The sequence below is a fragment of the Stenella coeruleoalba genome, assembly GCF_951394435.1.
Source record: "Stenella coeruleoalba genome assembly, chromosome: 14".
Taxonomy (NCBI): Eukaryota; Metazoa; Chordata; class Mammalia; order Artiodactyla; family Delphinidae; genus Stenella; species Stenella coeruleoalba.
In genome coordinates, this window is record NC_137160.1 from 75,876,975 (window position 1) to 76,019,813 (window position 142,839).

The following is a 142,839-nucleotide window of genomic DNA, read 5'->3' on the forward strand; positions in this document are numbered from 1 at the left end:
AATGTTCTCGTATGAAAAGCGCGTGAGACGCACACCGAAATCCAGAACACGCCCGTAGATTTCTCTACGTCTTGGATATACACACCGCAGGTATGTACATCTCCACCTGAAATAGAAACGGTGGTTCCACTGGATTCTGGGGCCCACTTGGTCTCGAATCCTGGCTACACAGTGTCCCGGGTGCTCTTGGGTTAGTGATTTCACTGTTCTGAGCCTCAGTTCCCTCCTTTGTAAAACAAGGCATAAAGGTCGTCCTCACACACCATGGGGTTAATTGTGAGGCGGTGTTGAAGGAGATCTCTTTTGTGGGGTGCCTGAACCGAGTACCTAGCTTGTGCACGGGCCCCTGGTATGCTGGTATGCCAGCTCATTTTATTATTGCTGTTCCGTGTACTTTGAACGCCGACATCTGCAACATATACATGTTGATTATACGCATCTTGATTATAAAACAACCAAAGGCATCTACATCCGGGACTGTCTTGCGCAGGAACTTCGAAATACAAATTGAAAGAGACGTCTACTGGTGGAGCACGCACAAGTACGTACACGCGCGCGCACACGCATCTACTTCTAACACCTGTAGCTCCCGGCCCCAGAACGCCCAAAGAGCTACCCATAGGTATGAACTTTCTAGAGCTATGTGTATAAGAGCCAGGTCGCGATTGCGGCCTCGCATCTACACTCGAATAGCCACTCTCTTGGCTGGTTGCCGTGAGGTCAAATTTGGAAACCAGCGAGGCAGAAAAGCGCACGGACGCGAAGCGTTTGAAGCCTCTTGCAGCGCCCAAAGGCGGCTGCCTGTCTGCTGGCTTAGGGGAAAGGTCAGGACAAGGGTTTTCCTTCGTGGATGGAATTTCTGTAAGGGCCTACGCGCCGGGAACTCGCCCCACAAAGGAGGGGTGGGTTCCAGTACAGCGCAGATCCAGAGGGAGGCTCTGCACACACGCGCACTCGCACTCGCAACCCCGCGTGCGCACCCCCGGCTTCTTCGGGCTTGTCGAGACCTGGGAGGAGGGAGCGCAGGGTCGTGACCCCGGCCTCTGCCGAGCGCGCCCTTCGGCCCCTGCAATTAGCGCCGGGAGGTCAGCAGGAACCCGGACGCCTTCACCCGCAGCTCTGAGCACAGCAAAAAAAACGAGCCCGCGCCCTCCCCGCTCCGCCGGTCTCAGACGCCTGGGCGCAGCCCGGCTTGGAGACGACCTTCCCAAAGGGCGGGGGCCGGAGGGCTCAGGCCGGCACCCGCATTTGTCACCTTAAATCTACAAATCACTAAGTCGCTCGGCCCTGCAGGCTGCGGTAGCTGACCCCGGCCCGGGCCCTTTACGGACCGCTGCTCACGAGAGCCATGTGCCCTTCGTCCCTGTAGACGCGGCCAGGGTAGAAACCGAAAAAAACCAAACCAAACCAAAACAGAGTTGTAAAGAAAGAAAGAGAAAGCTAATCAGGCAAAGGGGAGTTGCATCCAGGGTCGAATCTCAGTGGTGTATATTGGGGAGGGGGAATCCTTTCTCTCGCCATCTACCCAGCATGAACTCAGGTTATCCCCTGCCCGACAGGGTCGGGGGAACTGGTAGAGGTTTCTACACGGAGCGGCAAGGTACTTGGGAGAAAATTATGAGAGAGGATCCCCCTCATTGAATTTCCGAAGGCTCTTTGGAAACCCGAAGTCGGGAAGGACTGTTTTTCTCATCTGAGGCCCAAACAGGAGTGAAAGCGATATCCAGGAAAGAGACGACGGCGGCTTCTTCCGACGTTGGGGTGAGAGGTGGGGGGTGGCGCGGGGGGCAGAGGAGGAGGGGAGCCTGGACTGAGGTTGGCGAGGATGAGAAGGGGCAAAGGTGAGACGTCCCAGCTCCGGAACCCGGGAGGCACTGGGGAGCCGAGCAAGCGGCGGCCACCGGGGCGCGTTCGCGAGCCAGACAGATAGGTGGCACTCGAAGCTCGGGGAAAAAAAAAGGCGAAGGCGCCGGCCCCAAGTGGCCTCCGCGGCGGCCGCCGCCACCATAAAGCCCGCGGCGAGATTGCGACCGGCGCCAGGTGAGTAATAGGCAACGAAATCCAGAGAGATTGCGAGCCGCTCACCCCCAGTCCATCAGCGCCACCAGAGTTACTCATTAACATCACTATATACAAATAAGATACACGGGAGATTTAAAAAAAAAAAAAAGGCAAGCACTGGGAGAGGCTAGATACATGTCTGAGCACCGTCCCAGAATTTGGGGGGTGAGGTGGGGAGGAGGTGAGCAAATCTGGACCGTGAAAGAAGAGCATTCCTGCCCTCCTTGAGGTTGAGGCTGTTTTCGCCCCCCCATCCCCCACCCCCCGGCTCGGGGAGAGCGCTGCCGAGCACCCCGAGCCGACTGCCACCTTCCCGGGGAGCAGGCACCGCGCGTAATCGTTGGGCCAACAACCAGTCCCAGTCGGCTGCGGCCGCTGCGCGTAGGGCGCACGCCCGGGAAATCTTCGGACCCTCCGGGGAGCTAGCGCCCCAAAGATCCCCAAGCCTTGCAAAGCTCCCCCCCACCCCTCACCTCCGACCCTGAATGTTTTCCCTCCCACCCCGGGAGACAGCGCAGGAGAGGCTATGGGGCTCCCCACGTGCCTGGTTGGAGATGGAAGGGGCTATGCCCCCCTCTCCAAAAGGTCTCGACCTCTATCCCCTTCCAAGTACAGCATGAGGGCGGGGAGGGGGGGGTCCTCCTTGTCGGCCATTCAAGGGGCCCGAAGGTGACAGGGACTTGGGGCCGGGCTGGCAGGCTCCAGGGAAGGGGAGGGAGGGCGGCAGCCGCCAGGCAGGCTCCGGCTGCGTCCTCAAGTCAAGGCCCCTGGGGCAAGCAAAGGCCTGGAGAACCTTCCCGTCCTCCCTAAATCCCCCCCGCCCCCAACACACACACACACACACACCTCCGAGGCGAGGCTGGGGTGGGGAGGGCAGGAGACCAAAGACTGTCATGGCCTCACCATTTTTTATTGAATGTTTCAAAGATAAATCGAACTTCAAAAGGCAACTCCCCAAACAGCCTGGAGGCTGGTTGGAGGGAAGAACTGGAGGAGGGTGTCAGCCTCCTGGGTGACTTTTCCCTCGGAGGGGGTCAACTATGCGCCCTGGAATTACCTTTCCCTTGCGGGGAAAACTGCCCTCCTCCCTCCCGTGACGCAAAGTTTGCGCAGAGCTGGCCGCGCTTCGCACGCACAATTCGGGCTGAGGCCTCTGAGGGGTGTCTTGGGTCAGCCTGGTCCAATCTGAGACACCGGGGACTACAGGGGGGCGTTCGATTTCGTCCCCTTCTCCTGCAGCTTGGAGGGCTGCTGCCTTGCCAAGCCGGGGCTGGCCACGAGGAGATTCTGCTAGTTTTTGTTTGTTTGTTCGTTTTTGTTTTGTTGTTTTTTGCACACTGGGGCAGGGAGAAATTGACTTCAATTTCCCATATCGACGTGCAAAGGGAGAGCGAGCCTAAAACGAAAACGTTCGGATTCGTGCGGGCAACACTGACTTAGGGAGCGAGCATTCTTTTTCCATTAAAACTTAAGTATCTGAAATTGCTATTCTATCCAATTCTAATCAGCCCCCCTTCCGTCTCTCGTTTTGCTTCCTAATTTAAAGGAAAAGTAATTTCAGATTGAAACCGCTCCCTTCGCCGCCGCCGCCGCCGCCACCGCCGAGTAAGGGACTTTTGTTTTTAGTTTTGTAACTTGAGTGACATCTCATTTTGGTTCAGTGGGGGCGGTCTTAATTATTTAAAGGCAAAGAGAAGGGGCTAAAGGAAGCCAGGAGAGAAAGAGGCCCACTCTCCACTTTCAGTAAAGTTCCCTAAAGAAAGCACTTAACACGAGGCCCAAAGACATTTCAATAAAAATTTATTGAAATTTCAATGATATTTTAAAGAGAGGGGGCAAAAATACAGAAAACCAAAGAACTCATCAACAATTATAACACAAAATATACCTTCATGAATATTTGTCTTTAAACCAGCTCTCAGCACCTGACTTTTGAACTGTGAATATATATCTCTATAGGCACCAATTCAAAACACCATCAACACTGAAGACAGTAAGTAGTCAATTCCACTTTGTTTTGAAGAAATCAGACCAGCAAATACAAAAGAAAAATCATGAAGTCAAACCACAGCCTCCACACTCCCCACCCCACCCGCAAGCAACCTCAGAACCACTCTTAGGGATTTCAGGTGGGGCTGGGAAGCAGCCCCACCGCCCCAAGTTTTGGTAAAATAGGCAATAGCACTTTTCCCCACTTTTGGACATTAAAAAAATTTTTTTTTCTTTGCAGACGACTCTTTTGAAAAGTGTGTCGGTGTCGGTGCAGAAAGTGTGTTTTCTACTTTTAAAAGCGATCCTGTGACCTTGAAATAAAACTGACTATAGGAAAACAAAACCACAAAACCTGACAGCTGCAATCCTATTTACAGAGAGCTATGTACAATGTCAATAAATTAAAGTTTAATTTTTCGAGCATTCATATTCCACCTATTTACAAGAGTTATCAAATAATTACATAAATACTTTGTCTAATAGTCTCGTTTCTTCTTTATTATTTTTTAAAACCTTGTTATTGCATATACAGGAAAGAGAAAGAACTGTCAGAGGGACGACATGAATCCTGCTACAGAGCTTAGATAAAATAAATTCATTTTTGGTGTTTTCCCCACCCCCTTCCCTTTAAATCATCCCCCTTGGGGTTGTCGAGAATCGAGGAAAAGGGTAAGGGGTAATGTCCTTTTCTCTCTAAAAGCAAGCATTCAAAAATAAAACCCACAAATACATTACTGTGGAACATGCAAAAAGAGACCTATAGCTCTTAAAACATCACAAGAATATTAAAAAGACACAGATTTCCTTAATAGAGACTAAACAAGGATGGCAGGGACTTCCCTCCCCAAACAATGCTACCCAGTAATTTATTTAGAACTGATACGCAGGTCACTAGAAAGTTTTTAATCTTCACAAACAGAATCATATTAATGTATCCATTTGTCCCCGGTACTTTTTTTTTCAATTTTATTTGTTTCCACTTGACACGGTGAAGGAAAAAAATATATATATATAAATCTGCACTGGGGGAGCTTTTCAACCCCTCCCCTCCTGGGGCCTGGCTACCTCGATCTTCCCACAGCTTCCAGACCAGCCTCGAAGGAGGTGCTCCGGCCGCCAAGGCATTGACTCCCACCCCCAAGAGCTCAGTGCAACCGACGTTTCTGAGCCAGATCCCGGATGTATAAACCACGCCAAGAAGAAAGGGCTTGTTTCTAGCGCATTCTCTCCAGGGAGTCCGGCACCCCTTCCCAGACAGGGCTTCACAAAGAAGGGCTGACCTCACTGCACGCCCGTGGTTTATTTGACATCCAACAAAGTGCACTGCAGACTGGACTGGACTGGACTGGAATGAAGAGACTTTTCCGGGGAGGGGTTTACGGGGACGCGCTGCGGGACCTGTCGGGCTTGGCTTCCAAGCCGCTGACCAGCCGTTGTATGTTCTGCAGTTCGCTGGTGGCCGCCTCCTTCTCCGGGCAGAGTTTGGGCGACAAGGACACGGAGCTGGAGGAGAGCGTGGAGGAGCGGCTGTTGAGTTCCGAGCCTGAGTCCACGGCCACCGAGGCCGGGCTGGCGGCCAGGGCGGCGGCCTTGCCATCGAGGGGCCCCGGGGCTGCGGCCATGGACGGCAGGGCGGTGGTGAGCAGGCTGCTGCTGTCCGGCACCGGCACGGGGATGGAGTAGGGGCTGTAGCGCAGCCGCGGGCGCATGGTGTTCAGGTTCAGGAACGGGTGGCGGTGCACGGAACTGGAGGCCGCTGCCGAGGAGGCGGCCGCCGCCGCGGCCATGTACGTGTAGGGATAAGGGAACAGGCTTCCGAAAGGCGACATGGCCAGGCCCTGGGCGAGGAAGAGAAGGCAGGGGCAGAAGAGTCAGGGCCCAGGCTCTGCGCAGTGGGGAGGAGCCAACCTCATCCCCCACCCCTCCCCCACCCGTCCCCACCTTGGGTGAGTCCTTCACCTCTCTCCCTGGGGGGTAGAGAGCAGGACACTCAAACTTATGTGTCTAGGTCTAAATCTGAGCTGTGTCAACCTAGGCCAAAGTATTCCCTCCCTGTGCCTCAGCTTTCTTATATGGCAAAACCAGGGAAAAGTTTAGTAATTCGCATACTTCTGGGGGACTTTGTGGGTATGAAATGAGCTGCTGCCTGCAATACACTTCACACAGGGTGCCTGGCCAATAGGACGGTTGGAAATTCTCCCATCAGAGTCAGTTGTTCCACCTGTTAAATGGGGCTACAGACAGTCTACCCCACAAAAGTAGCTGGGTGAAAACCAGAGGGCATAAAATATTGGACATGAATTTTTTTTCATTCTTGTCGCTCCACCCCTCCGTCCTCCTACCCCAGTCTAGAAGTTTAAAAAAAAAAAATCTAGGGAAGATCCTTAAGCAAAAGGAAAACGGGGGTGGGCAGGATGGAGGGGGAAAGAGTAAAGGGTGTTTGCTATGAACCAAGAAATCACATAGCCCCAGATACGCTGGTGTTACAGGTGGAGAGACCGAGTTAAGGTAGGCCCCGGGTGCAGGAATTCACTCAGCTAGCAAGTGGCAGAAGCAGAATAAAAATCCGGGGACCCTGGCCCGGGTTAGTTCTCTCTGACCCACTGCCTTGGATACTATTAGTACCTGTCTGCCCAGGCAGGCCCTCGCCCGCCTATCACCTGCCCACCAATGACAGGAGGGTCTCCAGAAAGGGCTAGCACAGGAGATGGGAGGGATGGAGGAAGGGCAGAAGCCAGCCCTTTTCTCAGTCCCCTCCTCTTTCCAGAGGGGGAGGCCAGGCCTGCCTCTTGGCTCAGGGAAGGGAGATGAATGCGCTCAGACAAAACAAAAGGCAAGGGCATGCAGAAAACCCCATAGAACCTTTTCACCGGGGTTCAGAGCACTTTCAGCAGCCTGAGACTTCTCCCCAGCTGCTGGAGCCCCAACACAGCTGTCTGAGCCATACACAGGCCGCTAAGCCTGCCACAGCCCCAGCCTGTCCTTCTCTGACATTTCCCACGTGTGCACAAGCCATTAACCCTTTGGGGAACAGGCTGGCCTGCAAGGGGTGGGGGGGCAGGAAAACAGCTTCATATTGGAGGTTCAAGAATCAACTCTTCCCCAGGGAGTCACTTCCCTTACCAGGTCATGGTCTCTCCCTCCTCTAAGTCTTGGGGGAGGGTTGGCTGTGAAACATTTAAGAGACATTTCAACTCTGAAGCTAAAATCATAGCCTCTGGAAAAGGCCCTGGAATCTGACTGACTGCCTGGGGTAGAGTCTCAGGTCCACCACCTACCAGCTGTGTGTCCTCGGATAAGTTACTCAACATCTCTGATCTCTGTCCTTTCATCTAGAAGGTGGAGGTGATCATAGGATCACTTAAGTCAGAATAGATCGAGTACTTAGAAGAGCACCCGGCACAAAGTAAGCGCTGTGTAGAGTTATTATCTGTTATTACCATCTAGTTACTCTGCTAGAAATAGCCCTTAACTTAGAAAAAAATTTTTTTAAGTTTTGGTGGGGAGTGTGAGGTTATGATGAATCAATAAGTCTTACACCTAGTAATAATAATGATGATGATAATAATAATTATTATTATTGAAAGCTTCTAGGCAGGGGGACTGGGTGAGTGTCTGGAATCTAAGGACAGGCAAACGAGAGTCAACGAGGGGCCGGAGAGGCGGTTGATAAATACCTGAGAGGCCAGGACGTGCTGCTGGAGGTGGAAGGGCAGGGTGGCCGCGGACGCCCCCGACAGTCCCTGCGCCGCGGCAGCCGAGGCCATGGCCGTAGAATCCAGGCCCGAGACGCCAGTGGAGGCCCCGGACACGGTGGCCAGCAGGGGCCCCATGCCGGCGGCCATGCTGGAGAAGGCACCCCCCATGGCGAACTGGCCGGGGTGCAGGAAGAGCGGGTGCCCGTTGAAGAACTGCTGGCCGGCCAGGCCGGGGGCGAAGCCGAGGCCGGGCAGGGGGCCCTGGCCCAGGTGCGCGGCGGCCGCGTCCGTCTGCACGGTGAGCGGCGCGAAGGCCTCCTTGCCCGGCAGCGCGCGCGCCTCCTCGGCCTTGGGAGGGGCTGCGCCCTCGCGGCCCGGGCTCCGGCGCTCCTCGGCTCCCAGGCCGCGGGTGCTGGACGAGATGGTGGCCGGGCTGTGGCGCGAGTCGGGCGACGCCTTGTCCAGCCGCCCGCTGTCCCGGGGCCGGCCGCCGGGCTCGGCTACGAAGAGGTGCGCCTTGACCGCCGGGCTGCCCTTGTCCCGGCACGGATCCTCCGACGTGGTGGTGGAGATTTTGGCCGCGTCGCAGGCCTCCGGGCCGTGCTCCTCTTTGCTCTCGGCCTCGGCATCGCTCTCACCCTCGCTGGGACACAGATCTGCCATAGGAGGGAAACAAAAGCCAAGCAGAAGGGCGTTAGCTCTGAAACCCGGGCCAGCAGAATTCCAGTTCCCCACTTTGAATCCCAGCTCAGCCACTTCGCAGCTGTGTAACCCCAGGAAGCCCCTTAACCTCTCTGCGCCTCAGTTTTCTCATCTGCAAAGTGGGAGTGATGATACCGCAAATTTTAGTGGAAGGATGCAACAAGCTAGGAACGAATTTCCAGTGTGTAGATAGAGCGGCACCCCTCCGTCCATGGATCCTTCCCCAAATGGGTGGTGAATTTTACTATTTTACACAAGTGAGGACTGAGCTCCTACCAGGTCAGACAAAGCCTTTACTGGCCTTTTCCCCCATTCGATTGCACATTCAGTTTTTAAAAATCAAAACTGACTTACAATAAAACTCACTGCGGGAACACCTTCCAGTTACCCTCTCTTTGTTCCCTGAGTGATTGAGAGCAGCCCCTTCCACAAATTTGTGGATTTCTCTCAGAAGGATTTGTTTGGAGAGAACCCTGACATTTGAATTGGTAGTGGCAGAATTGAACACTCCTCCCCCAACACGCGTGCACACACACACACACACACACTCCACTGAGCCTTCTCTGTTTCTCCTGTCTCTGCAGACAGAGATGGGTGATAAGCGGCCCACTCACTGCCTGAAGACAATCACGGATTCTCTTTTGCTCTCACCACACCCTCTGTGGGTGTCCTACCAGAAAAAAAAAAAAAAAAGAAAAAGGGATCCCGTTTTGTGTTTAAAGCTTGAATGGATTGAAGACATAAAGAACTCTCATTTTATTTCACTTAAAAAACAGGTCTCTTCCTATTGAGAGCATGTGTGTCTTTCCAAATAAATAGTTCTTGCTCTTTAAACACAGGAAACCAACTGGGGATTTGAACAGCTCCTCCTCTCCCACCCCTGCCCTCCCCAACCCGGATTCTCAGTGCTTCATCTTCTCTCACAGGTCCATGGTGGCCCTACCGCTGGATTTCTCTTGGTCACCTTCCCTGTTCCAGGTGGCAGAAAATCCCCTGACTCCTCCCACCCCCAGCCTAACACATTTTAACCTAGAGTTTGAAGATAGAGTGAAAAAAAGTCAGCTGCTGCTTGGTTGGAGGGGTGGGGTGGGGGAGTGTGGGAAAAAGAAAGAGAGAGAGAGGGATGCTCCAGGCGCCCACCCAGAGGGAATACAGGAGCTGGGACCACTCCTTCCTCCCTGCCAACTCAGTGTCTGGGCGAAAGGGGTCTGAGCTCTCAGAGGAACTTAGGGAAGGGGGACACACCTGATCACCCTTTGTGAGATCTGGCTCCTGTTTACAAACTTCTAGAAGGATCTGAAGCTTCGGAGGGGTCAGGTTCCCTGGTGGGCGCCCCCAGCCCCCAACTCTTCAGGCTTCCAAGAGCTGGAGAAATCTGAGAAATCAGAGGTGGCCAGACTTACCTTTGAGGTTGGATGTCCCTACGGTGGAGACGGCCGGAGAGGAGGACTGAGCGAAGCAGCTGAAGGAAGCCTGCTCACTGGAGGACTCGTCGGAGGTGCCGTTCTCCTTTTTGTGTCTGTCGTCGAACACCCTCATGGACTGCAGGGTGAGCTGCTTTCTGTGGCAGAAGCCCACACACACCCAGCGTTACACATCAGAACAGGATTTTCCCCTCGGGCGGCCTCACCCTCTCCAAAGAGGCGCACACACCGCCCAGGGGGACGGGAGGGGGAAAGAAGGCTTTGGGTGTATTTATTCAAGACCAGAGGGATTCATTAGGGAAGGGGTATTGGCTGGGGCAGTGAAATCTTGTTTAAAAGTAAAGAGCAACTTTGGGCCTCACTGGTTCCAGTTCTCACACCTCCCCAGGAGTTACCGATTGCTCCTTTGGGAGCTGCAGGTCCAGGTGATGGCAAGATAATGTCTTCATGAGGGGCAGGACCGTACCTGGTGACCCTGAGCCACTAGATATCAGGTTGGGCCATCTCATGATCATGCATTTGTACCTGGATTTCCCTACCCTCAGAGTTCAACGGGAAGGCAGGAGGGGTTTGAGTCTTTGTTCTTGTGAATTAGACATGAATTATGATGTCATCTTATGAAATAAACCATGATATGAAAAAAAAAAAAGTAAAGAGCAAGACGGGAGATTGGAGCCAGCCAGAGACAGCTGAGCAGCCTGCCTCACAGACTGAGGGGAACAGAGGACTCAAAGCAGTGAACACAAAGGGCGGACCAACTCCGCACGGGTTGCTAAGATTGGGAAGAAGTGGTTATTTCATGGTGCACTTTACTGTAATCGGTTCACCAACACATTAATTGGACTTAAAAAAATCTATTTTGATGTGAGAAATTATTTCTTAATGCCCAGTCCCTCCCCCAGGGGATAGGTTAAAAATTGGGGCTGATTTTCTGGATTTTCGAAATTCTTTGAACGCGGGTGGGGGAGGGGAGAGCTTCTTTTATATACCAGCCAGCTGTCTGCTTAATACAGAATGATACATGTCCCCACAGAAGGAGGGGGCCATAGATGTCTCCAGGGGCTTCAGTTCTGTCTGAGGGTATTTGCCAGACAAGACTGCAAAAATTCCAAGGCATTTTGTGAATGGCTCAGTCCTTTCCTGGGACCTGCCCAGGATGAACTTAAACTAATTAGAAATTAATAGGCATCTGCATATAATCTGTATTCCTGATACTTTTCTTGCAGAGACATCTTTCTATGGGGTGGCCTAGGTAACTTCCTTTAAGGTAACATGGAAGAGGCAGAGAAAGTGGTGTACCGACATCGGTAAGCTCTTGGTCGAGGGGCATCAGACTGTTTTCCACCCTTCCCCCGCCCTTCCCCCACCCTTCTCAAGGTAAGTGTCTGCATTCCACTTCTAACAGTTGAGTGTCGGGACCTAGACAAGCGATCTTCTAAATTATCTGAGAAACAACCGTCTCAGCTCACCTTTTTTCTCTCCTGCCATTTCCAGTGTCCCGGAAACCTTTTGCAAAAGGGTTGTTGTCTATTTTTAACTGAGTTATCTAGAGAAGGAGACACAAGCAAGAAAGAGACACTGGCTTCATTTTCTAGAATGTTCTGGGAGTGTTTCCCCCAACTCATTAATCTACTAGAAATCTGACTTCCAACCACCGGAGGAGAAGTCATTTGGATAGGCCAGGTTGAAGAGAAAGAGAGAGGGGAACACAGAAGAAGTTTGGAGGGGGCCAGGAGGAAAACCAAAGCAAACTGTGTCATGGCTGGCATCTCCCATTGGAGGCCAAACCAGGGATTCCAGGCTGAAATGATCCTGCCTGGGCAGCCAACAGCCTGGGCTTAGAAATGGAAAGGCTGTCAAGGGGCAACCTGTAGATCTAAAAATTATGCTTTCCTTTAGATTTTTTATACAGTGCAATGATCATAAAATATGTTATGGTAGATTTCCTGCCCCCAAACACACGCACAAACATACACACAGCACATCCTCCAACCTTTTCTGTGAATCTAATAAAATCATTTATGGGGTTTCACTACCCTTGTGCTGGAGTGGACTTGATTTTTTTGCTGGGTGTCGGGGGAACGTGTTTCAGGAATTACGATATTGACAATTATAGATTTAGAAGGACCGAATGACCACTGGAAACATTTGTTTTCATTTATATGTCCTGCCACCGCCATTAGGTGGAGAAGGCCCATGGCCGCTTTGATCAAAAATGCTATCTTTTATTATTCCGTTAACAACTTAGATTCACAGCATTCTGGGTCTAGAGGGTGCGTGCATTTTTACACGCTGAGGAAAAATAGTATGGAATCTTTCAAATCCCTTCCCTGCGGTGGGGTCGGGGATGGGGATGATGTATACAGAGTTCGCTAGAGGTGGGAAAAGGGCCCCTTGGACGGATTCTTGTTCTTGGAATAAATCCTGCTTGCACTTCTTGCAGGGAGAGGAGGTCCTGATGTCCTAGTCTCCAGACCAAGGAAGCAGACCTGGAACACCCCCATCAGCGGGCCACAGAGGACCCACCCATAGTGAGAGTGAATTCAAAATGTAGGGCGGCGTCGTCTAGTGAGCTGGCCTGGCACTGAGGTCCAGGGTTCAGAAGTTGAAGGGCAGAGGTCCTCAGGTGCCCCCCACCCCCCTACCCCCCGCCCCCCTTAACTGCCTGCTAACAGCCAAGCTGGCGCCTGGTGAACCCGCAGCAAGACTCACTTTTCTCTGTGTCTCTCTGTGCACACGCCCATGACCTTCGGGCCACCATAGCGTTACATACCAGGTGCTGCCTGCTGTTCCATTTGGGGGTACTCGTAATCCCCGGCCTCAGGCCCAGGGAGAAAAAAACCCTTCAAATGAAGTGGTGACTTTGGTCATCTCATCTCAAAAGCCTCAGACAACTCAATTAGCATGACCCTGTGATCAGAGTAGGTTTTTCCAAACACACACACACACACACACACACACACACACACACACCATAAAAAACACAGCAGCGTAAAAGGTAATAAAAACCAGACCAGCTACTCGGGATTTCTGGCTAGGGGAGAAAATCTGGTCTCTGCTGGGACTCTCCTCCCAAGATCCCGAATGGCTTTTGCCTTCAATTTTAGCTGGTTCCTTTCGAACCTGATTTCTCGACCCTTCTTCCCGAAGGGGAAGAGGATGAACCTTGAAACCAACAGGAGAAAGCCCTGGGTCGGGTGGGGCAGGCAACGGTAAGGACGGGTGGTTACAGGAGCTTCTCACTGGCAAAGTTAGTGTGGCATTTTTTTCCACTCAGCATTGGATTCCTAGCTGGTCAAGTTTTTTTTTTTTTTTTCCTTCTGCCTCTGCAGTGTGCCAGTGCCCCTTCCCCGCAAAACTCCAGTGAAGGTCAAATCACAAAAGAAAAATCAGAGTCCCATCCCAATGCTCTTGTAACTTTCTTATCCTCTCCCCAGAGCAGCTTACAGGGGGGAGGGGAAGTGGGTGTTAATATCACGATTAAAAAGAAAAGCGACTTCGGTTACCTTATCATTCTGGTATGCGGTCACAGCGATGAATTCGGTTTCCGGGAACAAGTACGTCCGAAAAGTACTATAAGGAAGTTTTAAGATGTCATTGGCCCTCACAATGTGGAAGCGAGGCTGGTATTTATGCATGGAGTTCAGTATAGTCTGCAGGGGCCGGAAGAGGAGAGACACACATCACAAGAGGATTTAGTGGGAAGAACAGGACCCTAGGACCCCTGTCAGGCCGACGTCTACCCCACCGAAGGGCACCACGCTTGTACCGAGCCCACCTCCTTGGAGTACCTCTGTGGGAACATTCAGCTCCCCACGTAATCTTCTGGAGAATCCAAATTGCTCCTCAATTTCCAAAGGGTCCTCCCCCACCCTCACCATCTAAGGTTGATTCGTACCTTGAACCCTAGCCTACCTGAGTACCAAAACTATAATTCCCCTGCCACGTTGCTTGATCACTTGGGAAGGCCAAAGTCTTAAAAGATAGAGAAAAACATGCATTTTAATTTACAAAATGATTCAGTCTTTTAAGTGCCCACTAATTGATGAGCCCAATCCACTTAAAGCCCTGAAAGGCTGAACTCTAGAGAGGAATATTTATGTCTTAATCAAATCAAGGGCTTCAAATGCAATTCCTGCCCCCTGAAGATATTTCCGCGCCATTCACGTCTTCCTGGGCCTAATCTTTCTGCTTATTCCTCACTTATCACTCTGTTTATTTTATTGAAATGTTGGGGAGGCGTAGGGGCAGGGGGCAAAAGGTCCTTTGCTTGACTTTTACAAGCAATCTAAGTCTCCTGAAAGTTTCTAGGAACTCCCTCCCTGAATCCATACATATACTCCCAACACACATGCAATTTTTGTACTGGGAACTCTAAGTCTCATTTCCAGTAAACCTGACTTTCACCTAAGCCCAGTTCTTTTTTAGTCCAAGGGAAGAACATCTTTCAAAATCTGTATTCACACCCTCTCACCAACAGAGTCAAGACTTCGAACCTTAAAACTCCCCTAAGCAACAATATGGCTGGTTTCAAAACAGAAGTTTGATATCGTAAAACAAATCCCTTACGAACGTCTACCTTTGACACTGATTTTACGTCTTCACGATTGCTTTTTAACTTCCCTGTCAGGTCAAACAGTTACCGAGACCTGGACTTGCCACAGAACGTGAGCCTCACTTCTTTCAGAATGCCAGGCCTTCCATTATCTGAAGAGAAACACCCTGGAATTCTCTCTCCATCTCTGTTTGCGGATCGAGCAAGTTTGCTATGCTTGGCAACTGAGAGCGAGGGAGAAACTCTTTGATTTTACATGGAAGGTGGAAGCACTGCCTTTGCTAGAGAGAAGAAAGAGAAAATTTTGTCCAAGGGAAGCAGTGAAACTTACAAATCCGTGTTTGTCCGAAATGTTGTTGGTGAGTTTCAGTTTGTGGAAAGTGACAACTTTGGACATCCACTGTTCCCCGGTGGCAGGGCTGTCCGGGTGAATGTACATTCTCTTTGGCATTTCAGGGTCAGCCTTTCCCGCCACCATCCACCGAGAATTGTGAAATTTATACCGACAGTCATCTGCAGCGATAATGTCCATCAACAAAATATATTTGGCTTTTTTATCCAGCCCTGAACACCTTACTTTAAATGGAGGAAACATTCGCCTACGAGGGGAGAGAAGAGAGAGGAAAAAAAGAAAAAAATATCACTCAGTTTCCCGGGTTTGAGCTTCTACCTAAAATATTTAAATCAAATTTAAAACTTTCGATTACATTTGATGAGCTTGTGCCATTCAGAGTAGGGCGACTGGATGCAAAGTTGTTTCCTTCCACAACAGAAGGATTAAATATGCTCAAATGGCTCTATTTTAAATGTCCCAAGATTCAAAACGAATGAATTGTGGCACTGGATTTCTCCACATCATCTAATAATTTCTTTGTACTTTTTGTGGTCTCTTGTATGACTTCATAGATTGCCCTCCTGAGAGGGAAATTCCTGCCTCTGCCTTTTCCTCTGCCTTTTTTTCTGGGTGTCTATTTGTAAACAGTTTGGGTAGGATTTTAGTCAAGTTCAGTCAGTCGAGGTAGAATTTTCCACCACCCATTGATGAGAAAATGTTAAACGTATCAAGAAAAGAAATGTCAAGTTGCACCCCTCCCTGCTGTGGAACAGCAGTCCCGCTGCTGGCGAAATGAAACTGTACTTTGGTGAGTTCTCAAAACGAATTCTGTAGATTGGGGTGGACGCCCAGGCCTGATCACCAGCCTGACTATCGCGCCGCTAACCACATTCTCCCCACTGCTCGGGGCCAGTCCAAAACGGCAAGACTCCACCACCAAATTGCTTTTTACTTTCCAGAGGCGTTGGCATTCTGTACTTTTGACTTAAAAGGGAGCAGAGAGCGGGTCGCTGTGAAACTGCCTGTGTGTCTTCTGGGAGGATTTTATGGCAAACTTTGGCCTCATTTAGCTTGGAAAGACACAGAAAACTAAAGACCTGAAGAGAGGGATTTTCTTTTTATTCCTTCAACTTTATGCCTTGGTAGACTTCGATGCCATTTGAAAAAAAATCAGTGATTTTAAGTGACAGGCACGTATTGGTCAGGCAAGGACCTCTAAACGTTATGTAAAATGTGGTTGATAATATTCACACATGAAACAGCAGTATGGGGCTTCCTACTGGCTCCTTGGGTCTGCAAACATAATCTTAATTAGTCAAAATTGCCTATTGAACTCTCCCTCGATTACAGACACACGAAGCAGTATGGACAAACCCCAAATGCCCTTCGGTTTCTCTCTGACGCTGGCAGGGGCAGGCTCAGGCCCCCTGCAGACCCAGAGGCTAGGCTGGAGGGCAGAAAAGGCAGGGCAGCTCCTTCCAGGCCTCCTGCTACCACACAAACAAAAAGGGCTGTAAGTGTTTCTCTCCGACAGCAAAATGAATCAGACAAAAATACAACATCTACAAAGACACAAGGATGTTCCAGAAAGGTTTGAAACACTCAACTGCCTGCAGTGGGGTGCTTTTCTTTCTTCCTGCAGAGATGTCTGGGCAGCACTGAAAAAATTCTACCTATCCTGTACGGAACCCGGGATGCAGACCCAGGTAGGAAAAACGGCCGGCTGCAGACGCCCAGGTAAGCTGAAATCTCCTACCACAGGGGCAGGGCCCGGGGAGGTCTCTGTACACAGTCCTGGTACACAGTTCCGGGGGAACTGTGTTTGCCTCTAAGCCGGAATAACTGGCAAACCGACCGTTCTGGGAGGCGAGAGAGAAAAGGAGGAAAGAAACCTTCAGTAGTTGGGGGGAGGGGGCCCGCCGCTTGCTTACCTTCCCGACTTGGTAATGACCATCTCCGTGCCCCGCTTGTGGAACTGATCCCAAAGTTCTTTGGCCTCGAGGTGCACCTTGGGGTCATCCTCCACTTCTTCTTCCGGCTCCATGGTCTTCAGAGGCCTCAGATGTGTCTGCGGCCCCAGGGACGAGAAAGGGATGCCGGTCTCGGCCGCCCCCACCAATTGATCCATGATCGGCTTGGCCAGGGCGCCGGGCAGCGAGAGCGCCGCCGCGCCGTTGGGCGGCAGAGTCAGCGCGGGGAAGAAGGGCGGCTGGTGACCCAGCACCGCGCTCATGGCGAAGTCCGGCGCCCGGTGAGGTAGGAACGGATGGTAGGCCATGCTTGTCCCAGGGATGACCGGATCTCTCATGGAGAGGCTCATCCACTCCAGGCGGGGCGCTGGGCTCCAGCCGGGGACGAGTCCGCAGCTGCTGTTCTGTTTTGTTTTTGTTTTTTAACAGCAGCGCATAGTTTGGAGGGGGGGAAAAAAAACGAAAGAACAAAAAAGGGGGGGATCACAACTAAAGCACCTCAAAGTGAGGGGAGGGGGAAGTGTCTTTTCGGGAGGGGAATGCCGCTTTTAAAGAGGGCAAGGCGAGAAATCAGGAGACATAGTCGCTCGGATGACTGTCCTTGTGTCTTGCGTTTTCAAAAAGCCGCTCCTGGAAGTCGGTTGACGAGGCGAGAGGAACGAGCAGGGTCTGGACTCGTGCCGGAGCCCTGCTGCTTGGCTCGAAATAGACACGCCAGCCCTCGGTCCCGGCAGTCCCCCTCCAGCCCCCAGTTCTTTGTTGTAAATGCGAACGGTTCTCCTAGGAGACTTTTTACCTTTTCTTCTCCTTCTTCTTCCCCCGCCCCCCTATCTCTCTGCCTCTCCCTCTGGCTCGCAGGAGGCGTCTGCAGTTGCGCTAGACCGGCTTGAACTGCGAGCGAGAGAGCGGAAAAAGTCTCCCTCCTTTAAAAAAAAAAAACAACAACTCTGATTGAAGCCCTCTTCTACCAGCGCTATCAAAACTTGAACTGCAAACGGGCTTCCGTTCGCCCTCCTCCTCCTTCCTCCGCTCCGAGCCTGGTGTCTGGGTTTCAATCCGAATCTTGGTGTGCTCTTCTCCCGCGCCTCTCTTCCTTGTCCTAAAACGTGAGCGAATTCGCTTCCTAAATCTGCGTCCAGACGCGCAGGGCAGGGAGGATTTAGGGGGGAGGAGGGGAATGAAAAGAAGGGAGAGAGAGAGAGAGGGAGAGAGAGAGAGAGAGAGAGAGGAGAGAGAGACAGAGTGGGAGAGGGAGCGCGAGGAGAGGGAGGGAGCGAGAGAAAGCCAGAGAGAGCTCCTCGCCACCCTCCTCCGCCTCTAGAATTCCCCGGGCGTCTGCTCGGCGGTCTAGAAGGTCGGGCTCTGCTGTGGGCTGCGGAGAGCCGGAGGCCTCTTGATTGGCTCTTTGACGCTTTCGGACCAATTGTGTTGCTGCATAGGCGTGGTTTTCACAGGTCGAGTGCTGGGGGATAGAGCCGAGTTATAAAAAGAAGGTGTCGGAAACTGTAACGTCGCAGCGCCGCATCGGTACTACTGCCTGTCCTGTGAATATGTCAACATGATCAGAGGGAGGGCGGGGAGCCACTGGGGAGCGCGCGCACCGAGTCGCCTCTAGGTGGCTTATCGAGAGATCGCTGCAGCCTCAGAGCTCGCTCGCTCTGGCTCAGCCCACGTCTGAAATGCCCCAGTCATCCAGCCCGGGATAGAGGGAGGAGGCCGGGCAAGGAGCACGGGGGAGGGAGGCGGGAGCGAGCGAGCCGGGCCAGGAAGGCGGAGAGCGCGCCCGGCGCCGGGCAGGGGCGCTCGCCTCTCGCGCGCTCGGCTCGCCTCTGGCCGCCGCGGCCGTTTCTCTCTCCCGCTCACCCTCTTAGCCCGGCCCCGGGCGAGCCGAGCGGACGGCCCAGGCTCCCGCGAGCTGTCCTCCGGCCGCCGGGCGCAACAAAAGCCGACCGCCGGGCGCAACAAAAGCTGACCGCCGCGGAGAGGCGAGCGCCGCCGAGTCTCCAGGCTTGCACACCCTCCAGCCCCACGTGGAGCCAAGCTCCTCCCGGCCGCCACTAAAGGGCTCCCGAGCTCGGGTGTCTCTCGGTGCCGGTCTCCCTGCAGCAGGGCTCAAGGGCTCCCGAGCACACGGATGCGGGCAGATCTCAGCCCGCGCTGGTGGGGGCTCGCGCTCCACCGTGCCCCACCCGAAACTATGCGCGGAGACCCAAACACTCCTAGCACATCTGTACGCGAATACGCGCCGGCCCACTGGGACCCAGCCACCCGCGAAAACAACGTACACGCAAACACTTAGCCTGCGCGGCTGCCCGGGTCTGCGCTCAACTGACTCCGGGAGGCGGACTCGGGCTTTTCTGAAATACATTTACCAGCCCTTTTAGATCTCGTCTTCCATTTGGAATCGGGCTCCCGGTTTTCCACCTGAATGTGTGTGTGAGTGCAGAGGGGAGAGGGGAGTTCTGAACAAAGTGAGCGCAGCGAGGGACTAGGTTCTGGGCCTGTCCCCATCCAGCCGCCTCCCTCCCTTCGGCGGCCGGCTCGGTGAGGAGCTGGTAGGGGGAGGTGCGCCAGCCCTGTATCTTCTCCAGGCATCGCACTTATCTCTCGGTGCCTCAGTTCTTTCTCCACCCGGGGACTTATCTCGCCAGAAGTCGGGGGGTGAATTTGTAAAACAAATCGTGAAACGCCCCCATCCCAGAGGCGAGGTGACCGGCTCCAATTCAGGTAGGGTGGGGGGCCTCAGCAAGGGTGAAGGGGAGGGAGGTAACCGGATCTTAGCTATCAGACCTGTCGCCGAATTGGTAACTGTTACCGCAGGTCCCTGTCCGGGTCAGAGGATTCCCCAGATCCACATTTCCCATTTCTGGGGGCCAATGAGTTGGGCCGTCCCTGCTTGGATGGAGGGAAATCTTGGGGACAATATTCTTTTACCCTTCGTGAGTTGGGAGCTTCCTCCAGTGGAACGAAGGAACGGTTGATTGCGCGGCCTAGGGGGTTAAGAAACCCCAGGCTTGGGATATGTGTGTGTGTGTGTCGACAGCCAGTACCGTCCTCTCTTACATTTTGCCTCGTGTACCCCCTAAGCCCCCAGCTCCCAGACTCCGAAGCGAGAGCAAGTGGGGGGTGAAAATGCAGTTCCGTTGTGGGCCAACCGCGCCGAGATAGGGGCGGAACTTTTGAGGCGACAAGATTTTCCAGCCTCGCATTTTTGACGCACATGGTTAAGAGCGCTTGGCGCCAGCGCTAAGAATTCCCTGAAGTCACCAGAGAGAATAGAGTGGTTCTGCGAACTCCGTCTGGCTCGCCACCTCGCCCCTTTCTTTCCCTTTCGGTCTTTCTCTGGCGTCCTCTCGGCCTCTCTCTGCAGTGGTGGAGCAAGAGGCGGCGGGGGCCAGGGTGTCGGCTCACAACGCCCCCCTCCCGCGTCCCTGGCGGCCCGATCCCGAAGGGTGCGAGAAGCCAGGCCTTCCCCCTTCTTACACCGACCACGGAGGTCACCACTGGGTTTCAAGAATCTCTGGAGGCTGAAACCCGCCCCTCCCCCACACTGCTGGCCGCCAGAGCCCGGGGCCTCACCGCTGCGCTTTCAGGAGCGGCCCCAAACCCCCGGTCTGGTTTTGCCTGCACTCGCCGGCCAATCTCTGCCCCGACGCTCCGACTAGAAGGAAAGTAATTCTGCAGCCACGAGATGACTGACCCACCCCCTAGCTCGGTGCCCCAAGCGTCCAGATGCCCAGGAGAGAGACATTTTACTCGGTCCTCTGCATTCTGGCCTCCCTTAGGTTTGGACGTGGGAGGGGAGCTTGCTGATTCCACTTGTAAATTCTCGACTTGCCTTTGGCCTCAACGGCGGAGGTGGACCTAGCCTTGATTTCAGCCTCTCATACGGCCCTCTCCCTCACGTGCCTATTTTTGCCCGTAGCTCTAACTTAACCCTGAGGTCACCCCAGTTGCCACTCCTGACCCCCACTCCCACTCCAGCGCGCAAGGGAGGAGGGGGGAGAGGAAAGTTTGCGGGGTTCTGAATCGAAAATGTCGACATCTTGCTAATGGTCTGCAAACTTCCGCCAATTATGACTGACCTCCCAGACTCGGCCCCAGGAGGCTCGTATTTTGCAGGGAGGCCGCAGTAACTTGGGATCAAAAGCGGGAAGGTGCGAACTCCTCTTTGTCTCTGCGGGGCCGCCGCGCCCCCCTCCCGGTGGGTGATAAACCCACTCTGGCGCCGGCCGTGCGCTGGCTGATTAATTTGCGAACAAACAAAAGCGGCCTGGTGGCCACCGCATTCGGGTTAAACATTGGCTAGCGCGTTCCGAAGACTTGTGCCAGGCCTGGCGGCCGGGAGAACTCGCAGGCCAGCGCGCCCTGGGCCCGGGCTTTTAGGCTCTAGCCGCGGGCTCTACACGGTCTTTTTTTTTTTTTCTCCACGCAGACCCCCTCGATCTTCTCCCCGCCTCACGTTCAAAAAAAGGCAGACGGGAAACACTGAAGGAGCCTGCCCCTGGGCAGAGCCTGAGAAACGGTGCTTTAAAAGAGCGGGAGAAGGGGGCCAAATTTTGAATCCGAGAGGACGCGCGGAACTTCTGGTGTCCCCCCAGCATTCCTCCATCTTTTGCAAAGAGTATTCACATAATTGTAGGCCTGAATTTTTTTTAATTAACAAAAAAAACCAACACACACCTCTACAAATCTGTGACGTCTGCAGAGTTTAAAGTGAAGTAGTATGAGTGCGGATTTTAAAGTGGAAGGGCAGGAGGAGCCTCAGAATAAATGGCGTATGTGCACGCGCGCGCGCGCGCAACCATGTCACCTATCCTCAGACCAGGCCAAGGATGCGGCAGAGAATGCTTAGTCTTGCCGAAGAATTCCCTGGGAAGCCTCTGCTGATCCCACTTTTCCCTATGACACAGCCTGCCTCAAACTATAAGGGGGCAAATCGACCCTTTTGTGACCGAATGGTGTTTATCTGAAGTTTACAAAAGGAGGGGGGGGCGGTGGAAGGGGAAAGGATGGTGGGTAGGCGGGGTCGTTTACTTTGGCAAGTTTGCTGTAAATATTCTCTTCAGCATGTGTGAGGTCTGGCGAGGGACTATTACACGCTTATTCCCTCTTAAACTTTCACCCACCGTTTGCCGCGGAGCTTTTCTTCGGTCCGAGGTGTCCCTAAACGGGGAACTCTGTTGACATAAGGACATCCAGGGGTTTCTCCGGAGGTCTCAGGCTTAATTAAGAAGTTTACTACGGGAGTCGGTCAAGACGTAAACTTTTTCTGGGGAGGGGCTTTCTGGGTAGAGACGGTTCCTTGTTTTTGCCCAGTGCCCCTCGCTCATGGGATACCAGGCTTTTTTTTTTTTTTTTAATATTGACAAGCGTTGAAACTGACTAGGTGCCCGCTACAGGACTCCCATCCTCCTTTGCGCTCAATTCCCCTAAGCCGGGACCTGATTTTCTTATCGCGGACCTCAGGGAGGCAGCTCCCTTGGGAGTGCCTAGGTTACTGCTCTTGTTTCCTCTCGCAAATCGCCGCTAGCCCCCTCCTCCCCACATTAGCACTCCTCTGCTACCCCAAACCCTGACTCTACCACACGCAGCTCTGAAGCCAAAGGAGGACTTCACAGACCTGGGAGGCTTGACCTTCCTCCTGGAGTTTCGCATCTTCCCTCGGCGCGCCCTGCCCGCCCCCCGCCCCCAACTTGCTTTAAGAGCCTAGTTCTTCTCAGGTCTGGAGGCTTCAGAATCAATCTCTTTGGTCAGTTTCCCCATCTTTCTTCCCTCCGGGGGTAGGCACAATCCTCTTGGTTACATCAGACAGGGCACCCATTTCTGTTTCCCTTCCTTTTTTTTTCTTTTGGCTCTCCTGTCTCTCTGTCTTTCAAGATTCTGTGACTGCAGATCTGTGGTCTTTCCTGTGTTTTCTTTTACTTTCTCTTCCCTGCCTGGCATCTATCCTGTTCTTGGCTTCTATATGTCTCCTCAGTCGCTACCTCCCAGCCTTTACTTCTCTTATTCTTTCTGTTTTTGATTTACTCTTTTCTATTCTTTCTTCTTCTCCCTTTCTATTTTCTCTGGCTTTCTTGGTCCTCTCTGAATTCTCTCCTACCTTTCTGGATTTCTGGGTTGCCTCTGTATTTCCTCCCTCTCTCCCTCCCTCCTCTTCTCCAGGAACCATGACAGGCTGGTGATACCTCTTCCCGGGATTCAAGTAAACACCTTCCCCTCACACCCCTGGCTGGGAAGATAATGTGTCCTAAGAGATAGAAGGGCACTGGGCCCATTTGTGTAGGTTGGAAGTATCACTTTCTGCTTTTGGTATCCCCAAAGTCACCCTTTTCCCCAGAGCTGGCTCTCACCCCTGTTCCAATGCTCTGATCTCCCATCCTCTCTCTCTCTTTCTCTCTCTCCCTCCTTTCCAAGGCAGGAGCCCAGGGTGAAGGGCAGCATGTTGGGTTCTAAACCCCAGCTTCTAGCCTCTGTCTCGCCCCAGCAGCACAGGGCTTTCCTGTAAGGCACATTTCCCTGTCCTCTGACAGCCCTCTAAATTATTGATTAGGGCGATTCAGTACAAGAGTCTGAAGTGTGTGTATGTGTGTGTGTGTGTGTGTGTGTGAGAGAGAGAGAGAGAGAGAGAGAGAGAGAGAGAGAAGATTGTCAAAGTTGTCTAGCTTGGGTAAGCAGTATTTTTAGTACAGAGGCTCACTTTGGCGCCAGTTGGTTTATGCTGTTTCTAGAGCATCATTCGTTATCCACTTAATCCATGCTTATCATACCTCCCTTTAATGTAAATATGTTTTTGGCAGAGGCAAAATGAAAAGATTTCACCCTCTGCATTATTCTTATTAGCACCCACCTTTCATCAAAGCCGATCACTCTGCAAAATGGCAAATTTGTAAACGGCTAGTGATTTAGAGAAGTTGGAAGGGAAGCAGGGAGGCAAGGATGCAGGAAGTGTGTGTGTGTCTGGGGAGCACGCCTCTTATACATCTGTGAAGGTTTTTTACCCCTCTCTCTCTCTGTCAGGAAAAGGAACTAATTGTGGGTTCCTAATTTCAAACCAATCTACATCTTCAATGCTCTCTTTGTGTGTTTTACCCAATTACTTTAAAGAAAAAAAACCCAAGATAATGCAATGGACATTTCTTAGTCCAGCAGAAATGAATTCACTAGGAAGAGGCCGGGAATTTTTCCTCTCATCTTATCTGACCCAGAATCTGCAAGACACAGAGGCAGAGCTGACTTTGGCCTCAGGCACCAGGCACCGTTCACCACCCAAAATCTTTCTTCCTTCAATGTCCTGTTCCAGATTTTCAGTCGAGACAGGTAAGGGTATAAATGGCCCTTCAGCGATGTGTCCCAAGAATGTGGCCTGGGGGTGTGGTGGAGATCTCTGGGACAGAATACTTTAAAAAGGGTGAAGGGAAATATATTCTCCAGTCCCCAACTGCAGATTGAGGGTGTCAACTGTACAGGAGCCCTTAATTCTGTGACTTCCTGCTTTTGCTTCTATCCATTATTTCTGGTGTTGTTGTTAGGTGCCGGGGCACCAGGGCAGTGGGGTCTTGCCCTGTGAGAGCCGACGGGGCGGAGGGAACAGGGTGATCTGTAAGTGAGAGGCCATGGCAAATCAGATGACCGCTACTGTCAGGGAGGTTGACAGGGCAAAGAAAGATCAGCTCCTCCAAATCTGCTGAACTAACTGTCCCCCGGTAGCCACAGACACGTTTTCTCAATTTGAGCACAATATCCATTACTGTTTCCCCTACTGGGTTTCAATTAAAAAGGGTGAGAGCAGAGAGGGAAGACAGGAGATAAATGAAAGGGACCAGTGAGCACCGAAGTTGTGTGTGTGTGTGTGTGTGTGTGTGTGTGTGTTTCCTCTCTTCTTTTCATTTCTTTCTTGTAGCCTCGCCACTGCTCCTTGCCAGCCAGACAATCTTCCTGTGTTCCCAAAGTTAATGTTTTCATGTCTCCCAAATCCAGTAGGGCGAAGAGATAGGAAAGGAGGTAACCCTGACAGAGATTCTTTCATATCCACTGAAGCCCGCAAGAGATATAGCTGTCTCTCGGGGAGCAATGGCTTTGGGGAGGAATTTGTCTTGCCTGTGTGGTCAAGGGGTTTTGGGGATTGGAGGGGTGTGGGCATTTCGTGTTCCAGGCTTTACTGTCATATTGGAAACTGATCAAATTCCTCCTCCCTTGTACAATCTTATAGACAATATACCCTTTTGTGGTTCTAAGACACGGGGTGTTTGGAAGGTGGTTTCACCTGCTCCTCTGGCAGGCTTGGCAGGTAGGGGGCTTACAGACCTGCTTCCAAGGCCAGGATCTGGGTTGCAGATGCAGGATCCTGACTCCAGGCCTAGCCTGTCTGTCACCGAACGGCTGCCAGCTCTCCGGCCAAACACACCTCTCACAATTTGGAATCAGGCACCAGCTCCTTTACTCGCTCTGCGTTCTGTGATCAGTGAGCCTCTACCACGGCCACTCAGATAACTGCACAGGGGTCGCTGCACCTCTGTGTGTTAATTACCTGGCAACCTGGGGAGCCTCTTCCTCTGTGTCAGTGAAAGAAATGAGAGGCCTCAACAATGTGATTTCATTTTAAGTCAGAGATGCCTTGCTCCCGACCCAATCGTCCTTGTCTGCAAATAATACATAAATCCTGTTGGAGTCTTGTGGGATATCCAGGGAGTGATTGGTACAAGCCAGCTGAAGGCTTGGGTGAAAGTTTTGGCCTTAGAGATCCCAGAAGCCTTTTAAAAAGTCTCCAGCTTGGGCTTGGAATACAGGAGGGCTCGAGAAGTTTCCTTTCTTTTTAAATTTGTATTTATGTTTTAGAGGAAGAAGAGAGAGGGAGGCAGAGACACACACTGACATAGAAAGAGGGACTGTTTGGAATTGTGAGAGAGCCTCTCCTGAGAGCTGGCGCCCAGGCCTCAGTTCATTTCATCTCCAAGCCAAATATTAAAAATCCTTCTGGTGGGCGGGCGGGAGGACAGAGAGGAGCGGCCTTACGGATCTCGGATCTCGGAACCAACCTGCCCCCTGCGTTCCCTCCTAATGCCCTTTCCTCCTTTCACTTGGGAAAGGAAAAACTTCAGGCCCCGGAAGGAGTGGGAGACAGCGACAGCCCTGTACTCCTCCTAAGGTCCTTTTGGCGAAGGTTTCCGCCCGGGGCGGGGGAGCGGGGGGCGGCTTCACCTACCGCTGCCCTCTCCCCCTCCCCCGGTTCCCAGTACGGAAGCTGGACGTGCCTCAGTGCGGCTCCAGGCCTGGCCCAGCGCGGAACCAGAGAAGACTCTCGCGGCCTCGGATTACACCCGCACCCGGGGGTGGAGGGGACCGGTGCTCGGATCGGGGACCCCCCCCCACCGGCCCAAAGTCCGCACTGGCCCGCAGGGAAGCAAAGGGGTCTCGGACAGGCTGGCCTGCCCCGGCTCTCAGTCGCGACAAGGTCCCTCCAGGCCCGGGAACCCGCGACCGCGGGCACTGGCTCCCTGAGCGGGTTACCTGCCTTCCGTCTGCGGCTGCCGGGGCGGGGCGAGGCGGGCATCCCGGGTGGGAGCGCGGTCGGCCCTGCCCGCGGAACTCACGTCTTTTCCCTAAAACTGGGATCACGGGGGGGATTGAGTTAGGAGCTCCTGACCTCCCCCGGACGTCCGATGTGTCTTTCTGCAGCCTCGATTCCTAACTCCCGCCCCACTCCGGTGGCAAAGGACTAATGGGGCGGGGGCTGGGCGGGGGAGTGGGGGGGATAGTAAAGACCTTGGGGAGGGGGGTACCCAACAGAAAAGAGTCATGTAGCACCCTCTGTCTCTCAAAGTGGTGGAAAAATAATTGCAAGGAATTGCAATTGCCATTCTCCGAGGGAACCAGGCTGAGCCCGGGGAGGTTTTCTGCGTGCAGAGAGAGGGTGGGGTGGAGGAAGCCATCTCCTCTCCCACCGCGGGGGTGTGTTTTTACATGTTTTCTTAGCAGCAAGTTCTACGAACAGGTCAGCCTTACGCTGCCAGCCTGGGGAGTCTGAGGCTATTTCTGGCTTCCAGTGTAGACGCCTCTCTTTCCCCACTCGGCCCCGGTGCAAGTCAAACGCTCAGGAGATGGGGGTGAGGGTGCGGGAGGGGGGAGAGCGCCACCTCCCACTTCTGACTTGGAGGGTATATTTGCTTTTGAAATAACTTCTCTTGTCTTCAGACGGTAAAATACGAGTTCCCCACAAGTCTGAGTCTGGTCTTCTGGTACCTCAAGCAGGGTTTGGGTTGGGAGGGGGGGAAGGGGTCTGCTATAATGACCTCTGAGCTGAGTGGGCGTGGGGCGGGGGATTCTGTCTTTGCAGCTCAGCGCTGCTGGGGTACCCGGGCGCATTATTAAACCCAGACGCTCCGTCCAGGAGTTGGGGCCATGCGGAAAAGATTTACAATTAAGCCAATTGGGGCCGAATACAACCGTCCAGAGTTTGCAGGTGTAAATAATGCCTTGCTTTTTTTTTTTCCATTCCAAGCGGCTTCATTTCAATCCCCCCTTCTACCCCACCCACCCATCCACGGCTGGACCCTAATTCTTTTGGGGTGTTGGGGGGAGGACGGTGCAGCAGAGTTAGGATTTTTCTATTAGACAAGTAAATATATGATGTTGCACTCACTTTTATGTCCCTGTATCAATGCCATGGATAACCAGGACAGGCTCCTCTATTTCATTCCTCCGTCTAGAACTGAGAATTGCTGGAGTCCATGAAAGCCCTTTTGAGTGTGGGTTATGAATTCTTCTTTTAAGGGAATGGGACAGATTTCTATATAACAGGGATATTGGAGTTGAATCAGTATAAAGTTTTTGAGTTGTAGAGATTGGGTGAGAGAGGGATAAGAAAAAAAAAAGTAAATTCCCTTTAGTTGGGGTATCAGAACATTGCCCCCAGCTGAATCTGGAGAAGAGGTGGGCTTTCAGAGAGTAGAGCCAGATGCTTTTTGAGCTTCAGTTTAGATCTTCCTAATGTTTGGAGAGCTAGCTGAGCGGTTTATGGGCCCAACTTCAAGGCTATACTTCACTGCGTTATTTAAACATAATAGAATATGCATGTGTGTTTCTAAGATGTTCTATGTGGGTACAAGTGTGTATATATGGACTTGCAAGTAGCCCCAAATATGAAATTAAATCTCAGATTTAAAAGTGCATTGTAATCACACCTCACGGGGCTGACTCCCATTTGATCAATATAGACAGAGTGAAATTTGTTTTGCCGCACCGCAGTTACTCCTTTTCTCTCGGAGCAATAAAGTCTGTCTGTTACAAATTAGCAGGGAATTGGAGAATACGCCCCCACCTCACCCCAAGCGTTGTTCGCTGTTTTCAGTCTTGAGCTATATCCCACTCAATAATATATGTAAAATGTGTGTACACAGGCACTTTTCCAAAAAATTAGCGATAACATTCCGGGTGTATCAAGAGGGGTGTTTTTCACCCTCTGCGTGTAGCGCTCTGTCCGCATATGAGTTGCCACTCTGGAGACCCATCACCGGGGGGTTGGCACCTACGGGGATCACGGGGGAGGAGGCTTTCCAGCCCAGGTTGCATGCAAGGGCAGGGAATCAAGGCGCCTGACTCCAGCCAGTATCAGGTCATGGGTGTAGAATTAGGAAGGCAGGATTTAACATGTCCGCAACAAAAAGAGGCAAAGCGTCAACCCAGCCTGGGATGAAACCTCCGAGCTGCCACAGGAAAGTTTCTAAGCAGCGGAGCAAACACTATTTTCCCCACTTTTCTTTCTTTTCCTTTTCCCCCTTCCTTTAAAAACTTCCCTGTCCAGTGCATATGTTGGGCATAAATAAAAGGGGGTGGGAGGGGATTGAACGCTGGGTGAACCCGAATCAGCCTTAAGCAATGCGGGGAGTACTTGGGGAGGGTAGGAGATAGATGTGCCCTAAGTTGGAGGTGGGGGGTGGCTGGAGGAAGGGACCGCTTCCCGCTTGGAAACCTCCGTACCTCGTTTCGGGAGGGACTCGCCAGGAACCTCTGCCCAGGGTGCCCTTGCCGTCTCGCCCGCTGGATGGCGCTGGGGGGAGACGAGGCTGGCGGACAGTTGTCCTCCTGTACCCCGCAAGGCCTGAGCGAATCTCCGCCGACGCGCGGGATTGGGACCTCGGTTTTGAGCGATCACAGTGGCAGTCCCGATGCACCAGGAGACCGGAGCTGTTCCTGGAGTCTGGAGCGGGAGAGGGTCACCCAGAGCCCCGCCAGATCAGGGAGCTGGACCAAGAGAGGCTGGACAAGAACGGGGATGTGGGGAAAGATGGTTCTCGGGGCAAACTAGTGCCTCGTTTCTTAGGTGTCACCTGCACTAGCTCCTGTTTACTGGGAAAGGGGTGTGTGTGTGCGTGCGTGCGTGCGTGTGTGTGCGCGCGCGCGCGCGCGCTCGCATTTGGGGGGAGTGGTCTGGAAAGGAGGACAGCCAGATAGGTAATGGAGATGCAGAAAGGGTACACGGTTTGCAGAACCTCACCGTCCAATGTCCCTTTTTGCAAAGGCCAATCTAGTGGTCCCCCGGCCCAGGTATGCTCCGTCTAATCTGAGTGGCTGGCCTTACCAACCAGAATTGCATCTGGAATTGGGAATCTCAGGGCTGGGATGATCTCTGGCTCCTTGGGGACTTGGGGCACTGCACATTGCCAGAGTCCTCATTTGGGAGTGTCTCTCTGAAGGCACTTAAGACCTCAGGCTGGCCCTTGCACAGCCAAAGGAGGAGCTGTGGGCTACAATTTGGGGAAGAATAAATTCACGCCACACTTACTGAGTGCTTTCTGTGTGCCAGGCACTGTGTTAGACATTGCCATCTTGTCCAAAGTTTCTTATAGAGCTAGAAAGGAGAAAAAAATAATCAACCTTAACCAAAGAAGTTAATCGGCTACATGGCCTGGGTAGGAGAGTCTAGTATTAGTTCTCCACCTTGTAAGCTCCTGGAGGGATGGGACTCATCACATCTCCAGCTCTGATCCCACTGCTTGGCACTTAGTAGGTGCTCAGTAAATAATCTTTTGATATAGGAATGAAAGTCAGTGAAGAAAGGGAAAGAAGGCATCAAACTACAGGGGATTCTCTGTGCACATGAAAAAACAAGTGACCACTTCCAAAGAGTACTTTTTAAAAAACGGCATGAAATTTGTTAGCTGCTCCCCCAGACAGATTCTGACACGAGACAGTGCAAAGTTGGTAGTGGGAAGAGAAATTTGGTGTAGTGGATAGAAACATCCACTTGGTCATCCCACAAAATACTGACCGAGAGGCTTATTTGCCCCCGTCCTCTGCTGAACACCGGAGACACGTGGGTGAAGAGATGGGTCCTCGCCAGCTTGATGCTTACGGTCCTGAGCTTTGTTCACTGCAGTTTTAAAAAAAGAGAGAATTCCCATTTTAAAGATGAGGAAAGTCAAGGCCCAGGAAAGGTGGTGTGGGAGAGGGCTTAAGCTCCAGGTCTTAGGGCAGGAAGGCTGAACTAAAGTCAGCCCCCAGCTCTTCTGCGCTCTGGGGAGAGGGAAGGCTGGGTGAATTTTCGCTCCCAGGAAGAGGCAGAGTCTGGGAGCCCTGGAAATCCTGGTGGCGCTACTGACCTGGCCAGGCGTGGTCATCCTGGGCCGGCTTAGGGGGAGCAGAAGTTTATACCCACTGAGGTTGCAAAGGCCATCCCCAGATCTGCTCGTCCCAGCTCCGACCTTGCCTTGGGGCTGTGATGAGGGATCTAACCTCTAGACTCTCCGATCCGTTTTTTTTCCTTTCAGCAGGTACACCTAGCCTAGGACTGAGCAGCATGGCTGCTCTCTACAGACCAGAAGTTGTGGGACAGAGAGCTAGGGAGTCTCCTCCAAGGTCGCATTGCTAAAAAGTGACCGCAGAGAAGATTCTACAACCCCCCCCCACCAGGGTTTTATGTTTCTGTGCAGACTCCTCCCCTCAGTACCCCAGTGCCCGGCGCAGTCTGGCACGTGCGGTGTGTTCATCAAATGTTGTTTGATTGAATAAACTTAATTCTTGTTTGGTTTCTATGTTTTAAAAATAGAACAAACTAAAAAATGAATCAGTGATCGAATAAAGGGCAGTGGGGTGAGAAGCTCATTCCCCCGACTCGCTGCGAGGGGGTGGGACAGCCTTGAGTCACCCACGCGCCCTCGCACAGCGGCAAGCCCACTTCCCACCAGCTTTCCAAAGACGGCTGTGATTTCCTTCCGTCTATATTTTTGTCCTAGACTTCGTTGGGTTGATCGATAGAAGAGACAAGCTGACCCACGGCGAGGTCAATACAATCGATTCGACGATTTCGACGACCGCTCGGAAATCGCCCTCGTTGCTGCGCGCTGGGTGCCGCGTTGCTGCACCCAAAAGGTTTCGGGATTTAGGGTTTCCCGCTCCCCCGCTTAAGTTACCGAACTGGAGCGAGGATGGGGGTAGGTGGACGGGAAGAAGCCTCAAGCCTCACACGAGGGAGCCTCTGGGAACGCTAGGTCGGGAGAGTGCTCTCCACACCCAGCCAGCCCGCCAAGCACTCTCGAAGCTCTGGTAAATTTCGTTCTGGAGTTTCTCGGCCTTGGAATCAGACACCCGCATCTTTTTGCAGCCGGTCCGCTCTCCTTAGCCCTTTGTTCCTCATCTGCGAAATGGGTTTGTTTAAAAAAATCCTATTTATTGGAGATAAGATTTGTGAAATACCCACGAGGAAGATAATGTTCTAAGAGCTTTCCCACACATCAGCCCACCAAATACAGCAATCCGAGGAGGCAGGCGCCTTCTCAATGATGTCCATTTCCCAGATGAGGAAACTGAGTCATGCAGAGACATACAGATTTGCCCGAGCTCCTACAGCTAGTTAGTCCCTCGTGGAGCTGAGATTCAACCTGGGGATGGTCTAACTTCTTGTCTGGCTTTTAACGACAAGGTCGTAGGTGCACCGCGCATACATACGGTAGGTACAGAGGGGTGATCTGTTTCCTGTACTTCTTTGCCCTTTTGGGAGGAGACATTCCATTTAAACCTTTCCCAGGCAGATCTGCAGCTGCTTTGATCCTTTGGTCCCTTCCTTCTGGAAGCAAATGCAATGGCGGGGGAGGGGGGGAGGGCGGTTTCCGAGTCTGACAAACCTTCTTAAACTGCGAAATCCAGAGCTTTCAAGACTTTTTTTTTTTTTTTTTTTTTTTTGTACGAAGGAAGGAGGGGGACGTGTGTGTATGTAGAATCAATATGGTCCAGACAGCCCTTCACAAAGGGGCTCCAGGCGGGCGCCTCGGCCGCAAGACCCCCGCCCCACCGCCCGCGGCGAATTAATTGGGCCCTGAAAGAAGGGGCGACGTAGCTTCCAGTTAATTAGTCAAGAAATGAATCAAGCCCCAGCGGCCTGGCAAAGACCCCTGGGGCGCGGGTTTTGTGCAAGCCAAATTGGTCGGTGGGGCGCTCCCCTTTGGGCCGGGTGGGGCGCGGCGGGGAACCCGGCTTGGGCGCCTCGGGCTGTCCTGCACCCGGCGCCCAGCACCCCGCGCCCCGGAGCGGGCTCGCGCGCTCCCGCTCTCCCTCGGGCTCTAGCTTTCCGCGTCTCTCTCCCTTTTTCTGTCTCCCTCCTTCCGCTTCTCTCTTCCCTTTTCGGTCTTTGCCGTCGCCCCCTCTCCTGAGCTTTGCTCGGGGTTTCCCACCCCTCTCCCAGCTTCGTCTCTCTCCAAGTTCTTCGTCTGGGACGTCTCCCTCCAAAGCCTCCGCCTCCGCCTAGCAGATCTGGGGCTGGGTGGTCTGGGAACGGCGCTGGGGATGCCAAGAAGCGCTGACTTGGGGAGACAGGGTGGAAATGAACACGGGCTTTGGAGCCCTTGGCCTGCTATGTGTTCCTGGGTACACGACTCTTCATCCTTGGGTCACCTAGGATCCGGGCTCCCGGCTGCGGTTAAAACACTGAGATAATGCACGGCTTTGAAAGGCTTCGGTAACCCGTGACCCGTGTCCCCATGCGATGAGGACTTAGGACTGAGGCAGGCCTGTGACACACAAGCAACTATTGAGCGCCTGCGGTGTGCCTGCCTTACTTTGTTCCTCCAGCACCTCCTCCGGTCACGCTGCGGTAACCCAGGCAGCGAAGATCCCGGTGTTTCCGTCCAAAGCAGCTCTGTTGGAGGGAAGGAAGGGGAGACACCAATCGTAAACTCACTTATTTCAAGGTCTTTTTGTGCCACGTGCCAGTGCTCTTTTCTGAACTAGAGGGGTGGAACTGGGGGCTCAGAGAAGTGGAGTAATTTTCCTAGAGTCGCACAGCAAAGGGGATGCACGGCTAAGGGTTTCACCCTGAACCAGGCGTTCGGTGCCTGCCCCTTGATCCCGCCAAGAGCTCAGGGGGTCTTCAGAGGTCCTGCTGGCCTGGCACCGAATATTTATGTACAGGAAGAGGGTCGCCAGAATCGCGTTGCCTCCTCCAGCTTAGAGCTAAGGCCCGAATCTCTCTCGGACTGCTTCTTTCCCTCTTTCTTGGTCTTTCGAGCTCAGTCTCCACTTTGGTCTCCCACCCACCAGTCTTTCTGTTTCTCTCCTCCTCCCCCTCGAATCCGGACTCGGAAGTTGAGGCCAGAGTCTCTCCCACATTCTTCCACTTGTCCAGGTAGCTGTTCACATCTCGAGGCTTGGAGCCGGGTTGACATCCAGCTGCCACCAACTGCCAGGATCCGAGCTACAGAAACAAACTCGATCCGATTCCATGCCCTCCCTGCTCCGTCGCCCGCCCGCCCAGCCCCTCCCCAAGCCGCATCCACGGGGTCCTAGGAGCAGACCCCAGTGGATGATTCGATGAATGCCTGCGTTCCAAACAGCAATCCGGAACCGCGTTTTTTCTTTCTTCTTTTGCCCGCTTCACCGACTTTGGCTTCGCTCAAGGCCCCGAGGTGCCCGCGCTGCGCTTGGCATTCGCTTCCTGCCCCTCGCGGGAGGCCAGGGACTGTGGTTTCCGCTCGCCAAGTCCCTGCCAGGCGCGCAAGAGCTTGGCGAGCTTGGCGCACGCGTTTGGCGCAAACTGCTTTGGGCCTCAGTTTCTCCGCCCCTTTCGGATCAGAGAAGCGACAGACGAAACAGTTGGGAGAGGAGGAATGGCCAACGGATTGGGGGTGGCGGGACCGCGGTTCCCGTGTGTGGAGGGGAGTCAAGACTGGAACCCCGGCCGCCCGCCCTCTCCCTCTCCCCCTCTCCGAGGACTGTTATCCACTTCCACGACCCCAGTCTCCCCCAGGCGCGACCTACAGACTGGTGGGGCTCAGCTGGCCGCATGGGTGTGCCCGGCTACCTGGAGGCGAGGACAATCCAGGTCCTAGCCAGTAGGTGCGCGCTCCGGTGCGGGGAAGACTGGTTGCCTGTGGCGCTGCCCGCTCCGCTGTAATTGCTGCTGGCCTTGGTGCATTTGCGGCTTCAGACAAGGTGCGTTCCAGCACAGTGTTGGCACACCTGCTACTGCGCTTTAAAAGGGGGCCTGTTAGAGCCCTGGAGCTTTGGAGGAGTCCCTTAACTCTTCTGAGTTTCAGTTGCCCCCTCTGAAAACTGGGGATGATAGGTCCTGCCATAGAGGAGGACCAAGGCAAGGAGCAAATGAGATCACGTGTGTACAGCACTCAGTCTAACCCCTGGCACATAGTAAGTGCTCGTTAAGCGTTAGCTGTTTGGGCGCCCTAATCTCTCTGTCCGTCTCTCTAGATATCAGATAACAATCTCTCTCTCTCTCTCTCTCTCTCTAACTATCTATATATAATAGATACAATCAGTATATACTTAGTACATATTATATATGTATTTACTAAAAGTATTGACTCAGTGTATATATACTTAGTACATCACATATATACTAAAAATATATACTATATATATTTAGAGTATCCTTAAGAACATATTCTTTTTCTTAGAAGACTACCTAGCATATATTAAGCCCTCTCTCTATAAGCATTGCTCTCTTACCCAGTTCCGTTTCCAGCTCAGCCTAAAGCTCCTTGGCCTCCTCCCAAGTTGATCCTACAGTGAGAGCCTTCCTCAAGCCTCCCAATCCAGGTTTAGTGCTGCTGTGGGCTCCTTTCCCAAATCTCAGGATCTCAAAACCGCAAGTGATCCCAGAGAGACAGTGCTCTCTTCCTTCCCTTGCATTGGAGTTCAGGTCCCAGTAGGGCTTGGAGACCAGGTGTCCTGACTTGGGGTCCAATGCCTTTTCCACCCCCACCCCCGCCCCCCGCATCTGCCCCAGGCCATTTCCATCTCCCGAACTGAGAAAAAAAGTTTGTCAGATCTATTGAGGGAATGGCACTTGTGGAAAATGAAGGAACGTGATTGGGTGCCTGGAGCGTCCTTGGGCAGAGCCCCCGGGGCAAGGAGCTCTGTAAATGGGGAGGGGGCTGCCTGTGACCCCCTGGGAGGGGTCCTGGATGCCTCGTGGCTCTCAGCGCAGCTGTGTATGGCTGATGACCCCAGACTCTGAGGCCCAGACTGCAGCTGCCCAATTTGTAGTCAGCAGCAGGAGTCCACCATCCCTTTCCTCAATCCTCGAGGACACTGGGACCACTCCTTCCAAGCCTGAGAGCGGGTGGGGGAGGGGAGTGATGAGAAAGGAAAGTTGGAGAGACGGAGAAGGATGACGAAAGGGAGTGTGGAGAGAGTGAAAGCAAGAGAGAAAGGGGACACTTGGGGAGAAGGGAGGAAGGAGAAAACGGAGGGAGACAGACAGACACCGAGAGATAGACAGAGACCCTTACCCACCCGCAGAGAGGCAGAGAGATAAACTCAGGAGACAAAGAGAAAAACAACTAGAAGCACAGAGAACGAACGACAGAGGAAAATGTGGGACAGAAGGAAAGGGCATGGAAGAGGAATGCCCCAAAGTAGAGAGAAGAGAGACGGTGGGGAAATGATAGCCCAGGGAGGTCTGGGGCAGCCCAGCCACACGCCCTGGCCCCCTCTCCCGACACATGCCTTAACTTGCTAGAAGATTATCTAGCCCAGTATAAATGCCTCCATTCAATCATGACTGAGCTACTCCAACTGACCAATTCCCGAAGTAGCCTCCAGCCTTAAGGGAATATGTTTTTCACACCATACGAAGCGTCAGATACCAGCAATTTAGGAGATAAGTTATCATTCATTAGGGGTTTCCAGGGGCCCCCTACCAGGCCTTTGGGGTAGGGGCGGGGGAATGTGTGGCTGAGAGCTTCCGAGTCAGTGTGCAAAAAGACAATGTGTCTCTCTCTTTGCCGTCGGCTAGGCACGGAAGCCTCTCTCCTCCCCCCAGCACATAGTCACTCAACTCCACAAGGAAGGTTTGGTTGGTAGGGTCCAGTTGGCCGAGAAGAGGAAACATTCCGCCAGAGTCCTCCAGATTCTCAAGAGTGCACTGGGCGAGATGGAGAGGGGCTGTGCATGCAATTTCTCAGCTGCTCCCTCTGGAGGAGGATGGTGGGGGGGATGGGGAACGTCCCCAGCCACTCCTGGGAAAGCAGATCTTTGTTTAACCAGGGGAGGGTGGTGAGCGATGAGGAGGGGGTTAGATACTAGAGAGGAGCCTGGTTAAGGTGACGTTTCCCGCCTCCCCGAAGCATCACTCCAACTAGTTCAAATAAACCAGGACTCATCTTCCCTCTGGCCCTGCTTCTTCCCTTACTGGCCTCCCGGTCTGCTGAGAAAGGTATTTTAAAAGGACATTTTCATGGTAGCAAATAAAAGGATTTCTTGTCCTTTTTCTTCCTCCTCTTCCTGCTGCTGCTTCTTGGTCTTCTTGCAAGGCTTGTGTTTGCTTCGCTTTAACAAACAGCTGATAGAGTTTGCTTTAAAGGAGCACTAAAAAAAAAAAAAAAAATTTGTACAGCCCAAGGCAGGCCAAGCATTAACCGTGGGCATGCGTGCTCATGTGGATGTGTGTGTGTGTGTGTGTGTGTGTGTGTGTGTGTGTGTGTTAGGCCTCCTGAGTGGGCTTGTGGTTATAGAGGGGACCTGCTTCAGGTGCAGAGAGCTGGGAGGGGGGAGGGGGAGGAATGCACAGACAGATTTACACCTGTGCTTACAGCTGCCACTGGCAACACTTACAGCCTCCAGAAATGACCCTCGGTGCCGACTTGTCTGGAAGCCATCAGGGTTAGTTTTGAAGCAGGAATCTTCAAGTGGACCAGAGGGCAAGCTCTGCCCACCCCCTCGCACCCCCCTTCCCTGTTGCTGTCCTCAAGTGCCGCTCCCTCCCCACCACCTGACAACCCCCTCCCGCCTTGTCTGTTTCCTCTATCAGACAAACGTCATCATTTGAATGTCTGATCCCTTTGGTGCTACCGCCTAATGAGGGCTGGGCAGGGTGCAGGGTTTGCAGCCGGTCCATCACAGCCACCCTCCTCCCTCCCGCCGGGAGCTGGGTCTGGCCCCAGGAATCTGTGTGGGATTCCTAACTCTACCCTCCAGCCAGGTTCTGCCCCCTGCCACCAGCCCCACCACAGCCTACTGGCCAGACAGTTGAGTGACTGATAATATCCAGATGCCTCTGGAATCTTGCTTCCAGTCCTCCCAGCGCTTGGCCAGGTCCGCAGAAGTGGGGGCAGTGGGCAGCAGGCATTCTGCCCCAACACTTGTTGCCACCTCTCAGAGGCCGATGAAAGGCCCACTCAGCTGGGTCCTTCAGGACGGGGGACCCTGGAGCCAGGGCACTCAGAAGGCATGTTTGACACCCTTGCTGGGAACTTTGAGTCTCCGACTTTCTCCCCTCAGCCCCACAGAGGTCTAGGAGTCTGGGAGGGAGCAGACTGCAGACCACGGGCTGCCGGAGAAGCCACAGGGGAAAGCCAAGCACTTTGCCTGAGAATTAGCAGGCACTGGGCAAGTATCTGGCCTCCATTCCATTACTGGTAAAATTGGGAGTGGCTGGGGAGGCAGATCTTTTTATATACCTTGGTTTCACCTTCACAGTGATTTCCTTAACATATTTTTCAGTCATCTACTCACTTTTTTTTTTTTTTGGCCGCACTGTGTGGCATACGGGATCTTGGTTCCTTGATCAGGGATCGAACCTGTGCCCCCTGCGGTGGAAGCACGGAGTCTTAACTCCTGGACCGCCAGGGAAGTCCACATCTACTCACTTTTTCAAAACACCTAACTTGTTGAAAATTAAATCTTTAGCTGGATACCGTAAATCAAACTTGTGTCTCACTTCCCAGCAGTAGAAGGAACCCAGAAAATGGCGAGCAGTGGATAGAAAGCAACGTTACAAGGCTCTGAGCTGGAGGTTCGCTCTCGCTTTGCTAATGCTGCAATGATTGTTAGAAGGGTGATCGAGACAGGTAGGTGGGCGCTCATCTGAGCCTGGACTTAGTCCGAAGGTCCGAAAAAGAATTGAAAGGGGAATGGTTCTCTTCCTCGGGGATTTAGTTCCATATAAAGCTGTGTTCAGCTGCCACCCTCGTACCCCCCCCTTTTTTTTTTTTTTTTGCGGTACGCGGGCCTCTCACTGTTGCGGCCTCTCCCGTTGCGGAGCACAGGCTCCGGACGCGCAGGCTCAGCGGCCATGGCCCACGGGCCCAGCCGCTCCGCGGCATGTGGGATCTTCCCGGACCGGGGCACGAACCCGCGTCCCCAGCATCGGCAGGCGGACTCTCAACCCCTGCGCCACCAGGGAAGCCCCTCGTACCCCTTTGGATGCTTTGGGGAGCACTTCTCAGCATGCTTTCCTAGAGCTTTTTAATGCTACGGCAGCATCAAGCATCCTGTGTTCTGATTTGGGGTTTCTAGGCTCTGCTCTTCCCTGAGCCTCAGAATCATGGCTCAAACCGTCCCTTTGTTTTCTCCATCACCAAGAACGGCTTCACCACCTTTTTGGGCCACAGAGCCCTTGGGCAATCTCGTGAAGCCTGTGGATACCGCCTTGGAATTCTCTTTTTACAGGATTACAATTTTAAATAAAAGCAATATTAAAAATATAATAGTAACATAGTTACTAAATAAATATATATAGTAACGTATATGCTCCTTAGGAACGCATTAAATCACACAATCCAGCCATGGCTCTAATGTTGTACCTTTGAAGTCGGGATGAGCAAAACAACATTTGGGGATCTCAGTTACGCCTGTAACGCGATTATGAAAATACCTCTGATTCTTTTGGTGACCGAGTCATAGCCAGTGCGAGTGTTCCCGTGGGTGGTCACCTGTATTCATAATGGAAGAAAATACTGATTTCACTGCGAGTCATCCAAGTTCATAGATGCCTGAATCCTATTCGGGGACACCCCTGTAAGAGTTCATTGGAGGACAGCAGGGTAAGAACCGCTGAAGTGTAGAGGGAATGAATTGGGCTCTTGGTCTCTTAGGAAGGTTCTCCTGGGAAAGAGCCATGGCTTTGAAAGCCTGCACAATCTACAGATCCCACGAGCTCAGGCAGAAAGGAAAGACATTATCAACATCTCAGGGAATATTTCTCAATAGGCCCAGAGGGGAGCGAGGTCTGGCTTGGGACGGTTTGGCTCAGAGAAGGGAATTTTCTCCCCAGAGTGTTCAGCAATGCCTCCATCCTACACACCCACCTCTGGGGTGATGTTCTAGGCAGCTCTGCCCCCTCTAAAACCTCAGCTTTCCCACCTAGACAAAAGATCGCTGCCCCTTCCCCTCCACCAACACCATAACTCCTGCACAGCTCTTTTGCCCCGAAGGGTCTGTGGACAAGTCCGACCTTAGCATTGGGTAACCCCTTCGTAAGGGTGAAGACACTGAGCTGATGCATTTTTTGCCTTTAAACAAAGCACTCAGTCAAACCTCTGTGATCAGGGAAGTTGCAAATGGCCCCAGGACAGTAGCTGCCACTGTCCTCGGTGAAATACAGTGCAAAGAACTCTGAGCTACTGGGACAGGCACTTGGAGGCTTGTTTAGGGGATAACCAGAAACACGAAAACTGGAAACTGTCAGAACACCCTCAGGTAAATGGAGTGTAGCTTAACGTTGACTAAGGTGACCTCAGCAGATTCTGGGGTCCCAGTAAAAGGAGAACAAAAGTATTTGTGGACCAGCTACTCTGTGCAAGACCTGTGCCCTGTTCCTGACTTACAGTGGACCTTATCTAAAGGTCCCATTACAGGCTCTAATATCCATTCACTCAACTCATTCATTCCTTAGCAAATGTTTACCAAGGGCCCATATGCATCTCGGTCTAAGGATATAGCAGCGAGCCTAGCACATAAAAATAATTGTCCCCAAGGACCTTCTAATGTGGGAGAGAATAATGAGAAACAAAATAAAGAGGAAAAATAAATGTTTAGTGGTGATGAGTCATATGGAAAAAAATAAATCAGAAAAGGGAGTTGTGAATGGAAGATGGGGGGGGCTTCATTTTTATTTTATTTTTTTATTTTATTTTTATTTATTTTTTTGGCCACACTGCACACGCAGCATGCGGGATCTTAGTTCCCCAAACAGGGATCGAACCCGTGCCCCCTGCAGTGGAAGCTTGGAGTCCTAACCACTGCACCGCCAGGGAATTCCTGGGGGCTTCATTTTTAAAGGAAGTGTGAGAGAGAAGACAGCTGCAGGAGACCCACATTTACTTGAACACAATCCTGGATTCTGAGCTGGGCACCCTTTGTCCACCGTCTCCATCATTCTAGGTAGTTCTTATTTTCGTCCCTATTTTATTGTTGGGGAAGGTGAGGCTCAGAGAGGTTAAGTGACTTACCAAGGTCTGCATAAGGCAGAATTAGAATTTGAACCCAGGACTCAATTTCTCTTTCTTCCATACCAGGCTGCCTCTGACACATTTCTGGGAAGACAGAAGAAGGGAAGAAACAGGAAGGTCATGGAGGAGTGGCAGAAGAACACCAAAGAGTAAACTTTACCCTATGAATCATTAGCTCAGTCTTCTAAGACTGGGGAAACTGAGGCCCAGAGAGGAAAAGTAATTGTCCAAGGTCACAAAGAAAAAAAAAATCCTAATGGCTAGATGTCCTAGCTCATCAGCACCTAGTCTTGTCTTGGCATCGTATGGCAAGTCACTTTGGGTCTCTGGGCCTCAGTTTCCTCATCTATAAAATGGAGCCAAGCAGATCAGTTGCCCACAATGGATGAAAAGGAAAGACAGAATCACTCAGGAGAGAGAATTTATTCTAATGCTTGGCACAGAATTTGTACCCAATAAATATTAGATTTCTTCACTCTTCCTCAGCCAACCTTCTCCTTGGCACCATTTGGTCAGAGTAAGGGTCATATGTCTGTTGGTTTTCATGGTCTGGGCTAGCGGTCTCCAAATTTTTTTTTTTTCTTTTTAATTTGGCCATGCTGCTCAGCTTGTGGGCTCTTAGTTCCCCGACCAGGGATAGAACCCACGCCCCCTGCAGTGGAAGAGAAGAGTCCTAAACACTGGACCACCAGGGAATTCCCTCCAAACTTTTTTTTACTGAAACATTTCCAACGTAAAAGAGTACAGCAACTGGTAGAAGGAATTCCCGTATACCCACCACCACTTCAATAATTATCAACTCATGGCCCATCTTGTTTCATTTACGTACCCTCACTGGATTGTTTTAATGCAAACGCAGACACCATATCATTTCATTTGTAAATACTTTGGTGTGTATCTCCAAAAAATAAGAATAAAAATTTTAAAAAACAACTACAAGACTGTTATCACACACACACCCCCCAAAAGCAATGACTGGGTCATCTTATGAAATACCCAGTTCGTACTCAGTAGTTCCCAGTTGTCTCCATTCTTCTTATTTTATCACAGTTGGTTCGTTCCAGTTAGGTTACAGGCAATGTGTCTACATTGTTTTTGATTATATATCTCTTACATCCACTTCCCATTTCTTTTCCCTGAAAAAATTGTCAATAGAAATAATGGAATCATTCTGGCTGTTGCCATTTGCATCCCTGTAGTGTCATTTATTGTGTTTCTCTGTCCCCTATATTTCCTATAGACCAGTGGTTAGAAAGAGGTGTTTGATGAGCTTCAGAGTCGATTCTTTTGGCAAATCGCCTTCATGGATGGTGGTATGTACTTTTTATTCTTTTCACTTTTATTATTTATTTATTTATTTATTTTTGGCCACGCTGTGCGGCTTGTGGGATCTCCCTGACCAGGGATGGAACCCGTGCCCCCTGCAGTGGAAGCGTAGAGTCCTAACCACTGGGAAGCCAGGGAATTCCTGGTGGTGTGTACTTGCATCAAAAGACTTGTGATGTCACTTGTTTTTCTTTTTTTTTTTTAATTTTATTTATTTTATTTTTATTTTTGGCTGTGTTGGGTCTTTGTTGCTGCACACGGGCTTTCTCTAGTTGCAGCGAGCGGGGTCTACTCTCAGTTGTGGTGCACTGGCTTCTTATTCAGTGACTTCTCTTGTTGCAGAGCACTGGCTCTAGGCGTGCAGGCTTCAGTAGTTGTGGCACATGGGCTCACTAGTTGTGACTCGTTGGCTCCAGAGCGCAGGCTCAGTAGTTGTGGCGCATGGGCTTAGGTGCTCCACGGCATGTGGGATCTTCCCGGACCAGGGCTTGAACCTATGTCCCCTGTGTTGGCAGGCGGATTCTTAACCACTGCACCACCAGGGAAGTCCCACTTGTCTTTCTTCTTGGTTTATGAGTAGCTGCTGATGACTGTTTGTAGGATGGACCCATTATTTCATTAGGGGTTTGCACAACAGTGATATTTCATTTCTTTCATTTCGTCTTCATTTATTATGTGAAATACTCCCAAATTTCTCGAGAGGACACCACATCACTAAACGCTAAGGTTTGAGTAGACACTGTCCACTATCTAAATTTTCACGCTTCCAAATGATATATCTCTTCTGTTGAATTTGACATATGACATATAATTGAACTGCACTCAACTGGAAATTAAAAGCGATAACGTTTACAAACAAATGTGCCGGGAATTTCTTCCTGTACTCAGTGGTCAGCCCGTTTCTAATCCAGGGGTGTGCACAACATCATCGGGAATTTCTTCCTTCTCTTTCTTTTTAAAAAAATTTTATGGGAGTATAGTTGACTTACAATATTGTGTTAGCTTCAGGTATAAGGAATTTATTTCTTAATTCAGTCAGGAAGCCCCTTGCGAACCAAATGAAAAAGGAGCCTGTGAAACTCTCTGAAAATGTTGATCCATCGGACCCCGTCTCTCTCCCCCCTACCCCCCCACCTCCCAACTGTTCACCGGTGCTGGGAGAAGGAAAGGAAGATTCTGCCACAGCTGTGTCCATTTGGGAGGGTCCTGTGCAGAGAGGTTTACAAACTGGAAGCTGCCTCAGGGAAAGGCGAATTGTTTTTGTTTTTGTTTTTTTCACTTTTCATTTTAAAGTACTCACTCCATCAGAGCCAACGGGAGATTTTGAACAAACCACATTGCCCTCAGGTCTGCTTCTCGAAGGAGGGGATTTACTCTTCACCCCTCCCCCCCCATGAGTGTTCACAGCAGAATTAAGGCTAGGGAATCTGGCAGGGGCTCCCTTGCTGAGTGGAAGGTGTGTCTGTGCCCTTTTGCAAGGCTTTAATCACTTGTTTATAGAGGGGGAAGGAAAAAAAAGAAACCAGAAGGAAGACAGTGGAAGCTGTTCAGTCTTGGGTTCCCTCTCAGGCAAACCCTCTCACACCCACCCGCCCTCCATATGCTGGGGACCAGCTCAGCTTTCCTTTGTCCTGGGTTCCAGAGCAAAGGGGGTTGGTCCCCTGCAGAGCTGAGCCTGACGGTGCATCAGCGGTGACGGTGGGGCTGCCCCGGGTGTACCGATCCGCAGGCCCGAACTACCTTTAAGTATTTACACATCTCACCCTCACCTCCTCACACACATATACCCCTTTTCGTACCTATTCTCATCACCATATTTCCCAAGCTGACACGGGACCCATGTTCCAAATAAAACCTTCACTATTATTTTCACATAAATATTTATCTAGAGACACTGGTGTCCTATGGGGAGTTGAACTTGGAAACCAGAACTGGAGGTGAACCTACTTTCAACTGTAAACTATTTGGAAGTGTGTCATTTATGGATGTATTATCCATTAATAAAGAAGCACATTTAAAAAAAAATGCTCATGGGATAAATCTGAAATCTAGAGAAAAGCTTAATAACAACTCTAATAATAATCACTTTCCTTTTGTTCCCGATATGTATAACGATATGTTATACATATCGTTAAAATAAATAAAAGTATTATTTCCTTTTGAGTAGGTTGTGTGTATATGTACAGGGTATCAAATGGAAGAAGTACAAAATGGTAGGGTGAAAAGTAATTCTCTCTCCTATAACTCTCTCCTACTTCCTCTCCTCATGAGTCACCATGGTAACGACATGTATCCTAGTTATATTAATATACGTGTGTGTATACATACATATATATATATAAGTGTATGTATAGTTTTGACTGATGCATCACTTTCTTTTGTTTTGTGAAATATATTCATGCCAGAATATATTTTTTCAGGATTCCTTTTTAAATAAATTAATATACATGGAATGTCTTTGAATAATTTATATTTCATTCAACATGTAAGGAACCAGCCTATCAAAAAAGAGAGACTAAGCCCGACAAAAATGGGCAATCCACAGGGAAACAGTAGCATGTGGTAGCTCGGGGTAAATGACAAATATCTGCTATGTAAACAGTAAATCTGTTGGGCCAGGTGTTACCCAGACACAAGCCATTTTCCCTTCACCTTTATCAATAATAAATGCAGTCCCCCATCAACTGGACCTCAAGACTTTTGCCTACACTGCAGACGGATCTTGCTAAATGGACAGAAATTGCCAGGCTGAGCAACTGTACTGAAAACATTGACATCTTGAAACCCTCAGCAATTTGGCTATGTGTTTAAGGGTGTTGGCCCCCAAAGGTTCCAGCCGAATCCTCCATGCTTTTCGCTGGCAAGGAGCGCTGCTTTACTGTGCCCGTGATGCTGGATAGGTCTTTAAACGAGCCTTCTACAGTCCCTCCGTGGTCAGGGCAGTCTACTGCTCTGCCGTCTCCAATCCATTTGCGATGGCTGTAAAAAGCCACCTTCCGATGCTAGCAGTAAATCTTGCCCTCCCATTCAAAAAGGCTGACAAGAGGGAAGCAGCGTGAGTCTTCACCCCAGCCTTGCAAACTTGCCGTCCTGCTGTGCACGCTTGTTTTCTGTGTTCGACAATGTGTGATCCTTTCTCCCCACCATGGTTCTTCCCTAGGGTGGGCCGAGTGCAGACTTAAGCCATCGAGTCTGAAGTGTGGTTCCGTAGCGATGCAAGAAAGTCAGACTGGATTCCTTGCCACTCGGGCTGATGGCTGTTCAAATCACACAGTCCCTCTCTTTCTGTCTTTGTGAAAATGGTGAACTTTTGCTGGCAAACAGGTTTTTCTGGCTGATTACCCTTCAGATGGATGTTTCTCTTGACTGAGGGAAGCCAGGGCCTTTCAGGAATGTTTGTAGTTGTTTGGAGGAACCCCGGGACTTGGGTATAGACCCGTTTCTGAACCTACCTCTTAGGGTAGTCGCCGCCCCATCTGGTCAAACAGTCTTAGAAAAACAGCATTGGCTGGACTTACTGATCAGAATGTCATGACCAGGTCAGACAGGGGAACTGGCTGAAAAGCTAGCTATGGGTTTTGAGTGCAAATAACTGGCTTCAGATTCATCTCTTCTTGATATGGTGAACAAGTCAGCCAGACAACCTCTCCGACCCTCAGCATCTATCAAACGGGGCTGAAGCTTCCTGTCCTATCTCCTGGAGCCCGTGGATAAAATCCTCTGCAAACGTAAAGTACAGAATGTTTGGAAACTGGTATTGTTATGATGGTGATCACAACAATAAGGGAGACACCTCTCGGGAGTGAAATAGATCGACACTTGTAAAACACGTGGGAATCTCCCGGCTCTCCGTGCCGTAAAAGTGTGAATCTCAGGGAGCTTGAGAGATGGAGCAGTAGGATTGCTGTACCAGTGAATGTACAGATAAGCTGCTCTTCAGATGCGTACAATGATAAATCCTAGGGCATCACCTCTCCGAGAAAGAACTGGGTGTGTAAATGTAACGGCATAAACACACGCTCACACACATTCAAACACACGCAGGATTGAAAGCTATCAGACATGTGGAATTTTTATCATTTCGTGTCCTTGTCCAATCTGCTTCCTTACAGCAGCCAGAGGATGACTTCAGAGTCCAAATCATTGTCACGCTACATATATTTCCAATAGCTTTCCATTGTTCTTACGAGAAAGACCAAAAATTCTCAATAGACCTGCGAGGTCTTCTCCACCTCAATTTGTCTCAAGTTCTCAGTCATTATTTTCTGCTCTTGCCTTGTGGTAGATTGAATTATTGAACCCCAAACCTTCACACCCCTGTATCCATGCTCTTTGCCTTGTGTCTTGGTGGTTTCACTCATCTAAGATTAAGGTAACTTCCCTGACCTTGGTCCTTGGGCTTGGTCATGTGACCTGCCTCAACCAATCAAAAGCAGGTAGAAATGATAAAAAGGAATGAAATTGTGCCATTTGCAGAGACATGGATAGACCTAGAGACTGTCAAACAGAGTGAAGTAGGTCAGAAAAAGAAAAACGAATATTGCATAATATTGCTTATATGTGGAATCTAGAAAAATGGTACAGATGAACTTATTTGCAAAGCAGGAATAGAGACATAGATGTAGAGAACAAACATATGGATACCAAGGTGTGGGGGGAGGGTGCGATGAACTGGGAGATTGGGATTGACATACATACACTACTATGTATAAAACAGATAACTGATGAGAACCAACTGTATAGCACAGGGAACTCAATGCTCTGTGGTGACCTAAATGGGAAGGAAATCCAAAAGAGAGGGGATATATGTATATGTACAGCTGATTCGCTTCACTGTACAGTTGAAACTAACACAACATTGTAAAGCAACTATACTCCAAAAAAAATGAATAATAAAAAAAAAAGTGGGCAGAAATGACAGTGGGCAATTCTGACCCCAGGGCTTAAGAGGCATTGTATGTTTCCACTTGTCCTCTTGTATGTCAGTTACCGCTGATTGAAGACCTTTCCCTGAATAGCTGTTGCCCCTTCAGCCTGGCTCCCACCCAGAGTGAACACACATGAATGGAGCCAACTGGACCACAACCTATGTTTGGGAGCTAAGCCCTGTCAAACTGGCAGCTTGAAGCTGAGAAGCCTAGGTGAGTCCAACCAAGATCAGCCAATCTGAAAACACATGAGAAACCAATGCTTCTTGGTGATGCCACTGAGGTTTTTGTGGTTGCTCGTTTCACAGCAGTAGCTGACTGATACAAGATACTCTGACTTCCACCACTTCTTCTTGCCATACTTTCTCTTCCACAGGCTCTGGGTGTTCCCCTCATCACCTGAGTAACTCTTACTCATCCTTCAGATCTCAGCTCAAAGCTCACTTCTCTTGAGAAGCCTTTTCTGACCCTGCAGGTTAGGTATAAACCCTCTATTCTATACCCTTCATGGCACTTATCAGAGTTGTACCTTTATGGGATGATTCAGTCGTTATCTGTCTTCCTCCCTAAGGCTCTGTGAGCTCAGGAACCCTTTTGTTTGATTCACATTGTATCCCCAGTTCCTAGCACAGAACCTTTCCAGGCATGTAGTAGACACTCAGTACATTTTGTTCAATGAATCAATGAACGAAGGGGTTGAACACAATTTCTCCAGGTTAAAAATATTTTAAGTCTAAGACAAGCAGCTTAATGGTCTAAAAGACCAGTATAGAAGGAAAGAATAAAGACGTGAAACAAACAAAGAAAAATACGTACATAACAGCACAAAAGGTGACTGAAAATAAGAGCGAGTTGGCTGCATTCACCATTCATTCATTCAAGTACATGCCAGGCCCTTGGAGTCTGCTACACAGTGCCAGGGAAGACTTCTAGAGTGAGCGATCCTTGGGCTGAGTCTTGAAGATTCTAGTGTCAGAACATGAAAAGCTGTGGAGATTTGAAGGAGGGAATGATGAACTCTGGGGTCATTGAGGAATGCTTTGCTTGGAGGACACTTTTGAACTGGACCATATAGGTGAGCTGAATTCTCCAGGTCAGATTGGAGGCAAAGCAATATATTCAAGATGGAGGGAATAGCACACAGAAAGGTGTTTCTGTGTTATTTCTGTGTTATTTCATAGGGGCATGAAAGTGTTTAGAGGACGGCAAATTGTTTGATGGTGCGAACCAGGAAGGGTGAGGGCGTGAGTGCCTGGCTGGTTGGCAAATAATGAGGATTAACATTTATTGAGCCTTAAGGTAAGTCGAGGACTTACCCTGTGCTGTGTCAAACACTGGACGCATAGCACACCCACCTCCACCATCACCCACCTAGCCTCACCCACCTCCACCATCAAGGAAGTTGGTACTGTCATCCACCTGGTTTACAGATCGGGAAACTAAAGCACAGAGAGGTCGAGTAACTTACCCAAGGTCACAAGGGGAGGAAGTGACAGGTTAGTGCTGTGGAACTCTGGGCTTAGCAGTTAGGGCGGTGTTCTCCAGCGAAGGCAAATCATGGAAGGTTATACATAACGGAGGTCAGTGGCCGGCCGTGGAACCGGTGGGAACTAGGTTAGGGACAGTAGCTCAGGGCATGCATTGGCTAAACTGAAACAAACAAAAAGAAGGGGTTCAGGGCAGCGGCTGATGACTCAGCCTAGTTAGAGGTCAATTTAACAAGTGGTCGTGGCTCTCCTGAGAAGTCCTCAGAAGTGGGAGAGGAGAGAGTGGCAGCTTGTGGGAGAAAATGAGAGAAGCAGTGAGATGCTCGGGAAAAGGTAAGGAGGATCTAAGTAAATATTTGGATGCCGGGGTGGGGGGGGAAGGGTATGGGTAAGGGGGGGAACCCATTGATTTTTTTATGCCCAGACCTCAGTGCAGGAGTTAATGGGAAAATCCATAACCCAGGGTTATGGAGTATGGGTGGAGAGAAGTCAGATGGAAAAGATAGAGGTATCAGAAGGAAGGGCTAATGGAACCACACGGGAGACATTAAAAGGCAATAAATCTGGCAGCCTGGATGGTATTTACCCAGGAATTCTGCAGAGGATGGTTAACTCTTAGAACCCTGCTCACCTGGGGCTGGAGCTGGAGGGACCCACGTGGGCTTCCTACAAGGGGTTTGGATTCACCCTGAGAAGAATCAGATGGGAGAGGAGATGTGTTTCTAGGCTGAGGGCCGCCCAGGGTGTCTTCGGAGACAGAAGGGAGCCCCAAGTTGTGGGAGGTTGGGCTGGCAAAGGGGCTCATCACCTCAACCACTGGGGAACGTTCTCTGGAAGAGTTAATCAGCCCGTGGGAAGGGAGAACCACAGGATATAATTTATTTACCTACTCCATGACAGAATCCTTCCCAGAAGACCGTGGATGGTAATTCTCTGTAATTATATCTCATGCGAGGTTCCGTAGGCTCTTAGACACATGAACTCATTAGTGCTCACAGCACACCTGGGAGAAAGGTGTGGGGAGGTGAGGACCAACTTCACCAGCCAGATGGGGGAAAGCGAGGCTCCCTCCCCATGGGAGGAGCAGAGTTAGAACTGTGATTTCCTGATTCTCAAGTGTTTAAATGGAGGAGAGAAAGAGATTAGACACTGGAGCTGCCCTGGGTTCAATTTCTCTTTTTCTCTGTGTCATCTGAGGGAAGTCACTCAACCTCTCCGGGCTGTAGTTTCCTCATCTACAAATGGAGAGAGCTATGTGGTTTCTGACTCAAAAACCTGTTTGCCTGGAAGTTTAACCTCCCCCTGAGTTACGGAGAAGCACCGAGTTTGTCGTGTGATGATGAGGGTGGACTGAGATTAGCCTGTAGGCTGAACTGCTGCGTTGCCCATATGAGTCACAGTGATGAATTCCTCACGGCCTTCAGAGGTGCAAAAATTTGAGATGAGACTTTCCAGTGAACTGAAGCTACCAGTGAGGGACAGCAAAGCTGGGATCCCAGCCTTGTCGGAGGACCGGAAGATGGATTGGTGGATTTCAAGGACGTTCGCAAAAATTCCTCCCACAGTCCTTTGCACTGTTTTTGCCACTCCTCCCAATCCCCTTGGACCTGGGCTGATGCTGTGATTTGCTTTGACCAATAGGATGTGGTAAACATGATGCCACATGCATCTGAGGGTGGGCCTTCAAAGAGTTCTGTTCTCACCATGTCGTGGTCCAGGTGCCAGGGAAAGAAGTTACAACTGGACTCCTGACTTTTGAGAACACGTGTGAAGGAGACAGGTCTCAGTCTTTGGCTGTTGCCGTCGAGCTCCAGAGGTATGGAGGAGGTATGGTGAGGTTGCCTCTTGGGGAACCTCACCCCTCAGACTCTTCAGCCCCAGCCCACCCACCAGAAATAATATGCCGTGATCCTTTGAAGCCTTTGCATTTGGGGTGGTTTATTTCAGAGCAACGAGTAACTGATCAGAGTGGGTCACTGAGGTTTTTCTGGGTTCTAGAAATCCTAATTTTTCTGGCTCTTTGATCTAAATGCTGATGTCTTCGAGCATGTTCTTGAGCCAGTGGGCTGGAGACACTTGTAAGCTGCGTCCTTTCACCTCTTAAGAGTTTCACCTTGCCTGAAGGAATGAAACAGCAGCCCTGGAAGTTCTTCATGAGCCATGACGCAGTCCTAAGGTGTTGATGTGATGATGGTTGTTTATTTTTTTCCTTGCCTCCTTACTGATTGGGTCAAGGAGAGGAATTTAGGTAAAGGAAGAGGGAAGTTAGAGAAAGGAGATGAGAAGGAGACCAGAAATTTACTGAGCACCTATGATGGTTCTAGGTACTATGTGATTTACTTTCCATCTGCTATCCTGTCCATTCAACAAGCCTATGAGGTAGACATTATTCCCATTGTACAGATGAGCAAATTGAGGCTCAGGGAAGTTAAGTGGCATGTCCAAGGCCTCATAGCCAGGCTGTGATAGAGGCAAGATTTGATCTAAGGTCCTTCTGGATACAGCAACCAGATTTAGCCTGTTCTTTACACTGGCCTGAGCTTGTCTGAAGAAAGCTGGAGAGAAGCGGTGTCTGAGGCCATGAAAGATCTTTTGACTTCTTCTACTTTAACTTCACCTGCGATGGGTTTTGGAGAGACCATTAGAAACCAGGATTTCTCTTCTGATTCGTTCCACCCCTGACTTTAGATTAGGCAAGGTCCTCGTAGGAAACAGAATTCATTCCAGACAATTCAACCAGGAGGAGTTTGATACAAGGGCTATTTATGGCAGGGGGTGGTGGTGGTGGTGAGCAGGGTTAAGGAAATGAACAAAGGATGTTAAAGTTCTCTGGGGCCAGCAATAGTGGGAACCGTCACCCCGCTTAGGGTTGCAGGGACCAGGCTGAGGTGTATGGAACCAGCGAGGGCTGGAATGTGGAGCTGGGCTTTCCAGAGTGAGCCCCAGTCACAGCGGGTCACTTTCAGGGAGGGGTAGGGAATAGATACCCCGATAGGACCTCTTAATCCACTCTCCCTCCTAGCTGCTGCCAGGGCTGCCCAGAAGCTGAGTGTAACCAAAAGTGAGAGGGCAAGGAGCTGGTAATGTGTCTGCAGGGGTCACTCCCTGGGTACCGGGCAGAGCAGAGAAGATGGAGTGTGGATCTGTGTGTGTGGAGGGGCAGGGGGCAGAGAATAAGCAGCACAGACTTGACCCCACACCTGTCCTCTTTGACCCTCCGATTGGGACAAACACATCCAGTGACCTTGAGACTGTTTTCCTCAAAGAAAGGGGACTCTTGGGTGCCTTTTAGTAGATGCGCTGGGAATTTCCTGGAACCGCTGCGTGCTCCCCAAGCGCTGCACAAAACACTCTCTCCACCTGTCAGCGCCCAGATAGGCTCAAGTGTGTCGCTGTCGCACTTGGAGAGGAATTTGGAGCGTGTGTGTCTTCCAGCCACTCTCCAGTCCCCCTTTAATGGGAGTCTTATTTTAAAGGTAGTATTTATTTGCTTAATCTGTTGATTTTATTATTTCCCAGCTGTGTGACTTTGAGGATGTCCTGTGACCTCTCTGGGTCTCAGTCTTATCATCTGTAAAATGGGGGATTATAATGAGAATCGAATAGAATGTCCATGTATAGCACTTAGAACAATGCCAGACGCCTATTAGGCACACAGGGATTGGTCGTTTTCCTCTCCTGTATCTCCTACTCCTCCTCTTCTTCTTCCGTCACGGAAGACAGACAATGTGCATCAGAGAAAACAACAGAGAGGCCCTAAAGTGGATACTCTTTCACCAAGTTGGAGAAGCACAAAATAAAAAATGATGGAATTTATATATCATTGGATACTTTCCATGTGCTGTGCACTGCGATGAGCTCTTGATATATTCGGTTTCTAACTTTCACAGAGCTTTGGGGGGTGGGTATTTCCATGCCTTCTGTGACGATCAAGAAACAGAAGCTTAGAGATTGAACTTGCCCGAGGCCACCCATCTAGGAAATGGCAGGACCGGGATGGAAGCTCAGGTCCTGCTGGGCTGGGGTAAACCCTTTACTGACTACCTACAATGGGCTGGGGGAAGGGAGGCAAATGGGAGGCTGGGCCAGCTTATCAGCAGAGCAGCGGCTGTCAGGTCCAAGCATCTTGCAAATACAAATAGCTTCTTCCTTAGGTCCGCCCTAAAAAGGGGGTGCAGCCATTACCCCCATTTTACAGATGGGGAGAATGAGGCATTGAGAGATTGCACAACCTCCCTTGAGTCACACATGTTAGCAAGTGGCAAAGCTGGGCTTTGGACCCATGTGGACTGTTCCTAGATGCTGTGCTTTTCTCCACCCTTCTTCACTGCCTTTGGCAGGACAGATAAGTCCAGCTGGGGACATCAGAGTGAGAAGGTGATGAGCTCCATCTCAGACGGGTCACTGAGGCAGGATCTTCTTTTTCCAGTGTCCGCTCAAGGGGCAGAATTCCGTATCAAGACCAGGGTTTCCTCCAGTGCTTACAGTCTCTGTGGCCTCTTTGGTAGGGGACCGGAAGTGACAGCTGAGACCTGCTTTGTGATGTGACATCATGGGAATCTAAGAGCACAGAGGCTCTGAAGTCAATGCCGTGATAGTAATTACTGGCCTCAGAGTGTGACGGGGAGGATGGAAGAGACAGCGCAGGGAGAGAGGTTGGCATGGTGCCGGGCACTCAGAAGGCACCCAGCGTGACTGAGCTTGTTGAGTGTTCTGTACTCTGTCAGTTCCTAGGACTAGAACACAAATTCTATGGTTTGGGGGTGCCTGAGGGAATTTGTTTTTGCAGGAGGGGCAGGGGGCAGGGATGAATTGAGATCTGCAGAACATGTACTGCAAGCAGGCACCCCTGGAAGCACCTGTCATATATCATCTCATAATCTTTGCTAGTAAGTCTAGGGACAATTACACCCATTTAACAGATGAGGAGACTAAGGTGTAGAGATAAACTTGCTCAAGGTGACTCACCTAGTAAGTGGTGGAATTGGCTTCCTTGAGGTTTCCTGGTTTCTCCTTGTGCTTCTCTCCTCTCAATTCTCAGAATACCAGCCACAGGGATCTTGAGAGTATAAATCTAGGTCATGTTATTCCCCTACAAAAAAATTCTCCCATAACTTCCCAGGGCAATTAAAGTACAATTTAAACCCCTCCGTGTGCCCAGCAAGGCTTTCCACAATTTGGTCTTTGCTAAGTCCTTGGTCCTTATCTCCTGCTTCTCTTTCTCACATACGTAAAGGTAAAGCCATCCTGGTCTCTTTTTTCCCCTCAGATATGGGCATTGTATCAGTTAGCTACTGCTGTGTAATAAATTACCCCAAACTTAAGTCTGGGTCAGTAATCTGGACATGGCTTAGCCGGGTAGATCTGGCTCAAGATCTCATGAAGTTGTAGTTATGATGTTGGCTGGAGCTGCAGTCATCAGAAGGCTTGACTGGGGCCATAGGGTGCAGTTGCAAGATGGCTCATTCACACAAATGATAAATTGGTACTGGCTGTTGGCTGGAGACCTCGGTTTCCCTCCGAGGACTCTCTGTGGGCTGCTTGTGTGCCTTTATGACAACAGGCCCGCTTCCTCCTGGGTGAGAGATTCAAGAGGGAGTGACGCAGAAGCTACAATGTCTTTTATGACTTACCCTTGGAAGGCACACTCCATCCTTTCTGCACATCCTGTTCGCTGTTCAGGTTGGCCCTATCTGATGTGGGAGGAGACTGTACATGGTCTGAATACCAGGAGGCAAGAATCACTGGGGCCGCCCTCTTCCTAGATCCGCTGTCCCTTTTCTTTATTTGTGTCTTACTCATCCTTTAAACCTCAGCTTCTGAGCTCATCTCCTTTAAGAGACCTTCTCCAACAGCCCAATTTATTCATCCCACAACTATTTATTGAACATCTACCAGGTGCCAGACGCTGTTCTAGATGCTGGGATGTAGCAGGCAGAGGTCCTATTAGACCTATCTTCAAAAATACATTCTTAGCCCAACTACTTCTTCTTCTTCTCCTCCTCCTTCTCTGTTTTTGGCTGTGCGGCATGTGGGATCTTAGTTCCCCCACCAGGGATCGAACCCATACCCCCTGCAGTGGAAGCACGGAGTCTTAACCACTGGACTGCCAGGGAAGTCCCCAACCCCTTCTTCTCACATCTGCCTTTGCCACTGAGGTTTAAGCCACTATCGTCCTCACCCGGGTTGCCACAGTGGCCTCTTAGCTAGTCTGACTGCTATAGGTTGTTCTCAACAGTAGCTGGAGGGATCCTCCTAAAGCCTATGTCAGGTCAGGTCCCTCCTCTGCTCTAAATCCTCCCATGGCTCCCATCTCATCTACAGTAAACACCAAAGTCCTTACATTGGCCTGATGGGGCCCCTTCTTACCTCTCCGACCTCCTTGTCTACTACTCCCTTTCTCCTTGCTTCTGCTACACTGATGTCCTTGCTGGTCCTAGAACCTGCAGGCATGCTCCCACCTCTGCCCTTTGACCTGGCTATTTCCTTCCCCAGCAGTGCTCTTTCCCCAAACTGTTGTGAGACTCATTCCCTCCTATCTTGCAAGCCTTCGCTCCTATGCTCCCTTCTCACTGAGGCCTTTGTTGTCCACCCCATACAAAACGGCAGTCCTCTTCCTCCCCATTCTTCTTACCTTCTACTTGTTTTTATCATAGCCCTTCTTGCCTTTTAAGAGCATTTAATGCCCTTACTTATTGTTTATTTTTATTTATTTATTTATTTTTGGCCGCACCCAGCGGCATGCAGGATCTCAGTTCCCCGACCGGGGATCAAACCCCTGCCCACTGCGGTGGAAGCGATGAGTCCTAACCGCTGGACAGCCAAGGAATTCCCTGTTTATTTTTTTTTTTGAATTATAGTTCTCTTCATATCAAAGTCTAAGCTCCACGGGCATTTTGGTTTATCGTCTTCATTGACGTATCCCCAGAACCTGGTCTTGTGCCCACTACCTAATAGGCTTTGAAAACAGTTGTGGAATAAGTGAACAAGTCAACTCCCTCCAAACTGGGCGCTCTTTCTATCACAGCTGAATGCTTTTCTGAGCGCCACGTCCTGTATCTGTTCAACGGGGATGGATTACATCACCTCAGTCAACCTCTCGAGCTTTCTCAGAGGGTCAAATGCAATCATGGATGTAAGAGCCTCGTGTAACAAAGTGTTATGCCAATGACCATGAGGATGACAGCTGTTATTCCTTCCCCCAGTCCTGCGGAGGGTTACCTCCCTTGGCTTCCTTTTTGTGCTTTTCAGTATGTCTCTCCGGCTGGCCTTCATCTCCTTTCCTCCTCCCCACTCAGGGATGCCATGGGACTGCTTCATCATTTATAGTGGCGGCTGAATAATCGAATTGTTATTGGTTTGGAGAGGGTGGGGGGGGGGGAGATTTTTGCTAAATTGTTTCTCTTTGGAAAATGTTCATCTCCTGCCCAGTTGTGATTTATTTCTGCCGTTGGCAGTCTTGCTTTCTGGAAATTAATTCTTTGATTGGCATGGAAAGGGAAGTTGATGGTGGCAGGGTATGTATATCTTGCGGGCTTCTTTTTGGATGTGAGAGCTAGCTGAAGCTTTTTGCGGGCTTCTTTTTGGATGTGAGAGCTAGCTGAAGCACTGATTTGTTTTCTTCTGGGTATGGTGAAAGGGAGCAGGTAATCTGGGTGTCGAGAATCTCAGGGTGCCCCACCTATGCTCCCAGCCTCTGTCTGAGCTGGACAGGTCTAACCTCTTAAGTCCAATAGGCATACGTGCCTGCTCATCTGCTATTTGTATGAGTGCATTCACTCCCAGGATCACCTTTGGAAGGTGTTCATATCCCCATTTTGCAGATGGGAAAACTGAGGCTCAGACTGGTGAAGGGCATTGTACATTTACATGGTTTTCTATTGCTCCATAACCAACCACCCCACATTTAGTGGCCTAAAGACCACTGCTTTATTATGCTCACAAGTTCTGTGGGTCAGGCATCTGGACACAAAGGGCACAGTAAGGATGGCCTGTTTCTGCTCCGTGATGTCTGATGTCTGAGCTTGGAAGACCTGAGTGGCTGGGAGTCACTGGAACATCTAGGGGCCTGGAAACACCTAAGGCCGCTTCGCTTATGTGTCTGGCACTGGGGCTGGATGACTCAAAGCCTGGGCTGAGCTGGGACAGTCGATTGGAGCAGCTCCACGTGGCATCTTCCTGCAGTTTCCCACATCACGGCGACTGGGTCCCAAGTAAGACTATCTTGAGATTGAACACCTAGAACAAGAGAATCAAATGGGAATTGAATGGTCTTTTATGACCTAGCCTTGGAGTAGCCTGCATCATTTGCTGGAATAGAATCCAGGCCTAAAATCAAACCTGGATACCCAATGGGGAAACAGAACTATAGGGCATTTCTGGAGGAAAGACACCCCCCACTCCCACCAACCCTGCCAAAGGATGTTTAGTGAAGAGGCCACCCTAAGGATAACCCAACCAAGGTCACTCTGTGAGATAGAAAAGGTGTATCCGTTATAAGTTTTATTTTGGGCAGCAAGAAATAAAACCCAATTCAGTGGAGATCAGGAACGATGGTGGTGTAATTCAGTCCAAGTCCAGAGGTCTGAGAATCAGGGGGCCAATGATGTAAGCTCCAGTCCCAGTCCAAAGGCCCAAGAACCAGCAGCATCAATGCCCAAGGACAGTAGAAGATAGATGTCCCGGTTCAAACAAAGAGCAAATTTGCCCTTTCTCCACCTTTTTGTTCTATTCAGGCTCTCAGTGGATTCAAGGAAGCCCACTCACACTGCTAAGGGCCAACTGCTTTACCCCGTCTACCGATTCAAATGTTAAGCTCTTCCAGAAACACTCTCATACACACACCCAGAAGAAATGTTTTATCAGCTCTCTGGGCATCCGTTAGCCCGTTAAGTTGACTCATAAAATTAACCATCACACCACCTAATTCTGGATCATCACTCCACCTTTTTTTTTTTTTTTGGCTGTGCCGTGTGGCTTGCAGGATCTTAGTTTCCCAACCGGGGATTGAACCCAAGCCCTCGGCAGTGAAAGCACAGAGTCCTAACCACTGGACCGCCAAGGAATTCCCCATCATTCCAACTTTTTTTTTTTTTAAACACTGCCTGAAATAAACAGGGGGAAATATGTCTGCTGGGGGAGAGGGGTGCAAAATAAATGGAACTAGGCATCCAGAGGTGCTTCCTTGAGACTGATGACAGTGGTTTCGTTCCAGAGCAAATGAATCTGGTGATGAGACCTTAGGTGGCTGACCCAGAGAGGGGCAGAGCCAGGGGCCTCATGGATGGGACCTGAGGAGGTCCTAGAGAGGGATGCAGGTCTCAGGCAGGGCCAGCCTCTTCTGCAGCGTGTAGAGTTGGCCCCTGGGAGAGGGGGATGGAGGATGAGCCTGACTTCCCTCTTCCATTTCCCCACTGATTTCCCAAAGCAGAGAAACAGGCCAATGGGCGACTTCCTTCCCTGGGCTGACCCTCTGCTGGGGCATGTCTCCCTGGTCCTCGTTGGCGGAGGGGGCCACACACAGACACAGAGGTCTCTCTGAAATGGACAGTTAATTGTCTGCAGGCCAGGGAGACCTGCAGAATTAGAGCTTTCCGGACTGGAGCAGGGCACATGGGAGGCAGAAACCCTCCCCCCAGCCCCCCGCCCCCTAGCCACTCTCATTTCCTTGCCAGCTTTCTAGAAATCCAGGTCAGTTTCAAAGCCTGGGCTGCAGCCTGCCTGAGCACGGGGTCGCTTCCGAGGTCACTGGCTGGACAAGCAGGTCAATTTTAGCAGGAAACCTACATGTAAGTGATGCTGGTTAAGTTGGGATTCTGAACCAGGGGGCTCTGGCCTCTGCAGTAGCCTGGACTTTCCCCTTCATTTTATGCCCAGGGAGCCTGGGTCCTCCAGAAACTAACGTTTATTATGCATGGACACTCACATATAGGTTTAATAAATATATCCAAATGTCAGGCATAAGGGACGCCTTTCCAAATAAATCTCACTTGCAAGCCTCCCAACCCCGAGAAGGAGACTTGTATTTACGTTTTTTTTACAAATTCCCATTTGAAAAGGTTTTTCACACATTTCCATTCGACAGATTCCCATTTAATAGATGAGAAGACTGAGTGTCAGAGTGGTTAAGGGGCGTGTGCAGGATCACTCAGCTGGGAGCTGTCAAGTGGGATGTGAACTCTTCTCCTCCAGCCCCCTAGTCCAGTCCTCTTATTGATTTTTTTAAAATAAATTTATTTATTTTATTTATGTATTTTTGGCTGCGTTGGGTCTTCGTTGCTGCGCGTGGGCTTTCTCTAGTTGCGGTGAGCGGGGGCTGCTCTTTGTTGCAGTGCGCGGGCTTCTCATTGCGGTGGTTTCTCTTGCTGCGGAGCACAGGCTCTAGGCGCGTGGACTTCAGCAGTTGTGGCACACGGGCTCAGTAGTTGTGGCGCACGGGCTTAGTTGCTCCGCGGCATGTGGGATCTTCCCGGACCAGGGCTCGAACCCGAGTTCCCTGCATTGGCAGGAGGATTCTTAACCACTGCGCCACCAGGGAAGCCCCCTCTTTTTGATTTAACCTTGAACCTTTGAACCCAAAGGGCTGCCTGACAGCAAGCAGGTCCTCTCTCTCACCTGGCTTCCCGGTCAGGAAAGGAGGAAGCATGGGCCCTCCCTCAGTCCCACCCAGACATCCACCCAAGGTGCCATTAAAGTTAATTGTTTTTACTGCCAGTTTAACATCATCTTGTAAATCTTTTTACGATGTGGCCTAGGAACACCGAGCTGTGTGTAGACCTCTGGGACAAAATAGTTTGAACACAGGAGCTTGGGCACCACAACTACCTGGAGGCTGTAAGATAGGGGTGCCCTCGGCTCCTCCCTGACCCTGTGTCAGCTGGGTGACAGTTTGCTTCCAGGTGAGGCTATGGCTGTGCCTAGAAGGCCTAGATTCTTCACCCGTCCTCCACTGGCTGGACAGGTATCTCTCCTGACCCTACACCGTGGAACCCACTGGAATCTGAGACCCCGAAGCTCTGATTCTGGAGCCTTCGGAAAGGCTGGCTGAGGGTGGGATGGGGGAACTCCAGTGCAGAAAGTATGGTGTTTCCGGCACTGGGTCTCTCCCAGCCTCAGGTACGTGGATGGATTGTCCAAAACACCACAGGCAGGTGTCAGGGGTGTGAGGGGCACACATTCTAGGCTGAGACGGTTCTGGAGGCCCAGGTCTTCCCATGATGGTGATGCTGCCTAGTTTTTACCGTCACCTGCCAGGAGAGCCTGTCCTTCCCCGACCATCCCTTTAAGACGGTTTCCCGGGGCTCGCAGAGAGGAAGACAGACATTGCTGATTCTTGGGAGACCCTGGCTTCCACGAAGAAGACTTCGCCTGAGTCTCCTTTCTCTCCATCTCAGTGCCTGGCACCCCCATTCTGTGGCTCCGTTTTTGCATCAGTAAAACGGAGATCGTGTCTTATCTTCCCGCGTCGTTGCTCGTATTACATAAACTGCTACTCTTAAGGCGCCCAGAAAAGGAGAAGGCACTAAACCTCTGTAAACGGCATCTTCAACGATCATGATTAAGCCCAAATATTTACGGGCACTTGTCTGCAGAGCCTTGTGGCAAGTGCTGGGAATATACAGAGAAGACTGGCTTCCTTGCCTTTAAGGGGCTTTGGTCTGGGAGGACGCACAGTATTTAGATGTTATGAACAGAGGAACGCAGCATCGCTGCGGCATATACTGCAGTCGTTCTCAAAATGGATTCCGGGGCCAGCAGCACCCCGAAACCTGTCAGAAATGCTCGTTCTCCGGCCTTACCGCAGACCTCTGGAGCTCTGGGGGTGGACCCTGGCAATCTGGTTTTAACAAGCCCTCCAGGTGACTGTGATGCTCCCTAAGGTTCCAGAACCACTGATAGAAAGAATACAGGCACAGGCTTTGGGGTGAAGAGGCAAATTTGAATTCCCTTGCTAGAGGTGAGGCTTTGGACAAGAAATTGTAGGAAGCTCAGTGGGGGATGGGAGGGATAGGAGGGGGAGGAGAGGAGCGGGGAAACTGGCCAGCCCAGCCCCGGGAGGATGAAGACCAGGGAAATACACCTGACCTCCCCCCGGCAGGGCATCGGCGGGTCAAAGGCCGAATCCCTCCGTGGGATGTACCTCCGCGGGATGTACCCCTGCGCTGACCCAGTTCAGGGAGGTCAGGAGGGCGTCTCAGAACGCGCCCAACCGGGATTTAAAACGTGTAAACCCTGGGTTCGGCCCGACTCCGTCTCGTCCAGGCAGCCTCTTTGGGGGGCACCCTAACCTCTCCGAGCCTCAATTTCTCCATGTTGGAGATCACTGAGGTTCCCCCGAGGCTGGAAGCCGTAGAAGCACGTAGGGAGCTACAGGGTCCCGCATCAGGACCAATTTCCGGCTTTGTGCTCCAGTAAGTGGTTATAGAAAGTTCCTCTCTCGTCAGCTCGGCACCCGCCGGCCAGGGGCTGCCGGGATTCGGGAGCTGCGGCGGTTGATCTTTTCCGAGAATCCTCCACTTGCCGCGCCATCGGGCAGTGCGAGCGGGGCGTGAGGTTAACTTCCAGGCTTTTCGTTAAAGCGTCCGGAATTAACCGGCGAATGACCCGGGTGTCTGTAGGAGCGAATGAATTGCACAGAAGGCTGAGCGTGGGGACCCTGACCGGGGTAGCCGGGGCGCGTCGGCGGGGACCCAGCCCAGGAGCGCAGAGCGCAGGGCAGGGCGCACCGCCTGGGCTTAGGAGTCGACCTTGGCCTTCTCCCGGGTGGAAGGAAAGGGCGAGGATGGGAGGATGGAGAACGGGAGGAGGGGTTTGAAGGTGGGCTGTCTTGACTCTGGAGGGTTCAGTAGGCTTTCCAAGTGTTCTTTTTTCTTTTTTAAGTATAGTTGAATTACAATGTTGTGTCCCAAGTGTTCTTTGAGTAAAGTCCAAACAATGCCCCGAGCTCCGGTGACTATCCAGTGAGCGTGTGAGTGCTCTAGCCCCTGCCTGCCTTTCAGGACCGAGCTTCTGTTCTGTCCCCGTCCTCGACATCCAACTGAAGGGGCGGGGGTGCTTCTCCCCAAGACCCCAGGCCCTGCGTGGGTTCGCGCTCGGGCCGCTCTGCCCACGCCCTCTCGTTTCCAGCGGCCCAAGCTCGTCGGAGGGGACCAGAGGAGCGCTGACCTCCTCGGTTGGAGGAGATGGGGGTTGGGCCCATTTCCCCCTCCTAGACCCCCGCTCGTAACAGCCCAGAGGGCAGCGACCTTGCCCGGCGGCCACGGCCCGCCCCCTCCCTCGCGCCCCCCACCCCTTCCCGGTCAGGCTTTGAAGAGCGCGTTTTACGAACTTCTACATTTTCCTTCTGGAGGCGTGTTTGTTCTTCTCAGTCACCTCGCTCTGTTTTATGAGCTTCAGAGCTGATCTGCATGTTCTCCCCGCCGTGTAATTTCAATGTGAACTCTCCCCGGAGCGGCCTTTCTCCTCTTGCAGCCGGCCAAGTCGTTTGAAGGCTGCACAAACATTCTTGCTCTCTCCCGTCCCCGCAAATCTGGGCTACACCCGCGAGGGCAGGCGGAGGCAGTTACCCCGAGAGTTCCGGTGGATTGGAGCCCTTCGGCAGACGCCTTCAGACCGTTTGGATGGACGAATTGGGGGAAGGGAGGGGAAGCATTCGAATAGCTGCCCCCGTGGCCCCTCTTCTTAAGGATTACGATGAGGTGTGTGGGTGTAAACATTCCCTAATCCATAGTCCAAGTTTTGGGAAGGAGGATAGTGGAGACGCACAGGGACTAGGGCAGAGGTGATGTAAACCTGCACCTTCTCTCCATTGATCGCCTGGTTCAATTTTCAACTGGTTTCCTGGCAAGGAGGTGTTATCCCCACTTTACAGATGAGGAGAACTGAGGCTGAGGTCAGTTTCCCAGCCACCCTTTTGGGATTCAACTCCTATTTTGAACGAACCCTCTTCAGAAGAATAAAGGTCAATACTTAGGGTTTAATATAACATTATTAACTACTTTTAACAAGTGCCCTTCCTTTGTTAAGCCACCCACTATGTTTCTGGCACCGTTCTAAGCCATCTGCTTATTTATTTCTCACAAGTGTTTCTCACAGTGACTCTATGAATTAGGTACTCAACACATGACAGTAAAGGCAAGGCACAGAGATGTTGTCGCAGCCCAAAGTCACACAGTGAGGAAGCGCTGGAGGCAGGATTTGAACTCAGGAGGAGGCACTCCTAACCACCAGTGTCATGCCTCTGGGGAGAGCCTTTCCCAGCTCCCTCCTGAGCCACGTGAAAGAAATCCCAGGCTTACTGACCCTGGACTGCATTTTCCTCCCCAAGGTCTGGGGAGGAACAGGAAGATGGGGATGGGACAAGGGGGTTACGTAAGATGGTGACTTCAAAGGCAGCCACCACTAGGGTATATAGCCTTGGCTCTGGGTGGCTGGCCAGGGGCACCAGTCTACACGCTGTGGGCTGTCCACCCTCGGTCTCTCACCCTACCTCTTTGTAGTCCAAGGACGGAGAGGGTGATGGAGAAGACTGAGGGCAGAAGTGGACCGGGAGGTCTTGACATTGAAGGTGGGGGAAACAGAGATTAGCAGTTGATAATCAGAGTAAAAATAATGAGAGTAGACATCCTTTATTGAGCACTTACTCTGCTCTCCATAAAAAATGGTTCTTTTCTTACGTGACTAGCCCTATGGGTAGGGACTTTCAACTACTCCCTTTAAAAGGCACAGAGAGGTTAAGCCGTTGGTTCAGAGTCACAGAGCCAGTAAAGTCGTGGCTTCAGAGCTCCAGGAGGGAGGAGGCTGTTGGGGGGGGGCGGGGCTCACTTTGTGTAAATCTGGCGCATTGCGGTGGAAGCAGGTTCTGACTTTCTCTGATACAAACCTCAAAACAGAATGAGAGGATCTCAGGACCTTCGGTCCAGCCACCCTCCAGATGGGGAAACAGGCCCGGTGAGGGAGTGGAGCATGACCTTCAGTTCCGTATCAAGTCAGGAGGGCGAACAAAGGTGGAACCCCATGGTCTGGGGCTTACCGGCTCCCTCCCAGGCCAGGGTGCTGACAACAGCCCTGAGGGAGGAAGCAAGGGAGGGGTGTGAGAGCACCAGAGACAGACCTGGGTTTCCCTTTTGTCCTCAACTTACTGTGTGACTTTGTGCAAGTTGCTCAACCTCTCTGGGCCTCAGTTACTCCACCTGCAAAATCATGGTGGTACAGGGGTTAGATGGTTTAATTGCTAAATCATCGGTGATCGGAATGTTCTTAGATGCTCATCTGGCCACAACCAAAAAGCAGATTCAGAGCCCAGTAGAATGGGTTTCCAATCCCAGGCTTCTCTGAAATCAGGCTCCCCAGACTTTGGAGGGTGGGTGGCAGTGGGAAGCTCCCTGGATCGCTGAAGAAGCGCCCTTTCTTTCGCAGGCACCCCAGAGGCTTCTGGGTTCCAGCCCAACGATGGAGTCTCTGGGCTTCTACATGAGAAGTGGGTTATAACCCCATCTCTGATTCCTCTGAGGCCTCCTGTTCTTGGGGCCACTGAGCCCAAGGAGTGGGGGCTGGAGGGTGAAGGTCTTGGCTAGAGTAATTAGGCTTGGCCGGGGGGTCTCTAAGACCAAGAAGCTGTGTGTGCTATGCCTGTATTTATATCGAACCAGACTGACTTACATGAATACCGGTTTTAGGCTCGCATGGACACGGTATACCCCTGCTCCGCCCACCCTCCTCCTTTTCCTTCTTCTTCTTCCTATTATTATGATTAGTGCTGTTATTTAAGGGCTACGCTTTTTCTAGCAGCACTGTAAGCCAGCTGTGTTGCAATTTACAGTATAACATTGAGAGTCAGAGAGGTGGAGACACTTGCTCAAGGTGCTCAGCCAGTAAGTGGCCCAGAGACAGAGAAAGACAGATGAAAATAGAGGGCAGAGAGAAGAGGCTGAGGGAGCAGGCAACGTGACAGACAGAAGAAAACTCCCATCTCCCTGCCCTAAATCTGACACGAGCTGGGCCATCCTTGATACGATCACAGACACCCAAAGACACCTGGGACACAGAACAGTCCCAGGAAGTGAATTGTTCCTGCAGCGAGGGGTATCCCTTAACGCTGGGATCAACAGCTCCACAGATGTGCTGATGGACGCTCTAGGGCTGATTTATAGAGCTGTCTCCATTCCTAGGGACTCCCTGAGGCAGTGGAGAAATTACAGAAATCTCAGGCTTTCCTATTCTGCTCCAGGAAATGGAAGGATAAAGTGTGCAGAGGTGGGAGCCAGTGCCCAGGGCAGCAGAGGACGGCGGCCTGAGGGACCAGCTGGTTAGAGGTTCCTGGGACGCAGGTTCAGGCAATGTACCAAACACACGGGGCGGGGGGAACAAGGCACCCCACTGGGGGCTGGAGGCATGGGGCAGCCAGTGGTGGATAAAACTATTGTGCCTCCAGGAAGAGTCAGAGGGGGCCTTGGGCATTATTTTACGGACCCAGAGAGGGACACTACTTGGCCAAGGCCACTCGGAGTCTGGGATGGGGTCAGGGATGGGGGTCCCGCCTCCGAGGGCCTGGAACCAGCCCTTCCCAGCCCCCCTGCGCCGCATGGGGTTGGGGGAGTAGTGGTGGGGTGTTTCCGTAATGGCTCCAGCCGAGGTGTCGTGGGCTGGTCCAGCTCAGACGTTCAGCCTCGGCCTCCCTGTGCCCTGGCACTCGCGGCGCGGCTGCGCACTTCTCCGCATCGTGGGCTGGAGAGATGGCCCAGCTTGTCGGGCCTGGGAAGGAAGAAGGGAAAGCAGGGCCTGGAGGACGAAGCGGGGGTGGGGGGAGCGTAGGGGGAGGGAGCTGCGAACAAAGGGGCCCGCGCTGGATCAGGCAGGGCCGCTGAGTGACGATCCCCAGGCCCAGCGGCGGGGCGGGGAGGCTGGGGGGGGGGGGCGGGGCGGGGGCGCAGGGAGATGCGGAGACACAAACCCACACAGAAGAGAGAGCCAGGCGGAAGGGCAGAGATGGACGGAGAGAGATCGGAAGAGAGACACACAGAAAAGAGAGAAGGAGGCCGGCTCGGAGGTGGAAGGATGGAGGGAGAAACACGAGACAGAAGGATACCGAGGCACACAGAGAAACACGGGGAGACAGAAGGTAGACACAGGAGAGACTCAGGGGCGGACAGAGAGAAATAGACTCAGAGAGCCAGAGAAGGAAGCCTGAATCAAGAGGAGGGAGAGAGAAAATAAAGACCCGGAATTGATACAGAGACAGAAAGGCATTGTGAGTGGGAGAAACAGACCTGGAGGGAGACAGAAACAGAGAGGAAGTGAGCAGAGATGGATAAGACAGCAGAACCGGTCAGTGTGATTTGTAGCCGACAGTGGACAGAAAACCACATCGATGCAAATTCACTTCGGCAGCAAGGATCTGAGGTTCTCTCTGCTGTGGGTCCTCGGCTGTCCGGGCCCAACTGGTCCTGGGTCAGGGGACATTTACCCCTGAGGCTCCAGCGTAAGGGACTTTGGCTACAATTAGTAATGGGGTTAGTTTCCTTTCCAGATAAAGGGGCTTCTGTAAGTGGTTTTGAATGCCCTGCCAACCCCATCTTCAATTTTTAAGGGTCATCCTGCCACCTCTGGAGTGAGCATCTGAGGGTGTGCTGCCCCCAGGCTGTCCGACTCCAGGCAGGACCTCAGGGACACTCAGCAGGCCCTCAAGGGAATATCCGTCCAGCTGTAGGGACACACTTGCCTGCACACACGTGTGCAACCTCTCCCAGATACAAGCATCTTCATTGCATATGTGTGCACATACCCTCACGCAAGTCCACCAGACACACACACACTTCACTCACTGTGGCACACATGTGTGAACTCACCTATTCATTATTTGTTTAGAATCTCTCACATGCGAAGTGTTAGACTGGACATTAAAGATACAAAAACAGGGCTTCCCTGGTGGCGCAGTGGTTGAGAGTCTGCCTGCTGATGCAGGGGACAGGGGTTTGTGCCCCGGTCCGGGAGGATCCCACATGCTGCGGAGCGGCTGGGCCCGTGAACCATGGCCGCTGAGCCTGCGCGTCCGGAGCCTGTGCTCCGCAACGGGAGAGGCCGCAACAGTGAGAGGCCAGCGTACCGGAAAAAAAAAAAAAGATACAAAAACAAAAGAGTGGAGGGGATCTCCCAGTCTCCCCCTGTAGGCGGGGGTACCAGGGAGGCGCCAGGCACTGGGCATGGGAACCGTCCCTCTGTCTTTGAGAATGTCCAGGGTCAAGGTCTGTGGCGTGGTAGAGAGGTCCAGGCCCCCCACCTGTGTAGTCAGGGCTAATAGCACCCCCCTTAGTGTAGGTGAGCTTGGAGCAAGCTTGGGGTCTCCCAGAATATGGATTCATTCTTCATCCCCAAAGCCTCCCCCCTGATATGGGGATTCAGAGGACTGGGGGTCCTGTCCCTGCATCAGGTTCTCAGAACTGCCCCCCACATCTGTTTCTTTGGGGAGTCAGGCATAGGAGGAGATTGTCTCTTCCTCCAAAGTTGGGAACCCCACCCTGTGAGGAGCTGGGACCCTGCGAGGAGTGCGGGAAGAGGTTGGATTTCCTTTTGTATTTGCCTCAGCGTCCTGGGAGGGTGTGCACTTCCTTCCAGCTGGGCTGAGAGTAATGACCAAACCCAGTGGCCGCTTCCAGTTCTGGCCCGGTCTTTTCACTTCATACATCCTAATGATTGGAATAACAGCCAATGTTTATTGAGTGCCCACCGTACCTGAGTGTTTGCCAAGCACTTTACAGATACTGCCTGATCAGGAATTCCCTGGTGGCCCAGTGGTTAGGACTCCGAGTTTCCAATACAGGGGGAACGGGCTCGACCCCTGGTAGGGGAACTCCAAGATCCCCTATGCCGCGAGACCAAAAACAAACGGGGACTTCCTTGGTGGCGCAGTGGTTAAGAATCCGCCTGCCAATGCAGGGGACACAGGTTCGAGCCCTGGTCTGGGAAGATCCCACATGCCGCAGAGCAGCTAAGCCCATGAGCCACAACTACTGAGCCCATGTGCCACAACTACTGAAGCCTGCACACCTAGAGCCTGTGCTCCACAACAAGAGAAACCACCACAGTGAGAAGCCCGCACACCGCACACCGAAGAGTAGCCCCCGCTCGCCACAGCTAGAGAAAGCCCGTGCGCAGCAATGAAGACCCAACGACGAAGACCCAACGCAGCAGCCAAAAATAAATAAATTTAAACAAACAAACAAACAAAAAACAGCAATGCTGCAGATACTGCCCGATGGCAGGCTCAAAACAGCCCTATTACATGGGAGGAATGCTTGTGAATCCCATTGTACAGATGCAGAAACTGAGGCCCGGGGAGGTGAAAGCATTTGCCCCGAATAGTATGGCCAGAATTCATGCCCAGGCAGGCTGACCCCAGAAGTCAAGACTTTTAACTAACATCCACCCTTGGAGCAGATAGTTCTGACCTATCTCTGCTGCCTCCGGAAATGGGCAAGATGGGGGAGATTTGCATGTGATTGCGTGAGTGGGGGTGGTGGGTGGTGTAGTTTCCAGGGGTCAGCCAGGAGCTGCCCTGGGATTCAAACGGCAGAGGCCCAGGCTGGGGAGAACTTTCCAAAGAGCAGCCGTTTCCTCTGACGGCTTTAGGGGCCTTGCCCAAGCCCACCAGCTCAGTTAAGCTCTGCTTTGGTCCCGCTGGAGGACTGCAGAGCAGCCGGCTCCGCGCCCAGTTGGCCTGCCGTGTAACAAGATAGTTTATGTTATACCGCCGAGCAGAAATAAAACTACTGACTCAAGCACTGCAAACAGATGCCGCCGGCCAGAGCCCAGGGTCCGCGGCCAGATGCTCCTCTGAGAACCCCAGGAGGGTAGAAGCCGGGAGCCTGGTCCCTCCAGACCCTGCGGCTTGGGGCGGGGGCGGGGGCGGGGTGGGGTGCCGCTGCAGTAGGAGGTTTGGGGGCTGCTAAGGGGCTTTCGGAAATGGCCGGGGAGGAAATGAAGAAGGAAAGGCGGCCCATCTTTCCTTTCTCCAACTTACTCGTTTCTCCACGAATTTGGCAAATTCTAAACTTGAGACCTGCCAGTTTCTGGATTTTAATGGCTTTTCCTCCCAGGAAGAGAGGTACAACCCGGGAAGCGAGGTGAAACCCAGGAAGCCTCCCGGAAATCCCCATGAGTTCTCCTAAAATACCCCAAGTAAACATGCTCTGAGTCCCCGAAACCCCCCTCTAAGATTCTGCCCCTAAGCTCTCAAGAGAGTTCTGGAACTTTATCTCCTAACTCATCTCTCCCCCCCCCCCCACCCAGGTCTGCTGCTTCATCTTCTAGACTGCAGCCACCAGGACCTTCTTTAAACCATGCAAGTCATGCTCTTGCGCCCACACCTTCAATGGCTCCCTATTATCCACGGTAGAGCTTCTCAAAGAGTCGTCTGAGGAGTGTGTGCGTAGAAGTCCCCTGGCATGGTTGTTAAAATGCATATTCCAGGGCCACACCCTTGAGCTACAGAATCCACCTCTTTTGGGGGCCTGGGAATCTGCATTGTGAACAATCCGAACCCTTTCAGGAAGGAGGCAAGGTGTAATTTTTTTGTGAAATGAGCACATTGTAGAGTCAGTAGGGTGATGTCAAGTGGAAAGTGGGTGCAGCCCTTTTCATTCTGTTATTCAGCAGATGTTTAGAGCACCTACTGTGTGCTGAGCACTGTGTTAGGGGCTGGGTGCCTGGGATACGGTCTGGACAAGGTAAATGAGGTTCTGGCTGTCTTGTACTTCCAGTGACTTCGCAGGAAGAAGAGCTGGATGATGGTTGGAAGGTTCCAGAAGATATCATGGGGAGGTACCTCAGGACGGAAAGGTGAATTATCCACAAGGATTCAGTGGCTGCGCTCCTGATCAAAGGCCGGTGTTGCGAAAGCCTTTGAGGTCAGAATTGTGAAACAGGATTAAAGGCGCTGACAGTTCTGCAGAAGCACAGACTTTGGGGAGAAGGTGAGAAAAATAAGGAAACGGGGGCATCCCTGCTCTCTCCTCTGCTTATCTTTCCTGCACACTCCAAAGGTAGGGACCTTATCTCCCCTTCTTCCCAGACCCCCCCAAAAGTGCCCGCAGTGCTCTGGAAATGTTTGTTGAATGAATGAAAGAAGGGAGGTGGAAGACGGAGGAGGAGATAGAAGACAAAGAAGGGAGGAAAGAACAAAAAGAATGAATAAGGAGATAGGAAAAGAAGGAAAGAGACAGCAGGCCTCCTGTATAGTTCATAAACCCCAGACGTTATTTGGAGTAGGGGTGAAAACAATGTGTGTGTGCACGCGGATATAGACCCTAGAGAATATTAGGGTCTATTCTTAGAAACCAAGGCATCTAGGAACGCATAAGTGGCCCCTGTCCTGTGGTCCATTCTCTCCTGGAGGGGGAAGAAGGCAAGGGATGCTGATGTAGAAAGGCGGAGTACTGGGACTTCCCTGGCGGTCCAGTGGTTAAGACTCTGCGCTTCCACTGCAGGGGGCACGGGTTGGATCCCTGGTCAGGGAACTAAGATCGTGCATGTCCTGTGGCGTGGCCAAAAAAAAAAAAAAAAGTGGGGGTGTGGAACTGACCTGGCTGAGGTTCATATCAATGAGGACAGTCACAGGGGCTGCCAGGGGAAAGGCGATGGGGTGTGTGCGTGTGTGTAACAGGCAGAGACTTTCAAAGCAATCAAAATAACTCTGATGAACACTCTCTTCTACCCCCTCCCTCTTGGACCCCATTTCCTCCCAGTCAAGGCCCAGGACAGACACGCCTGAAAGTAATTCTAAGAGGCAGGAGAAGTTGAGCAATTATTTTTACACTAAAAAAAAATTTTTTTTAAAGCCCTCAAAGATATGGGCATACTCAGGGCTCTAAGATTCTCAGAGGCCCTGGCCACCCCATCCCTGAGTGCGCCCTCCTTCCCAGCCCCCATATGGTCTGGCCTCTATCTTCTGCCCGTGTGTGACAGACAGGCCAGGCCAGGCCCCCCCAGAGACCTCTCCCTCCCCAGCTGGAGGCCTGTCCCCTCTGAAACTGATCCCGGGCCTTTGGATCTAATTTGTTTCTCTGTCTGCCGGGTTTGGGGGGGTCTTGCCTGGAGACATGGTGGTCACAGGTGACATCAATCATGTCTGCATCTTCCCAGGGATGGGGATAGGATATCAGAGAGGTGACCAAGCATTTGCCACATGATTCACATCATCTCAGCATTGATTAATTGGGTTCATCCTGAGTTTCTGAATCATAACAACTGTTTTTCTCCTTCACCGAACGTCAACAGACCCTTAAAGGGGAAGGATCCATTTACCCAAGGCATGTGGTGCATTAAATTGATCAGCTCCTATTAAATGTTAAATGCTGGATGCGTTTTAGACAAAGTCGATTTGCTCGAGGTACGTTTCAAAGGTTGTGTGATGATTAGACATCTCTCTCCCTGCCTCGCCCCTTCCTCTCTAGCTTTTCCCTGGACGTGTTTTGGCTTTGGCCTCTGACAGATGGGATGCGGGAACGTGTGGGCTGATGGAGAGGGTCCTTTGCTGGGGCGGGGGGAGACAGGGTGGCGGAGAGCCCCTACAGACTGTTTAGAAGAGATACAGTTTCTGAAAAGTTTAATAAGGCAGAAAACAGTCCCGGATGCCAAACTTGCCTTCCAAAAGTTAAATATCCGGAATGCCTCCTGCCCCGAAATGGAGGAGAAAGCAGCATTTCCCAAGCCAAAAAAAAAAAAAAAAGGGCAGTTTTCTAGAGAAGAGAAATTCTGTTTCTACACTGGTATGGGTTCTGGAAGCTAAATAACCCAATATGCTTGGCCTGGAAGCAAACTCCAGTTCTGATGTGATCAGTCAGTGAGAGGAGGGTCAGGAAAAATAAAATCAAAGCTCAGGCAAGTTTCCAGCTGTCCTTCCTACATATGAAAAGAGATGCTCGGCCGGGCACCCAAGGTCACACTGGCTGTGTGACCTTGGACAAGTCACTGTGTTTGTCTGAATCTCAGTTTTCTGAGATCTCCGGTTTTTAAATAAGAGGACTAATGATATTCACCGGTCTGCTGAGAAGTCTAGACGAAAAGAAGGAAGGTTAGTGAAGTAACTCAGCAAATGCTGGGCTCTTGGTAGACACTGGATAGGTAAAAATGTATGTGTTTGAGGTGAGAGCGGGGCTGTCGCCGGGAGGTCCTGGTGCCTTGTGTGTGTGGATTCCTTTGGTTCACAAAGTTTCAAAATGTAGGTGAGCTCCAAGATTTAGCCAAGGGGACATTTTTGGCTGTGATCACTGGTAAGGGACCTGGAAGTGGAGATCAATCTGTAAGTGTGGGCTTGGCAGCCCCTAGTGATGTTGGAAGAGTGAATTGGGAATTGATGAGCGTGTCTGGAAGGTTCTAAGGGAGAGTGGAGGCTCTTCACCCTTATGCAGCAAACCTCCCAGGAATCCCCCCCATCAGCAGGGTTTTCTCTCCCAGCAACAGGTTCAGTTACTTGAAATGACCGGCATCCTCTGTGACCCCTGACTCGTTCTTAGTGATGGACAGAAGGTGATGGACAGGTTCACCCGTGCTCTGTGGCTCTGGGTTAGGGTGACTCTTCCCAACCTGAGCCATGTTTCTGTGGCTGCTGCTTTTGCCTCTGCTAAATCGTTTTGTGGAATGATTGGGCTGTCCTGGTGTCCTGGGAGACAGCAAAGGGGACAGACAGATCCCATGGGGAGAAACACAGGCAGAGGTGGGAACAATCCAAAGAGAGACAGAAGGAGACAAGAGAGAGAGAGAGACACACACACACACACACACACACACAGAAAGAAACGCAGGAGAGAAAAGGATAAAGAAGAGAGGAAAAAAATAAAAGCAGAGAGAGACAGAGACAATTACCCCTACCCAGAAATACAGAGGAAGGGGGCCAGGAGAGGGTCAGAAATACCAGGCGGTAGCTGCAAAGAGAAACTGAAATCCAAAGACATAGTCATACAAGGAGAAAGATGACAGAGGTAGAAACAGAGCGAATGAGCAGGCAGAATGAACGTGGAATTCCCTATCAGCATCACCAGGCCTTCAAAGTCCCCTGCTAGCCTGGTGCCCTGGGAGGCACTGCTGGGGTACCACAAATTAGACATTGGGGCTGCAAGGCAGGATTACATCAGGGGAGGGATGGACGGTGGGAAGGATCAAAGGCAGCCAGGGCCCTGGATTCATTGGCAGGACTCCCAGTGGGGCCCACAGGCCTGAATTCCTGGCGGGACCCCCGGGAAACATGCTGCTGGGCAGATAGAGACGTTCCAACCGCAGGCTGCCTTCACCTCTCCCTCCCTCCCTCCCTCTTTCTCTCGCATGTTCCTTGAAATCAGAATTGAGGGTTGGTGAATGCTTCATTGAACTCAGGATAGCAGGGTGTGCTCTTCGAAGGGACCCCAGTTCTTGAGTCTCAGTTCCCTTGTGTGTGAGACAGACATTCTAGTAACAGGTGGGGACTGCCTTCCCAAATTATCGAAGACCTGATGGAATTATGTTAAGTGTTCAGGAGGAAAAAAAGTAAAAAGAAGAAGAAGGAAGGAAAAAAGGGGGGACTTCCCTGGTGGTCCAGTGGTTAGGACTCCGTGCTTCCACTGCAGGGGGCACAGGTTCAATCCCTGGTCAGGGAACGAAGATCCTGAATGCTGTGTGGTGTGGCCACAGGGGGAAAAAAAAAGAAAGAAAGAAAAAAATGAAAAAAGGGAATTCCTTGCCAGTCCAGTGGTTAGGGCTCGGTGTGTCTACTGCCGGGGCCCAGGTTCAATCCCTGGTTGGGGAACTAAGATCCCGCAAGCCAAAAAAAAAAAGTGTTCAGGAGGGCAGAAAGATGTGCTGGTTTGGAGTGAGACACTCTTGCGATTAAATCCAGCTGTCTTTCCTGAGACTTAGTCTTCTCCTGTGTAAAATGGGGATCACAGGAGATTGCCATGGGCTGTAAACCATCACCAGTGCTCGGCTGAGCCCAGCGCCTGGTGCCTAAGAAGCACGGGGCCCACGGCAGCTCTAGGAGACAGAAGCCAGATTGCTGCCCGGACAGGGGGTAATATATGGCATCCAGCTCCGGCCGAGAATTGAATTCAACCTCAGCTGGAGAATTAGAACATTGTGATTAGAAACAAGAGGAGAGAAGGGACAAAACAACCTGTCTTCAAGTGCATGATGACAGAGCACAGACTTTCCTGGCAGCCCGGGGGGCTGGGGAAGGACAGGGCAGATCATATTAATAACAATAAATTATATCTGCACTGTGATTTATGGCTCTGAGGCTCTTCCCATTATGTTATCGCCCAGTGCCTTAGGAAGGGCGCACTCTTCTGATCATTGTCACAGCCCTTTTAATGTCCCTGCTGCTATTAGTGACAGTGGTGTGATCCGTGTTATTATTGATGTGATTCTTCTAGTTTCCGAATTGGGGAAACGGTGGTTCAGGGGGAGCAAATAACTTGCCCAGGGAAAGAGCTGGACCAGGATTTAAATCCAGGTTTTGTCCCCCTGGGTCTTTTCTGGCTGCTCCCTAGGAAAGAGACCGTCTCTTTTCCATGCTGCCTTTTTGTCTTCTCCATCCACTGGGGCGTCTTGGTTCCTTCTTTCCTGTGATAGACACTTGAGACTTCTCTTCTTATCCACCAAGGGTGAAGGGGCTCAAAGAGCCCTCCTGTTGGACCCCGAGGCCCTCCATCTGCCTAACCCACCAGCACCCATCTCTACCCCTTATTCCCACTGGTGGGAGCTCCCAGCAAGGAAAGAATTCCCTCCGGCAGCTGCCCATTGCGGGGCAGGTAGGGGTGACCCGGATGTGGACTTGAACTTCCAAGTTACCCCCGGCCCCATGGCTGCCCTCACGCCTCTCTTTGAACTCAGCAACAGCCTGGCCAGAGGGTTCACTGTCCTCTTTCCCTCTCACCTCCTGTCCTTTCCTTCAGGCAGCTTGCAGTCCGATTGGGACTGAGTTGATCTGGGGACCAGGTTCATTTAGCAGTTGCAGAGCGAGCTATTTCAAGAATGTGCGGATTCAGTCCTGGAAATGGCCTAGGAGGAGACCGCTGGGCTTCCGAGCAGGAGAACAAATGAGCTCCCCCCTGCCCGCCACCCTTCCTTGCATCCCATCCTGCGATTTCCTTTGTCTCAATCCCAAATCCCCCTTTACATGATCCCGGAGGCTTCCTAATAAAATAGAACTGTAACTTTATCTAAGACGAGTGCAGCACATGTAGAATGGATAAGGTGTAATTAATAACAGAAAATAATGTTTCCCCCCTCCTGACCTTTCACCCCCATATAAGTGTCTTAAGTTTTATGACAGCCAAGCCCAAAATGACTGTGTGCGTGCGTGTGCGTGTGTGAGTGTGTGGTGTCTGAGCCGAGCCTCGTATGGCCCCTCAGACATACTTGGGGCCAGTACGTCTGTCTGGTGAGCATTCACCTAGCCCTGGCTGGAATTGGTTTACGTTTCTGGGTGGACTGGCCTCTCGCTGAACCCAGGCACTGCCTGAAACTAATCTGATTTCTTGAAGTCAGGATTTGGTCTAGATCTCAAAATACCCTGTATCTATTTCCATGCAAAACTTGGGGCGATGCAGAAGTTGAAGGACGAAAAGAATAAAGGGGTGAGTGTGCGTGTGTATACACACACACACACACACAGTCTTTTGCTGATCTAGTACATTTCAGGATCCCGGCTGATTCTGGGGAGGGGGTATCGATAGTTATTGGCGTCCATAGCAGTAGGCAGGAAACGAAGATGAACATTGGCTTTGATGCTGTAAATCCTTGGCCATACAAGGATCTCATTATGGAAAATGCTCTCAAGCGATTGCATCTCCCCACCCCGCCACATAGCATCATCCTTGCTGTTTATCTGGGAAGGGACGAAAGAAGTGTGCTTGGCCCAGCGAGGTAGGGGCTGGAGGAAGCAGGGGAAGGGGTGAGGGGAGCCCCGTCTCCAAGTCTCCGCAGACTGTCGTCTGCCGTGGGAATTGAAGGGCACTTGCACCGATCCTGTTTGTCTTCATGGTTCCATAACCGTGTTCTTTTTGAGTAATATTATCTTGCTTTAAAGGTCACCGGGCTGGCCTGAGCTCTTGGTTTCTCGTGATTCAGTACGTGCGATGCTCAACTTTTCGGGAAGTCCTCAGCACCGACCTCTGGGTTAATGGAAGCCACACCGGCCACGAAGCCAGTGGCTTTGAATCTTCCCCAGGATGGGGAGGCCTGGGCAGGGGGAAGTGAGCTTCCTCCTTCTGAGCGGCAGCGCTGATGTGAACCAGAGGTCATGCATGTTGTGGGCCGTGGGTAGGTTCTGCAAGACAGCGGCAACTGGACCCTCCAGATTCTTTCCCACCCCAAGCCTGGGGAGTTTTATTTTCCATGTTTGCCTTCTCTGGGCTGACTTTTCCGGGACCCCTAGGGCACCAGAGGGACTTTTGGGAGGAGATCCGGAGCCCTAAATCGTTAGAGAAGGCCCCCTCTGTCTACCCCTCTGGTCTTCCTCCTTCCATCTTTGGCTATTTCAAGCACAGATAAACCAATGCCTGCCCCCCCCGCCCCCGGGGCACTCTCGCTCACCGATGTTAGGTGACAGGCTGGATTTGGAGGGAGATCTCTTTCTCCTGGGGGAGCCATTGGGATGCTGAGGTCTTTTACGGTCATGCTTGAACTCTGGAGAGCCCCCAAACTGACGGCCACCTCTGCTAAGTTGATCGTATATTTTTCTGTCATTCTGTCATTCCGTCATCCTTCTCCAAATGCTTTGGCCTGCCATATTTTTATGACTCTTCTTGCGAGAAGGGAATCCATGGAGGGTGGGTCAGCATGATTTATCTTCAAGGAGAAGGGAAGGGGAATTTCTTATCTGTGGTATCAGGAGGTGGGATTTTCCTCTTATCACTCTGTCTTTTGCTTTGGGAGTTTAAATGCAATACAACGGGTTGGATTGAGCAATTCAGGGAGTTCTTTAGGAAAGTTGACAATGACCAGGAATTGGGGACTCAACCGTCTCCTAATTTTACATCCTGCTAGTTATTTAAAATCACAGTACACCAGTCCTGGAGTTTGTTGCCAGGGCCAGAAGATCTTGATTGGATTAAAATATTTCCCAAGGGGAGGTTTTGAGGCTTTGGCAAACATAATGAGAGGAGTAGCTCTTCAAAAACAAAACTTGAAAAATTAAACAAGTAATATATACTCATTATTGAAAAAAAGTAGAAAAGGCCGATAAGGAAAAAAAATGACCTGTAATCCCACCCCATGGGGCTACGTATTCATATTTTACTGTATATCTTTCCAGTCTTCTGGGTATGGTACATGCGTTTTAGATGAAAATAAGTTATCGCGTATGCTGCTAATGACAGTTTTTATTGGCAAAAACTATATGTACCTATTGTAAAATATTCAAATAATATGGAAAATAACAAAACCACCACCACCAACAAAAACTCAGATTGCAACCACTATCTACCTTCAGGTGAATATCTTTCTAGATACCTTTTCTCATATTGTTTGATACCCTGCTTTAAAAAAATCTTAACATAGGGACTTCCCTGGTGGCACAGTGATTAAGAATCCGCCTGCCAATGCCGGGGACACGGGTTCGAGCCCTGGTCCGGGAAGATCCCACATGCCGCAGAGCAACTAAGCCCGTGCGCCACAACTACTGAAGCCCGCGTGCCTAGAGCCTGTGCTCTGCAACAAGAGAAGACACCGCAATGAGAAGCCCGCGCACTGCAATGAAGAGTAGCCCCCGCTCGCCGCAACTAGAGAAAAGCCCACGCACGTTATCGAAGACCCAACGCAGCCAAAAAAAAAAAAAAAAAAAACTTAACATAGAATGGGCTTCTCCCTGCCAATAAATTTGTCTCTACACCATTATTTCTTAGGGGTGGAGTTGTGTTTCATTATAAGGGTGCACCAAGGTTTAGCTAATACATCCCCTGCAGCTGGGCAGTTAGATCATTTCCAATTGTTCACAAAGACCTCGGGGACTGGCCGATGTGTTGCAAACACTTTATCAGGTGGGATGTGTGTCCCGCCCACAGCCCATCAAACAAAGGTGCACCACGCCCACCAATAACTGTATAGCAAGACAGAAATTTGAATCCCCTAAGAAGACCTTTAGTAGCAGAAAGCCCGACTAACAGTGATTTAAACAAGGAGAGAGTTTTTGGGTTTTTTTGTTTTTCTTTCTCACAGGATGAGGAGTCCAGAGGTGGGCTGCCGCTGACATTGATCCGGCTGCCTTATGAGGTCATCAGGATCTGGCTTTGTCTTTTATCACTCCACTGTCCTTAGCATTTGGCCTTTTTTTCTCGTGCCTGTCTTCCTCATTTTCAAATATGGCTGCCTCAGCTCCAGGCATCACATCTGCATTAAGACAGGAAGGAGAAAGGGGTGGCACCAGAAGGCTTTCCTCTTGAGCATTTCTCCTTGATGAGAAATTGAAACTCTCCCCCAAATCCTCCCAACAGACCTCTGCTTACATTTTATTGGCCCAAACTGTGCCACATGGACTGCTTTAGCTACCAAGAGGCCAGGGAAGTGAATCTTTTCTTTTTTAGACCCTGTTATAGGAGGTAGGAAGGGAAAAAGCTGTTGGGAATGGCTGTTGGATTAGTTAACTAGTGGTTAGGGCAGCCAAGACATTTTCACCCATAGCTAGGCCTGTTCTGGGGCATTGCCTCTACTTACCCATTCCTGACCCTGTTTACTCTGACTTTCTGTATTTCACCTGACCCTTACATCTCCGATCCCCGCTCCCAACTCTTCTCCTTTCTGTCTGGCCTCTTGGTTTGGGAGACACACTTAGACTCCCCCATGCCGGACTTGGCTTTTCCCTTAACTTTGCCTATGTTAGCAAGATGCTCTCTAGTCTGTAAAGTGCTGGGTTATTCGAAGGACTTGCTCATGTGAAAATGGATTCAGTGCTGGGCTCCGCAGTGCTGCGGCCAGGAATTCCTTCTCTGAATTCCCAGCCTCCAGCAGAGAGCTTGGCATCATTCATGCTCATTAAACCCGAATAGAGGGAGGACAGTGGGGCATCTTTTTAACCCTAGTGATTCCACAGATCTGATAGAAGCAGAGCTGGCAAAGAATGCCCTGAGTGAGATTCTTCCGGGGGCGTTTCTTCAGTGACCTGTGGCTGACTCTTGATTTGGGACACGTTGCCCAAGAGGAGACGCCCTGTGGCATCAAGATGCTGCATCTCTGAGAACTCTGCTTTGTGACTAGGTATCATGGGATACCTTTGAGTTGGACCACACTCCAGTTTCTCTTGGGGGGATTTTTTTTCACTCTGCAACCCCAAAGATCCTGAGATAGGTGAGATCTAACGTTGTGTGGAGAGTCTATGATCAGGTTTGCTGTGAATCTGCAGCTTAAAGCCAGATCTGGATCTGTTATGATCATTTCACGATTTTGTTTACCATAGTGAGTCCGGGGTCTAGACAGGATGGAAATAGCTAGAGGAACCTACTCTCCCAGGTTTATTTGTCAAATAAAACTGGGGGCAAGGGGTGGGGTGGGGGGTGGTGGATGTAAAGACAAAAGTATGAAAAGAAGAAGAGTTAACGTTCTTTGAGAGCCTATTCTGTGCCATGGCCCCGAGGGAGGGCATTTGACATATACGAGCGAACTTAACCCTTGCAACGATCACTCGATATAGTGCTCTGTTATTCTTGCTGTGTAACAAATCACCCTCACATTTAGCAGCGTAAAACCACTCACAGCTCCTGCTGTAAGAATTAAGCCAGGATTCAGTGGGAATAGCTTGTCTCTGCTCCGTGAGGTCTATACAGAGAGCTCAGTTGGGAAGGCTCGATGACGTGGTGACTTAATGGCTGGGGACCAGAATTATCTGAAGGCTCCTTTACATCCTCTGAAGGATTGAGGCTGGTGTGACTTGAAGATTCTGATTGCCAGTCAGAGCACCTACACAGGCCTCTGCGTGTGGCCTGGGATTCCTCCCAACGTGGCCGCCTCAGCCACGCCTTAACACCGTGGCTCAGGGCTCCAAGACCAAGTGTTCCGGCAGACAAGTCAGAAGCTGTATCGCCTTTTGTGACCCATCTTAAAAGTGTACAGCACTATTTCTGCCATGGTCTATTGGTTGAAACAGTCACAGACGACCCAGATTCAAGGGGAAGGGACACAGATACGTATTTGGATGAGATGAGTGTCAAAGAATTTGGGGATGGATTTTAAAAGTGCTGGAGGTAGATACAGTGAAACCCAATTTTACAGACAGAAAAGTGAGGTCAGAAAAGGTTGGTGATCTGTCCAAGATAACACACAAAGCACGATGCGGGGCCAGGATTGAGCCCAGGGTTATAGTAGAGAAAATGCTTATGAATGCATATGAAATTATGCATTTATTATATTAAGAAGAAGAAATAAGATCACTTCTGGCTCAGAGATCATTAACAGCTGGTTCAGTGCGACCTACGCTCTTTACCGAGGGAGACACTGACTCCTTGCTGGAAGGCTGTAGGCTATTGGACTAAACACACAAGCCGTCACAGTGAAGTCAACTGGGTAAATATTATTGGCAAAATGGGGTGATTCCTCTCAGAGTGGGGTCATCCTGGTTTTGAGAGGTCAACCAGTCCAGCCTTTTAGCAGAACCTCTCATAAACCTCAGTGGACTCAGGGGTCAATCCAGGTTTTGAAGATAACAACTAATACGCTCATAGCACTGATGTTTACTGAGGACCTTTATATGCAATGTCTCCCTGACTTGAAGCAGCTTTTAGATCTCTTCTGCCTGCCTGGGATATATCCTTCTCATCCTGCTGGATAATAGCTTACCTGGACCGAGTGCTTATGATGGTTTCAGCACAGCGTGGGGTTCTTTATTCCGGTTATAATCATCACAACACCTCTATGAGGGAAGGATTAATATACCCATATAACAGATGAGGATACTGAGGCTAAGTAACTCACCCAAGGTCACCTAACTTAAAAGGGCACAGTGAAGATTTGGACTTAAGCCAGCGGTGGTTACACCCTTATGCATGACAATGACTGTGTCCTCACTTTGAGATGCCTGTCATGGGTCCATTCCAGAGCGCTGGTCGGGGGCTCCTCTGGTTGGCTGAGTGTGTCCCTAGGAACACCCTAAACACAGCCCCCGGCGGAAGCACAGGGGTTAGAACTCCAACCCTCTAGCCCGGAGCTATTGACATTGGGGCCTGACAGTTCTTTGTTGTGGGAGCTTGTAAGTTGGGAGGAATAATGGGACCTACCTACAGAGGGTTATTTTGAGGATGCTTTGAGTGAATATTTACAAAGTAAATGACAGATGAACTGTTACTCTATCTCTTGCTACTACAAGATGAGAAACATCTTTTATCTCTGCATCTTCAGTGCCTGGGACTTGGAGAATGTTCACTGAATGAATGTATAATCCTTAAGTACTGTCTTTTACATGCAAACAGTAGATACCTACACTTAAGTCTACCTGAAGTCCCACTTCCCAGCCTGTATGCAGACCCATGTGTCCCTGGAAAGTTCAGAGCGCAAAGGAAGCCTCAGATGGGCTCACCTTTGCGTGTGGAAAATTCCGCAGATGCACTTTCTGGTCCAGATCACCCCTCCCTACCCCCACCAACTGCAACTCCGCAGACAAGCCAGAGAAAAGAGAAGGGAAGAGTGAAGACAATTCTGAATGCAACAGCGAATTCAGCTGGTGTGTGGAGAAGCGCAATATTCCAAACACAATTAAAACCCAATCAGGGTCCGGAAAAGTGCATTAATGTCCCTCAGTCAAACAGAGCACATGTGGCTTAGGCGTCTCTCTGGGGGCCACTCCTTCAAGGGCTGTCATGATGTCAGTGAAGTCCCCTACCCCGGCAGAACCCCTTACTATCCTGCCCAGCCCTGAACCTCGGAGACCAGGATCTCTGGCCTAGAAGGGAGCCCAGGGCCATCTCTGTTTGTCTATTTTTTTTTTTTTAATTAAAGAAAAAAAAACATTTTTTTTTGGCTTCTCCATGTGGCTTGCGGGATCTTAGTTCCCCAACCAGGGATCGAACCCGGGCCCCCTGTAGTAGGAGGGCGGAGTCCTAATCCCTGGACCGTAAGGGAATTCCCTGTTTGCCTGTGTTTTTATCTCTAGGTATATATGTGATTGCCGAAGAGGAGAGGTCATCTGAGTTTCCATGGGCGTTCACTTATTTTCAGGAAAGAATGGGAATGGTTCACTCATTCAGTCAACAAACATTTCATCTAGGGGCTGCTTCTGTGAGTCCAGCACTGGGATACATCAGGGGTTCTCAGCTGGGGCCAATGTCCCCACAGGACATTGTGCAATATCTAGACACACCTTCAGTGGCCACAACATGGGGTGCCTCTAGTGTAGGGGCCAGAGATACCATGAACCATCTTGAAATGCTCAAGACAGCTTCTGCAACAAGGAATTATCCAGTTCAAAACAATAGTGCTGAGGCTGAGAAACCTAGCTAAGGCCCAAGCGATAGATAGATGAGGTCCCTGCCTTGGCTAGGTTTCCTTGAATGCAGTCATCTTAACTATTTTTTTTCTTTTTTTAAAAAAATTTTTGGGGCTTCCCTGGTGATGCAGTGGTTAAGAATCCGCCTGCCAATGCAGGGACGGCGGGTTCGAGCCCTGGTCCGGGAAGATCCCACATGCCGTGGAGCAACTAAGCCCGTGCACTACAACTACTGAGCCTGCGCTCTAGAGCCCACGAGCCACAACTACTGAGCCTGCGTGCCACAACTACTGAGCCCGTGCACCACAATTGCTGAGCCTGTGCTGGAGAGCCTGCAATCCACAACTACTGAGCCCACACGCCACAACTCCTGAAGCCCACGTGCCTAGAGCCGGTGCTCCACAACAAGAGAAGCCACCGCTGTGAGAAGCCCGCGCACCACAATGAAGAGTAGCCCCCACTCGCCGCAACTGAAAGAAAACTCGCGTGCAGCAACGAGGACCCAACACAGCCAAAAATAAATAAATAAATTTATTAAAAATTTTTTTTGTATTGGGGTAGAGTTGATTTACAATGTAGTGTTAGTTTCAGGGGTACAGCAAAGTGAATCAGTTATACATATACATATATCCACTCTTATTTAGATTCTTTTCCCATATAGGCCATTACAGTGTACTGAGTGGAGTTCCCTGTGCTATACAGTAGGTCCTTATTAGTTATCTATTTTATATATAGTAGTGTGTATGTGTCAATCCCAGTCTTCCATTTTATCCCCCTGCCCCTTACTACCCAACTATTTCTTTAAGCAGCTGGACTTGGAGAGGGGTCCCTTTAAAAACAACCTCAGTCTTTTTTTCTCTGAGCGTGGGCCTGCTGGTGAATTGTGTCTGTGCGTGCGTGCGTGCGTGCGTGTGTGTTCAGAGCCGTGGGGGGTATATGTTTGGACTTGTGCGGTTGTCTGTTTATGTCTGTGTGCAGCGGTGTGGCTCTGTTCGTCAGAACTTTTCTGTCATTTCCTTCCCCTGCTTTTGCCAAAGAAGCACGGGTGGCTGGTTAAGACCTTCTAAGGTTGAATTCTTCGCCGGGCAAGATTCAGACATCCTTGGGGACAAGCCTTCTGTGTTTCCCTGTCTCCACCCCAATCCCTCACTACCCTCCCTGCCCCGACCTTGGCCATAGAACTAGAGGTCGGTAAACTGGCCTCTGAGTCAAAGCTTTGAACTTGGAGTTTAGTTTAGGCTAACTCCGCTGTGCTTGGGTGAGGATCCAGGAAGCTTTAAAAATGGTGTTTCCGAGGAATCCAAGACCGGCCACGAGAGCGATTGCTCTAGGCTGGGGGTTTTGACCTCATCCCTGTTGGCCTTCTGGGCCAGATGATCCTCTGTTGTGGGAGGCTGTCCTGTGCCTTGCAGGGTGCGAGCGGCATCCCACTAGCTGCACCCCACTGCTGACAACCAAAAATGTCTCCAGACACAGCCCAGAGCCCCCTGCAGGCGTACAGTTGCCCGGTTGAAAACCATTGATCTACAGATGCAGAGAACAACAGGGGTGCATCTTAACACACTTCATTTTGAACTATAGAAGCCATATCCTGAAGTGTGATACTGTGAGATTCCATTTATACAAAGTACAAAACCAGGCAGAGCTAAACGGGATAGTGGTTGCCCTTTTTTTTTTTTTTTTAAGATCTATTATTTATTTATTTATTTTATCTTTTTGGCTGCGTCGAGTCTTAGTTGTGGCACGCGGGATCTTCGTTGTGGTGCGTGGGCTTCTCTCTAGTCGTGGCGTGGGGGTTTTCTCTTTCTAGTTGTGGAGCGTGGGCTCCAGAGCACGTGGGCTCAGTAGCTGTGGCGCGGGGGCTTAGCTGCTCCGCGGCACGTGGGATCTTAGTTCCCGGACCGGGGATCGAACCCGCGTCCTCTGCCTTGTAAGGCACATTCTTTACCACTGGACCACCAGGGACGTCCCAGTGGTGGCTCTCTTGAGAGTGGGGGTCAGACAGAGATTGGAAAGGGGCACCATGGGGACTTCTGGGGATGTCTGTTTCGTTTTTAAATCTACATGCTGGCTACACTTATAATATATGTGCTTTTCTCTATGCATTTTACACCTGAATCAAAAAGCGTGTGTGTTGAGGGGGTAACATACTAAGTGAACACATTTGGAGAATGGGAGAAGACTGTGTCAGGAAAACAATCCAAATGGGACAGGTTTCGTCTCCTTCCCAAACCCCGTAGCGGACGGCTCGTGAGCCGCTATATTTAAACGATTCTTAATAGAATCCCTCCAGCTGTTTCTAAACCTGCAGAAACAGTAACTCTACAAGGCAATGATCTGATTGAGGAGAACACGTTGTACAAACACACACACACACACACACACACACACACACACACACACACACACACACACACACACACACACACACAGAGATGTCACCAGGCCTGTGTTGAATTGAATTTCCTGCCTTTGTGTTTTCCAAGCAGCCCTACGGAGGGGAGCATGCTGCAAACTGATACGTGAAATGAACCAATAGCCCGGGTTGGGACTTCTAAAAACAAATGGGCCTTTTAATCGTCTGGAGGGAAAAAAATCATCTACGTGGGCAACGATCAAGCTCCCCTCTTTTCACCCATTTCAAGGGAAGCCTTGGCCTCGAACCTCTTTCTTGAATCCTTGTCACCCGCACCAGCCCCGTCTCAGTCCAGAGGACCTCAGATTATTATCCTTCTGGCGTTTCAGGTCTTCACGAACAACAACACGGCCACGGGGATGCCGCAAACAAAGGCTATAGGCATTCTCTATTTTCTTGAACACTCCCCTTTCAGGGAACTCCAAGAAGTTTCTGGAAACAAGCAGGCCACAAGATGTGTCTGAGAGACCCCCAGTCTTCCTCCCAGAGGCCTCCCCGGGCATCAGCATTTGGGAAAAGCCCTGTGGACGCTGGCTTCAGCCTCCCCAGCTGGTCAGCATTTATAAAGTGGGGCACATCTGTTCCTGACTGTTAGCATGGAGAAGGGGAGGGGCTTGGGGGAGAGGAGAAACCCCAAACACTAGGATTGATCCCACTTAGTAGTGCCAAGAGAAAATTGCTTCTAAGTTGGATTCAGGGAGAAGTGCTTCATCAAAATGCCCCCTTCGCCACCCCCGCCCCTCCCGCCTCCCTCCCGCCTCCCTCCCGCCTCCCTCCCACTTTCCTCTTTCTTTTTAAAAGTCTCCAGGTTCTAGCCAGCCTTGAGATTTATGATGTGTTTCGCTTTTCCAACACCCTAAGACCGTATTTGGGTGATAAAGAGCTGAGAGGTCTGCAGATAGCCTGTTGGTTGGAAAAGAGAGTATGATGAACGATGAACGCAGGATATTTGGAGGTTATAGAGGCTCCACGCGTGGGGCGACACATAGAAGCCACTGAAAGACACACGGCGACAAGCTCAGAGGTGCCCCCCCAAGCTCCCATCGCATGCACAGAGAGGCGTCCCATGCTTACAACACATGCCTGAGACCCGCAGGCGTGCGGAAGCATGTTCATACGCAACATATAAAACCAGAGACAGACGCAGACCCACGTCCAACATGAGACCGGGATGGGGGTACGCGCCCCGGCTCCACAATACACGCACCTCCTTGTGGCCCCAGCGAAAAGCTTCAATGAATGGGTTGTCCTTGTTGTACAAGTGTCTCCTAAAGCGCGGCCCTGGGGTCCACAAAACACCCCACCCTGCTTCCTTCATCAGACCCCCAGACCCGTAACAAAGCAGAAACCCTCAGAAACAGCATCTCACCAGGTTCGAAGCCCGGCCCTGGCCCGAGGCTGTTTGGACGCCGCCATTTCTGCCTTCAGAGCTGCTGCAGTCAACTTTCCGAGGGGGCACTTGACATTGCAAGAGCGTTCCTGGAGGCCCTAGGAGACAGCGAAGGCCAAGACAGACGACTCGAGGACCTCTGATGGATAAGGCCCTTGACAGCCAGGACAGAGAATTACATGGAGTTTCTTGGAGAGACAAAATAAAAACTGCCCCCCCCCACTCTTCCACCCTTTTCTCCAAGATCTAATTACAGATGTCTTGACATTCCTTCTGCAGAGAGTTTCCTTAAAAAATTTGCCAAGAAGAAACATTTGGAAACTGTGTTTTAGGTATAATCCCATCTGGGAGTCACTCTAGCTCGCTTTGTCGTTAGATGACAGAGTGCTTAATTATAATGAATAGGGATGTACACCGCATTCGGAAAACTAGATTATTGACCCACATAATATACCCCATGCTGACAATGGCCTTTTGGCAAAACATGCGTCTCTGATCTCACGTTAATTACTACACAAATATACTTATTGTGGGTACCGAGTTTATGCGACAGAGTCCTCTTGACACATGTTCACAATAAAAACACATTTTTTTCTTCCATTCCCCTGACCCTAAGGGGGGAAAAAAAAAGATGAACATTTTTCAAGATGCTGTTTTAATGGCATGAAAACTGTCTGCTGAGTGTTCACTCTGCTTTTGTTCTTTTTCCTTTCTCCTTTTATTAAAAAGCCTTTTAAACCAAGCATTCCTGGCTTGTAATTCCTTTCTTTGCTTTCGCTTTTATGCCGAGGGAGAGACAGATTAGATTAGATTAAAGACCGAGAGACACCTCGTGAAATACATTCCATCTCGAGGCAATTTGGTTGATAGTTCGTGTCTGTGTATGTGCATGTGCGCGTGTGCGCGTGTGCGTGTGTGTGTGTGTGTGTGTGTGTGTGTGTTTCTTCTTGTGGCTAACTGATGGTCTTTTTACAAATACTGGGTTCTGGTTTCTAGGAATGCATTTGTTCCTTTAGCTTTTTCCCCTTCAGAGGTCTGCAGCCTTTGATTGTGGCCTGACTTTTAGGGGTCTGTGGCATTTTGGGGGGAGGTAGTAAATCTTCGTATTAACCTCTTCCCTTTAACTTTTCACAATTTCTCAAAACTTTTTTCCAAAAGCAGCGGCAGTTTCTTCACAAAGGGCAGATGAAAGAGACAAGTTTGTTTCAAAGACCCTCTCCCCGCCCCTGCATAGGGCCTCCAGGTTTGTCTGATGATGTCACAGTGGTAACCAAGGCAACACACTGTGACATCACAATCAAAAGGCTACTGACCTTGGCCTGGAATTCAAAGGAAAAGCAGCCCATAAACTTCTAAAGCAGAAAGGAGATAAATATCCTTAGTCATAAAAGAACAGACGAGGTTTGGGGTGGGGGGGGGGGCTGGAAAAAAAGAGCAGAACTTTTTTTTTTTTAGAAATACAGTAAAATGCTGTGCCAAGTTTTCCCGGAAGTGCCAGTGGCCATTTTGATGACGTGTGCTAGGCTTTGAAACAGAAAGAGGAAAAATGAATGTGCTGAAGAAGGGTCGTTTACAATATTAGAAATAGTCAGGTGAAGCTTTCCCCCAAGCCATAATCCATAAAATGAATCAGAGCAGAGTCAAGGAATAAGCAAACGACTGTTTCTGAGTGCCAGGGGGAATGAGCTGCCAGGAGAAAGGGAGAAAGCCAGGGAAGGGATTTATCAAAAAGGGAAAGTGCTCAAAGCAACAGGGTCTCCTGGACTGGATCCTGGAACAGAAAAATGGGGGAAATCTGAATAAAATCAGGAGTTTAGTTCATTATACTGTCCCAATGTCAGTTTCTTCATTTGGGGGAACATCCCATGGTAAGGCAAGATGGTAACGTTAGGGGAAACGGGGTGAAGAGTAAACAGGGATGGGGCTTCCCTGGCGGTGCAGTGGTTAAGACTCTGCGCTTCCACTGCAGGGGGCATGTGTTCGATTCCTGGTCAGGGAATTAAGATCCTGCATGCCTCATGGTGAAGCCAACAACAACAACAAAAAAGAGTAAAGGGGGATTCTTGTACCGTCTTTGCAACTTGTCTGCCAATCTAAAATGATCACAAAATAAAAAATTTCCTTTTTGAAAAAGGAGAAAGTGGGGCATTGTGTTTCAGCATGTGTCTTGGGAAGTCTTCCATTTTTCGGTTTGGAAATTCTGCTCAACCCTAAAGGGTTTGCAGCCCACGTACCCAGGTATTGGACTTCCACGATGGTGAGGAACATGTGACATGCAGGTAGTTTGCTAGACTCACAGGAAAGAGAAAAAGGCTGGAGTTGCCTCTGAACAACTTTAAAAAAGGAAAGACAGTCCCCTGGGCCATCCTAAGTTATCCTTGTCTTCAGAGCCTTCCATGAGTCACCTGGTCTAATTTCACAAATATACTTCTTTCTCCAGACATCCTGAGGGTAGGTTGACCGCATGGCGTGAGGAGCTGGTCTCCAGAGGCCAGGAGGGGTAGGAGAACAGTACTGAACTGGGAGAGGAGAGACCCTGTCCCTGTTTTCACATGAACTTACATGTGTATTGGGAAACCAGTTCTCTCTCTAGCCTCATTCTCTTTTCCTGCTAAAACGGGATGTAGGACAGGAGATCACATGTATTTAGACTACATGTCAGGTGCTGGGTTGGATCGATTGGTGGAGACTGTCTGTGGCCCTGTGCTGAGCCTGGGATCAGTGAGAAGGAGTGTTGTGATCCATTAGTAATGTCTGCCATGGATACAGGAGAGGACAGTGGAGGCACATTTGCCATTCCAGGCTCCTGCATACTTGGGCCCTGGCTTTCTGGGGCCTGCTAGTCCAAGTAGACTCTTGTGCCTCCACCAACATCTGTGTGGGATAATAGAACAAGTCCCTGGAGTCAGCCAGTAGTGGCTTCTAATCCTGGTTTCCTCTGTGCACTGAAGGTTGTATGGTCCATAACATTTAACAAATACGAACCACAAGTGTGCCAACCCCTGTGCATATCCCCTTGCATCTGGAGGCAACAGACAAGTTAACAGGAAATAAAAATGCACTGTGCTAAGTGGTATGATTACAGTTAGGAAGAATGTTCTCAAGGGACTGAGTAGGAAGACCTGACTCACACCTGAGGGGCAGGACGAGAAGGCTTCCCAGAGGAGGTGGCATCTAAGCTGGATTCTGAAGGTTGAGTAGGTGTTACCCTGGGGAAGGGAGCAGGGAGAGATGAAGATGGAGTTTGGCTGGGCTCAGATCATGTGGGGAATTTCACATTTATTCTCAGGGTAAATGGGGAGTGACTGAGGAATTTTATGCAAGGGAATTTCATTAGCAAAAAGAAAAAAACCAAGTCTTTATAGAGATAGATTTGGGGTGGGGGCAAGACTGGAGGCCATCTTTAGAATGGGGAGGGGCCTGGGAGCCTGGGGGTGACATCACAGGTGTTCTCAGTTACCTTGACCAGTGACATGTTTTCCTGAGTGTGTGCCTCAGCTGTGTAATGTCCAGATGGAAGTCAGATCTTTGTTCCCCATGATAACCTTGAGAGATGACTGGGCAGAGAAGAGGGCCGGCAGTGGAGAAGGGGAAGTGGTCCATTAATCTACAGATGAGAGAGCCTGTCCTTGGCTCATGGTAAGACGAGGCAAAAAAGCAACAACAACAACAAGATGATAAGAATAATACCCACACCAGCAAATACTACCACCTGCTTCTTCCACCCCGGACAAAGCCACTTTCATCTGTCTCACCTGGATGACTCAGTGGCCTCAATCTCCTCCCTGGTCCCCGCCCTGGACATATTCTCCATCTGTTTTGCTCTTATTTTTCAAAATTCCATTTTATTGAGGCAAAATAAAACGCATCTCTCTCAAGTGTACAGTTCAATGACTTTTGATAAATGTAGGCAGCCGTGTAACCACCAGTCCAATCAAGATATGGAACATTCTTCTTCACCTCCAAAGTTCCCTCCAGTCCCTCCCCAGTCGCCTGCCCACCTCCACCCATAGTTTCTGGCCCCAGGTGACCGTTGATCTGTTTTCTGTCACTGTAGAAGAACTTGATCATTTCTAGAGTTTTATGTTAATGGAACCATCCAGTGTGGACTCTTTTTTTTGTCTGGTTTCTTTTGCTCGGGATCACGTTTTTGAGGTCCATTTATGTTGTTGTATGGATCAAGTTTGGTTCCTTTTTATTGATGAGTAGCATTCCATCACATGGGTGTACTACTGTGTATCTATTCACCTGTGGATGGGTATTTGGGTTACTTCCAGTTTTTGACTATTATGAATAATGCTGATATGAACATCAAGTGTAAGTCTTTTTGTGGACATAAGATTCTCTTTGCCTTGGGTAGACATCTAAGAGTTGAATTGCTGAGATGTATGGTAAGTGTATATTTAACTTTCTAACCTAAGGTAAACAATATAAGATAAAACAAAACCAAAGAGCTAAAATTATATAACTTCTAGAAGAAGAGAACACACTAGGAAATCTTTGTGACCTTGGGATAGGCACAGATTTCTTAGGACACAAAAAGCATAAACCGTAAAATTAAAAAAAATGATAAATTGGACTTTATCAAGATTTAAAACTTCTGCTCTTTGAAACACCCTGTTGAGAAAATGAAAAGGCACATCATAGTCTGGGAAAAAATATCTGTAAATCATTTATCTGACAAAGGACATGTATCCAGAATATTAAAAGAAGTCCTATGACTCACTAATAAGAAGACAAATGACCCAATTTTAAAAGGGGCAAAAGAAGGAGATATATGAACAATCAAAAAGCACATAAAAAAGTACTCAACACCATTAGTCATCAGGAAAATAAAAATGAAAACAGTAACAATGTATCACTACACACCCAACACAATGGCTAAAATGAAAAAGACCACCCATGCCAAGTATTGACGAAGATGTGGAGCAACTGGAATGCCCAGCGGGAACGCGAAATGGTACAGCCACTTCGGAAGAGTCTGACAGATCCTTAAGACGGTTTCTTTTGTAAAAGAGTGAAAAAAGTTCTTAAAACCCTCCAATGGCTCCCCATGGCTCTAAAATAAAATCCAAACTCTGTTTTATGATCTACAAAGCCTTCTGTCATCTGGCTCTTGACATCCTCCAATCCTGTCTTGCGTTCCTGTCCTTCAAGTTCACTCCCTTTCTGCCACATTGACCTTTATTTTGGCCTCGAAGCACAGCAAGCTCCTTTGCTGTTCCCTCTGCCTGCGTGCTCTTTCCCTGGTCCTTCATACGGTAGTCTTCCTGATCAAATGTTCCCTCCTTAGGAAGACATTTGCTGTGCATTAAATATGATCCCCCTGCCATTTCCTATCCTTCTACCTTCTTTTATTTACCTCTGAAAATCTCCTATGTACTTGCTCCCCTCTCCCTTTTCCAGCTAGAAAGCAAGCTCTGAGATGGCAGGGATCTTGTTTCTCTATGCAACACTGTGACCTGTAGCAAAGTTCCTAACACACAGTAGGACCTTTATCCATGTTGAACCCCTAAGTGTCTTTCACAGGGACAAGGACAGTGCAGCTGGTTCCTGGCAGTACTGAGATGCGAATCCAGCTCTGTCTGGCCCTAAAGGCTTAGGTCTACCCCTTCTCAAAGCTCACAGTCAAGATGGGGCTAAATCCTGGAGGGCAAGGCTCAGATTCCAACCTCAGGATCTGGACTCTAGTCAATGAAGGAGAATTTCAGGCATGGAAGAGGCCAGGTGAAGCTCCCAGAATGGGAATAGCCTAAGGGAAAGCCCAGGGCGTGTTGCCCTGGGGCCCAAAGGAGTCCAACTATGACTTCAGGCATCTTCTTTCCTCCTTGGAAGTCTGCAAGAGAAACACGGTGAGTTGTTGAAGCCCTCACGCATTTTCCGTATGAAGAGAGAAGGGTCCTAAGGAGGACTGAGAAGTGGGATGGGGTTGAGGACGTGGGGGATGCTGCTTCTGCATTGAGTTGATGTTGTCAGGATTTGAGCAATACCCTGGGGCTCTTTATTCCACAGGCGGGGACCCTGATGCCTGGAGGTGGAGGTGGAGAGGGACAGGCAAACCTGGGTGGGGCCTCAGGGTTCGTCGGGCAGAATTTCACTAGATTTTGGTGCTGTCTTTTTGACCGTTGTCGAAGTGTGAAGGCAGAAAAGCAGGCAGTGTTGAGGTGGTTGAGAACTGGGGATCAGCCAGATGGAATTTCAGATTTGACTCTGCCACTTACCAGCTGTGCCCTTGGGTGAAGACTTTCCCCGCTCTGAGCCTTACTTTGCTCATCTGTGAAATGGGGATGATGATGCAGCAGTTTACCTGGTGTTGAAATTCATACCGTGAGGAAATACATATTGCTTGGGTCCGTATCTAACACTTAGAGAGTACGTAATAAATGGGGCCAATCACGACTGTGGTGATTGTGGTTGTACCTTCTAGAACTCGAGTGAGGTTAGCAGAGGAGATGGGATTGGAAGAGGACTAAGAGGATGTAAGATGTCAGTGATCTGTTGGTAGCCTGGGAGTCTCTAGAAATCCAATTTCAACATTCAAAGCAAAGACCCCCCCACCTGGAGGCTTCCATCCACCTGAGCATTCTTCGGGGGCCTCCTTGGGTCCCAGGTAATCTAATTTTTGGATGGAGGGGGGGCGTGGCTAAATAACCGTCCAGACAGCATCGAAGACTAAAGACCTGTGTTGCGTTCAGAATCAGGAGTTCTCTTTTCCATTTCATAACTGAGACTCTGGGCAAGTAGCTGAATTTCTCACTTGATCAAATCTGTCAAAAGTGGGAAGGCTTATCCCTGTCCCCCAGAATGGTGGAGACCAGGAAATGAAGAGGGGTGGAGAAAAGCACCCAGCGTGGAGCTGGCACCCAAGATGTCAGAGCAGAGGAAGTACGGGGGCTGCCCCAGCCTGTGCTTTCACTTTGCCTGAGCAGTTGGAGTTCTGAAGCTGCCCGCTTGGCTCCAGGAGAGAGAGATTCCCAGATGTTTTCAGCGCCCTGGACATGCCCGAACTTGCAGGTGCCATTTTGAATTCTAGAGGCCCTTGACTTAAGGGTGTGAGTTCAGGGAAAATGCTTTTGTGCAACTTGTAACCGTATCTAGACCAATGCAGATTTCCTCCCCAGCCCAGGGAGGGGAACAGGAATCCTCTAAAGACCTCACCCACCCTTTATCTCCTTGGCTTGTCCCAGTAGTTTGGGAGATAGGCCAGGGAGATAGTAATGTCCCCAAGATCCCGGGGAGAGATCAGATGTTGACTTCGAAGAGGCGCCTTCTGACTGGAGGGATGGAGGGTAAGTGATTACAACAACCTTGCAGGGAGGTCCCCTGGCCAGTGGGACTGACAGGTCTTGGGCCTTCATCCAAATGAGCCATCGATCAGAGATGGGGTTTTTTGGCTTCATGCAAGTCTCCCAAGATGCTCAGTGAAAAAAGAAAAGTGCAGCATTGAAGTTCAGCTCCAACTATGTACCACGCGCCCTCTGAGGTAGGGCAAATGATACCCATTTGACAGATGAGGAAATGGAGGCTTACGGCAGTGAAATATCTTGCCCAAAGGCCACCTGGCTGTTAAGATAAGCAAGCAGGGATTGGCCCCTTCTATTCTAGCTGACACTTCCTCCTCCCACTCCTATTTTCACTACCTTGTTACATACACCTGCTTTGTGGTTATACTGGGGGGAGGGACACTCAAGACCTCTCTGACCTGTTTACATCACCTTGCCCTTGTCCTCTGGATTCCAGCTACCCCACCTTCTTTCCCTTTTTTGAAAAAAAGTCCTGTTCTCTCCTCGTTGCCGTTGCTGAGGAGACCCCTTCCTACCCAGTCTGGGCTTATCTTTCAGATTTGCACATGAAAGGAAGTCCTCCCTGACCCCAAGAGAAATTCTGATTCCTACTCCCAGGCCCAGTACACGCCTCGTCCTTCTCCATTGTGAACTTTATCACCTCTTGGAAACATGCTTGTGGGATTCTTTTGATTAAGGCCTGTAGACCATGCCAGAACACTTTAAGCCCCGTGAACTGAACGTAGAGAGCCCATATGTCTTGTCCATGGTTGTATCCAGACACAATTGGAAGGGTTGGGAAGTAACCCAAGAAGACCCCAGCCAGGGGAAAGAATCAAGGACCACACAGGTGCGGAGGAAGATAGAAGGACCCAGAGAGGTCAATTGCCTTCAAGATGCCCTAGAAGGAGCCCTTTTCATGCCTCCTGTCCCAGCTCCTCAGATTCCAGGCAAAGGTGAAGGGCCAGATGTCCTCCAGGGCTCCCAGTACCAAGCCAATATGTATTTTGAATGCCGTGTGTTTATGTTTTCCCCTTTGAAGACTGCCTGGGAAAGGCTAGCAGTCATTTAAGTAACAAACACTTTGCTTTCTCTTCTCTTGCCAAAAGCCATCTTTAATCACCCCACCAAGTAATGGGCTCAGAATAGCATAATGGAAACAAAGTACTTAAAATACTTTCTTTGGTGGATAAACACAGGGAGGGGAAAAAAAAAAATCTTACCGGCTCAGCTCCGTCCTCTTCCCTGTATACACAGCTAGGGGACATGGAAGAAAGAGAAAAAGCCTTCCCAGACAAACAGGTCATTGTAGATAACCAGAACATGCGTATTTTTAATGGTAGGGAGGTCAGTCCTCCAGTCAGAGGAGGACGTCTTGGTATCTGCTGGATTTCCCCTCTCCTTTTTAAAAAAGCCTGTCAGAGACAAAAAAGTAGGTCTGACATAACGAACCAGCGGGAGGGAGTTCACAAAGAGATTTCGAGCAGCATCTTTCTCAAATCTCTTTAGCTATGGGGATAACAGGGGAAGGAGATGGGTGGTGTCGGGTGGAGGTCTCTGTGAATCTGAATGTTTTACTTGTGTTCAGAGGAGGAAATTTGTCCTGATGTCCACTTGGGCTAAAGCCAAAACTGGAAGGAAAGTGGCAAAGCTCTGGGTTATGGAATCCAGGACACAGACTCCTCAGGAATGCCGAGTTTGGTATTAGAGGAAAACGGATCTTTATGCTGTGAAAATGGACTCTTGACATGGCTACATCCTCCAAGCAGCCGTCTGGATTTCCGCAGCTGGTTGGAATCCATCTCTCTCTACCATGAGGTGAACAAGACAAGAACCGGAGGGTTCTAACGCTTAAAAACCGTATTATCTTGGCCAAGTTACTTATTCTCTCTGAACTTTAGTTTTCCCATCTGTAACATGGGGACAGAAATACCTCCTTTGTGAGTTATTCCTAGGCATAGAATTAAAGAATTAAATAGTCTGTGGGTCACTTCCTCACTTGGAACACTTAACCTGGTCTGCCCAGACCTCAGAATTCCCCATGTATGTCTCAGGGTCTCCTTGAAGTGGGAGGGAGCAGGGGAGGGAGACGTGGGCACAGAACTAGCATGTTTTTCCTGGGCTATTGTCTTCTGGCCACTGTGTTAGACCCTGTAATGTACATTGTCTCCTGTGTTCCTCACAATAAAAGCATTTTTAAGGAGGGGAAATTATCTCCACTTTTCAGATGAGGCAACCGAGTAACTTGGCCAAGAGTGCTCGAGTAACTTGGCCAAGGTCACACAGGAAGTGACTGAGCTCTGCAGGGAACACACTCCATTCCCCACTTCCTCATCCCCTAGTGTGTGATACAATGCCTGGCACGTAGTAGGTGCTCAGTACACACATGTAGCAACAACTGACGTGCCCCTCCCTTCTCGAATGCCCATTCACTGACTGACTATCTGTGAATAATTGCAAATGTTCTTGACATTTTTTCCCCCATATGTTGAACCTGATCATCTGATATGGACTAGTTAACCTTGGAGAAAACTAACATTTTTCAGCACTTACTAAAAAAAAATGCTGTGTTAAGGTCAATAGATATAGCCTGTGTATAAGAGGAAACAGAAGAAAGATGTTTGACGTGGGAGTTAAGGTCATCTTTGCAACTGAGAGGCAGTTTATTAACACAGACCAGGGACTTTCCTGGCGGTCCAGTGGTTAGGACTCTGCTCTTTCACTGCTGGGGCCTGGGTTCAATCCCTGGTGCGAGAACTAAGATCCTGGAAGCCACGTGGCACAGCCAAAAACAAAAAACCAAAACCCAAAAAACAACCCCAAAACCCAAAAAAACACAGACCATGAGGTACCAGAGCCACTCAAGTTGGAAGCCCAGTAGTAACGCTGTTCAGCCCATTTGACCCTGGTAGACTGGGGGCCGGGGGCACCAGGTGTCATTGGAAGTTTGACAGTGGAGAAGAGTGATGTCCTTGGATGTGTGGGCACCTGGGTCTTTTTTTTTTAATTAATTAATTTATTTATTTTTGGCTGCGTTGGGTCTTTGTTGCTGCACGAGGGCTTTCTCTAGTTGCAGCAAGCGGGGGCTACTCTTCCTTGCGATGCACCGGCTTCTCGTTGCGGTGGCTTCTCTTGTTGCAGAGCACAGGCTCTAGGCGCGTGGGCTTGGGTCGTTGTGGCACATGGGCTCAGTAGCTGTAGCTCGCGGGCTCTATAGAGTGCCGGCTCAGTGGTTGTGGCGCACGGGCTACCGCACCACCAGGGAAGTCCAGCACCTGGGTCTTTCCGTCTGCAGTTAGGGTAGTCCTGGCGACCTGCTTACCCCTTCTCTCCCATGTGACTCCCTCTTCTAGACCCTCCCTGCCCTGTGGCAAGGTGGAAAGATTCTGGGCTTTGGAACTGAAGAACTAGGTTGGATTTTTCCAGCCCTGACCCTTGTCTTTGGGTAAATCAATCTTTCAAACTCCGATTTTTCTCAGTTGTCAAAATAGCCATAGGCTATTTGACAGCATGGGAGTCAATGGTTTAGCTCCGGGCCAGCACTTACCAGGTAGTCAGTTAAGATTACTATTGGTGGTGTCAGCATCACGTGCATTCATTCACGTGTTTATTAAATGAGTATTGAAGGAACATCTTTCAGGTACCATTCTAGGTGCCAACATGCCACAAGGAACAAAGCAAAGTGGCTCTATTGCTGGGGGCGGGGAGCGGGGATAGGCAATAAACAAATGAATATTGTACCAGCAGGTGATAAAAACCTAAAATAAGTAAAGGGATGGAGAGTGATGGGAGGAAGTGCTGTTTCATATTGAGTAGTCAGGAGGTGACACGGAGACAGAGACTGCAGGAGTCAGGGAATCGAGCTTGTGAAATGGGGGAACAGTGTTCCAGGCAGAAGGAACAGAAGAGCAAAGGCTCTGACACCAGGACAAGGTTGGTATGTGGGAGGATGCACAAGGAGGCTGCTATGGCTGTAAGTAAAGTGGTCGAGAGGCTTCAATCATCGTTGCAGATTGTTTAGATGGTGGCAGGAAATGAGGCCAGAGAGTTAGGAGTCAGAAGGAGCCCAGATCCTGTAGACCCTGCTAGGGCAAGTGCTGTGGCTTTGTATCTGACTAAAACAGGGAAGCTATTTTAAAAAGGAGTGACATATCTCCCTTTCTACTCCCCTTCCCCACCCCACCCCATTTTTAAAATTTATTTTTTATTAAAAAAATTTTTTTTAGCCACACTGCTACAGTTTGTGGGATCTTAGCTCCCCTACCAGGGATCGAACCCCGGGCCCTCAGCAGTGAAAGCTTGGAGTTCTAACCACTGGACCACCAGGGAATTTCCCCCATTTTTTATTATGAAAAATTTCAAGCATATAGAGAAGTTGAAAAATTATGTAGAGAGGACCCATGTACCCACCGAGTGGATTCTACACTTCACATTTTCCTCTGTTGGCTTCATCACACGTCTACTCCTGTATTCATCCCTCTACCCATCTATCAGTTCCTCTTTTTGTTTTGTTGCATTTCAAAAATAACTTGCAGACATCCTGTGACCTCATCCCCAAACATTTAGGCATGCATATCACTAAGCAGAGTTTAATATTTGTTTTTAAAGAGAAAATTTACATACAGTGAAATGCACAAATCTTAAGCATGTCATTCTTTGAATTTTGACAATTTTTGACATACCTGTGCAGCCCTAACCGCTATCAAGCTAGAGAGTATTATCGCTGTACCTCTCCCTCCTGGCCTGCCCCCAGGCAACCACTGTTCTTATTTTTCTCACCATATGTGAGTTTTGCCTATTCCAGAACTTTATATAAATGGAATCATGCAGTATGTAGTCTTGTGTAAGGCTTCTTTCACACAGCAGAATGTATTTGAAATTCACCCATGCTCGAATTTGGACCAATACTTTTTTGTTGTTTATTGTGAGGTAGTATTTCTTTGCCTGGATATACCAGTTTATCCTTTCTCCTGTTGATGACGGACACCAGGGCAAGCTGCCTTACATTTTTAAAAGATCCCTCTGGGGAGCTTCCCTGGTGGCGCAGTGGTTGAGAGTCCGCCTGCCGATGCAGGGGACGCGGGTTCGTGCCCCGGTCCGGGAAGATCCCGCATGCCTCGGAGCGGCTGGGCCCGTGAGCCATGGCCGCTGAGCCTGCGCGTCCGGAGCCTGTGCTCCGCAACGGGAGAGGCCACAACAGTGAGAGACCCGCGTACAGCAAAAAAAAAAAAAAAAAAAAAATCCCTTTGGGGAGTTCCCTAAGTCCAGTGCTTAGCATTTGGTGCTTTCACTGCCGTGGCCTGGCTTCAGTCCCTGGTCTGGGAGCCAGAGATCCTGCAAGCCATGTGGCACAGCGCCCCCCCCTCCCCCCCCCCACCCCCCCGCGCCCAAATAAATAAATAAATAAAGAGATCCCTCTGGCTGCAGGGTGGAGAACAGACTCTTGGGCCAAAAGGCAGAAGCAGTAGTCCAGGTAGGAGGCCACTGCCATTGTTCAGGGAGGAGATAATAATTTGACGGTGGCCTTGTTTGGATCATCGCGTTAAGCTTTTGATACACATTATGTCCATTAACGAACATCTTCGGGGCTTAGAAAACTCCCTTCCCCCTAGAGATAACCCATTCCTTCTTAGGGAAAGACACGATTGTTCTGCTTTCCTTTCATATTCAGTCATGTTAGTCACTTTAGTCAAAGGTTTTCTAGATCTTCTCAGTTACAAATTTGCAAAGAGGAACCTGGTAACTGGACTCTATCAGTTAAGGCCCGGGGAAGGGAGGATGAATTACAGAAGCTCCTCAAAGCCTAGATCAAATGGGAAATGCCAAGAGAGAGATTAGAAGCTCTAAGTAGCGTTCCTTCAAGAGGATTGGGGTTGGGGTGGGGCTTGATGGAAAGTTCTAATAATAAAAAAACAGCTCATGGATTTGAATACTTACTACAAGCCGGGCACCGTGTTCAGCACTGTGTTGCCATACATTTGCTAACATCAGAGGCATGAGTTAGGCATGTTCCCATTTTATAGAGGAAAGCAAGTATTTAAGCCCATTGCACCTGATTTCAGAGCATGCACTCACCGCTGTAGCTGTACCAATTTCCTTTCCACCGGAAAAGATGGATGGAATAGATGCAAGGGAGCAAATTGAGTTTCTTTCCTTCCCAGTAACACGGACCCCACATTGGTCAATATGTTTTCTGAACTCACCATTGAAAAGGATACCATTCAAAATGGTGATGTGAGCTCCAAGTGGGGCTCAGGGGTCCGACTTTGCCTGGGACTTTCCCTATTTGAGCCCTGAAAGTCCCAGACCCACTGGGATGATCAGTTACCTTACTCACGAAGGATGGCCAATGTCCACGTAGAACATTTCCATTTGTGATCTGGATTGAGTAGTGAGCTCTTAATTTACTCTAGGGTGGTGAGCTTACCCACCCTGGTTACTCCTTTAGTTGTGCCCTGTTCAGCCTGAGGACAGCCTGTTTGGAGAAGATCCACTGGATGGACAATATTAGCAACTTGGATTGTTGATTAGCTGGTATTTGACACAGGCTGGCAGATACGTGTGCTTTTCGCTAGAGGGCTGGGGACGATTCAGTGTTTCTTCAATATTAGCTCTAAGCTTTGAGTTCCTGAAAGTATTCCTGAAAGTATTTTTTCTCTTCTTTACATAGAACAGTGTCTTTCCATCACAGCTTTGCCTTCCTGACTCCACTGCCAAGGGCTGCATTAAGATCACATCCTTTTGAATTTGGATAAGGACATTGGCTTGCTAAATGTTCTGGAGCCTTCAAAATCGCATCCCTTTAATTCTTCTCACCTACTAAGATCATCAAAGAGAACTATTAAATGCATCCAATCTCTACATGCTTCTAATGAAGGCTCTAAATAATACAACCGTACCCTGGCAGTCTGATTTCAGAGCTGCTAGATCAAGCATTCTGCACAAGGACGATGACAGGAGACATGTAGGGACACCACAGGTCCATGAGCACAATTTAAAGGAAAAAAAAAAAAAGATTTCTAACTTGTGTTAGATAAACTAAAGGTAGGGGAATAGCTTAGACTAACTCTTCTTAGGGTGGAAGTTTTTAGGTGCTCACCCCTTGCCTCTTGTGCCTAAAACTGTCTTTCTTTCTAATCCTATTTCTTGAACAGTTCTTAGAGCTGTTGACTTGTCTCCATTCTCTTCCCAATGTCTTCGATCTGCCCATCTCCCTCCCTTTTCTGGATTTCCGCAGGAGCCTTCTGTCAACTGTTTCCACTCTTCCCTCCCTCCATCCATTCTTTACCCCACAGCCTGCGTGATCTTCTGAAATGCAACTCTGATCATCACTGCCCTGCTCTCCGCCTTTCCATGGCTCCCATGTGTGCCTAGGGTGATGCTCGAATCCTTCCAGATCTGGCCCACGTCTCCCTCTCCAAGCTCATTCTCTTGCCACTGGCTTGGAAAATATTTTCAAGAGTTCCTCAGCTATCTCTTCCTTGCATCTAATTGATCCAAGTTCCTCTGACTCACTTTCAGGTTTTCCACTCTTGAATGCCCCATCCATTCGAGGATGTGCGATTTCAGTGTGTTGATTACATCTCTGGACTTTGCCGTCCCTTGTCCCTCTGAGGCTGGTGCCCTAGTGTTACCCTGAAAGGCAGAAAGGAGTGCCACACCTGAAGGTATGTGGGTGAGATGACCTGAGCACCAGCATGGTGGAGTGCCATCAGGATATCCAGCCAATAGGACTTCCCTGGTGGTCCAGTGGTTAAGACTCCACGCTCCCAATGTAGGGGTAGCGGGTTCGATCCCTGGTCAGGGAACTCAGATCCCACATGGCCAAAAAATAGAAAACAAACCTATATATAAAATATAGCTCATGGGGCTATAGATCCCACCAGATAGCTCTACAATTGATTAAGCTTCAAAAAGAAATAAACAAAACAGCAACAAAAAAGATATCCAGCCGAGAAGCCCCCGATGCTGATCTTGCATTAGTGGGGCTCCACTGATGTCAGTGGAAATCCTAGGAATCTAGGAAATTAGCTCACCACTAAATTAGCTTCTTCAGACCCAAGGAAGTGCCCAGATTTATCCTTGAAACTGTGTCCTTCTCTCACCCATCGACCATAGATTTCATCAGTTTTTTGCCCACCACTAGCTAATATCAGTTCAACCACAGACCACGTGGGACACCAAATCACAGCCTTTCTCTGCCTAATTGATCTTGGCCTCCTGCATCGGCCACTAGAAAAAGGAGCAGATATGGGGTCTTTGCTGAAGTCGGCGTCCAGGTGGGACCCTCAGGGCCTGATCATTAGACCTTATACTGTATCCTGCGACCTATGTGGAGCCTCTGGAAGCTGTCCGGTGGATTTTCGTGGTCCATGCAGACTCAGGTCCTTTCCCACTTGCGTGGAAGAAAGGAGAACCAGAGAGAAAACAGGAGCAAATCTCACAAAGACGGTAACAAAACCAAAATGGCTTGGAGAGAAAAAAAGGCAAAAAAAACCAAACAAAAGTGGAACAAAACCGATAGCAATCTCAGCCTATGCTGTCACTGAGCAGAAACTCAATTTATTTAGTTTCTGGTTGGAGATGCAGCACAGTTTTTGACAGATGTGCTATACATCCTGTCATTAGGGCTGAACGAAATGTCTCAATATGATTGGGAAAATTACAATTTTAATATCTTCTTTCCTCCTTTAAGCCTTTTGCATATTTTCCACTACACGAGAGTCTCTAGCTGCTCACAGCTGAATATAAATGAATTCCACAGATCTTCACTTCCTCCTCTATTTTATATGAGTGGGTTATTTGGGCTGGACTCGTGTTTGTGAGTGTGTATGTGGGGGGGTATGTGTGTGTGTATTTACTCTTTGCAAGGAAAAAAAAAAGGCAAAGCATCAAATAACTGAGGAAGAAAGAGGACAGAGAAAGAAAGACAAGAGAATCCCGTCTAGAAGCCAGGTACTAGGATATTTATGGACATTGAGAACGGAGATTTTTTCAAAGTAACTACTGTATTATTATTACTGGTTTTGTGACAGACTTCCTATTATTTTTGCATTTTTTCTCATCTTTATAAATCTGTGAGCTGAAACTTGTTTTCTGTCCACTTTACAGATGAGGAAACTGATGCTCAGTGAGATTACCTTTGCCCAAGTTCTGGAAGGTGATGGAGGCAGCTTTCAGATGCAGGTATGTATGACCCAGATCTGTGCGTTGAACTACGTACAGCTGTGCCACTGTGAACCAGCAGGACATATAGGGTGGGCATCGACAGTTTTTCCTGCTTTTCCTTTTGTGTACATCACCCTGATTTTTCCTTTGGAAGCTGCTCCTCCTCTGTTCTGTGTCCAGACAATTCAGGTGAAGCTGACCCACATCCCCAAGGTCCAGGGGTGGGCGCGTGACCAAGGCCTGACCGATCTGAACATTCTGACGCCTGGCCAGAGTGATTGGCTCATGGCTGACCACGTGACCGACCTAAGCCAGGAAGGACAATGGGATTCATTCTTGGGACTCTTAATAGGATGGGGAAGAAATTGGAACACCTTCTTGGCTGGAGTTGCTACTTTAGTAGGATGTTAGCTTGGAGTTTCTGAGGGTCTTCTTTGCTACCATGAGGTGAGAGCCTGTTTGGAAGAAAGTCAACTCAATGAGACTTGCAGCTGAGAGCTGGGAGGGGAAATTCACAAAGGCTTAGTCTGAATGTTTGGCTGCATCTCTGCCTGAGACTAGAATCCACTCCTGGACTTTGGAGTCACAGAAGTCATTACATTCCCATTCTGAGATCTTGGAGATGAGGGCTACACACCACCAGTGAGACGAGGGCCGGATGAGTCCAGGTGGGGCGTCGGTGATTGTGATATTCTGATTTATGATAAGAAATATGTATCTGGTCTTCGTTCCTGTTTCTGGCACAGAGCTCCTAAAACCCTTGGAATTTCCTGAGTGATGAGAGCTGATAAATGTGTCTTTTGTTATGTGAATGAGGTGACTTTTGGAAGCACCTAAGGATGGGGGCTGATTGCCCGGATATCCAATCAAGGGATTAGAGGGTTGGAACTTTCAGCCCCACTCCCAACCTCCGGGGAGGTGCGGAGGGGCTAGAGAGTGATACCCATTGCCAGTGGTCAATGATGTAATCAATCATGGTTGTGCAATGGAGCCTCCATAAAAACCACAAAAGGAGAAGGTTCTGGGAGCTTCTAGGTCGCCGAACCCGTGGATGTTTGGGGAGAATGGTGCCCTCAGAGAGGGCATAGAAGCCTGGTGCCCTTTCCCACGTGCCCTGCCCCATGCATCTCTCCCATCTGGTTATTCTTGAGTTACATGCTTTTATAATGAACTGGTAATCTAGTGAGTAAATGGGTTTCCTGAGTTCTGTAAGCTGCTCTAGCAAATTAATTGAACCCGAGGCGGGGGGTGATGGGAACCTCTGATTTATAGCTAGTTGGTCTGAAGTATAGGTAACAATCTGTACTTCCAACAGGGATCCTGAGTTGGAGGGGGTCTTTGGAACCCCCAGTTTGTGACTGGTAGGTCAGAAGCAGGAGTAACAACTTGGGCTTTTGACTGGTGTGTGATGGGGTGGGGTGGGGCAGGAGGGACAGTCTTGTGGGACTGAGCCCTTAACCAGTGGAATCTGACCCTATCTCCACGTAGTGTCAGAATTGAAACTGAACACCAGCTGGGTGTCCAGAGAATTCCTTGTTAATGTGGAAAAACCCTCCTGATGAACCGGAATTGGGATCTGGACACATTTCATATGATATTGCCAATCTATTTGCCCTTTTATATTTTTTATTATTTAATCTTTTTTTTTTTTTTTTTTTTTTTGCGGTACGCGGGCCTCTCACTGTTGTGGCCTCTCCCGTTGCGGGGCACAGGCTCCGGACGCGCAGGCTCAGCGGCCATGGCTCACGGGCCCAGCCGCTCCGCGGCATGTGGGATCTTCCCGGACCGGGGCACGAACCCGTGTCCCCTGCATCGGCAGGCGGACTCTCAACCACTGCGCCACCAGGGAAGCCCTATTATTTAATCTTTTGGCCGCACTGCGCAGCAAGTGGGATCTTAGTTCCCCGACCAGGGATTGAACCGGTGTCCCCTGCAGTGGAAGCACGGGGTCTTAACCACTGGACCACCAGGGCAAGTCCCATATTTGCCCTTTTTTGGAACTGTAAAACTTGCAATTTCATAGTATTTGACCTAATATTCCAATTTTTTTTTCCCGTTATGGCAATTGAGGCTCAGAGCTGTTAAGTGATACAGAGGGTGAAAGAAAGAATTAAGCCGCTTACGTCTTTCCAGGCCCGAGAGGAAGTAACGAACTGGGATTCAGAAATGGGTTCCAGTCTCCTCACTGCCACTGCCTTGCTGGGTGATTTCGGTTGCATGCCTTCCTGTATCACCTAGAATTCTCTGATTGCAAGCAACAAAAGTGACTTTCATTAACGTATGCCAAGAAGGAATTTACTGGAAGGATAGGAGGGAGATTGTAGAATAGAGGAACAAAGCCAGCGAAACAAACAGGCTCTTGGCTTCCCTGGTGGCGCAGTGGTTGAGAGTCCGCCTGCCAATGCAGGGGACATGGGTTCGTGCCCTGGTCTGGGAAGATCCCACATGCCGCGGAGCGGCTGGGCCCGTGGGCCATGGCCGCTGAGCCTGCACGTCTGGAGCCTGTGCTCCGCAACGGGAGAGGCCACAACAGTGAGAGGCCCGCGTACCGCAAAACAACAACAAACAACAAAACAAAACAACAACAAAAAAACAGGCGCTAAGGGAACTGGGTAACAGGGCTTCACGGACTCGGGTGAAGAATTTGGATGCAAATTCCTGGGAGGGAGCATCTGATTGGCTGAGCTTGGGTCCTAGGCCCTCCCTTTGGTGGTGAGCTCGTGATCGACAGCTCCACTATGATTATACCCAGTAAAAGAACGTTTGTTTTCCCAAAGCAACGTTGAGAAGCTGTTACCCTGATAAAGGGAGGTGAAAACTACACAGCCCCTCTATTCTTCCCCTTGCTTCAGTTTGCTTTTAATCTCAGCATCAGTGATTGGGTTGTAGGGGGTCTGTAGGAGCCCTTTCAGGTGTCATACTCAGATTTAACCAGACCCACAAGAAGCTAGGAAAAGCGCATTTCCAAAACCTGATTCTGTGAGAGAAGCAAAAGGATGCAATACAATTTCCCCCGATCAGGCATGCTGCTACGTGGCTGGCAGGAAGGGCGTGGGGGGGAGAGCCGGGCTCTGGCATGTATGGGCTGCGTTAGGTGGTTGTCACCAAACCCCTCTGAGCTTCATTTTCCTCATTGACAAAATGGGGATATCCACGGAAGAGTGTTGTGAAGGTGCTAAGAAAAAGAGCAACGTATTTGCAAAGTATTGAGTGTTTATTATGCGCCAGGCGCTGTGCTGAGTGCGGGACCCACAGCCTCTTGGACATTTCCCAGAACAGATGGGAAAGGTACCCAGCACACAGCAGGGGCTCCATAAATGCTCCTTTCCTTCCCTTTGCCTCTAGGCAAGGGAGTGACTCCCTGAACCCATCCCGTCTCCCATTCCACCAGCCCAGCTATTCTTTTCTCTTTTCTTCTTTTTTTTTGGCTGCACCTCTCGGCATGTGAGCTCTTAGTTCCCCGACCCGGATGGAACCCGTATCCCCTGCAGTGGAAGTGCGGAGTCCTAACCACTGGACCGCCAGGGAAGTCTCAGCCCAGCTAGTCTGAGGAAATTCTGAAGCCTGCATGTGCTGATGGCAGAAAGTAGCAAATACATCAATGTCCCTCTCCCTCTCTCTTCCTTTTGGCCAGGCTGGACACCCGGTCAAGAGATCAGGTGTGAGTTTAAGGGTAGAGAGGAAAATTCAAACTTTTGGTGTGTGGAAGTTTCTGGAATCTCTCAGATAATGTATTGGGAATGTAGATTCCCTCCCCTCCCCCCTTCTTCCTTTTTATTTATATTTATTTATTTATTTATTTATTTTTTGTGGTACGCGGACCTCTCACTGTTGTGGCCTCTCCCGTTCCGGAGCACAGGCTCCGGACGCGCAGGCTCAGCGGCCATGTCTCACGGGCCCAGCCGCTCCGCAGCATGTGGGATCTTCCCGGACCGGGGCACGAACCCGTGTCCCCTGCATCGGCAGGCGGACTCTCAACCACTGCGCCACCAGGGAAGCCCCCTTCTTCCTTTTTAAAAGTGCCCAGGTAACTGGGCTCCAGTGGGTGTGTTTGAAACTGGCCAGCTGTGGGCTGCCCAGCTGACAGAGGCCACAGCTGGAGCAGGAACAGTGGCTGGGTTTCTTCCAGCTGCAAATGAAAGGGTCAACACCTTGAAGGGAAAAAAATAAAAAGTCCAGGCATCGGCTGGTGGAAATGGTCCCAGAGTTCATAATAACTGAGAGCAAGGCTAGAAGTTTTTACTGTTTTGATTGGAAGCTGTCTTTGGATTCTTGTTTAAGAGGGTTTGGAGATTGGAAACCAGGCAGGTGTGAGTGTGTGTGTGTGTGTGTGTGTGTGTGTACGTATGCGTGCGAAAATGCACACGTGTATAAAGGAAGGTGGAAGAAATCTGGTTGTCTGCGAATGTGAGGATGGACAAGGCCAGGAGGCAGAGAGGCAGCTGTGTGTGTGTTGGCAGGGAGGTGAGGGCAACAGCCATCTTCTGTGTGTGAAAGAGAGAAATGGAAAGCGGGAACTGCAGGGCTGAGAAAACCATCTTTGTTGTGTGTGAGCACACGGACAGATGAAAATGGAAAACTGTGGATGAAAGAGCAGGAAAGAACCCAAGCGCGAGACAGAGGAAACCAGGCGGGGTGCATGAGATTGCAGGAGACCCGGAGCCAGCGTGCCATGAGCAAGGGCCCCATCAGCTCCCTCCTGGCCTTCCAGAAATAGTTTCCGGGAACCGTGGTGCTTTCCCCGCCCCGGCTCTCGGGCCAGCGGGGAGATAAAGCCGCCTGCGTCGCTTGTCTTGGCGGCCTCTCAGCTGACACTGCTGACAGGCTGCTTTGATCTCGGGTTATCAGGGCCTAACCCTGTGCCCCAGGCCTGCTCTGCCAGCTCCCACCCCCCGCTCACCTTTGCCAAGAGGGCAGCTCGTAAGGTCACGGTTAGGAGGGGCGGCCCAGCCCGCGTGCCCCGCTGGCCTTGAAGCCTGGGCGCTTGATGCAATCAGGGCACCATCTTTGAGTCTCAGGGCAACGATGAAAAGGGGGGGAAATAAGCTTCTGAAGTGGAGCCACGCGAAATGACACCCTGAACACAGCCTGTCCCCGAGCTGCCTGGGCCTTTGCCCCAAAGGAGTGGCGACAGCAGAGAAAACAGGAACGGCAGCCAGAACACTTGCCTTCCTGTCTTAAGACGCTGCGTGGGCCACTGGGTGACCTCGAGCAAGTCCTACTTGTCTCTGGACCTCGGTTTCCATCTCCCGTCTCGTAAGATGAAAGTGCTTTTATAACTATGGAATAATTTTCAAATACAATCACATGCAGAAATCCCATGTGTAAAGCAGATTCCAGGAGACTGGGGCTGGACGCAGGGGACGTGACGAGCTGGCACCGCAACACTCAGCATTGTGTTGACCTCTGCTCTCGTTAGCGTGTTAGATTCCTAGGGCCACCGTAACAAGGCACCACAAACTCGGGGGCTTAAAACAACAGAACTTTCTCGTCTCACAGTTCTGGAGCCCGGACGTCCACGATCAAGGTGTTGGCAGGGCCGTGGTCCCTCTGAGGCCTGCAGGGGAAGAATCCTTCCTCACCTCTTCCAGCTGCTGGTCGTTCCTTGGGCATCTTTGGCATTCCTTGGCTTCTGGCAGCAGCATTCCAATCATCCATCTTCACGTGGCCTTCTTGCTGTGTCTCTTCACGTTGTCTTTCTTCTGTGCGTGTGTCTCGGTTTCCGAATTTCCCTTCTTTAAAAATTTAGGGACTTCCCTGGCGGTCCAGTGGTTAAGACTCCGCGCTTACACTGCAGGGGGCGCGGGTTTGCTCCCTGGTCGGGGAACTAAGATCCTGTGGGTCCCGCGGCCCCCCGCAAAAAAAAACATTGAGATATAGTTGATGTATAATATTATGTTAGTTTCAGGTGTACAGGAAGTCATTTGCATACTTTTGCATACCTTTGCATACATTATGAAACAATCACCGTGATAAGTCTAGTAATCTATCCCCATACAAAGTTACTACAGTACTATTGACCATATTCCTTATGCTGTATATTACATCCCGTGGCTTATTTTATAACTGGAGTTTTGTACCTCTTCATCTTCTGTACCTATTTTGCACCCTCCTCCATGTCCTACCCTCTGCCAAACACCCATTTGTCCTCTGTATCTATGAGTCTGGTTTTGTTTTGTTGTTTATCTGTTTTGTATTTTAGATTCCACATATAAGTGAGATCACACAGTATTTTCCTTTCTCTGACTTATTTCACTTAGCGTAATACCCTTTAGATTTATCCATGTTGCTGCAAATGGCAAGGTTGAATTTTTCTTATGGCCGAGTACTATTCCATTGTATATAGGGATATATATATGCACCACATCTTCTTTAACCATTCATCCATCAGTGGACGCTTAAGTTGCTTCCATATCTTGGCTATTGTAAATAATGCTGGAATGAACACCGGGGTGCCTATATCTTTTCAAATGAGTGTTTTTGTTTTCTTTGTGTAAATACGCAGAAGTGAAATTGCTGGGTCATATGGTAGTTCGATTTGTAACTTTTGAGGACCCTCCATACTGTTTTCCACAATGGTTGCACCAATTTACAATCCCACCAACAGTGTACCAAATATCCTGTTTTTATAGGGACACCAGCCATCTCGGACTCGGTGTCCCTAAGGACCTTACGTTAACCTGATCACCTCTGTAAAGACCCTATTTCCAAATCAGGTCACATTCTGAGATACTGGGGGTTAAGACCTCAACATATTTTTTGTGGGGGACGCAGTGTGACTCATAATACCTGCTCTACCTTTTCTAAATTTCGGACTCATAGAGTGTGTGAACATAATAAAATGGTGGTTGTTTGACATCACAGGTTTGGGGTGATTTGTTACACAGCCATGGTAACGGTAACAGGTGGTTAAACTGAAACACATAGACGCTGGCATCAGCCCTATCCAAGTTCAAGCTCCACTTAACATTTTAATCCATTCGATTTACTTCTCGGAGCCTAGTTTCCCTATCAGAAAAATGGCGTTTGATGGAAAGAACATCTGTCAAGTTCCTGGCATCACAGTAGGTTCTTGATAAAGGTTTTTTTTTTTCCTCTCTATTCTCTCTTCCCAAATGACTGTGTACCACAATGCTCCTGAGATTTTGGGATAATTCTGAGTTTCTGAATTCTGTGGGAAACCCCTGGGTCCCAGGAACCAGATCCTTATTTCATGCCTACTTTGGATGAGGGAATGTGTTTCCTTGGCAAGCTCTACGTTTGGAGCCCCTTCTCCGCTCAGACTTTCAAGACAATTTAGTCTGAGCTAACCTTGGTTTCTTGTTACCGAAGAGAACGAAGGCTTAGGCAAAGGCCTTGCAGAATGCCTCCAGCATCAAACAGCAGCTACCCTACTGCGTTCTGAGACGCTGAGCATAAATAAATTAAAACCATACCGCTCCCTTTCCCTGTAAGCACACACACGTAATTTCATTACAGCCGGAATGAAGTGCTGCAGGCAAGACGTGTTTGGGGCTTGGCTGAAGCCACAGTGCTCTTGGAAGACATGGATCTTTTGGGCCAACTGAGGAGGGAACCTTCTTTGCCGCTTTTCCTTCACTCTGTCCATCTGGTGATCTGTAGGCGTGGGGCTGGCATGAAGGCATTTGGTATCAGAAGGTCAGAGGACCGTGGACGTGTGTGTTCTTTTTTTCACTTTAAAAAATTGTGGTGAAATAGACATAAGATAAATCTACCACGTGATTATGTGTAAGTGTCCATTTTACTGGCGTTTAGCACATGCACAATTTTTTTTTTTTTTGGGCTGCAGCGTGCAGCTTGTGGGATCTTAGTTCCCCAACCAAGGATGGAACCCGGGCCCCCTGCGGTGGGAGCACGGAGTCCTAACCACCGGACCGCCAGGGAATTCCCAGTACCTTCACATTGTTATGCGACCATCACCGCCATCCGTCTCCGGAACTTTGTCATCATCTGTACCCATTAAACACTAATTCCCCATCCCCCCTTCCCCCAGCCCCTGACAGCCATCATTCTTCTACTTTGTTTCTATGAATTTGACAGCTCTAGGTTCCTCCTAGGAGTGGAAGCGTACAATACTTGTCCTTTTGTGACCAGTTAATAATTTCACTTAGCGTAATGTCTTCAGGGTTCATCCATGTGGAGCAGGTGTCAGAATTTCCTTCCTTGGTATGTGTTCTGTTGTATATAAAAACCACATTTTGTTTATCCATTCGTCTGTCCGTGAACATTTGGGTTGTTTTCACCTTTTAGCTATTGTGAGTAAAGCTTTTATGAACATCTGTGTACAAGTACCTGTTTGAGTCCCTACTTTCAGTCCTTTTGGGCACATAACCAGAAGTGGAATTGCTAGATCAGATACAGATGTATGTTTTGAGAGTCACTAGCAGCCTAGAAGTTCTTGCAGATCTTGGATGCCCTTTGAGAATTTGACAATAGCTCTGTGAGATCCTCTCCTCCTTCAATAACTCCATATGCACGTGCTCTCCAAGTTTAGTGCAATATTGGTGGCCCAAAGTCTCCCTGAGGCTCAGGTTAAGATCTTGCGAAAGAACCAGAATATTTTTTAAATGACATAAGAAATAATCATACAGTAATAATAATAATAATAATAGTAATAAAACTAATATGCATTGAGCACACTGTGTAAGGCACTGTCCAAAGTACTTTGCATTTATCATATAATTTTATCTTTACAACAGTCTTATGAGGTGGATACTGTTAATATCTCCATTTTACAGATGAGGAAACTGAGGCTCTTTGAGGCCACATAACTTATCCAAGGCCTAGAAGGTGGATTCAAACCCACATCTGTTTGATTCACACTTTTGCAGCTTCCATTATGATGTCAAAGATGCTTTCATGACATCTATTAGGTGACCTGATACATTGAATGTTGAGCTACACCATGACTCTAGAAACTTCATTCAATGACGTAAATTGGCGACTCCTCTGTGCTAGACACTTGGGATATAGTGATGAATGGGACTTTGTCCTTTTATTCAAGACACTTAAAGTCTACTGGGAAGACAAAGATGTACAAAATCACATTATTTCAGTTGCAAGCAGTCGATAGAAACACAGATCCCACTAGCTTAAGTCCTGAAAAGGGATTAAACTGTTTACATCCCTTGAAAGGAGAGTAGGGTACCTTACGTAATGGAAAAAAGAAAGGTAGGAATCAGGGCCTAGGATTGAAATCAAGATTCATTTCCCCCTTTTCTTTTTCTCTCTTCCCCTCTTCCTCTCTCACTTCCATTTGCCTCTGCCTGGATTATTATCTCAGGCTCCACCACAGATATCACCCATGTGGTGGGAGAGATGGCCTTCAGCATCTTCAAACAGCTCCTTGATCCCCATGAGAGGAGGAAGAATCTTCTTCCCAGCATCAGTGTGTGAATCCCAGGGAAGGGCTCTGATTGGCCCCATTTTGGTCACGTGCCCTTCCTTGCCAGTCACTATAACAGTGTGGAGTTAGTTCTATGATAGACCAGGCCTAGAGGAGAGTGTGTGCAGTATGTTGTCAAGGGACCAGAAGAAATGGGGTGGAAAATATTCCGGGCAGACATAAAGAAGAGCTACCACAGCCTACTCCAGAAATAATCATTCATGTCTTAATCAAAGTTTCTTATTTATAAGAAACAAACCCCCCTACAAACTGATGAGTTTGTAGCAAGATGAGAATATCATTGGAATGGGGAGCTAAGTATCAGGATTAGATGTTATTGTCTCTGTTTCCTGACGACCATATGACATCTCATCTGTGTTTCTCTCTGTAATCTGTTTTATTCTTTCTCTCTCTTTGAAGAATAGTTTTCTCAGTTCAGCACCAAATGGATGGCAATGACCACTTCAGCCCTAACTATACAAGACTGCTGTCAGTCTGGCATCTGACACAGATTGACCAGAGTCTCTGTGTTTCTGGTTTCTGGGAGAAAGAATGGATTGACCCAGCTGAGGTCAAAGGTTTATTCCCATTCTGAATAGTGGTGGGCTGAAGAAGTGGGCTTACATGATACTAACTAACTAACTAACTGGCTAGCTAACTAAATAACTAACATAGACACATCTCTTCTACAGGTTGTAAGTGATGGGGGTGTGGATGGGTTGGGACTCCTAAAAGATGTACAAACTTGTGATGAAAGTAGCAATCGAAGTATCTATAGATATAGAATATAGAAGGAGGGGAGAGTCACTTTTTCTGGAGGACTAAAAAAACCATTTTGCTGAGGGGACAACTTCTGCATTAGGTTTTGAAGGATGAAGAGGAGTTTTCAAAGGCATGTGTATTCCTCAGGACAGACTGGGTTCTGATGGATAGCAAACCAGACCTCAAAATCTCAGCAGCTTGACACAACGTAGGTTAGCTCCTTGCGGGCCCTGCGTGTCTAACACAGGCGGGTGAGGTCTCTGTTCCATACAGTCACTCAGGGACTCAGCCTGATGGAAGTGCTGCCGTTTTGTGAACTTGCCACATGGATGGGCCACTTGGCCTCCTTGGTCACAGTGACAGAAGAAGAGAGAGACTGGGGAATCTTGCATGGGCTCTTCATTGCTTCAGCCTGGAGCTGAAACACATAGCTTCTACCCCCAGGTCGTTAGCTAGAACTTGGCCCATGGCCTCAATCAACTGCAACGAACTGGGAAATGTAGGGGAGCAGATGGAATATTTGGGGAGCATGACTGTGTCTGCCCAAGTAGGTGATCAGTGAGATCATTTTCATTCAAGGCAGTGGTTCTCAACCAGGGGAGATTTTGCCTTCCTAAATAACATTTAGTAATGTCCAGAGACATTTTTGGTTGTCACACCTGGGGATGCTATTGACATCTAATGGGTAGAGGCCAGGGATGCTGTTAAACATCCTATAATAAGAGGACAGACTTCCCTGGTGGCACAGTCGTTAAGAATCTGCCTGCCAGTGCAGAGGACACGGGTTCGATCCCTGGTCCGGGAAGATCCCACATACCGCGGAGCAGCTAAGCCCGTGCGCCACAACTATTGAGCCCTCGTGCCACAACTACTGAAGCCCACGTGCCTAGAGCCCGTGCTCTGCAACAAGAGAAGCCACCGCGATGAGAAGCCAACGCAACTCAACGAAGGGTAGCCCCCGCTCGCCGCAACTAGAGAAAGCCCACGCGCAGCAACGAAGACCCAACGCAGCCAAAAGTAAATATATAAATAAATAATAAATAAGCAGGACAGCTCCCACAACACAGACTTAACTGACCCAAAATGTCAATAGTGCTGAGATTGAGAAACCTTGGGTCAAAGGAACACAGTGAACAAAGGGACAATCATGAAAGAACACAGTGAGTTGGAAGAAGTAATATAGCACAGTAGTTACAAATGTGGACCCTGGAATCTGACAATCCTGGGTTCTAACCCAGCCTTCTCCACTTGCTAGTCAAATGACCTCTGGAGAGTTGCACAACATCTCGGAGACGCAGTGATGGAGAGTAATCGTAGAACCCACTTAGCACACAGCCTGGCATTTAGAACATCTCAGTGATGGCAGCTATGTGATGATCACTTACATTTGTCGTTTAGAGCGGCTGAAGCATGAAGCATGAGAGGAGCATTCGTGGTAGGTGCGACTGGAGAGGTTGGCAAAGGCCAGAACTTAGGCCACAGATGGAGACAGTTCTTGAACACTGTGTAGGTGAGCTAACTTTTTGAAACTGATGGGAAGTTCACGTAACGCACAATCAACCGCTTGAAAGTGTACCATCCAGTGGCATTTCGTGCGTTCACCCGCCACCTCTTCCTGGTTTTTCATTATCCCAGAACACCCCATACCCATAAATAATCACTCCCCAGTCCCCCCTCCCTCCAGCCCTAGGCAACCACTTACCTGCTTTCTGTCCCTATGGATTTGCCAGTTCTGGCCATTTCATATACGTAGAATCATATAATATGTGACCTTCTGTGCCTGGCTTCTTTCCCTTAGCGTCATGTTTTTGCGGTTCATCCATGTCGGAGCATGTATCGGTATTCCATTCCTTTTCAAGGATGAATAATATTCCATCGTTTGGATATAGACCACATTTTGTTTATCCATTCATCCGTTCACGGACAGTTGAGCTGTTCCCACCTTTTGGCTATTGTGAATAATGCTGTATGAACCATGATATAAATGCATAGACATATCTTTTCATTACTCTTGGGTATTTACCTAAGAGTGGAATTGCTGGGTTATATAATTCTGTGTTTAAGTTTTGGAGGAACCATCAAATTAGTGCCCACAGAGTTTGAACGCTTACCCTGTGTCAGGCACTGTGCCGAGTGCTTTACATGTATCAAGTCTCTCTGTCCTCACGATGCATGAGGTTGGTTACTATTATTATCCTGATATTCTAGTTAAAGAAACTGCAGCACAGAGAGGTTAAACAACTTTTCTGAGAACACTCAGCTAGTAAGAGGCAAAGCCATGAAAATGGGACCCACCGAAGAGTTTTGAGCAGAGAAACAAAATAGATTTAATCTCTTCCTTCTCACTCTCACTTTTTTCCCTGTAGCATTTTCAAGCAACAACTCTGGGGTGGGGGATGGTGGAATTAGGTTGGTAGGAACTGGAGGGCAGAAAAAAAATCATGTCACTGTTCTTGGAAGAGTTTCATTTCCCCTTACGTCCATGTGCCTCATGGACACATGGGAGGCACGCGGATGAACTTGATGAGAACAGCTTTCTTGCTAAATCACTGGGCCATTTGACAAGCCTGGGAAAGAACTGGGGCTTGGACAGAGCAGCCTGGTCTGGGTGGGCTCACTCGGGGTGGAGTGATGTCACCAGCACCCCATTTTCCTCGGACTGTTTATAGTTTCCCTCTCAGCAGCCCCCTGGGGTGTTGGGACACACCTCAGCTGTGTGGATTTGCGTGCAGTGGAGAGGTGGCGCACGGAGGCCTGGGTTCCTTCTATTTCTCCTGGGGCAGGTGGGTGCAGGAGGGTGGTGCTGAAAGGGTAGGTTTTTCTATTTAACATTTGAGCGTTGATCTCCATCAAGACAGAGCCATCAGTCAGGGCCTCTGCCCTTGTGGACTCCCCAGTCCAATGAGGAAAACGGGTTGGACTGTGCTTGGTGACATCAACCATTACTTGTTGGCAAGCCCCTTAGTGAGCACCTACTGTATGTTTGCATGGTTCTGAGTACTGGGGAGTCATCAGTGAACAAATAAGGTCCCTGCCTTCTGAGTTCTCTTCTTGGGCGGGAGATTAACAGCAAACAAAGAGCTACAGGCTGTTATCTGTTGGTGGCATGTGCTCTGGGGGATAAAAGGAGTGAAGGACATGGGAGAGTGAAGGAGGATGCTGGTTTGGATCACACGTAGGAACCTTCTGGTAGGCAGAACGATGGCTCTTCAAAAACGTGCACATCCTAATCCCTGGAACCGGTGACTGTGTCACCTTACGTGGCAAAAGGAACTTTGCAAATGTGATTAAATTAAGGATTTTAAGATGGGGGGATTATCCTGGATTATCCGAGGGGGCCCAAGGTCATCCTAAGACCCTCATAAGAAGAGAGCAAGGGTATTAGAGTCAGAGGAGATGTGACAGTGGAAGCAGAGGTCCAAGTGATGCAGAGCCGTGAGCCAGGGAACGTGGGGTGGCCTCTAGAAGCCAGAAGAGGCAAGGAGACAAATCCACTCTAACAACCTCCAGAAGAAACACAGCCTGGCCAACTCATTTTAGACCTCTGACCTCCAGAACAGGAAGGTAATACATGTGTGTGGTTTTAAGCCACTAACTTTGTGGTAATTTTTTACAGCAGCCATAGGAAACTAATACAGACTTGAATGAGGTGAAGCCCTAAGACTCACTGGGGAAGAGCATTCCATTCCAGGTGGAAAGAATGGCAGGTGCAAAGGCCCTGAGGTGCAAAGTAAGATAATGCAGCAGCGCTGTGATAGAGGTAACGCACATCGGGCCGTGGGAACACACAGGAGGGCCCATGTGTTTGCGAGTGGGTAACTGTGGAAGAACTCTTACAAGAGAGAATGCTTGCACCGAGCCCTCCAGGGCTGTAATGAGAACACTAGCTCTCGAATCCAACTGACCTGGATTCATATCCCGGCTCTGCCCCTTGTGATGTAGCTTTGGGCAAGCCACTTTCCCTCTCTGAACCTCTGCTTTCGGATCTGTTAGAAAGAGCCGACAAACGTACGGACACCGAGAGACAGGGGTGGGATGGACTGGGGGATTGGGATTGACGTATGTACACTACCATGTATGAAGTAGATGGCTGGCGAGGGCCTACTGTATAGCACAGGTTGAGGGGGGAGAAGAAGGTACAATCTGTTTGCAGGACATAGATTAAATTAACCTTAAAAATACATTCCAATATATAATACATTAGGTGCAGATAATTACTGTTTGATTCCACTTATACGACATACCTAGAATAGCCAAATTCATAGAGTCAGTGGTCGATGCCAGGGGCCGGGAGGTGCGGGCGGGGTGGGGAGGGGGAATGGGGAGTTAGTGTTTAATGGGGACAGAGTTTCAGTTTAGGAAGGTGAAAAATTCGGGAGATGCATGATGGTGAGAGCTGCACAGCCATGTGGACGTCCTTAGTGCCACTGAACTGTACAGTTGAATAGGGCTAGGACAGTATGTTTTATATTATGTGACTTTTACCATAATAAAAGAACATTAAAAAAATCACGCCCCCCCCACCTCAAAAAAAAAAAGAGAAAGGGCCAACGATAATTCCAGGTGTGTTGTTGTGAGCTAACCTGTGGACAGTCCTCAGCCCGTGTGTGGCCCATTTCAGGTGCCTGGTTCACGCTTGGTATGGTGATGATGTGGTTGGTGATTCTAGGGCAGGAGAAGAATTGGGCAGGCATCTTGGGTGCAGGGAGCAGTGCGGGAAAGGGCCGGGAGGTGTGCCAGGGCGCAGCCCACGGGATGCCTTCCTGATACCACGATGAAATAATTTTAGGATGCGTCCGCACACCTCCCTTCTCTGCCTTCTCATCTTGTGTTGTTCACAGGGTCTGAGGCTGCCCTCACCCATCTGTCCTAGGAGAGAGGTTTCTGGCCAGTGGTGTGATGGTAAGACAAGCTGTTTATGGGTTGTCCAGCCTGCTGGGCCCCAGAGGATGGGCAAGAGTGTGGGGAAAATTCTCTGCAACCCCTCCCCACCTGTGAGCGGAGAGCTTTGGAAGGGAGGCAGGAAGAGGGATCAGTTGACTAGGCTGTGACTTCGGGGTGGCCACCTGCCCCACGCCAACCTCTCCTGACCTCCAGGTGAGTTATAACTGTGGCTCTGCTCACCCGGAGGGCAGCTTGTGTCCCGGTGAAGGCCTGTCAACTGTATGCAAACAGATTTGCCTGCGTCTATCTCTCAGCCCTTTTACAGCCTTTGGGTTTCTCTAGGCCAATGTGGGCTTGATACCCATATTCTTCACAGGCTATGTAAATACCCATTTTGAGATGCGCCCACATGGTGGGCGGGTGAGTCAGGACCAGTTTGTTGTCCTGGGCCCTTCTGACGAGGGCGGAGGGTCAAGGTGGATCTGTAGACGGGCATCGGAGAGAATGACTGCGTTTGGAGAAGGGGCAGTGCCAAGGGGGTTTACAGCCTTCCTCCTCAAAGCGGGGTCCTCGGCCACTCAGAATCTGCCTTTTAACAGGATCCCCGGGAGCTGGGGGCGCGTATGAAGGTTCGAGAAGCACGGTTTGGACTGGTGGATCTCAAACCTCACTGCCCGTTAGAAATCCCCAAGGAGCTTTAAAAAATACCAATGCTCGGGTCCTGCCCCAGAGATTCTGACCTCATTGGTCTGAGATGGGGCCCTAATATGAATATGTTTTCAAAGCCCTCCAGATAATTCTAATTGAAGACCGCTGATTTTGACTTAGAGCCGTGTTTCTTAAACATTTGCATGCTTCAGAAAAACTTGGAGAACGACTTCACATCCAGACTTCTGGTAAACGTTTAACAGCAGGCCCTCTGGGGTGGGCATGGGGTGGAGGAGAAGCCCTGATTGCAACCAGCTTCTGCGGTGTAAATATTCCATTGTGGCTCATGTGATGCAGTGCAAACTGGCTCCACTGGCCAACCCCCGGCCCCCCCACCCCGACCCCAGGTTTCTGACTCAGTAGGTCTGGGGTGGGACCTGAGAATTTGCATTTCTAACAAGTTCCCTGTTCAGCGGCAGCCCATGTTACTGTTGTCCCAGGGACCCCACTTGGAGAACCACTATGTTAGATGAGAGGTTGGAAACAGGTGGCACCTTGAGAGAGAAATCGGGTCAGTTTGAAGTAGGTACTGGGAGGGCTGTGTTGAGTAGGATTCTGAGGCTGTGTGAGACTGAGTGAGAAAAAGTGCTCTACTCAGTTAATGGTGTCTACCACAGGCATCTGATGGAGGCAGCGGCTGTCCCTGGATATTCTGAGTGCTGCTTTCTGATGCCTTTAAGAAAATAGAAAGGAATGAGGGATTACATGGAGCTGAATTTCCTAAGGACGTTGGGGAAACAAGAAGTGAAGCTCAGGGACATCCCTGGTGGTCCAGTGGTTAAGACTCCGCGCTTCTGGGACTCCCCTGGTGGCGCAGTGGTTAAGAATCCGGCTGCCAATGCAGGGGACACGGGTTCGATCCCTGGTCCGGGAAGATCCCACATGCCACAGAGCAACTAAGCCCGTGCGCCACAACTACTGAAGCCTGTGGGCCATAGAGCCTGTGTGCCGCCACTACTGAGCCTGTGCTCTAGAGCCTGCGTGTCGCAACTACTGAGCCCGCATGCCACAACCGCTGAAGCCCGTGAGCCTAGAGCCCGTGCTCTGAAACAAGAGAAGCCACCGCAATGAGAAGCCCGCGCTCCGCAGCAAAGAGTAGCCCCTGCTCGCCGCAACTAGAGAAAGCCCACCGCGGCAACGAAGACCCAGTGCACCCAAAGAAAAAGAAAAAAAAGTGAAGCTCAGTGTGTTACAGGCCATTTCAACGACTGAGAGCAGTATTCCTGACTATCTGAGAAGGTATACATAGAAGATCACGGTTAGTACAACTCCCTCATTTTAGAGAAACGGTTTCAAAGAAGGGATGGTTTCCACCCAAAACGCAGAGCCCATTTGTTTAGATTCACTCAGGCTCTAACTCTCAGATCTTGAAAAACATCAGAGAAGACATTTCCAAAGAAAATTACTCGGCCTTCGAATGCCTTAGCCGAGGAAGGGAGAAGATGGGGCAGAAACCGTAAAGGAAGTTTTTCCAACCCCAGTGGCGGGGCCGTGCTTGAACTCCTGCAGCATTCCAGGAGCAGAGAGCTAGAAAAAAGAAAAGGGAGGGACCCCAGAGGCCGGGGTGATGGAAGATAAGAAATTCCGATTTCAATCTCCTTACTTCCTCAGACCCAGGCTGTCTATAAACTGTATGCAAATGTGTTTACTTTACATTTTATTTCACTCAGAGTCACTCAGCTGTCAGGAGCTGTATCAACATGTCAGTTGGTTGAAGAAACAAGCGTTTTGAGTGGAAATATTTCGGATAAACAGACACAATGTTATGACAGGTCAGAGCAGCCCAAACATGGGACGGGGGTTGGCGGTGGAGATGGTGAAGGAGGAGAAGGGGGGCCGGGGTAAAGCCGCAGAAAGCAGATCTGTTTACCCTGGCACACGCACCGGAGGGTCAGCTGAAAACAAAATAGGTTTTTTATGACTTGTGTTGTGTGTGTGTGTGGAGGGGAGAACGACTTCCTTCTCTCTGGCGTTAATGCATTTTGTCAGCTGAAGAGTAGGGCCTGCTTGGTGGGTTACCAGGCACATTCCTCTGATGTCCCTGCTGATTCCACGGGAGGAAATCAGGCAAGAAAAAGAAAAGACAAACCCACCGGATTAACTTAATTAGCGATGGGGAGACCAGTTGCTTGGCTAAATCTAACAGCCTGTTCGAAAGTTGCCCTCCTTTTTGCTTCTTACTGGGGCTCTTTTGCAAAATGAATTCACAGGAGGGACAAAGAGATTCCCTTGTTTGTGGTCAGGGGTGGGAGGGATGTGTTTGGGGGAGAGGTGACCTGGCTATTAGGTCACGTGATGCATAGCTTTGAATTTCATCTTTGGAGTAAGTAATACTGTGGCAGGCCTAACTGCCACAGTACTTTTGTACTTTCACTGACCCAAAGTACAAAAAGAAAGTATTTGGAGAGATGGTCTCTTCTCTTAATCCATCCATTTTCCCCCCATCTCTCAGCCCCCCAAGCACGCACACGTGCGCGCGCACACACACGTATTATATTTTGTTGGTCTGTGTCTATTTTTAGTTCCCAGGTCATAGAGTTTGATGGCCTCTGTCTAAAAAAGAATACATATTTTCCTTAGACTAACACCTACTGCTTATCGAGCACTTACTACGTGCTGAGCGTAACCTTGCAAGGTTGGAATGATTCGCCCCAGGCTGGAGGGGAGGGGTCCCGAGGCTCAGAGTGGTAAAGGGACGCACCCAGAGCCACACAGCCCCATGGCTGGTGAGTGAGCCCGACCGTCAACTCGGGTCTGGCTGGCTCCAAGGTCTGTGTTCTTCCAGCTTCATCAAGTGCTTTGTTGAACTTGTGGAGGGGAGAGTGTGGGTGGCAGGGTAACTTTTGGAGGACTCGGGAGCGGTCGGCCAACTCAGCCAGGCTAGACTTGTCCACCCCCGAGATGAATTTGTCCAGGAAAGGGACCGAGTGCTTGTCCAAATGTGGGACAAGCTGGCAGCTGCCTCGGGGGTGTGCTTGGAAGATGTTGGCAAGGCCTCCACAGCTCAGAATTGTCTCCCCTGTCACATGGCCTCAGAATTCCACCATCAGAGAGGTATGCCCCCGGGCTTTAATGGAAGACTTTTGGGGGGCAGGCTTTAAGTGTAGACACTTCCCCCAGAAACGATACACCTACGCCCTTCCCTGAGTCTCCTCCTAGCACGGCATCCAGCCCACTGCTTGGCATTGGAGGGTGGCTTCATGGTCCAGGTATCCTGGGAGGCAAGCAGGGAGGCCATCAGGTGGGAGGCGGGCAGGTCAGGATGGGTCCCAAGGTCGCTGACCAACCATCGTACGGAGTCTGGGGCTGTTTGGAGACAAAGCTTTACATGTTTGCCCCAGAGAGGGGGCCTCTCAGGGCCCCACCTGTCTCCTTGCCAATCCCGACTGGTGTGTTTCAGGCTGGAACCCTAAATAGCCATGCCAGGAGCAGGGGAAGCCCAGAGCTTGTCATGGGGTCGCAGAATGTCACAGCTGCCATTCAGCCAGTCTTGAACTCCAATTAGTCACGTTCTTTCTTAGCCCCTTTTTTTCCATGATTACACCACCTGTAGGATTATTTTCTTAATATTTTCCTCTAAACTGACTCACTTGAAAAAAAAAACAAACATCTATTTTAAGGCTAGCAAGCGTAAGTTTCCTCACCAAGAAAGGGTACAGACAGATTCAAGCCGTCTGGCTTTTGTGTGGCGAATACAAGCATTTTTTTTTTTTTTAGGAAAACAAGCATTAGTGAAAAGTTGAAAAAAAGGAAAATATTGATACACACATTCTTTAGTCTCTGTCACTGATGGTTGGATTTTCTCCTTGTATTTTTTTTCCCTAGTACATGTTAAAATAACGATTAGCATAAAAATGAATTACTGCTCATCCAGATACTACCATAAATCCTATGATAATAGGTATCATGTTTTGCCCAAATCTCCAGTCTTATATATGGAGAAACTGAGGTTCAGAGAAAGAAAACATCTGTCAGGGACACAGCTGTCTGAGACCACATAAGGCCGAGAAGCGTCCTGGAAAGATGTAAAAAGAGCACCGGATGGGGAGTCGGGGGCTCCTGGCTCAAGATCTAAGAGCAGAAGCAACTTCTGTTTCCTCTCTGGGCTTTAATATCCCAACTATGAAAGAAAAAGAACGATGTTACTTTGGGTTCTTCATTTGGGGGTCTAGCAAGAAAGTGGGGGGGCACGGGATGAACTTGGAGTCCCTGGAATTTTTTTTTTAAGTTGAGGTAAGATTCACATAACGTAAAATTAACCATTTTAGAGCAAACTGTTCGGTGGCATTTCGTCCATTCACAATGTTGTGCAGCCATCACCTCTATCTTGTTCCAGATATTTTTAGAGTGAATATTTTCAAGCAGTCATCCCTTTCCCCCCTCCCCCCAGCCCCCGGCAAACACCGATCTGCTTTCTGTCTCTATGGATTTGCTGATTCGGGTCATTTCATACAAGTGGAATCATACAATATGTGGGCTTCTGTGGTTGCTTCCTTTCACTTAGCGTCATTCGTGATATAGCACGTATCAGGACTTGACTTCTTTTTACGACTGAATAATATTCCATCGTATGGATATACTGCAGTTTGTTTATCCATTCATCACTTGATGGACGTTTGGGTTGCTTCCACCTTTTGGCTCTTATGAAGAATGCAGCTACATACATTCATGCACAAGTTTTTGTGTGGACATTTGTCTTCAATTCTCTTGGGTATATACTTAGGGAGTAGAATTGCTGGATCATATGGTAACTCTGTTTAACTTTGTGGGAATAGCCCCTGAACATTTTGTGTATGTGTTTGAGCATGTGCCTTTAAGGAGATGGCTTTTGACCAGATTCTCAAGAAAGGGTAAGCAGCATAGAAAGTGAGGACCACCCCCCATACCCCCAGTCCCTCCAAGATCTATTCCGGCTTTAAGGTCTTTCTACTCTTGACTCCCAGCTCTGAGAAGACCTCATCTTCCTTCCCACCTGGTTTAGCTTCCTTTAACCAGCCTTCTCTGTGCCAGGCAGTGGGCTGGGCATGGGGGATCCAGTTGAAAGAGTTTCTATCCGCCAGGGTGGGGCGGTGTGCAGAGGTGGGAGAGCTGGGGTCAGGGAGGCTTCCTGGAAGAGGAGGCACTAGCTGAATCTTGAAGGTTGCCTGAGAATCAGGAGGGCCAAAAGGTGGGAAGGGCGCTTCTGAGTGAGGAGACAATACTTCCCAGTGCCCTTGGCAGGGACGCAGCTGGCTGGAGTGCCCTTTCCTTCCCCCGGCGGCTCAGAGATGGCTGGAAGCACACATGCTTGGAAATCCTGTCTCGTTGACTCACCAGCTCATCAGTGTGGGCAGTTGCGGACCAATACTCTGATTGCCGCTGAAGGCGGTGGCGGTGGCCCAGGGCACGTCCGAGGATCACTCAGGGCCCCGGGAAAGCAGGGGGCCCCCGCAGAGGGTCTGCCCCCCATCCTAGAGGCAGGTGTTCTGCAAGTTTCCCACACAGGCCTGCCAAGATCGTCCTCCCGCTATGCGGCACGCACGCACGCAGGCGTGCTCTTTCATCCCCGGGGCCTCTCTCTGGGAGCAGCTGGCAGGGCCGCTGGGGGCATCTGCGGGTGGCCAGTGGGATGGAGTCTGGAGGCCTTGGCTGACCCGCGGCCCTGGGGCCCGATGCTTCTCCTCCTGCTGGTGTGCCCTGTCGTAGATTTTCTGGGCACCTTCCTGGTGGAGGACGGGCAGGATCCGGTTTCACAGCAGATTTGGAGGGACAAAGCCACATAGTGCTTTGCTGGATGCCTGGCCCTGTGAAGAGTCGGTGGTTAACGTGTTATTTATGGTTCCCTCCTGTCTCCCCTCTCATGTTAAGCCTCTGGGTGGGGCACGATGCCTCTGCCTGTCAATCAACCAACCAGCCCGAGAAGCTGATGAACCAGAGTCAACCAGCTAGTTTTACGCAGGGCTCATGCATTGTTCTAGAAGCTTCAGGAAATGGGCTGTAGCCTGAGTGTGTGTTGCTTTATTAATGTACCTTTTCATGTGGTATATTGATTTGTAATTATAGATCTTTTATTTAAAACATTTTTATTTTATATTGGAGTATGGTTTATTCACAATGATGTGTTAGTTACAGGTGTACAGCAAAGTGACTCAGTTACACCCGTTATTATGGGTCTTTAAAAACTAGAAAAAAATAATGTAATGGTGGTAAAAAAACTATCATAAAATTTACGATCTTAACCATTTTCTTTTTTAACATCTTTATGGGAGTATAATTGCTTTACAATGGTGTGTTAGTTTCTGCTTTATGACAAAGTGAATCAGCTGTACATATACATATATCCCCATATCTCCTTAACCATTTTTAAGTGTGTTAAGATTTACAATCTTAACCATTTTCAGCAAAGTACATTCATCTCGTTGTGTCACGGATCTCCAAAACTGTTTTCATCTTGCAAAATGGAAACTGTGTTCTCGTTAAACACCAACTCCCCGTTTCTCCCTTCCCCCAATCCTTGGCAAACACCCTTCTACTTTCTGTCTCTATGAATCTGACTACACTAGGAACCTCATATAAATGGAATCACACAGTGTTTGTCTTTTTGTGTCTGGCTTACTTCACTCAGCATAATGTCCTCAAGGTTCATCCATGTTGTAACCTGCGACAGGATTTCCTTCTTTTTAAGACTGAGTCATATTCCATTGTACGGATAGACCACATTTTGTTTATCCATCCGTGGACATTTGTTTGTCTATCCATGGACATTTGGGTCGCTTCCACCTCTTGGCTGTTATGAATAGTGTTGCTATGAACACGGGTCTAGAAATAGCGAACCCTTTTTCTTAAAAGTTTAGCTGCGCAGTTAAGAAAATTAATAAAACTTCTTGTAAAAAATTAAACCTATACATATGACTAAAGTCCTTCTAGCTACTTCCTCCAGCCTCCCCACCCCAATGATAACCTCACTATTATCAGTTTATCAGTTTTTTTTTTTTGTGGTACGCGGGCCTCTCACTGTTGTGGCCTCTCCCGTTGCAGAGCACAGGCTCCGGACGCGCAGGCTCAGCGGCCATGGCTCACGGGCCCAGCCGCTCCGCGGCATGTGGGATCTTCCCGGACCGGGGCACGAACCCGCATCCCCTGCATCCGCAGGCGGACTCCCAACCACTGCGCCACCAGGGAAGCCCAGTTTATCAGTTTTGACTTTATTTATGCACACACACACATGCATATATGTGTGCGTACATATCTATATATGTTTCTAAAAAAACGTATGCACAGTCAATTCTGCTAGAGCGTGACATATACATTCCTAAAAGCATTGCACTATGCAAAATCGCACGATAAAAACCGCGGGGGTTATGAGAAAAATAAGGCTAAGGGGACAACAGTCAAAAACTTTATCAGTCACACATAAAAAAACAGGAAACTAATAAAAACTATAGCACCATTTGACACATGTTAAATGGTTAAGAAATATTTAACACCTAAATGCTGTAATAACCATGGAACTTGACTTCGGCAAAGTCCTGAACTTTTCTTGTGGACGTGGTACCAGAAGGGCTGCAGCTTGTGAATTCTTGTGAAGGGGTAGCAAGAGTTTGTCTGAAATCAGAAACTTGTAACCCAGGTGTGAATGGGTGTGGCTCGGAGAAAGCTGGAAGAGGTTGCAGGGTATCTGTTTTGTGTGTTCCTGAGGGGTCAGTTCAGCTGGGTGCAATTTTCTGCATTGACCCAGTGTTTCTTGTGGATGAAATCGTGCATGAGCAAACAGAAAATCTGGTTATGCTCAAATTGCTCCCAGATATATCAATCACAATGGAACAAATTTATGTTTTCAAAACAAGCACAACTGGCTACACACACACACAGAAAATAAATGGTGCTTTTTGAGAGTGTGTGTTTGCATAAATTGATTCCTATTAGAAGGATGTAACCGTTTGTTTGTTGTTGTTTTTTTTTTTTTTTTGCTTAACGGTACCCCTAAGAGATTTTCCATATTAGCAATACAGACTTGTCATGTTTTTGCTGCTGGATAGAGTTCCATGGAATGCATACATCCCATTTAGTTCTTCCCCTAAGGATGGTCATGTAATTAATTATACTGTAGTCAAATGTACATAGCAAAATTTACCATTTAATTTACTTTCAAGTGTACAGTTCAGTGGCAATGAGTACATTCACATGGTTGTGTCACCATCCATCTCCAGAACTTTTTTTTATCACCCCACCCTGAAACTCTACCTATTAAACAATAGCTTCTTGGGTTCAAATCCTGGCCCACCACCTATGGCTGAGTGACTCTGGGCAAGTTCTTTGCTTCTCTGAGCCTCTGTTTTCTCATCTGTGAATCGAAAGCAAGAGTACATAGCTCCCAGATTTGGCCTGATGATCGCATGAGGTGTTGCAGGTAATGAGTCCAGCTCCTTGCTTGGCACACTGTAGGTTCTTAATAAACAGCTTTTATTGTCCTATGAAACTGACCAGATGCCCTGTATGCTTTGCTGTGTTTTATCTGACAGCCGGTTCCTGTGAACAGGGGGTGACATGACGTGGCTTGCTGGGATCCAGAGCTGAGGGAAGGTAGAGTCTAGAAAGCTTCCTAGTGGACGAGACCTTTCTCCATGCTACTCTTCCAGCTATTATTTTAGATGGAGAGTTCCAGGCCCCTCCCTGCCCACCCCGTGCCCCAATCCAGGGCCTAGGCCAGCCCTTGGGACTCTTGGGAGTGACCCATTTTCAGCCTCGGTCAGTGCCAGCCTGCCCGCTGGGGCTGCCAGTTGCAATGTGCACGGTAGCAAATGGATTGAGGTCACGGAGCAGATGGCAGTAACTTTCGGTTGAGATCTGCCGGCCTGCGTTGGAACCAGTGACCCGGGGGTAAATGCGTGTGCATCACCCTCTCTCCCCCTTTGGTCTATAACTCTGGGACCTCGCCCCTTTCCAAGCCCTGTTCAGGCTTCTCGCCAGGGGACCGGAGTGTCCTGTCAGATTTCTTGGGTTCCTGGGAGCCAGAGGGAAAGCCACATTCTTGCAGGCAGCAGACACGCCTCAAACCCCATAGCGCCTGGCTCCTCCTTTTTCAGGAAACTCAAAGCTCCTTGGTCTCTTCATTTTATTAATCTGATGCTATCCTTGGGGGTTATCATTAATCCCATTTCATAGATGGGGAAATAGAGGCAGGAGGAGGATGACCCAGGAACCCATAGCTCCTGTGGGTCAGAAGAGATTTATTGCGGCTTTTTGGTTCACAGAAATCTTGTAGAATCTGGAGGAAGCTAGGGATCCTCTGGACACAGATACGTAGATATGTCTTACTCTCGACTTTATCTCTAGGACCTAAAGCAGCACTGAGCGTACTGTGGGTGCTCCAAATCAAATATTTATTGAAAGAATGAGTGAATTGATAAGCCATGGCTAAATCCCTCTAGCTTGAGGCAATTAAAAAATTAAAAGAGAGAGGGGCTTCCCTGGTGGCGCAGTGGTTGAGAATCAGCCTGCCAATGCAGGGAACACTGGTTCGAGCCCTGGTCCGGGAAGATCCCACATGCTGTGGAGCAACTAAGCCTGTGCACCACAACTATTGAGCTTGCGCTCTAGAGCTCTCGAGCCACAACTGCTGAAGCCCGCGTGCCACAACTACTGAAGCCCACGAGCCTAGAGCCTGTGCTCCGAAACAAGGAGAAGCCGCCACGATGAGAAGCCCGTGCACTGCAACAAAGAGTAGCCCCTGCTTGCTGCAACTAGAGAAAGCCCGTGCACAGCAATGAAGACCCAACGCAGGCAAAAATAATATAAATAAATAAATTCAAAAAAGAAAAAGAGAAAGAGAAAGAAGCATTTTCCTTTCTCTTAATCTTAAGGAAGTTAGCTGTTCCCATTCTACAGATGGGAAAACTGAGTTATAGTTCTCAGGAAGTGGGAGGTCTTCGTAACAACTCCAGGTAGCACGACTCTTAATGTAGAATGTTCCCAATAGACGTGGCAACCTTGGGACAAGTGATAGATGAATTTGTAGTTGAGAACAATCAAAGCTGGAAGAAAATCGCCAATATTTCCTGAACCTATACCAAGACACCTTCTTTTCAGCCCTTGCATCTTCTAAAATGCTTTTTCTCTGAGGGTTGGTAAAATTCTATTACACTGTGTTTTTGAGAAAGATGTGTGATGTCTCTACAGACAATAGGAATTGGAAGGTCCTTGGAGAAGCAAAGGAGGTGAACCCATTAGAGAGAAGAGGGAAAAGCATAGGAGGACAAAATTCCTGGGTGGTGATTTTTCTGGTCTTTCTTGACCTCAGCTGCCGCTCAAGAATCTTCACTGATCAGGATGGTGTGTGAGGAAAGGCCCAGAAGGTGTGGAACATGGTAGTAGAAACTTCAGACTTGACATTGGAATTCTGGCTTAGTCACCCCCCAGCTGGGCTTCAGTTTCTTTTCCTTTTCTTTTTTTTTAAAATTTAATTTATTTATTCATTTTTGGCCGTGTTGGGTCTTCATTGTGGTGTGCGGGCTTCTCATTGAGGTGGCTTCTCTTGTTGTGGAGCACGGGCTCTAGGCACGTGGGCTTTGGTAGTTGTGGTGTGCGGGCTTGGTAGTTGTGGCTCGCGGGCTCTAGAGCGCAGGCTCAGTAGTTGTGGCACACGGGCTTAGCTGCTCTGCGGTATGTGGGATCTTCCCGGACCAGGGCTCGAACCCATGGTCCCTGCATCGGCAGGTGGATTCGTAACCACTGCGCCACCAGGGAAGCTCCTGGGCTTCAGTTTCTTGACATACAGGTCAAGAATGGGACAATAGCACTGAACCTTTGGGGTGGTTACTATAACAGTATATTACATGTACAACATGATAAATGCAATTAACACTACTGTGGATGACATATGAACATTGTTAAGAGAGAAAATCCTAAGAGTTCTTATCACAAGGAAAAAATTTTTTTCTATTTCTTTAATTTTGTATTTATATGAGCTGATAGATGTTCACTAAACTTACTGTGATCATCATTTCATGGTGTATGTAAGTCAAAACATTGTGCTGTACACCTTAAGCTTGTACGGTGCTGTGTCAATTATATCTCAAGAAAACTGGAAGGAAAAATACCCCGGTTTATTACGTGCCAAATGGGAGAAGTTCTTGGCACATAGTAGGTGTACAACTCTTGCCAGTCCAGAGGAATCAGGATGGTGGGCATGAATTGGGGCCGTTTGGGGTTATGGGATTTTCTTCAGGGTGCAGTGGAGGGTGTTCTTTTTTTGCAGTGTGCGGGCCTCTCACTGTTGTGGCCTCTCCCGCCGTGGAGCACAGGCTCCGGACGCGCAGCCTCAGCGGCCATGGCTCACGGGCCCAGCCGGTCCGCGGCATGCGGGATCTTCCCGGACCGGGGCACGAACCCGCGTCCCCTGCATCCGCAGGCGGACTCTCAACCACTGCGCCACCAGGGAAGCCCGAGGGTGCTTTTAAGACCCATCCTCCTGGTGAAGGCCCAGCGAGCTGGTAATCGGAGGACTAATGACAGTACTGATTAATCACAGCTTACTTTTGCAGCGACACTTTCATGTAGAAGAATCCCCAGGCCTTCTCCAGCCACTGGCGAAAGCCAGGAGCTGACCCACCTCTGCCCTAATAGTACCAGTTTTTTATAGACTACCTTTCATCCCAGCATCAGGCAGAGCTTAATAATCATGATCTCTGGCCCCAGCTCTGCCCCAGCCTGTGCTTTAGGGACCGCGTTATTAACCTTGATATTTTCTGCCCCAGGGAAGGAACTGTGGCACCAGAGGGGCAAGGGACTTTTCCCCAGGCTCTGCCGCAGAGTCTAGCCCTCAAATCAGCTCCTTCTGTTGCCCAGCCAGCTAGTCTGTCTCGTAGGTGCCTTCCTGGGAGGAGTGACCTAGACAGGCTGCCAGTTGTGCTTTTTTTTGGTACATATATCAGCTACATATGACATGAGTGCTGAGGGATTTTTTTTTTTTTTTTTCGGTACGCGGGCCTCTCACTCTTGTGGCCTCTCCTGTTGCGGAGCACAGGCTCCGGACGCGCAGGCTCAGTGGCCATGGCTCATGGGCCTAGCTGCTCCGCGGCATGTGGGATCTTCCCGGACCGGGGCCCGAACCTGCGGCCCCTGCATCGGCAGGCGGACTCTCAACCACTGCGCCACCAGGGAAGCCCTGTTTTTTGTTTTTTAAAGATTGCAGTAGTTCGTTTAATTGCTTACCTCTTGATTGGTCTTTGTCCCTCTAGTAGATTTCAAATCCCCTGAGATCAGGGACCTCATTTCTCTTGTTCACCTCAGTAGCTTCCACACCTGGAACAGTGACCAGCACACAACAGGTATTTAATGAGTCCCCGAATTCAAGAACAAATAAATGTAATATAGACCTTGGTCTGGGCCAACCCGCTGACAGTGGAGAGGCTTCAAGGAGGAGAAAGCATTGGAGATGGGCTGTGAAGGATGAGGAGTTCTCCAGCTGAAGGCAGAGGCACGCCGTGTGGGCAGATCGTAAAGCAGATCTAAAGGTGTGGAAGGAGCTCTGAAAGTGGGTGGAATTTAGGAGATGGTGAGAAGGTCCTAGCTTCGGGCAGGAGGGGATGAGTGATGGGAGATGTGGCTTGAAATCTCTGTGAGGCTCGTATTCTTCAGTGAGGAACTTGGCATTTGTTTTGGAGGTCACGTGGAATGACAGCATCAGATTTGACCTTTAGCGAGACCCCTTGGTTGGGGATGGTGTTGATGGCTTGGCGCCCATGGCAGTGGCCCAGGGGAAAGATGCTGAGGCTCTGTGCTAAAGGCAGTGGCCTTGGGAACGGAGTCGGTGGGCAGAGGGTAGAGATGGACCGATTAAAAAAACTAGCTGGTTGGAACTTCCCTGGTGGCGCAGTGGTTAAGACTCCGCCTGCCAATGCAGGGGACACGGGTTCGAGCCCTGGTCCGGGAAGATCCCACATGCCGCGGAGCAACTGAGCCCGTGTGCCACAATTACCGAGCCTGCGCTCTAGAGCCCGCGAGCCACAACTACTGAAGCCTCCGTGCCTAGAGCCCGTGCTCTGCAACGAGAAGCCACCACAATGAGAAGCCCACGCACCGCAATGAAGACTAGCCCCCGCTCGCCGCAGCTAGAGAAAGCCTGAGCACAGCAATGAAGACCCAACACAGCCAAAAAAAATTAAAATGAATAAACCATCAAATTAATTAAAAAAAAAAAAACAACTAGCTGGTTGTCTCCAACCTTCATAAAACTTTCATCGTTCTACCTAAGTGGAGACCCACACTTGCTCACACCATTTCTTCTCTCCCTTCTGTGCTGGATTTTAAACAGTAGTTGGCAACTTTTCCAAATTCCATTGTCTTTCAAAAATATATGTTTTCGTGCACTTTTTAGGCACTTTGTCCGTACGCACTTCATGAAAAATAAAAATACTTTCTTTACCTTTCGTTTCTTGGAGCCGAGCTCCGAGGCCGTTGAACAAAGGCCTCTTGACCATGCAGCATGGTGGAAAGAGATGGGATTCCTGAATTCTGGCCTTATCTCTGCTTGATGTTTGACTTTAGGCAGGTTCATGTTTCCTCCCTGGGTCTCAGTTTCTCCATCTGTAAAATGAGGGAATTCAGTCATCATTGGTTTTCTAAAGTATATTCTATGGAATGCTTATTCTGGTAGAGACTTCATTAAAAAAGGGCGGGGGTTGTTGGTCTCACATATTGGGGGAAATAGTGCATCCTCTGTTCCCTTGCTGGAGACTGACAAAGATCGTTTGTGTCGTAGACGCTCTGAGAGATGCTATAGTCAAGGAACCATGTTTAATTTTAAGTCACTGCTTCTCCAGTGATGGGATAGATAGACTCAGTGATGACAGAATCCTGAAATTCTACAGGACTCTGGTTTCGAGATGCTCTGAATTTGCCTAGAATGTTCTTTCAGTTTGAACAAGCTGAGATTCCAGGAGCAGTTGCACGGAACTCCTGTTGGTTGAGTCTTTCGCCTGCGTTTTCCACAGGGAATGGGTTGGCCTTGGGGATCTCAGTCTTTCCTCAAGCCCCCCAAACTCACCACCAACTGCAATGATCATCTAAGAAGGAAGGGGAGGTTACCTCGCATAGCCCTATTCCAGAATCTCCTGGTCTCCCTCTTCACATCTCGAATATGAGTGTCCTTATCAACCCACGTCTTCTCAGGATATGGTTCTGCCTCCCCTTGTCCCTCTGTGACAGTGACAGATCATGTTCCAAAATGAAGTTTTCTCCACTAGAGCTCCACCGTTTCACCCCATCCATATTATTCCCGTACTCTCCCAGCATCTGATAAGAGCTTTCCTTTCACAAACCCCTAAGGCCCCCAGGCTGTTATATGAAAAATGGTTCCATAGTGACTCAGTTTGGAATGAAAGAAAATCCAACAGATTTAAAAAATTCTACAAGAGTTTTCGGAGCCTTTCATGTGCTAATGCCTAATATGAATCTCTAAGGGGGTGTCAAGAACGCAGTATTGATCATGGAGCATTTTTCCCCCTCATAGAGTATCACAAGGTACTAGGTTCAAAGATGTCCATTTGTGGAAATTCTGCCTTCCCAAGTTTCTTTAAATCTCTAATGCCCCTTTCTTCTCTCTCTACTGTTTCTTCTCCACCAGTACGAAAGCTTGCTGAGGGTCAGAGAGCCTTATAATCCTGCTGTGTCTCCTTTGTAGCGCTGTTTGTTCACAGAACCACTTACTAAGTGTATCTTTGGTGAGCCAAGTTCAGGACTAGTTATTCACTACGCTGTATATTGTTCTTTTTGCTACTTAATATCTAAATATCTTTCTTTTTTGGGAGAAATTCCAAAATAGGTGGGAGACAGGGACTGCTTCCCATTCCACAAGCCAAGGGGAGCAGATTCCCTAGAAACTAGGATGTGTCAATAGATTAGTGCTGGGCCAATTAGATATCCTGCCCGGGACAGAAATCTTGGCGTGACATTGAAAGTGTTTAGCATTTATCCCAGGGGCAGTGGGCAGTGGTGGTGAGATGGTGAGAGTGGGATCCTTGCTGTGCTACAGCACTGGGATTTCAGCCTCCTAGCCTCCCTTGTTTCTTGGCCACTATTCTTGCAGATTCTAGGGGTGATCCACTATCCTGGATATTTAGTTTCTGCCTCAATTGGAATGAGTTGTGTGGAACCAAAAATCCTGACCCCTCTTGTCGGACCCATGTATTCATGCGTCCTTGTATCCATCTCTCCATCTGTCAATCCATCCATCCATCCACCCATCCATCCATCAGTTACCCATCTATTCCTCTAACATAACAGACACTGAGCTAGGCTCTAGGCATATGCAAAGGTGGATAAATCCACAGGAGCAGGAAATAGCAACAAACAGATGTCCTACTCAAATGATGGAATGCGGAGAGTGTCACAAAGGAACAATGAACAAAAGCACAGGCTGTGTTTAGGAAAAGGAGTGGTTCTGGACATACTACCACCCCCAGGCATGAACGGGTGAGGGGACGGAAGCAGTTTTCAGAATCCAGAGACAGTGTGGGGAGAGGCCTCCTGGCAGCAGCTGTGGCCTTGGGTGAGGGACACAGTCAACCTGTGATGACCTGGCAGGGAAGGGACCAGAGGATAAATACCATGTCCACACACTCCTCCCTCCCTCTGATCTCATGCCAGAGCCAGAGAAAACATTGAGTTGGCCCATACAGGTCAGCCTCCTGGGCATAGAGCAGAATGGAGAAAGGTAGAGAGTGGATCTGGAAGGCCGAACAGAAGACACTGGGCACAACGATGTCACTTTTCCTCTCAAATGTTTCTTGTAGATTCTTAGTTACCCAATATCCCGAACATTTATTTTCTGCCTCAAATAGGGTCAGTTGTTTGCAGTCAAGAAACTGGCAAGCATATCCATCCATCCATCCATCCATCCATCCATCCATCCATCCATCCAAACATCCATCCATCCATCCATCCAATATATCTAACATCCATCCATCCATCCATCCATCCATCCATCCAATATATCTAACATCCATCCATCCATCCATCCATCCATCCATCCATCCATCCACCCATCCATCCATCCATCCATCCATCCATCCATCCATCCAAACATCCATCCATCCATCCATCCAATATATCTAACATCCATCCATCCATCCATCCATCCATCCATCCATCCACCCATCCATCCATCCATCCATCCATCCATCCATCCATCCATCCAAACATCCATCCATCCATCCATCCATCCATCCATTCATCTACCACCAGTGGGTTTATACTACACTCAGATAAAAGCCGAAGTATTAATGACCTATCAGGCTTCCCATGACTTGCACAACTCCCCTCCCCCATTGCCCATCTGCCTCTGTCTCCCCCTACTCTTCTCTTAGTTTCCTCTACTCTAGCCACACGGTTCTCCATGCTCCATTCTAGATAAGCTCCCGCCTCAGCACTGTTAAGCTCCCGCCTCAGCACTAGATAAGCTCCCGCCTCAGCACTGTTATGCGTGAAGAGGGAAGAGGTGCTTCCCTCTTCCTGGAGCACCCTACCCTTACGTAGCCCCCCTTCCTCCCCGCTCCTTCCAGGTTTTTACTCAAATGTCATCTTCCCTGTCCACCTTTCATCAAATAGCAACTCCTCTCTACTACTGTCCCTTACTTTCCCTTTTAACACTTTTCACCATCTCATAGACTATATACTACTTGTTCTTCTTATTTATTGTGTGCCCCCCACTCCCACCCCACAATCTCCCAGTGGAATATAAATTCTAAAATGAAAGGATTTTTGATGTTTTGTTTATTGCTACATTCCCTGTGCCCCAAAGAATCCCTACCACACAGAAGGTGTTCGATAAATATTTGTTGAATATATCAACAAGGACCTACTGTATAGCATAGGGAACTCTACCCAGTACTCTGTAATAACCTATGTGGGAAAAGAATCTGAAAGAGAATAGATATATGAATATGTATAACTAAATCACTTTGCTATACACCTGAAACTAACACAACATTTTAAATCAACTATACTCCAATATAAAATGCGAAATCAAAAAATTGTTGAATAAATGATGAAGATATGGAAGCAGCTCTGTGAAAGTTTCCAACGTGCTACTGGAGGGGAATTCAGCCAAGCTGTGAGAGTTTCTGCAAACTTATTTCATCCCTCGCGCTGCACAGGCTGAAACTCAAGTGAGAGTTAATATGCTGCTTGTGCCCTTAGGAAGTGTCCTGAACTTTCCATGGAAGCTGTGGGCTTGGCTCTTAGTGACTTCTTGTCCTGCTTAGGCAAACCTGAGAGCAAGGAAGGGAAAAAGTGAACACTTCACACATTGTATCTTCAAAGCACTTAATAAATGCTCAAGTAATTAATTCCCTTGGCTCTCTGGAAAGCGGATTTTATTGTCTCTCTTCTGGCAATAGGGAAATGAGTGTGCTGGGGAGTTCCGTCATTTTCCCAGGACCACGGAGCAAGCCGGGAGTGGTGCCAGGATGGCGTTGGCATCCTCTGAGTTTCTGGCCGGGAGGCCTGTTTCCCTGTTGGTGGGCAGAGGAGTGGAATCGATGGGAAGTAGTGCAGAGAGTCTTAGGACTTCGGGAGCTGGGTGCTCGGGCGGTTGCACAGAAATGGGAACCCACCTGCACCCATTTTTCTTCCAGTGTTCCAGGTCTAAGTTGAGGCTTAAGTGTAAACTTTACAAAGCCAGGGGACGTGAACTCTCCCAATGCAGAGCACGACAAAAGGGGAAATAGATGAAGAACTGGCTTTTGCTATGCCTGGTTAATCACAGTTCCTCCGTAGTCCTAACTCCTATGCTCCAGACTTTCCCCTTATCTCTTCTCCAGCAAAATTTACCTATCTGATTTTCCATACCATCAACACTCTACCCTCTGGGAGAAAGGTTATCAAAGAGGTTAACTACTTACTCTACGGGACTTCCCTGGTGGTCCAGTGGTTAAGACTCTGCACTTCCACTTCAAGGGGCGCAGGTTTGATCCCTGGTTGGGGAACTAAGATCCCACATGCCATGTGGCACGGCCAAAAAACAAACAAACAAACGAAAGGTTAACTACTCTATAGTAATAATATTGATGGGTGTTCCAGGGAATTCACATTCTTACAGGTATTATCTCCATGCCAATATTTTTCTATATGTTTGGGCTGAAAGTTGGGAGACCTGAGTTTTAGGTTCTGCTATTAACTTGCCATGTATCAAGGTGGGTCTTTCTTTCCCATCTATTGTATAAATAATAATAAAGACCTATATAAATACTTGCTATGTATTAGACAGTGCTCTACACGCTCTAAGTGTATTGTTCTATTTACCCCTCACAATTTCATGAGATAGGAACTATTTTTCTTCCAATTTTATTTTATTTTAAAAAATTTTATTTATTTATTTATTTATTTATTTATTTATTTATTTATTTATTTATTTTTGGCTGTGTTGGGTCTTCGTTGCTGTGCGCGGGCTTTCTCTAGTTGTGATGAGCGGGGGCTACTCTTCGTTGCGGTGCGCGGGCTTCTCATTGCGGTGGCTTCTCTTGTTGCGGAGCACGGGCTCTAAGGCGCGCGGGCTTCAGTAGTTGTGACACTCGGGCTCAGTAGCTGTGACTCGCGGGCTCTAGAGCACAGGCTCAGTAGTTGTGGTGCACAGGCTTAGTTGCTCTGTGGCATGTGGGATCTTCCCGGACCAGGGCTCGAACCCATGTCCCCTGCATTGGCAGGCGGAGTCTTAACCACTGCGCCACCAGGGAAGTCCTCTTCCCATTTTAAAGATGAGGAAACTGAGGCAGAGAGAGGTTAAGTGATAAATCTCAGACTCAGCGCTGGAAGGTTTCAGAAGTGGGATTTGAATCCAGGCAGCCTGGCTCCAGAGTCTGGGTTCATAACCACTACCGTATAGGGATTGATTTGAACCAGGCGTGGGATAAGACTTCAGTGAAAAAGTCAGTTCCAGTGGAGCTTGTATGAAAATAACCCTCCTCCAAAAACATTGAGAAAAGCTGGACATAAATACATGCAACAACTGTTTATAAGAATCGGAATCACCAGCACATATAGAATTTGTGGGAATATGATGCTAGGGGGAGGGGAAGGGGATCTTTAAATTGATCCCAGCCTTTTCTCTAAAGACTTTGGTTAATTCATGGTGCAGAGGAATAGAAGGTGAGCAGAAACTCGCCGTCTTACTGGGCTGAGGATTCAGAGGTCGGACTTTGGGGCTTCCAAAGTGGTTAGAAGTTGAGAGGCATATTGTAGAAAGGAGGGAACCTCAGAGACGTGAACCCAAATCTGACGGCTTCTCTTCGTTTCACTCCTACTCTAGTCCAAGCCACCAGCGTTTTACAAAGATAATGACCACAGCCTCCTATGTGGTCTTCTCGATTCCATCTTTCCTCCTTTTCAGTTTTTCTCAGCATAGTGGCCAGAGAAGTCTCTTTAAAAACATGAATCTTATTATATCCTTCTAATCACCTCCCAGTATTCTTAGCCTGAAATCCAGAGTCCTTACTGCGTGAACCACAAAGCACTGGATAATCTGACCACTGGCTCGTTGGCTCCCATCACCCTTTCCTTGACCACTGGCTGCAGCCACTTTGCCTCCTTGCTGTTTCTCAATATACCAACTCCTCTCTTCCTTCACGAAACCATGTGTTTGCCCTTCTTTTTCCTCCTAACACTGTTCCCTCAGATTTTCCACACAGCTTCTTGATGGTCTGTGTTCAAATGTCACCTAATCAGAGAGGCCCTCTCTGGACAATTCCACCCTCACTCTATCCTTTACCTTTATTATTTTTTTCATAGCACTTATTCCTATCTATAATTATTCCACTAATTTTTTATGGTTGTGTAAAACAAATTACCACGAACAGTGGCTTAAAACAGCACACATCGATTATCTCACAGTTTCTTTATGTCAGGAGTCTGAGTCTTCTGCTTAGGGCCTCAAAGGGCTGCTCTCCAAGTGTTGGTTGGGCTGCTTTCTCATCTGGGGGCTTGACTGGGTAAGGATCCACTTCCAAGCTCACCAAGGTTATTGGAATAATGAATTTCCTTGCAGTCATAGGAATGAGAGCCCTGGCTTCTCGGTCAGTGTCAGCGGGAGGCCGCTCAGCTCCTAGGGCTGCCTGCAGTTGACTGACACAGCTGCCTTCTTCATCACGCCAGCCAGGAGGGTCTTCAGAGCGAGTCAGCTAGCAAGACCGTAAGGCCGTAGAAATAGCATTCCACCACTACTGCCATATTTTATTGGTTGGAAACAAGTCGCAAGTCCCATTCATACTAAAGGGGAGGGAATGACACAAAACTGAGAATACTGGGAGGCAGGAATCATGGAAGGGGTAGAGTCTGTCCATCCCAATTATAGTCTATAGTTATTCATTTACTGGTTTATTTTATGTCTCCTTCACTAGATTGGAACCTCCAAGACTACAGGACTTAATGTATCTTGTTTGTGACTGTAACCCCAACACGTGGAACCATTACTGGCGCATAGTCGATGCTCGAAATATATTTCTTGAATGAATAAATGAAACAAATATATATATAAATATATAAATACACACACACACATATATAAAATCAACCAGCTTTCTTGAAAAATGCAGTTTTCTAAGAATCCTGGCTTTCAGTCAGGTAAGAGCTCTCATTAGAAGGGGTCAGAATCAGCAGACCTCATAAGCGTGTTCCATTTTCGAATGCATCCACTCCAAGACACCAGAGAAAAAGCGTCCGTGTTCAGCCTGGTTGGGTTTTGGAGACCTGGTTAGTAGAGAAGAAGGTGTGTATGTGAAGCTTTGGCCTCGGTTGGGATAAGTCAACCCCGAAGTCATCCGAAAGCTCAGCATGGGGGCTGGCTTCGGAGTCAGGATGGCCCTTTCTCACTGTGACCTTTGTGGTTAATACACCAGATTCATAAATACACACATGCGTTATCCACACATCCATTTTTATATCAATAGAAAATGCTTTCCAGATGTGTGTTGGAGGTGCTAGGCTTTGTGCTGCTGACTTTTTATATTCTGTTAGGTCTCAGCCCAGCCCAGCACACAGCCTGTTGTTTTTATATCAAAAAGACGGGTCATACCTGCTTAATAAGCCAGAGGAATTCGCTGCAACCTGGGGGAACCATAGGAATGTGGTTTTCAGATCCGATTAGAGAGATGCGGCCAGGTCCCCAGGGTTCTCAGGTTCAGCTGCCTCGGCCTACAATGTCATGCATTGTCTTCCAGGCCTTGTGCTAAATGATTCAGGTTTCTGTAGCCCCTCTTCCGTAGCCTGTGTGCACAGCTCCAGAGCACACCCAAAGGGGAGTTAACCATTGAGCTTTCAGTTAGCTTTCTGGTCTTCTACTGGGGTGGCCTTTGCAGGGGTTTAGAGAAGAGAAGAGAAGTCCAAATCCTCCCCAAGTTTGAGGAGTCTTTGCTCTTTGACTTGCGGGTGGCAGGGAGCTCTGGAGCAGACTCTTTAGAGTCAGAATCCTGGCCTGGCCATTTACTAGCTGTGTGACCTCGGGCAAGCCCCTTGACCTCTCTGAGCCTCCAGTGGTTCATCTGTATCCTGTAGATCTTAACACTTCATATCTCTTGGCTTAAATTTTTTTTTTCTTTTAAAATTTGGCTACGTCGTGGAGCTTGTGGGATCTTAGTTTCCTGACCAGGGATTGAACTTGGGCGCCAGCAGTGAGAGTGCTGAGTCCTAACCACTGGACCACCAGGGAATTGCCTCTTGGCTTATTTTGAAGGTGAAATGAGATGATGCATGGAAAGCTCTTAGCACAGAGTCTGGTACATAGCAAACCCCTAATAAATAAGAGCTAATATTATTACTACTACTATTATTATAATTTAACTTAAACCTGGACCCACACTGATTTCCCTATGGGGGTTCATTGGTTTAGAAGTGAGTGTGAACAAAACGCATTCTGGAAGTGCTCCCTTAAAACTTCTCTGGAAACGTCCCTGTTCAGAGCCCTGGAAACAAATACAGTGTCCTAATATGCTGGAGCCGCATTAGTGACTTTGAACTCTAGGTAAGTTTATTTATTTTTTTCTTGTCTCTTTGATAGGGCCCTGCTGATTTAGGGCATCTCCAGATCAGAGGTGTAAACTGAAATTCTGGGCTCTGGAGCCAGAGCTGGCTGAAGTTTTCCCTTTGATGTGTGCCTTTCTCCTTGAGCTGGGTGGACCCCAGCTGGACACATACTAGGCACTCAATTAACATGTGTTGAGTGAGTGGCTGGAGGAGAGGGGGGCTTAGCCAATAGTCATCCTAGAGGATGTAATAGTATGATAAGAATAAGGACACTAAGACGGGTCATTTTCGGGGCGCTTAGGTATTCTCTGCCAGGCAACAGCCTGGGTGCTATGCATAGATTTTTCATTTACTCCTCAGGAATATTCTGTGAGGGAGATACTGTGATGCCCTCTTAAGAGATAAGAACATTGAGATTTAGCCTGAGATCCCGTTAAAGGACTGAGCCTGGATTTGAGCCCAGGAGATCTGATTAAAGAGCTCTTGGGGACTTCCCTGGTGGTCCAGTGGTTAAGGTTCCGAGCTTCTAGTGCAGAGGGCGTCGGTTCGATCCCTGGTCAGGGAATTAAGATTCTACATGCCGCGCAGCGTGGCCAAAAAAAAAAAAAACCCCAAAAAAACCTCTTGCGTCTGTGTGCCAGGTCATAGGTCACCTGACTCAGCCGTCCGAACGTTAGAGCTTTGACTTGGCCTCATGTTGAAGTGCCCAGGTAGCTACTCTGCTCCCTTTCAGTCTGGAGTGATCCAGGTGGAAGCATGAAAGGGGAACAGCAATGTTTCAATCCCCTCTTTTTTATAGAAAGGGAATAGATTACGTAGACCATGGCCTTAAGGAATTCCACAAAACCTTTAAAAAGGATGAGACAGATTTTCATTGTTGAACAATTGTATACGTTCCATATCTAAGTTTCTATGTGCAAAGAGAAAAAAATTCTGTAAGAGACATAAACGCCTATTTAAAAGTTGGTTAAATTTTATGTGTATAATTTTAGCTTAAAAATTATACTTATTTTTTAAATTTCATTTATAGTTTTAAATTAAAAAATAAATCAGAATGTATAAAAGGATATACAGTGAAGACAGCTTCCTTCTCTTTGTCCAGAGATACCCAGGTCACCCAAGGAGCAAGAAAAGCTTTCGATTTCTTGTGTGTCTTTTTTTTTTTTTTTTTCCGCGGTACATGGGCTCCAGACACACAGGCTCAGCAGCCATGGCTCGCGGGCCCAGCCGCTCTGCAGCGTGTGGGATCTTCGTGGACCGGGGCACGAACCCACGTCCCCTGCATCGGCAGGCTGACTCTCAACCACTGCGCCACCAGGGAAGCCCTCTTGTGTGTCTTTTTAGAAAGAGTTAATTATCAGAGCCTTCAAGTAAGAGGAAGAGAATTTTCCTTTTAATGCATATCTGTTATGTATCCATTGTTGGAGTTTTTGACAACAAGCTTGGTATAAAGAAAATTAAAGTTAATAAAATAATAATCATTCTGCCGAGGGGATTGGTTCAATCCATGGTCGGTGAACTAAGATTCCGCAAGCCCAAGACATGCTGCGCAGCCAAAAAGAAAAGAAAAGAAAAGAAAAGAAAAAACCCAAACAAACAAACATAATCATTGAAGGACACAAATACTCTCCCTTCAACCGTATGCTATGTCCCAGCTTCAGAAGCAGGTGCTAAGAAACTGTCCTCTAGCTGGGACAGCTAGCTCTGTTCTCTGGTTCTCCAGGAGCTACAACAGTTGATCCTTCAACTCCAACAGAGAAGATCGTGGGGCGGCCTTTGATCTCTGGTCCCATCACCTTGGCCTGTCTCCATGGCAACCACCCTGCCTCTGGCGGTGGAGAATGTGCCCTATTGTTCCACCATCCCCACCTTCATTCCACTTTAATTACCGGTGCTTTTTCCATCCCAGGCTTCATTTGCATTTGATGAGCCAGGAGGACATGCGTGTGGATAAAGTGACTCACTTTCCTCCTCGCTGTCCTCTGTTCCTTTTTTTACCTTCCCTCTCGTGCTACAGGATGCCTCCATTGCTCTCATGGGCCTGGGTTCACACCTCTGTTATCTTTGTGAGTGGGTCCTGTGAACCCTGTATGGGAGTCACTTTGCACCGTAGAACCTCAGTTGGCTCACCTGTACAATGGGGATAAAAGTGAGACCCACTTCTTAGAGCTGAAAAGTAAATAGCTTCAAAGCCCAGTGGCTGGCACATAGTAAGTGATTAATAAAGGTGACGTGTCCTTATTAAGCAAGACACCTAGGGACCTGGTTGACTTGGTTATTGGAGATTTGGTTATTGGAGTTGACCTCTCAGTAGTGATTGAATTTTATTGTCAGTCTTTATCTATGTATGTATGTATATATGTACATATGTATGTATCTAGTGATCTATCAATCTATCTTCTGTGTTCTGGCCGGATGACCTTTGTCTGTGACATGCAACCCAACGGCTGTCTGTCTCCACTGATCCCATCCTTTCTTGCTTTTTCTCACCCCCAAGCCTTTGTATGTGTTGTTCCCACTGCCTTGAGGGTCCATTCCTGTCCCCTCATCCCTGGTTAACTCTGCTGAGATGTTAACTTTCTCCGGGGTTCTTACTTCATCAAAAAGTCCACCCTAGCAGCTCCCGTATCTTAGTATTTATCACGTTGTATCGCAATTGTCCATTTCCTTACCTTTAATCCCCTCCCTCAGCCTGTGAGCACCTGGAGAGCTGGACCTTTGTTCTGTCCAGTGTTAATTCCCCAGTACAGTATATTATCTAGAAAGTTCTCAGTAGATATATGGATACATTCATATGACACATATTTTTTGAGCAGCTACTGTGTGTCAGGCATTATAGTCATGAGCAAAACAAGAATCCTTACCCTCAGAGAGCTTATGTTCTTTTTTTTCTTTCTTTTAAAAATTATTCATTTATTTATCTATTTATTTTTTACAGTAGGTCCTTATTCGTTAGCTATTTTAAATACAGCAGTGTGTACATGTCAATCCCAAACTCCCAATCTATCCCTCTCCCTAACACTTCCCCCCCTGGTAAACATAAGTTCATGGAGAGCTTATGTACTAATGTGGGGGGATGAATGGGCTCTAGAACACCTGCCCATCAGCAGCATGGAACTTCTTGTTGTGGCCCAGGCATACCTGGTGTTCGCATCTCTGTGCTTCTGTACGTGCCGTTCCCATGGCTTCTAGCACCCATTCTCCTGTGTCAACTTAACCCCGACACCAAGGCTGG

The 142,839-nt window shown here is 49.3% G+C and overlaps 1 protein-coding gene and 1 long non-coding RNA gene across 4 annotated transcripts; one reads left to right on the forward strand and one right to left on the reverse strand.

Moving 5' to 3' along the window:
• Positions 1-3,844: 3,844 nt before the first annotated feature.
• Positions 3,845-17,595, reverse strand: TBX3 (T-box transcription factor 3). Of its 2 annotated transcripts, XM_079941753.1 has the most exons (8): positions 16,698-17,595; positions 14,764-15,031; positions 13,793-13,852; positions 13,384-13,530; positions 11,347-11,423; positions 9,857-10,014; positions 7,731-8,407; positions 3,845-5,891 (listed from the first exon to the last, which is right to left on the reverse strand). In XM_079941753.1, the coding sequence occupies exons 1-8, from the start codon at positions 17,084-17,086 to the stop codon at positions 5,430-5,432; spliced, it is 2,238 nt and encodes a 745-aa protein (XP_079797879.1). In that variant the 5' UTR covers positions 17,087-17,595; the 3' UTR covers positions 3,845-5,429. The 2 variants fall into 2 exon arrangements, with proteins under 2 accessions (XP_079797879.1, XP_079797880.1); XM_079941754.1 differs by lacking the exon at positions 13,793-13,852.
• Positions 17,596-41,655: 24,060 nt separating this feature from the next.
• On the forward strand, positions 41,656-84,327 carry LOC307197072. Of its 2 annotated transcripts, none has more exons than XR_013831317.1 (3): positions 41,656-41,730; positions 68,915-69,127; positions 84,084-84,327. It is a non-coding gene; the product is annotated as an uncharacterized lncRNA (long non-coding RNA). The 2 variants fall into 2 exon arrangements; XR_013831318.1 differs by lacking the exon at positions 41,656-41,730 and adding an exon at positions 60,512-60,568.
• Positions 84,328-142,839: the final 58,512 nt, after the last annotated feature.

What these genes read in the sequence shown, in the direction of transcription:
- TBX3 (XM_079941753.1), bottom strand. Translation starts at nt 17,086, where the DNA reads ATGAGCCTCTCCATGAGAGATCCGGTCATCCCTGGGACAAGCATGGCC. An exon ending in AATGGCAGGAGAGAAAAAAG is followed by an intron (nt 10,015 to 11,346) that starts GTGAGCTGAGAC and finishes CTTCTGCCACAG; the next exon opens with AAAGCAGCTCACCCTGCAGT. An exon ending in AGCACGTCCTGGCCTCTCAG is followed by an intron (nt 5,892 to 7,730) that starts GTATTTATCAAC and finishes TTCCTCGCCCAG; the next exon opens with GGCCTGGCCATGTCGCCTTT.